Raw genomic sequence first — 144,179 nt, forward strand, 5'->3', positions numbered from 1 at the left:
TCAAAGGATAAAAATCTAGACAGAATCAATCATCTTCTATATAACTCAAATATTAATTGGAGTGAGACTAATTAGTTGCCTACCTTTGATGAGAAATGAGATCTCCTCCTCCTCTGTTTTTTAAAGTGAAAGATTTACTGCTCAGTTTTAATGCCATTTTAAACATTTCCTTCTCTTTTAATCTGTGGTACTAATTTAATATAGATACCTCTGCAGCAGAAAAGCTCCCTGCAAACTGATTCTGATACATAAGGTGAAGCAAGATCATTTTTCAATAAATTGTAGGAGTCAACAGTGAGCTGCTGCTGAGCTCAATTAATAAATTTGGACTATGGATTTAAAATGTCAACAGCTGATGTAAACTCAAATAAATTATATTATAATTAGTATCCCTGACTATAAAATCTCCATTCTGAACTCTCTTAAAAGCAAACAAACTCATATACTTCACAATTTGATGTGCTGACCCAAAAAAGCCATGCTGATTACAGCACAGTAATGAATATATATATCACAAGTAGTTTCTGTGGTTTAAAATAGCAGTAGTGTACATAAGTTACATATTAATGGCAACGAGCTTTTCTAGAAACAATTGATTAAGTTCTGCAGAGTGTAAGAAAAAAAAAATCTATGCTTTCTGTTGCCTGAAATTTGATGAATGACACTCACTGTTCTCAGTGTTCATGGTACTGTTGGGGTTAGTATAACCACCATGTCTTGAAAGTATAAAAAACTCTTTTTGGAAGTATTCTTCTTTACTACAAGATGTTTTCAATGAGAAAGCTGAACCTCCTGAAAACTTTTCTGTCAAATAAGTATATAGCAGTTCTCCCTCAGATTTTGATGGATTTGTGAGGTTCTAACATAGCTAGAAGTCTATTATTGCTACAACCATTTTATCAGTTAACGGCATGAAAAATTCAAGAGAAAAAGCTTCATGGACTACTTCAAGTCTCTTGAGGCTTATGCATTACAATTCTAATTTTTCATAGCATAATTCAATAATCTGATTTGTAGAGCACTAACTTAGAAATCAAAATGGAGCATCATTATTTTGGGCAACAATGTGATAGGCAGAATTTTATCAACAGTTTTACCAGGATCCATATACATCCTCAGGACCTTAGCTTGAATGCTGGTTTTCTATTGAGGAATTTACTTTCACTTAATAATAGATTCAAAGCTCATGAACCCTGTGGAGAAAAGGTTTCTTTACATACATTTATATATACAAGCATCAAAAAATATAGCCTTTATCAATCTGTGTCATTTCAGCATTATAATTTTAGATTTTGCATAAAAAATAAGATTTTCCTCACACATAATTTTACTTAATTAGAAACTTTTATAATGTTACATATAGGATGAAAATACTGCACATTAAAAATGGGTTCTGAAGTAAAAAATTCTTTCTAGTTTACAATGGGACCCTTGTGCATATAATATACTATTAAAGATTAACAATAATGATTCTTTGTATAACAGTTTTCTCCATAATTTCCACGCTGCAATTTCCACCTAGTATATATTGCTACTTAGGGAAATAGCACTATGCTGAACTTGCCTAGGAAGTGTGATTTCAGTGGAAGTGTATTGGTCTGGTTTAGCTCTGGATCTGTGTCTAGACTTTTATAAAATCATAGAATGATAGAATGGTTTGGATTGAAGGGGACCTCAAAGACCCTGCTGCCATGGGCAGGGGCACCCTCCACTAGCCCAGACTGCCCAAAGCCCCATTCAACATGGCCTTGAACACTGCCAGGGAGGGAGTAGCCACAGCTTCTCTGGGCAGCCTGTGCCAGGGCCTCACCACCCTCACAGGGAAGAATTCCTTCCTAATATCTAATATAAATCTCCCCTCTTTCAGTTTAAACTCATTGCTCCTTGTCCTGTGACTACACTCCGCAATAAACCGTCCGTCCCCATCTTCCCTGTAGGCCCCTTCAGGTACTGGAATTGTTTTGCAGCTAGAACGTACCACCATGCTGAGACTGCTAAAAACAATTCTCCTGCCAGCTGCCCTGACCATCCTGCATAGTCTCCATCCTTCCCCTTCCTCTGCATGACCAAATCCCTGCCTGCATTCCTCATTAAGTGCCTTTCCTAATAGGAAGAAGCTGGCATTGAGGGGAGAGAAACGAAGGCAGGGCCAGAAATTCCCCCAGCTGCAAATACCCATCATGCTAAGGGGAATTTAAGAAACAAGTATGTAGTATCATGATTCGCCCATCAGTCTTTTTTGCCTCTCCTTCATGGTCTTTCTTCCTGGCAGCTATTCAATAGAAGTCACATCCTACTTCAAATATCTGTCTCAAAGATAAATTTTTAAAAATTGAATAATTGAAAGAGGAAATGAGGGGATGAGAAGCCTTTTGTGTGGATGGAAAGCCAAATGGGAAAAAACAGTTCCTCAACTGCTAAGAAAAAAGCTCTGTATGATGAGCTATTTACTTGGAAAGTAAAAAACAAACTCATTTTGATATATCCTCACAATGCATGTCAAATACCGATTCATCACAAACCAAAGATATTTAAAATCAAGTTGCACTGAGGTCCAAAAAAACCCCAGGTCATGAGATAATTAATGATGAAATAATTTCACTTAACAGAGTTTTGTTTATGGTTTTGATAATCAAAGATGCAAGTAATACCCCCCAGTCATACATTACATGTTTTTCCTAAAATCTGAGGCAGCATTTGTTACATCTGTATATTTTTCCATGGGAGAATGTACTCCCACAGAAATTTCCACCTTCACCCTTCTATATTCCAATTCAAGTGCACACAAACTTCTACTTACCCCTTCATAACCCACTGCGTACTCTTGAAACTGACAACAGATCTTTCTTTCCCCAAGAAAAGATGCACGTGTAGCTCTGCATGGTAAATGCAGAACCAGGGCACATCCAGCAAAGTGACTTGCTTGGGAACTGCTGAAATATTACTCCTTTAAATGACTGCTGAATGCCAGACATCCAGATTGTCCTCCTCACACCACACTGAATCCTGTCCTACTCTGCTGGGCGTCCAGATAAGGTACAACCTGCTGAAAGGTGAGTCAGAGATTATGGTGGATTGACCCTGGCTGGCTGCCAGGTGCCCACAAAAACTGCTCTGTCACTGTCCATCCTCAAGTGCACAGAGCAGAGAAAACACAATGAAAGGCTTATGGGTCGAGATAAGAACAGGGAGAGATCAATCGCCAATTACCATCACGAGCAAAACAGACTCATCTTGGAGAAATTAACCTAATTTATTATCAATCAAATCAGACTACAGTAATAAGAAATAAAACTCAAATCTTAAAACACCTCCCCCTACCCCTCCCTTCTTCCTGGGCTCAACTTCAATCCCAATTTCTCTCCCTCCTCCTTAACAGCACAGGGGAATGGGAAATGGCGGTTGTGATCAGTTTATCACATGTTGTCTCTGCTCTGCTGTTCCTTCCTCCTCAGGGGAAGGACTCCTCACACTTTTCCCCTGCTCCAGCGCAGGGTCCTTCCCACAGCAGACAGTCTGCCATGAACTTCTTCAACTATGGACTGCAGTTCTTCATGAACTGCTCCAGATTGGGTCCCCCATGGGGTCATAAGTTCCCCAGTAAAACTGCTCCAGTATGGTCTCCTCTCTCCAGGGGGCCACAGGTCCTGCAAGGAGCTTATTTCAGCCTGGGCTTCCCACAGAGTCACAGCCTCCTGTGGGTGCATCCAGCTGCTGTGGCATGGGGTCCTCCACAGGCTCTAGGGGAATCTCTCCTCCACCATTAACCTCGAAGGACTGCTGGGGCACAGCCTGCCACACTGTGAGGGTCTTCTCCACAGGCTGCAGGGGAATCTCTGCTCTGGTACTTGGAACACCTGCTCCTCTTCCTTCTTCACTGACCTTGGTGTCTACAGCATTGTTTCACCTATCCTCAAGCCCTCTCTCTGGCTGCAGTTGCTGAGGGTAGGGTTTCTTTAAATCCCTTCTTATGTTATCTTATAACGTCTACCACCATTACTGAAGGGATCAGCCTTGGCCAGCAGCAGGTCTATCTTGGAGGCAGCTGGCATTGGCTCTGTCAGACGTGGAGGAAGCTTCTAGAAGCTTCTCACAGAAGCCACCCCTGTGGCTCCCCTGTTACCAAAATCTTGCCATGCAAACCTAATACATGCCTTAATTTACAGAATCACTGAATCATTCATGTTGGAAAAGACCTCCAAGATCATCTAGTCCAACCATCCCCCTACCACCTAAACCATGTCCCTAAGTACCTCATCCAACCTTTCCTTGAACACCCCAAGGGACAGTGACTCTACCATCTCCCTGGGCAACCTGTTCCAATGCCCAACCATTCTTTCTGAGAAGAAATTTCTCCTAATTTCTAACCTGAACCTCTCCTGGTGAAACTTTCAGCCATTCCCTCTTGTCCTATCACTACTTATCTGTGAGAAGAGATGTGATAATTTACATGCAATCATTTTTTTTAAAAGGACAAATGAATTATCATAATTAATAGGTGCTTTTTAAATATTAGCTGGGGGACTAACTAAAGCCAACTGGAGGGCTGTGGTCAAGCAGATACATTCAGAAAATAAGTTACAACTGAGTGGGCCTGCTAATGCAATGGAAGCTTGAAGTGTTAGAGATTAAAAGAAACACGGTTTGAAAAGCCTGTGATTGGTAACAGAAATCAAGCAACTTCAATTAGACTTGCCCCTAAGGAGATGTCTGAAGCGCAATATGGGTACAAATTACATTGCATTGAGAAAATACAGAAACTGCCTCTTTCAGAATCACAAAAACTACTTTGAACAGACAATAGGCCTACTAGCATATCAAGTGGAACAAATTAAAACTGTCAACATCACAGCAACTGTTTTAAATTGGTACCTTATCATGACCCTAAAGCAGAATAGAAATTAGATGTTCTGATAATGCTCAGAAAAGTGAAGGCAGAGATCGGCAGCCTGTCCCAGCAAATGGAAGAGTTGTAACACACAGAGTCCTTCTCCAAAGCATCGGCTCACCCACAAAAAGTGCGGCTCTGGAAACTTCTATAGGCTGTGCAGTAATCTTTGCCAGAATAACCATCCAAGGAAAAGAAATCGTTAGCAGCGAGTAATCATCAGATGAGGGATTTATCACTAGTCTTCTAAATAATTGGTCATGATGATTGTGAAAACTTTAGCTAATACTTTTAAAATGTTATGGAATCAATATATAACCTCTACTGTATTGTGATATGTAATCAATGAGTCTGTGAAGGGTCAAGTAGCATACACCACTGCTCTCTTCCTAGTGGCACATATTTCTTGGCACATATTTTCAAATTCAATTGACATTTGATAAATAGATTAGGAAATTATCACTCCCAAAATATTCCCCATATGCACAGCTGATAGTCATAATCAACAAAATACAAAATCCCACCAGCATTTAGGAATCAAAATGTTATGCACTGTCATACCTAACTTTCAGGCACCTGGATGCAGGACAGCTAGACCCCCCAAAACCCAGTATATGGAGCACAGAGTAGCCTAAAGACAAGCCCTGAAGAGAAGGTGTGCATTGAGTAAGTACCCCTGCACTACCAGGCAGCACAGTCTTCCATTTGGGATTTCCACCTTGGAAATTTGTTCTATCATGTTCCCTCTACCTGCAAAGCAAAGAAAAACCAAAGCCAAAACATTAAAAAGAGAGCAGTAATAACCACTTTCTTTCAAGGCACTGCTTTTTGTAGGGAGAAATGTCTCAAAGACTCATCTCTCTGTCAATACTAGCTCAGGACACAGGAGGAAGAGGCAAGGTTCAGATACAAGCTTGTCCCAGGAGCTCCCTGGCCCCATCACAACTGAGGTGCTGCCACATAACCCTAATGCTCTGTACTAGATATTTAGTAAATGTAAATGGTGAGGATTAGGCAGAAGCTGGGTGGGGGTTTGAAGATCAGGGAGTTTGGTGTTAGGTGTTTCCATTCAGTCTAAATCCCCCATCAGACACCGTGGCCTTTCTCTAATCTTTGAATGAACAGCTTTAGGATGCCCTACAAAAGGTGCCTCATCTGTGCACAGTGAAGGAAAACAAAGGACGGGACTGCAGCTCATTTATTGCTGGCCAGCTAAATGTAATAATGTGGTATTATGCTGAACTGATGTGCTTGACTGGTTGCTTGCTGACTGGCCCACAATGTGCTGGAACTGCAGCCTGTGACCTTTCGGGGGTGAAAGTTGCTACACAGCACTGACATTTACCTAGGCTTTGGGAGTTTCTGTCTCCTAATACAGTGACTGCTTCATGAGAGTTCCTGGTGTATTCCAGCGCGGGGGCGGGGAGGAAGAGAGGAGAGGGCACTGTACAAAGGACAGCCTAGGACACTGGCATGAGGAAAGGACAACGTAAGAAGTCTATACATGAAGGCTGACTGTTATCCCCATGGAGCGGGAGCTCACCAAAACCACATTAATTTTATAGCTGTGGCTTAAACTCCATGGATTGGGTTGCACAGGTGAGCGGTGGCTGCTCCCTGCTGGGTCTGCAAACCGCAAGCTTCTGCTTGTTGGTGTCTCTGCCTGCAGACATTTCCTCCTGTTCTTTTACCAGATTAATTTCTGTTAGTTTGTCCGTAACAATTATCTGCAAATGATAAAACCTGAAGATTTTCAAATATACTCATAAAACTGCAAAATATACAAGGGTCTGACCAAAAAGCTTCTGCAATATAATAGATAATACTTATCACTAAAAAGCAGGTAGCAGAGCAGGCAGGGAACTTGAACATGCACTAATATCACCCCACTGTGAAAACAGTAGAGTTTGTTGTGCTGACGGATAACTTTGTCAGTAACACTGCTTCTCAGTTACAATTTTTACCCAGGTGAATACTCTTCTGATACTGCTTAAAGTTAAAGGAGAGAAGGCTTAGATTAGATATTAGGGGGAAGTTTTTTACAGAGAGAGTAGTAAGGTGCTGGAACAGGCTGCCCAGAGAGGTGGTGGATGCCCCATTCCTGAAGGTGTTCAAGGCCAGGTTGTATAGGGCCCTGGGCAACCTTGTCTTGCTCCAGGCCTGGAGGTTGGTGGCACGGGGTTTGGAACTGTATGATCCTTGGGGGTCCCTTCCAACCCAGACCATTCTATGATTCTATGAAAAGCACTTTCTCAGATCTAAGCTTTACAATTAAAGCAAAATTAGTGTCCATGCCATTATGATAAAAAAGAATGTAAACCAGAAACAAATGCAAATCAAGGGAAAATATATTGCCTTAGCCTTTCCCTTAATTTCAAGATGACTTACAGCATTTTACTGAATTACAAAGGCCAGCAGCAATGGAAAGATTATTCAGGGTGTGGTAATTTTCTAGCGGGACAGAAAAAATTAAGCAGTTCCCATGTTACCTTCAACCGTACAGCCAGAGTAACAAAGGAAAGGGGAAAAAACCCTGGCAGGGAATCCGCACAATGCTGGCAATGCATGGCTGCCACAACAGCCATTCAGTGCCACTCGCAGCAGCAGTTAGAATATCGTAACTTATGCCATGGCTCTGGTCTGATACAGAGTTGGCCCAGGGTCATGGTAGTAATTTATAGCTTCTGTGCACCTCCCCCAAGTTACACTGTGTGCCTTGTGGCTGCAGTGAAGAATTTGGATCATTAACTTTAGAGTCATTTAACTTATGCTTGCATTATGACTGCTGCCTGGTGGCATCCTACTCCTCTATCTGTTCCTAGGTTGCCATGACAAACTAAAAATCTTGATGCGATGAGAAGTTACTAAATCAGATGCGTTACGTGAGAATTTAGGGGATAGTGGCTCTGCCTCCAATATCTTACCAGATAATCATTTTCATGGCCACTTGACAGTGGCAACAGTTATGACTTCTGCATACCGCCTCATTAACATTTCTAGGATTCAGCACTCTGCAAAGACGCTGCTGTTCTTTGATTTATGATCCCTGCAGCACTGCACAGAGGCTATATATGGCCAAATATTCATTAACCTGTACTTAGGCACCAGGCACCTATGTATGTGACCTGCTTGTCATCATTATTGGGAACCTTTAACACATCATGAGAAAGTTTCTACTCCCATTCTGATAAGAAATCAGCTCCTCTTCCTCCTCTTTGTCCTCACACTTAAGCTAAAAGAACATTTGTTTCATGACATTGTAAATTATCGTTTTAGATGTTGGTAAATTGGGTTTTTTACCTGTGAGTGAGAGTTCAACTGCTTGATTTATGCATCTTTGTAGTGATCACATCCAGCAATAGGTATCTCCTAGACCTCAGTTTTCCCCTCTAAACAGTAAATACTGAAGAACTGCCTTCGTGTGAGTTCAATTCAGACTAATCTTCATTTTTATAAAAGGACTTCTAAGATATTGCTTTTGTTTAAAAATACAAAAAATAAGGGTTTGTATTTCTCGTCAGTACCAGAGATGGTATGTGATGATTATGTTAATAAGTATATCAAAGTTTGCTTTAGCCCAAGCACAAGCTGCAACAAGGAAAAGGATAGTGCATTTGTTTGGATAAAGAAGCTTATTTATGACTTTATGGCTAAAGATAACAATTCTGTCATTGCATCACATTATTACATGCTGTGGTTAGTAGTCAATTACATGAATATGATAGGAAAGGCTCCCAGCATAGATGAGCACATTGTGCCTGGAAATCAGACAGCTGAAGGGAAACTTTGGGTTTGTTTCAAGCAGGTTCTTTTCTGATAAATCTTGATCATCGCATTATTTTAATTACAGGTGAAGGTAAGGGGGCGGGGAGTGTACAATTTTTATCACCACTCAGACATGATTTTTTGCAGAAATTTTAATGCTGTTATAATAAAAATAATGAACAGTAATATTTTCAGTATGGTTGTTTGGACAGCTTTTTTTTTTTATCTGTCCTGTATCACAAACACAACTTGAAAGATAGCCCATCCTAAACATGATTTAATGAGACACACTACTGTAAACTGCCTCTTCTTCTCATCAAGCCTTTTTCATTATCAAGGGAGTAAAATATCAAAGTGGTTTAACTTCTTCACTCACAAAAGAACACAAAGAGCTCACAAATTAAGATTCTTTTGCAAGAATGTTTTAATGCCAAGATTAAATGTGAACAGCCAGTTGATTGATAAGCAGAATTAGCAGAATGAAGTCCTTGAGGATCAAACCTCCCAGTGTCCAACAACATGTCACTTAGCATGACCCCATTTATTTCAACAATATGACAAGCCTGTGACTCAAAATTTCAGCCTGATGATATACAAGGAGTGGCTCCCAACTCAAGATCATTAATGATCCCCACCTCTGAGTGCAAAGGCATATCTTGTCATACATCTTTTACACTGGGAAAAGCTTTGTCTGTCTTCCTCAGTAAGGGAGTAGATGTCTCATGCAAATCTCTAGCTAAACTTCGCCTTTTGGTTGCTTCTCATTGTTACTGAGTTGTGCATTCTTCATGACGGCAGAGTCACTTAGTCTTTTGTTCAAGACCTTGTCCCTAAATCCATGAGCCAGAGAAAGAATTAAGATTTCACTCAATATCAAAAGATAATTTAGGACTACTGCAATTGATTGTTGTGGCTTAATCCCAGCCAGCAACTAAGCACCACCCAGCTGCTCACTCAATCTCCCACAGTGGGATGAGGGAGGGAATCAGAAGAGCAAAAATAAAAAAAGTTCAGTAGGTAAAGCCAAAGCTACTCACACAAGCAAAGCAAACCAAGGAATTTATTCACCATTTCCCATGGGCAGTCGGGTGTTCAGCCATCTCCAGGAAAACAGGGCTCCATCACATGAAATTTTTACTTGGGAAGACAAACATCATCACTCTGAACATCCCTCCCCCTTCCTTCTTCTTTCCCAAGCTTCATGTGCTGAGTATGACATCATATGGTATAGCATATCCCTTTGGTGAGTTGGGGTCAGCTGGTGTGACTGTATCCCTTCCCAGCTCCTTGTGCACCCCCAGCCTACTCGGTGGTGGGGTGGTGTGAGAAGCGGAAAAGGCCTTGAATCTGTGTCAGTACTGCTCAACGCAAATCCAAAACACAGCTCCATGCTAGCCAAAATCAGAGCATTACATTATAGGGTTTTTAAGCAGGAAGAAACTATTTGACAATCTTGAAAAAACAAACAAAACAAAACAACAACAACAACAAAAAAACCCCACACAACCTAACCAGCAATTATTAAATAAATTGTGAATTAACTAATGTGTAACTATTCAGAAAGACCCTCTGTCTCAGTTTATACTGAAAGCTACACCCCATATGTTAATTGATTTGCACTGTTGAAACTTTCTCGTTTACTTCCAATTTAAATTCTGCTGTCCTCATGCAGGATTATTTTGGTTGTTTCCTCCTCACTTCCATTTTTTGACTGTTTATCAGTTGCCCATATTTCAAACAACAAAACATGGGCTAGACTTTAGTACTATTGCTATTTCCACACATTGCTTTTTTGCATGGTTTCATGAACAATGCATCATATGAGACAGAATCATCTTTGTTGTTAAGGAATGTATGTGCCGTAGCCCCTATTAAGAATTTGCCATCAAGGGAAGGATATCCCCGGATAAACTGAAATTTTATGGTGTAGAAGTGGTCAACTTATTTACTTTTTTCCTTTAATTTCTTCTCCAAGTTTTAGGACACGGGATAAGGTTAAAAAAAAATAAAGCTTTATCAGATTGTCTTGTCAGAGCTTCCTACATTCCCACTTACTAATTTTACCCCATCTCACAACTTTTTTTCTTTTTTTCAAGGAAGACTTACTTGGGTTTGGTATTTCGTTCATAATATTTCTTAGGTCTGAAGTATGTTACCTTTTCTTTGCTATCTTGTCCTCATACATTTGTTTTCTTGGAAAGAGTTTAAACAGTGGTCTGTTTAAGGTTTTTACTGTAAAATGTACTTCCAGTAAATGACAGCTAAAATGATGTCAATTCTGGATTGAATGGGAATATTGCAGCAGTTGTTATCAAGCTTCTCAAATGTGATTCATACTGTACATGAGTTTATGCACTCGATCAAATCCTTGTGAAAAAAAAGGATGTGATGCTCATGTCCCATCTGGGATTAGCCACTGAAAATAAAATATAGAAAAAGAAAATAAGAGCTACATGAACAAGGTTTAATTTGTCTTCCAAATTAGGTGTAGGTTCATTATTGTTCATCGTTGAAGCCTTCATTATTATTCAGGAAAATAAAGAAATCTAACAGCGTGGAGCTTAAAAATCATGGCAGTTAAAAGATACAAATGTTTTCTGTAAATGCAGTGCTGAACCTCTTCACACAGTAGCTGATGGAAAATGGCAAGGCAATAAAAAGAAAAGAAAACCTTGAAAACAAAGTACTTCTACAGGTGAGAAAAATAACACTAGATTTTTAGGGGTTGTTTTTACCACGCCAGAAGAGCAAGAGAGTCATAAAAATTAAGGTTATGGCCACAATGGGTCGTTGCAGCTGGGTACAGAGAACCAGGGACACATCAGTGAAACTGGCAGGCCACAGTATCTCTTGTTATGTTTTCTATTAAAGATTTTGGCTTTGTAAAACCAAAGCAGAAAGCTGTATGCAGCTTGACAGATGAAATCACTGCAGAGAGAATATTGATAGCTGTGTGGTTCCTGCTCTGCCCTATTTGAGATCCATCCTACTGCCAGTCAACCAGAAAAGAACATTTCATAAGGTTGTGCAGCCAAATATAAACTTTCTTTTGCTGGTAGTTCTGTTATTTAGTATTTATACAGCTGGTAAGAAGGAACTCCCCAAACCAAAGAATTCAGTACCAGCATACCCTCAAGACAGAAGAGTGTCCCACTTCTCATCATGAATAAGACATTCAGATCACTCTATGAAGCTTCGCAGGACAGGTTTAGCTACCAGAAAGTTTCAGATTGAGATTCTGTAAGTTTTTCTTCGGCATCTGCTCACAGACTTTCATTTATTTATTTAGAATCATGTAGCTAAATCCCTTAGTGAGCTTGGTAGTCTCCCCATGTAGAAGATCAGGGTTTTGCAGGGCTGTATCTGTCTGCGGTGGTTTAGCCCTGGCTGGAGGCCAGACGCCCACCAAAGTCAGTCTATTACTCCCCTTCTTAGTTGGACAGGGGAGAAAATTTATATTAAGTGGCTCAGGAGTCAAAATAAGGACAGGAAGAAATCATTCTGTCATCAACAACATCAGCAAAACAGACTCAACACAAAGTGAAGTAGAAACTACTTAATTTATTACACTACACTACAAAGAACAGTAAAAACCAGAGTCAGAAGCATGACCAGATCTTAAAACAAACACAGCCAGATCTTAAAACACTTTCCCCCCACCACTCCTGTCTTAGCAGACTCTAGTCAGGATTTTGCTCCCTTCTTCCCCCCTGTTTGCAGTACAGGGGGGGGCAGGGACTGGGGAAAATGGGGTTCTTGGTTACTTCTTCATGAACTGTTTTCCAGATCTTAAAACACCTCTAACCTCTCCCACCACCATCCCTTCTTAGCAGACTTCACTCTAGTCATGATTTCACTCCCTTCTTCCCCCCAATTGCAGCACAGGGGGGCAGGGACTGGGAGATGGGGGCTTTGGTCAGTCCCTTGCAAGTTGGTTTCCTTCTGGGTCGGGGGTAAGCATTCATTCCACACCCTCCCCCTGCTGCACCGTGGGGTCTCACCCATGGGAGACAGTCCTCCACGAACCTCTCCAATGTGAATCCTTTCCCACAGGGCTTTATCTCAGGGGAAGGCACCGATCTCCTCTCACTGGTGACCTGTGATATAACCCAAGGGAATGGTATGAAGCTGAGACAGGGGAGGTTTAGGCTGGATGTTAGGAAGAGGTTCTTTCCTGAGAGGGTGGTCAGGCACTGAAACAGGCTTCCCAGGGAAGTGGTCACAGCACCGAGCGTGACTGAGTTCAATAAGCGCCTGGATGATGCACTCAGTCCCGTGCTCTGACTTGGCTGGCCCTCTGTGGAGCCAGGAGTTGGACTCAATAATCCTTATGGGTCCCTTCCATGTCAGGATATTCTGTGATTCTGGCTTGTGGTCTGACATGTTCTTCCCTAGTTACAGCAGCATTTTTCCCTCAGTTTCTCACCAGTGTGTCTAATCCAGACACCCTATCCTACTGCTTTGATACTCCCAAATTTCAGCCCTGTTACCCGCCATGCTCTGCTCCCTTGGAAGATGCCACTAATAATAATTTAGGCTAAGCAACAGCAGATTTCATAAAAGGTACTAATCTAAGATGCACAGAGATGCCTGCGATCTCAAGCTGTGGGGGGAAATAGATCTCCATCCAGTCCATGTTTTCCTTCTCACTGCTTTTGTGCCGTCCTATCCATCTATATTCTGTTCTACTATCTTCTTTTCCACAAGTGTATCAGGGTATTCATCTCAGCCTGAGTGCCTGTCCCCTTCATTTCAGTGTCCCTCCCCTCTAGCTCTTGCTTCCCCCTTGCAGTTTCAAAAATCTCCTCTCCCCCTGCTGTTGTCCGGTTCTGCAGCCAGGTCGGCATCCCTATGACCGGATGGTCTCTGAAGCGGCCCTGCTTACTTACTCTACCAGTTGTCCCCCTAAATAAGCAACATTGCCATTCTCTATTTGGAAATTGTTAACCCAGCAATCCCCTTTGGCTCCTGTCCTCCTCCTGCCCCACTTACTCGTATGTGTTCGAGTAGGTCAGCCCTTTCAGTCCTAGATGTGAGTTATTGTTAATGTATTGTCTGGAGTTGTTCTGAAAAATGCATCTTATGAGTCTTGACATGGATGTTGAAGGCAATACCAAAGCATCTTTCCATTGCCACACTCTTTTGCTGGGAAACTGAAGCAAGGAGAAAGCCCTTTCCTTTCTCTTTGAGTAGTTAAAGTCTCACTGTTGAGCAGTGTTCTTAAAAATATTTGTGGTTTAAAGTTTTGAGAGAGCATAGGCTGTGATTATCAGCCTACAAGATTTTGTGAACATGGACTGTTGACCTGAAGTTTGGGAAATGTCACTTAAACCACTGTCAGGTGCAAGTTAAGGGGCAAATGGGATAATTGTACTTCAGTCTTCCCATTGACTTAGATTAATTGCTTGCTGCACTTTTGATAATACTGATTATTTCAAGGTATTACCACTTTGAACCTAAATTGAAGTAATACCATAGTTAATCTTTAAACTCATACTGTTATTCTTGAACAACAACATTATTACCAATAATTCTTTTTAGCTTTCTTGCTTCTGGGTGTAATGTTTTGTCTGAAGTGACAAAAAGTAACTTACAAATTGATGAAGTTTGGGAATAGACATTGGTGAAATAAAGCTGAAATGTAGTGTTACAAATGCTGAGAGTCCATTGCCAGTTGCCCCCAGCAGCTCCACAATCCTCCTTCCCCACTCTTCCCTGGGCTCCATGTGGTCCCAGGCTTCCAATAACCATCTCTCCTCACCTGCTCTGCACCAGCATCAACCTGCTCCCGCTTCTTATCTTGCCTGAATCCTGCTGGGATGCAGGAGAGAGAAAAGAGATGCTCTTCTCTGCAGCATCTACTTAGAAGAGCAAGCGCTGCCTCTGGCATCCCAGAGGAGTCATCTGAGGGAAAGGGCAAGTTTCTGTCAGCTGGAGCTTGACCTGTGCACACAGAACCATCAGAGACTTTTACCTCTAGGAAATTTCTACTCATGTACAAACTACAATTTACCAACTTGGCCAAATTTAGACAGGTTTTCAAGAGGACAGCAAGAGGCAATTTTCTCCTGCAAATCCTCTTTCCTGCTCCTCTCCATTCAATCTCATGACAAATTTCAAGGCCGTGTTCCAAATGTCTGTGAGATTGAAAAGAAAGAGTTCATAAAAAGGTTAATAAACATGCATTGCAGGCATACTTTATATAATATGTAACACCTGTATGTGCATCTATGATATTACATTTGTGCATACATGGAATGTAAGTCACATAATTCCTCCTGACTTCAGTCTTAACTGAGATGTTTTCAAGGACATAGCAATTTTCCTCCTAAAAAAAAATACTAAGAGAAAAAGATTTGAGATAGGCATCTGCTGTAAAGAATTTCAGGGGGAAAAAATTATAGTAGCTAGTCAAACATTTAAGCAACTGCAAACAGGATTTTTAGAAAGGAATTGCTGGTGAGCTTTAATATGTACCATCTTTAGTCAGTAGGAATGTGGGTTTCAAAGAGAAATCAATATGCTGAAGTTCATTCATGGAAGCAGATCACAGAATATGAGTGTTTTCTATCTTATTCTCTTTAGTAAAATCAACTTATTTAGTGGGAAAAAAAAAGTTAAGATTTGCACAGAAATGATTTTTTTTGTTTTAAAAGGAAGTCTTTTTAAATTAAAGAATTAGTGGCAATAAAAATAACAGGGATTTGTGGATTATTTTTTCTTAATAAAGCATGCATTGCCTATATGTGTATATTATAACAGCACTATAGACTACTGTGCATGAAGAATTGAAAGAAGAAATTTAATTGTAATTTTTAATATTTTTTCCCTTCCTCTTCATTCAGGCAGTGAATATAGACTAGCCAATTGGTATTCCGTTTGTCTGCGTTTCTAGTCAATTCTAGTTTCTTTAGCACTAAGCCAGTTTTGCACTGAGTCACAAACACTGCAGAGATCTGTTTATCTGTTGATCCAAAACACCTGAATTTGTTTGGAGTGTTCAGAGTATGAGAATGCTGCCTGTGGTCTTAGATTTTGCAGACTTTGCAGAAACAATATTATGAACACACGGATTTCAGGTGTATTTAATATGAACAGAATCAGAGTTTCTTCAGTGTTATTTTGGACTTACATTTTCATTTCCAATACTTCTTTGATTAGGAATTTGAAATTCAAATACTCTGCATGTGAATTTTCTATTTGACCACTGTTTATTCACAAGAGCTTGTCTTGAATGTTAGTAGCATAGAGATGTTTAGGACATGAGTGTTCCCACTCCTTCCGGTACACCATCTTTTATCTCCTTAAAAGGGGGATGGAGAAGGGCAAGAATTATGTGCATTATATAGCACAGGTCACTGAGTACAGGCAAAGAATTATTCTTACAGGCATATTCTGTAAGAACAGAAAATTAAGTTAGTCATGAGTCCATAATAGTGCCGTAATTTTGTTTTTCTTCTGGTTTTTTTCATTCTTCTTGGGACAGTGAATGGCCTAATTAAAACCTCTGGAAATCCACAAATACCTCCCTTAGATTCAGTGACTCCACTTCCCGCCGCCTGAAAAGGGAGTTATATCCTGATTTCTTTCACCCTCTAGCACATCCCTGGGCTTCTGTGCACTTATCCTGTTTTTTCGAGCACCTATTCATGCATGGGAACAGGTCCATTGTGACAATTGGTGGCTATCATTTGGGATTCAGCAAAGAAGGACATAGGCAAGGGAAGACTGAATATGTATGAAAAAGCAAAGCATGCATGAAAGAATACATAAATTGAACGGGAAGACAACTGAGGCTTGGGAACATTTGAAAAAATTTGAAAGTTTAGATGGGAGTTCAATGTAGCTAACTTTAAGTCAAGCACTCAATAAGAATCAAAGCCCTCCAACAACTACATGGGGTTTTTTTATTGGTATTGTAACCATGCGGTCTTTCTATACTATCCCCTTTTTTCAATTATCTGGCCCCAGAGAACTCCTGCTTAAAAGGAATAAGCACAAGTTGACTCCTGTGTGAGAAGATTTTTCTGTCCCAAATAATTTTATAGACTATGTTAGAAAAAAAGGTACATGTTATAAAATTAGAGTAATTCCAAAGAAAGTGTTGAAAGCAAATGTTCCTTCTATAGTCAGCACTTACCAACTCCTCTCCATCTCTGAATAGATACTCAGGAACTGAGAGCCTTCAAGGAAATGTCTAAAGACACACAGGTGCAGAAGGCAGTTTTTCTACATTTTGCACTTGCATATCAAATGTCTGTGAGGCTGAGGAAGAGGTAAGAAACCATGATATAACAGCCAGAACATCAAGATGAAAGATCATCTGAAAGAACAAAGATTAATATAAGCCAGCTGCCAATCCTGAAACGCCTGTGGAGCATCTGTAATTACAGCCTGAGGCCTCAGGAGGAGACTTGGGAGCAGTTACTGCAAAGTCATTGGCCCATGGCATTTTCAATTAAAGCCTGTCAGGCCCAAAGGGACTTTGTTCAGATGGAAGAGGAATTGCTAGCTGTGCTCTTTGGAATGGAACAGTCTTATCACTTCATGTTTTGGCATGGGATGGACATAAGAGCTGACCAAAGCCCAGCAGAAAGTATCTTGCATAGCTCTCAAAGTGATAGAAATTATGTTTTTGAGGCTTTGGTATTATGAGGTAAGGATAAGGTTCTGAAAAGGAAAATCACAGTTAATTAAATGGGCTACAACATAGGTGACCTGATAATACAAGAGACAGAGAGGTCTTTGAGAGATACTCTGATTTGTGACAAGATGCTTCAGGCAGTAACAACAGCAGGGAACATAGACATACTTCAGATGAATAAGCCTGAAAAGAGTAAGATCCATAGGAATTTCGCTGCCTGAACCCAGTGGTAGGAGAGCTATGCATGTAAAACACAATTGTATTTAAAGGGAACACAAAAGCAGGTTTAAGTCCTGATGACCAAGTGAAACAGGTGTGCATGACACACTTGGAGAAAAAAGACCCATCCCAGGAAGCCTACTGACAGGGCATAAATGCTGAACACACTGGAGCAGCAGGGAGTATGCACCAAGATCAGGAGAAAGGTTTCACAAGAGCCCCAACCTGTTCCTAAAAGGTCAGAACACAACCTTTAACAGCAAAAGCTGCCACAGATGTTTGCTGTGTGTGAACTGGAGGTCTATCCAAAAGCCAAGAAGAAAATCAGGAAATTTAAGGTCTAAGCCTGAAAGAAAAAGTCTGTGTACATTACAGGAGAGTTCAACTCCTAATGTGCCAATTAATCATAACTCATTTTTCCCCCCGATGTAACCCAAAACATTTTGGGAAGACAATCAGTGGTGGATGCTGATAAAAAGGCATCATGAACTAGAAAGGGTCAACATACAGAAATGCTGGGTTCAGCTACCAACAGTACAGAGACGCACAGGCTGCTGAACCTAACATTTAATTTTCATTAGGAAAGGCTTGCTGGCTGGAAGTGGTTATGAGAACAGGCCATGTAGGTTCAATTATTCAGTTACTAACAGGACACTAAGTCTTGATGCTATCACACACACATTTCATATAGCTACTGGTGCTTGGACACTTTAGTTACAACCTCTGCTAGTAAATTAACCAGTGCTAAGGCATCAGCACTAAACTTAATTAGCTACTACTTTTATTTGCTCAGCCTGACCTTAGCAAAGTTTTGGTGCAAATCACCTCACACACACTCCTAAAACACCTCCTGACCTGAAGTTAGAGTGGGTAAATACTGTCTCCAGTGGGCAGTTCAGACGACATCAAATTTTGAGGAGGATTCTAGAAGAGGTTGATGTAATGTGTACAGGATATTGGCCTAAGGACTAGATAATCATGCTTGGCAGTGTTTTATTTACTGATACAGATTCTCATTAAAGCAGTATTAAAAGACAATAACAGACTTGAATGCAAAGATAACTTGGAAGTAGTTAGAGACAACCAGAAGACAAAAACAGACTGGTCAGTCCCAGGAATAGGAGGATTCAGAGGCTTGGGCACACTGGAAGAAGTTTGGTATATGACACCCAGCAATTCATGCTTCCCCAGCCAGAGGGTGTGCCTGGGCAGCACAACAGAGAAACAGCCTGGGGCATGTCCTATAAGCTTAGCAAAAGGGCACTGATTGACCACAAAAGGCTTACAGCAGTTACTGATTGGGAAGCTGTGATGATGCAATGGTGGCACAGAGAGGAGCTAAGACAGAAACAAGTCTCATATGAACAACAGCATGACAGCAGATCAACAACTGGGATGAAGACTTACATATTTAAAAGAATAGAAGGCCTAACACAATGTCTTGATAAAGGCCAGGTCAGGAGAGTCGACCACCAGTTCGACCAAGTGGCAGCTGGAAGTCAGCACGTGCTTGCACAGAGATTTCAAAATAACATAGATATCAAGAAAATACAGCAAAGACTACAAAATACATAAGTTTAGTAGAGAAAGCCAGCCTGTAAAAACTTAGCAGAATTTCCAGCTATTACAAAACGTCTCTGTAAATAGATTTTTCAACTAAAGAGCTAATTAAATTAGAGAAACATGGTATATGCAACTTCCAACATCAGCCATGTTGATATGTCCCATCCAACCTGGTTATACCAAGCTCCCTTTACAGTCAGTGGAAAGAATAGACATGATTCATCTCACTTATTTGCAACACCTGCTTTAGAATGACATGACTTGTGCCCTACTAGTACTTGTTTCTCTCCATTTTCTAAGAAGGGAGTTTCAGTGATTAGCTCAGATGGAGACATCTGCATGTGGCCTCATAACTCCCAGCCAGGGAGTCGTCTTGTGTTTTACCTCCCATTAAGCACCATGCAGGAGGTTGATTGCCATTTTCATATGTGGAAGGCATTTTTTCCCAGACAGCAAAAGTGGCACACGACTATGTGGGGTTCTTTTTCACACATTATCTTGCAATCAGGAGGACTGGCTTTGGGGTTGATTTACAATTGTTGGATTGGCTTTTAGTGCACTTCCTCATTCAGAGTGGTCCAGGGAGGTCACTAAGTCAGCAGACTAAAATTTTGATCATCATTTTTACCATGATTTAAAATGGTAAAGAGCTACACTGGCTCTGTCTTTAACAGAAGTTGTAGCTCTTTCAATCTGCCTCTCTTCGACATGCTGTGTGCACCAACGTCATCAGACGGATAATGGATTCCCACAGAGGCCCTTGGCAAGGGTGGAGGGCAAATTCCCTCTTGGGGGACACTGGTGCCCAGTGAAATCTGCATGGGACAACCCTGATGCATAGTTTTTAGGGTACCATGGGAAAGCCTGCAGCTGCAGCTGTTAACCGTATTACTTCTAACTGCAGTCGGGTGTCTAAATCTCTTTTTTCCATTAGACTCTTGGTTGTACAATGTCAGTGTAACAGAAAATGAAGTTACATTAACTTAAAAAATGAGACAAGCTTATTACAAGTTAACAGTCCTCCGATGCACCCACACAAAGTTCAAATGTTCATAGAGGAAATGATGTGAGGTCAAGTGTGCTATTTTTAAAATATAACAATCTGATAAACCTTGAGCCGATACCCAAGGACAAAGCTGGTACTGAGTTACTGCACATTCCAATGAGGAATGAAATATTAATATAGAAGGCTACTGGTAGTTTCTTACAGGTCTTGGCATCACTGAATCTTGCTGTGGCAGTGCTCAGAGCCAGACCCAGCACTCTTTGCTCCCAGACCTACTGTTAATTTCAAATGGAATCGCCACTGTGTAAAGAGTGAACAGAAATTGTAGGGCACAGGCCTTGCAGCATTAGAAGCAGTGTTCTGAAAGCCTACAGAAGCTGCCAAGTCTGAGAGGTTTGCCTTTGGAGCTCAAATTCAAACCTCCCTCCATAAATATAGTCAGTATGCTGTGGTTTTCATATCCTAAGGAGAAACTTGATGTAACATGAGTCTTGCAATATTTTACAAGGCATGCTTAACCTCTTAATGTGCGTCATGCAAAGATTAAGAGGCAGCGTTATTGCTTGCAAAATCACCTGCTATTTCCGGGAAACAGTCATTTGCTGGACCTGTCCTTGTCACTGGCATAAGTATAATGCTTTTAATAATCTCCCATTCCCTAAGTGATGTGTTTGCATCAAAATGATGGATATGCTATAGCTGGCAGAATTTTTTAAGATCTGCTCATTTCTATCTTGTTCTTCTGGTGCCATCTAGAGGTTTTATTCTTAGTTCTAGAAAGCAGAAAATAAAGTCCTTTATTATATTTCAAAAGTTTCCTTTAGAAACTGCCTGTGCATTAACATCACTTAGGGTGCTATTATCGCTGAACCTCTGTCTCCATACAAGAGCAGATTAATGAAGTGTGCACAAGTTTTTGAGCAGTGGGATGCAAGGGAACCTTATGGGCTGGGGAAGGATTTACACTAGAGGCAAATACTGTCGTAAAAAAACCTTTTCCTCATAAAAAGCACCTTTAAATTGGCCTTAGGAGGAATTTTTACAGAACTTGTTTTCAAGAAAATAAACAGTAAAATAGCAAAGCAGATTCAAAGGAAGCAGGTGCTCAGAGAAAGGCAGCCTTGCCAACATTGTAGCGGAATGCCAACATGACAGACACAAACACGACTTTGGCCCATCAGCACAACTGGCTGACGTCTTATCTGCCTCCCGTGACAAGTTGATGATGCTCCATTTCACAGTAACACTGGCTAGAAAAGTGCAATATGAAACTCAGACAACACAAAACTCAGCAGTGTGACAGAGAGTAATTTTAATAGAAGCATTTATCTGCAAAAATAACAGAAATAGCTAATTCACTGTAATGCCCACCCTAGATCTGTGAAAATAACAGACTAAATTCACATCCAGTATAAATTGATCAGTCTCCCTTGACCTTAGCTAGGGTAGGCTCATACGGCATCAGACCTTCTCCAATGAATCTTAGCTTCTTCTCTTCCCCCTTCAAAATGCTTATTAATTACACTCATGCTGCCACCAAGTCTGTGAAGGGTGTGTGCAAGTGCTAATATGCCTCATTGTGTATTCCATAGGACTTGATTACCGGAGCACCCTATTTGTCCCTCCAATATCCATTAAATTGCATTGCCCCTCCCAGCAACTCGATGCACATTCCTACTGAAAAAGATAGTCCCTTTTAAAAGGAGTTGACCCAGTTCATTTCCTAGGACTGATAACAGGATTTATAAATGTGTGGAAAAGAATCAAAGGTATGCTGAACACTGAAAAATGTGAAACGGTTTATAGGGAGTCCTTAGCCTTTTGAATACAATGTTCCTGTGAATGATAATTTCTGTACTTCAGCAGAGGATTAACTGTCATAATAAATTATTTCTGTTTGCCTAGAAGGAAATAAGTGAAGCTTGCTTAACTAAGAAGGCCAGCAAAAAGGTACAATCAAGATGAACTCACCTTGTCTCCTGTGCCCAAGGATACCTCTGAAAAGCTGCCACAACATGCAATAATTTGATAGTCCTAGCTAAAATTAACCTGTGTACTGTAGAAGGAGATAAGAATAATATTAAATTCTTGCTGATACTCACTTTGTATGCTATGGAGACTGGCTCTGATGTTTTGTGAGCCTGCCATAGTAAGGTTTTGAAAACATTAGAGACCTTTGATATGAAGTTAGAATAGAAAATAAGATATTTTTTTTGTTATTTTATTGAGAGATTTGCACAAGTCCTTGTGATGAAACATTCATTTAAAGGTATGTTTTCTTATTTTGATAGATATTTGGAGGATAAATCCTTGCTCTGCTTGATTTTTTGAAATTTCCTATTATATCATATTCTTGAGTCTTTAACCCTCTTGGACACTTTGATTCAATGATCAGACACAGAATGTTGGTTCTACAACCACAAGAATTTTTCACCCTAAAGAACCATTTTTCATCACTATCTGATGTAATTCCTGGCTGGTTATGCTATACTTAAATATACTCACTGTTCATTGCCTCCAAGTACACAAATCTTTCAAAAAGCTGTTTATTTAAAATCAAAGCATCTTTTAACAATGTGTGATTAAAGCCTACTTCCTTGCCAGAGCTGGCCTGTTGGGTTTTTTTATCACAACTACTCACAGATACCAACGAGTTGCAAAGAAGGCTTGTAAATCTTTCTTACTTGAGGGATTTGAAATTACAATGAATCTATCCTCACCAAACCACCTGGTTCTTAACTGTTCAAACCATCAGGTTCTTAAATAGTATACAGTACCACACACTCGATCCTTTCTTCAATACTGAAAACTACGTAGAAGATGGGAGAAAACCTAGCATTTAACATGCTTGTGTGAGAGGTAGGATGCTTAGTTCTGGTCTCTTTACCCAGTCAGACAAGGTAAAAAAGGATAAAAAGAAGTAGCACTTCCAAATACAGGAAAGGCTGTGGACTAGTGCACTACCTTTGGTCGTCAGAGATACAGGTTCAAATCCTGATAGATGGAGAGGAGGGGGAAGGGGAATGTCTGAATGCTCTCCTGTCTCCCAGATAAGAGCTCCAACATACTGTATCTGACAGCTTGTAAATTGGCTTCTCATTTCCTCTGCTTTTCATCTGTCTTGAAAATAAAACATTTTTTTGGATTAAGTGAAATTTTTTTGCAAAAACAAAACAATGGAAGGTCTATGCAACTTATATTTTATATTAAAAAAAAAGGCAAGTAGGCCTGAGATTAAATTTATTCTAAAACTGTTTGTTTTCATGTTTTTTCAGTTTGTCTGATGGGGTGTGGAGGGCGGGGAGGGGGGGGGGGGGATGGGAACAACAACAAGCAGAAAACAAATGAACAAACAGAAAAACAGCCAGAACAATCATTTCCCTATTTTCCACTCTCAAGATCAGAGGCTGGCAGAAACACAGCACTGGCTATGACTCCAAAAACAAGTTACTGTCCTGATGCTTGTGCCAAATACTTTCATCTAGTTTCTCCTCTGAAAATTTTGCAGAGTGCCATTACTCCAGGCCACCAAGCTCCCCTGCCTCCCCCAGTGTACTCTTTTCCTTGCATTTCACCTTCAGACTGGGAGAAGTCACAAGGGAGGAGAGATGCATCCAGGATGTTTGTATCTTTAACCAGCATTACTTACCTTTGGAAGAACTTTTATTGAATAGAGAGCCTGTTCTATAAAAGCTACTGCTGAAAACACCCCACCTACATCATATGACAGATATGTGAGTAATCTCACCGAAGCCCATTCTTAAAGTTTCAAGATTAGCACAGATTGAAATCTATCCCTAGCAGAGTATTATTTCACCCATGGAAGACTTCAGTCGCTCATTTTGGATAGAGGAGAATCAAAGACATAATTATCCTACGTGACTGAATTGTATACATGTCTTTGGGTACCAGTTTGACCTTACATCTTGACCTGTATTGTGAAGAGTAAAATTAATGTCGCAAGTGCCACCCAGTGACTGTGATTAACCATAATTTGCATTCTTTATTGAAAGTCAATAGTCTGCATGCTACCAGCTGTGAAATTGCACAATAAGCAATAATTAAACAATGAAAGAGAGTAAACAGAACTAGTTAGGTGTGATTTGAAGCATTGAGTAGCAAAGGTGACTTTTAAAGTTTTATTAACACAAAGCAAGAAAAACAAAATACAACCATGTGACCTATGCTTCAATGAGTAAACAGGGAACATTTGTAAAACTCTACTAAAGATAAACTCATGCTATAAAACATCAATATCACTACTAAATAGAGACTATCCACTAGACTTACATGATCAGACATTTCAAAGCCAAAGAGATGGCGTGTATAACAAATCAGGAACCATCTCTGGATCTGCACCTAGCTGCAGTTTATTACTTTTATTGATGGCACGTTTGTTCTCAGAGGGGTTTTGGGTTGTTTTGTTTGTGGTTTGGGGTTTTTTTTGTGGAGAGTTGCAGAGGATGGAAATGGTTTACATAGGTTTGTGCAACCTGCCATTGGGAACCTCTGGCAGGCATTTGGCTTTATGCTATTTGCAAGTCCCACTCTATTATATATATTCAAAATGAGATTGTTGCAGATGTGTACAGCACCATAGCATAGCTACCTCTCTAAAGCAAACTCCTAAAAGCTCACTTTCCCTTTAGATATTATCAATTAGTTAAGTAGTTCCTGTATTCTATTTTGTTTGTCAAATGCAGTGTCAAGCTTTACTTGTTACTGGATTCTGTCTTGCCCTCAGGTTTAAGGACTTATTCGGATGGTGGAATTGGCCTGGGTTTAGCAAGCTGGCCTGGCTTAATTTCAGGCATTTTTTCACCATGTCTGTATACACTTACAGTGACATCCACTGTTTCCCCACCATGCTTGTTCTTGACATGGATGCTATATTTGCCCGAGTCTTCTGAGGTCACTCCCTTGATTGTTAAACTGGCATATTTCCCTTGCTCCAGTGAAAATGCATAGTGCTCATTAAGTTCAAAGGCCTTGTCATTCTTGAACCAAACCACTTCAGGGTCAGGATTTCCAAATACAGTACAAGTCAGATTCAGCGTCTGAGGGGGGAAAAAAGAAGTCATTTTAAAGATCAGTCAGATTTGTTTAAATGGAATATTCTCAGTCTTGCTTTCAGGCACTTCTTATTCCTAATTAATTAAAATATGACAGGTATCATGTTCTCAAAGACTGAAAAGTAGAGTTCCTAATTATTTTTTGTTTTCTTTGATTCAGTCTTTCCACCATCTTACCGGTGACGGTGATGCAGTAATAGCCTCAGGGTAAGAGTGTCTGAAGATGGCGAGTTGGACTGTCATTGCAGTTCTGCCTGCAGGAGACTCCTGACAACCCATTAGCCTGACACAAGATTCAGGGAATGATAGGTTTAAAAACATCCTTGAAGGCTCCCTGTACACAGCAGGGGGGAAACTGAGCAAATCTTATCTGACCAAGGCCTCCTGAGGTTATTGCTTGAGATATAATGAGAAAAAAAATCACTTAAAATGCAGTATAGAACATGAATCATTGGGCATTTATTCCAGGTGCTGCTGACTAGTAAAATGGAAATATTTCATGAAGAATAAATAATGCATTAATGTTGTAAAAGTGTTGCACACATGTATAGTGTATCCAGAGAAGTTGAATAACCTTGTAGGCTATCCTGGCAGCTCAGCTATTCCCTAAGAACTGAACTGAGACTGAAGAAACCCATAAAATTTTCATATTTATTCTTCCAAATTTTATGTAGTTACTGCTGAACCCCATTTTTATCACCATATGTATATGTAATATATGTAAGTATATGAACTTTATGTATTTAGGTACAGGGTGCACTAAGCACAGTGTGGCCAGCAGGTCTAGAAAGGTTCTCCTCCCTGTTCTACTCTGCCCCATTGAGGCCACCTCTGGATTTCTGTGTCCAGTTCTGCGCTCTCCAGTTCAGGAAAGACAGGAAACTACTGGAGAAAGTCCAGTGGAGGGCTACAAAGATGATGAGGGGACTGGAGCATCTCTCGCGTGAAGGAAGGCTGAGAGTGCTGGGTCTAAGCAGTCTGGAGAAGACTGAGAGGAGATCTGATCAACACTTAAAAATATCTAAAGAGTAGATGTCTAGAGGATGGGGTCAGATTCTTCTCAATGGTGCCCAGTGACAGGGCAAGGGACAATGGATACAAACTGGGACACAAGAAGTTCCATCTCAATATGGGGAAGAAATTTTCCACTCCGAGGGTGACCAAGCACCGGAACAGGCTTCCCAGAGAGGTTGTGGAATCTTCTTCTCTGTTGATATTCAAAACCTGCCTGGATGTGAACCTGTGCAACCTGCTCTACGTCATTCTTCTTTAGGAGGTGTTGGTTCGATTAGAGGATCTCCAGAGGTCCCTTTCAAACCTTACCAGTCTGTGATTCTCTGATCATAGAATGAATGGAAGAATAATTTGAGAAGTTGCATTGATTAGTGCCTATTTTCTCCATTTTTGCTTGAATCTCATTCTGCATATTCTGCTCTAGTCTAATAAAAGTCACCTTAAAAATTTCACCATTGTGTTAGAGGGAAGAAATGTAACACAAAAAACCTCAATGGAAAACCCAAAATTCATAGTTTCTACCAGAATGCTTCCTTATATTCCTTCCTCTCCATATACCCCTTTAGTTTTTGCAGACTCCTGACCCAGGTGGAGCCAAGAAAGTCCATCTATGTGCACACATGAATATTTTTTTAATGTATGATGAACTAATAGCCATGATATAACCAAGAGGAAAGAAAAATGAAACACCTAGTGACCACCTAAGTGTGTGAGTACTCTTAAAGAAGTGATACCAGGTAGGATGTGAAGTTAACTAACTAGCCTTACTCTAAAATATTTAAAGGTCTAATGATGCAAACACAAAAATAATGTTTTTGGGAAATCAAACTAATAGCTAATAGCATAAGTTTAAATCTGCACATCCTTTCTGTGACTCAGGCAACATTTCATGACTACTGCCCTCAAAAGTGACCTCATTTAAGAGCAATTAATAATTAATTCATGATAATTAATCAAGTCTTAATAAGTTAATATTAAAGACTTCCCAGAGAACAGATATATTCCACGGTCATTTGAGATCATTTGGGCCTGCTCTAATTTATTAAATTATAAATCTGACTTAAAAGCTTTTATACTTTCATAAGAATCATTATTAAAGCTTTGTCTTGTGTTCATATAGTGATGCAGTTATACCATTCCAACACGAGAAGAACTCTGCCCTCTCTGGTTTTTATTTTTTTTTGTAATTACTTCTCACACTTAAGTGGTTCTTGCATGTTACCTGTTAATTTTAAAATTTTACATAAACCTCACACAGCTAGGCCTCCTTTGGGGAGTTTTACTTCTGGAAACTTGCTAGGTAGTGTTTCCTTAATACAAGGTTGTAGGTTTTAGAGCATAGCTGCATGAGGAAGCATGGACCTGCTGAAGCAAGTCCAGGGTGGGACCACAAAAGTGATTAGAGGGGGGGAGCACCTCTCCTATGAAGACAGGCTGAGAGAGGGGGTTGCTAAGCCTGGAGAAGAGAAGGCTCCAGGGAGACTTTGTTGCAGCCTTCACCTAAAGTGAGATTACAAGAAAGCTGTGGAGAAGGACTGTTTACAAAGGGATGTAGGGGTAGGGCAAGGGGTAATGATTTAAGCTGCAGAAGGGTAGATTTAGATTAGCTATAAGGAAATTTTTTATGATGAGGCAGAACTGGAACAGGTTACCCAGAGAAGTTGTGGCTGCCCTCTCCCTGGCAGTGTTCAACGCCAGGCTGGATGGGGCTTTGGACAACCTGGTCTGGTGAAGGATGTCCCTTCCCATAGCAGGGTGTTGGAACTAGATGATCTTTAAGGTCCTTTCCAGCCCATACCATTCTGTGATTCTTTGAAATTCCAAATAGCCTGTGCATGCAGTCAGGGGTGACTTCACCAAGCTGTTTCCTTCCAGTTAGACAGGTTTACAATGTTTGTCATAAAGTGACTTATACCTAACCTCTTGAGAGACTGGCTTTCTTGTTGTAAGGTTCTTGCTCTGCCACAATAGAAAGGCACTCCATGTGAACACCCATTAGAGACAAAGGAAGGAATGGGCCCAGAGCAAACTGATCTCTGGTTCAGAGTTGAGAATCTATCAGCATCCACTTGAAGGCTCACATAATACCATTTGTTTGTAAAGAGGCTGCTCCTGGGTATCAGGAAAATGGCCAAGTACGCAGAAAGTTGGAAGAGATGTGTGCAACCTCTTACTGCAGTCATAATAACAATACAGCTTCCACACAAAGCAACACAGCAGTAGTCTCTGAAGATACTCTTCATACAAGAGAAATAAACAGCCTGAACATGCTCTTGATAGCCAGCAGATGGTAAGAGTCACATAGGCTCATGAGTTGCTCTGCTATAGTCAGTTAGAATGAAAGTCCATCTAGCTTTTCTAGAGGTCCAAAGCAACTGCTTAACAAAGTGTACAAAAATAGAGATGAACAGAGTGTGATCCTATTCCCAGTATACTTCCCTGCTTTTCAAATTTTGGTGGCTTATAAACTGGTTATAAGCGCAAGTTTTATCCAGAACACTATTTAATGGCTGCTGGATTTCCTTTCATGATATTGCCTGTTTTCTTTTTTGGACCCAAATCTGGTTTTGCCTAAGGAACTAAGGCAAAAATTAATTATGAACCACTTAAAAATACTTCCTTTTGATTGTCTAAAGCCTGTAATGACCATGTAATTAGGTACTCCCTAGTTCTTGTGCTGTGAAAAGTGTTGGATAATAATTTCTGAGTACCTCCTCTGCACCACGCACAATGCCAAAAAAATTGGGGGTTTTTTTCCCCTCTTTCAGCCATTTTTCTTCCCAGACTGAAGAGACAGAATTTCTCCCCACAGAGAAGGACAGGGCACCCAATAGATTTGCTTCAGGAGAAAGTAAACAATAACTTGCTGTCTGTGTGGAAAGGATGAAAAGACTTTGTCTTTCCTGGACTGAAGGCTTGGGTATCTGGAGTGTGGAGCTCACCCCCAGGATGGAGAGACCAATTTCCAGTACTTTCTCACACCTTTAAGGACTAACAGCAGCACAGACTAATAGGCTGCTGCTTCTTTCTTAGTACCCAGAGATTTTGGGCTGAGGTTGCATGAGATCCTGCTCCACCACAACAAAAAGCCCAGTAAGAGACACCAATCCATCATCAGCATAATGAAATTTTATCTTGATCAGTCAAACTAACCTAGGGAATGACTTTGAAAAGATTTACCAATTTTGGCTTTGTATCTGGGTGTGTAGTTATAAAAAAAACCAAACATGTATTCCTTGGTTTTCAATCTCCCTTATTATATATTGTAATGGGGCTAGATGCCAATATAAAGGAAGAGGAGAGAGTTTAACCTCTTGACCCAGGTGGGTTCTTTACGGTCCTTTAATCTTACCAGCCATAACAGTCTGTGGCTGTCACACTGCAGAATGGGACCTAGTTTTTCATTTCTGTTACACTGCGTCTGTGAATGTAGTTGTTTCCTCTTGCCTCTTAATTTCTCCTACAGAGCAGGAATTGACTGTCCCCTTGAACTGCTCTGCTCAGTACAAAGAGCTTAAAGCCAGACCAGATTTGTGTATGTAGTGAACGCAGAGCCTCTATATAATCAGCACAAAAGACCAATTCTTCTTGAGGCTGTTCTTGCCTAAGATCTGAATCTCAAGGCTGTGCCTCCTCTGAATCTACAGTCAGCTTATGGTGTACCTTCACTCACTTGTGACTTTGCATGTGTTTCATTTAAGTTATTGCCATTAGGTGGTTTAAATTATCCTCCTTGTGCTCTCTGATTCAAAGAAATCATCTGCATTTGCTCACCCTTTGCCATTAAAGCAAATCTCTCACCAGTTAGCATGAGTCGGTGACAAAAACTGTCCTTACCTTCCCATCCATTATAGTAACAACGTCAGGCAAACCACCAATGACTTTACCACGATCTAGGAGAAATAGAAAAAATATGTTGTTCGTGTGAAGTTTAGAACAAAGTTACCAATTTTTCAATGACTTTATTAATTTGTGCCATATTAGTCACAACTTTTGTTTCGACTTATCTTTAAAAAATGTAGGTTTTGGTTAATTAGAAATAAAATAATGCAATATTTGTGATATTTTGTGTTATTTCTTTTTAACATATTCTATGGTCCACTTAGATTTTTTTAGCACAGATTGTGCTACAGCATTCTAAACTGATACACATAACAACCTTGAAGCCATTGCTAAACTTGACAGGTTGTGCTTTGGGCACAGAGCAAAGCAAGGAACATGCTTTCAGTATCTTCGTGGTATCTAAGATCTAAGGAAAATTTATTCTGCCACTCTGCGGTCAGAAGCATCTTGTCATTGCCAGGGGAATTGATATCAAAGTGCAATAATTCCTACAGCCTCAAACAGTAATAAGCTTCTCCACTATCCGTGTGTCAGCAGGTATCGCACCAACTAGATTACCAACCAATTTTTTACTTAATAGGTAGATCCCATTATTTAGTATCATCATCAGCTTTCAGAGTCTCCTTGTGTGGTACCAAGAAGCTCACACTTCACAAAACCTCTGCAGACACAGGAAGATCTAGTGGAGGCTTGCAAAATGTGTAAACTTTTAGTGTGTTTCCATTGGAATTAAAGACAAATAAACCCACAAATTACTATTATTATTGCAGTGTTATGTGCTAACTGGGGATTTCTGCAGCCACAGAACTCTGAAGGCTGTGACAGCATGGATGTCTTAAAGAGAACACTAGACTACATTGTGGAACACCTTTGATAAAACATAAAATAAACTTACTCTTCTCAGCAAAAGCAGCTGCCCTAAAATTGTCGAGGAAGAGAGGAAAAGAAATACATAATGTTATTAATGATTTTTTTTTCATAAATTAAGACACTATTGTTACAGCATTAAAATGCAATACACATAGAGCTTACTTGAGTCGCTGGAATTCTGTATATGCATCATCAAAAGCTGTAACACAAGAGTTGAGAGTTAATGTCCATGAACATAACTTGCACTTGGAGCTCAGTATAAACATTTCAACACATACCCATCTATGTGCTTGTTAAAGAGCTTGTCAAAGCTCTTTTAGAACCCATACAGGGTTGCACAGTAGCAAAATGGAAAACCAAAATGGGTGACGATAACAGATACAAGACTAGAAAGATCATAACAATTATGCAACTAAACTGCAACAGGTTTTGACCAAAGGCTTTCTCTTTTTTCCTGTTATTCCTCTGATTATTGCAAGTTAATTCTGGTTAATCCACAAAAATACACCATGTAAGTATGATCTTATCAATATACCTTGCCCAGACAGATCAAGTGTGCGTTTGTAGGATTCCTTGGCACCAAAGATTTCAAAGGTGTAGTTCCCCTTATCCTTTTCAGTGGGTTCAATTATCTGCAGCCAGGCAACATCCTCTCCACCTCCAATCTTCATCCTTTCACCGGAAGAAATCTTAGATTCCCTTAAAAAAAAAAAAAAATGGAAAACAACTTAGTTTGAACGTTATTTTCAAGTATATTCTCCACAGGAGATCATATATAAAAAGTTACAAAGGATAAAGGTGTCCCTGCTGGCTACAGGAGGGTTGGACTAGATGACCTTTAAAGGTCCCTTCCATCCCAACAGATTCTGCGATTCTATGATTTTATAACATACAGATAACTTGTTTAGATTTATCTAAACTACAGATAAATAGCAACTATTGCATCAATTTCACAAGAAGTTCCTTTCTTATTTGTGGGGATATGATACGCTTTGCAATTATTAACCTGAGCAATCATATTATTATCACATTTACTGAAAGAAGGAGCGGAACTTACTGAATAAAAAGCTTGAGTTATAAGTACAGCTGCACACCCTTGCAGAAGTGTTCTCGAGCTCCCTGAACCTGCTAATCACTGATAATCCTGTCTTCATAGAAATCAAGGGCTGGACAGCATTGTAAAACTAGGACAGCATGCTAATAAAGCAGCCTCTTCCTGTCTAAGTCAGACCAGCTCATTGTGAGTCACCTTTGTAGGCCATCAAGGAATGTGAAAGTTGAAACCACTTGAAGGGTATTAAAATCCTTCCAAACCTTACCTGCAGTTTCAAACAAACGAGGGCCTGACAGCAAAGTATTTGAACACACATTTAATTGTAAATACACAGATTAATAGAGGGCCTCCAAAATCAAAGATTAATGTAACATGAGGATGGAAAACTGCTGGGATCTTCCAAGGTCATTTCTGATCATATTTCAGCTCTAAGGGGTATTCTGTTCCTCACTGAACATCTTTTCAAAGAAGAGAAACAAAATTAAATATTCTGGGTTACTTAAGACTGTATCAGTTTTGGAAAAAAATCCTTTCTTAATAGAGGTTTTTATTAAACTGTGAAAGCAGATCCTTGGTGTTCACCTAGTACTGGAGGAGAATTTCATCCATTTAAAGAAAAGGGCACCCCTGCATAGAAAACAATGCTTGGATACATTTTTACATTTGTAACAACCAGATAATACAGTGAAGGACAAACAGTCTTGTGTTTAGTAAGTGCCTGAATTACTGTAGATGCTTTTTCACTGCCTGTTACAGCCCTCCTGATAGTTTTTGGACAAGTCCATTTAAATTTCTATGCACTACCTATGTGAAAAGAGAATATGAAGTGCTGTAAAGAGAAATTCATTAATGTCATCCAGTTACTAAATGAATGCCACATAATAGTAAATAGTAAATCACAAACATGGCATTATTTCTCAAATAAAGTTGAAAAAATATTCTCCTCTACCTGTGAAACCAGTTGACTTTCATTTCTTCATTGTAGTACTTGAGGAAACACTGGAGCCTTATTCCTTCCTCAGTGCAAAGGATCTTCAGTGGAGATGCTGACTTACCTATGTAAAATAGAATATATGCACATCAAACAGGATAGTGGAATGAACAGGAAACAGGCAAACCATTACTTGTACTTTCAGGACACAAAACACACACACACACAAAAATCAGTATCTGAGCCATGGTTCTCAACTACCACAAAGAGACAATGGCTCATGCTTCTCAAAGAAAATCCGCGGATTTATATCAGGTGAAATTTCAGTATAAGTTTATAGTTCTATCTTCATATGCAAGCATTATGATGAGCAAGATTCATTGTGAAATAATAAGCTAGTCATATAATTTCTGTGGAATGGTGTCATGATTCTAATTGCACAAAATATTTATTCTTGTGCAACCCCTTTTCTTTCAGTAGAATGAATCCCAGCTTCTTACCGGGAGCAGCATCAGAATCTCATCCCCTCTGTATCAAGGTTTACTTACTAATGGGAAGTAAGAAGACAATTATGACTACAACATTGTCCCAGTATCTAAACCAAACAAGCCAGGTGGAATAATACTTTGTTCCCTTTTAATAGTGTCAATTAGCAAGGTCAACTGCCTATTCAGAAACTTAATTATATGTCCATAATAATATAAGCATCATGACTCCAAGAGATTTCCCTCTTACAATCAAAATTGTCTGCCTCAGGCTCAGATGACTTTAACATAAAAACTTAAATGAAAATCCAAAGCAGCATTTACTTACCACTGACTCCACTCAATGCCAGCATTATATCATCATACACTGGGAAGAAAAAAAAAAAAGTACCATCAAAATTCAATCATAATATAGCTTTGTTATGTTCAGTTTAATTAAAGCAATATGGGAAATCTGCACATCCTTAGGCAAAGAAAACCATTAAAATTGCAACAGGTGTATGGGACAAATTTAAGACTGTGTACAGCATATAAATTCTGTGCTGTGTCACTGAGTATCTCTGCTGTGTGTGGAGTCAGCTTTCTGTGTCAAATCTTTGCATTTGTATCCCTCAGGCCATAAACAATGAAAGGTCATTAAAACTGGATAGTACACATTCAAAGGAGAGTGCAGGGAAAAGAGAAATTGTCACATTCTAGGTGAAAACAATTTTCACCTGGTCCCTGTAGGATGGCATTTGACAAATGTAAACTACTTCAACAGCAAGTGAAAGGAACCAGGTATTATATCAAGCTTTTGAAATATCACAGAGCTGGTGGGTTTGCAGAAGGGGAGAACCCTGGAGACAAGGGCAGAAGAGTGGGGAACACTTTCATAGCAGAAAAATCCTATTTAGTGTCTCTGTGTTGGATGGAAAAAGAAAGAAAGAAGCACCATAATCTAAGGAATGTATATTCAAGACTGAAGAATGCATATTCAAGGCTGAAGAATTTTTATGAATGGGATTCAGAAAATACTACTTGTATATTTGGTCTGTATTGTTCTGTATCTGCACATTCTTTGTCTCTGCTAAAGTAAATTGTGATTCAGTTCCGTAACTCTCTGCAAACTCCAGTGTGCTTCTATTGGCATGTTGACACGGGGACATGAATTGTATACATATACATTACGTCACAGATGTCTGGGAAAGTGGGGTTGTATTAACTATACTATCTAACTGATATTTTTTTTCTGAAAGCATAACGGGCAGAAGAAGGGAATTGAAATGCAAAGGAGCCCAAGAACAGTACCTAACTCGCCATTTGCACGGATAGATTTTTGACAACTCTTGAGAACATGTGGAGATCATTATTTCAACATAGTAAACTGAATGTTACCTTTTCCTGATAATTCAAGAGTAGATACATCATGACCTCTATCATCTGATAGTGTCGCCTTATAAACTCCTTCATCTTTGCGAGACAGCTACAGGGAAAACACAAGATGTTTACTGACAGGCTTGATAATAACACAACATTCACTCAACACCTGCAGGATTTTCTAAATCAAAAAATATATATTGTACCTCATTCTAGTTAAACATTCTTACCAGAGATGAGACTGAAACTATAAGTGGCTTGTGCATGCTTTTTTAATGGAGCTGCAGTTAGTTAAGTCTAAAAATTATTCTGATTTCAGTTCAATTGCCTTGAGAAACTGTGTTTTATCTCTTGCTCCAGAAGGACAAACAGGATTGATCCTGTTCAGTAGAAATAACAATTAGTGTAGTAAGATGCCACAGAGGGTAACTTCAACCCACACAAACTTTAGATACATAATTTTTCTTCAACCCAAAATGATCATTTATTTGAATCAATCTATGCAAAGCATAACAACAAATCAATATCCTTTAACTGTCAAAATAGCAACTCAGTAGCTTTCATTCAAGCAGCAATTGTAGCCAAATTTTGTCTATGCTAAGCAAATAATGAATTCATTACCCTTGTAGAGATTAGATTCTAAAATCTAACATGGTGATACTGCATTAAAAGCAGTTGGGGGTTTTGCCTGGGGTGTTTTCCTTTAATTTATTTTAAAACTTGAGGAAAATATATAAACAACTACCTTTAGTTTGGAGATTATTTAATTGAATCTTAAACGTATGCAAGACCACAATTCAGTAAAAAAAGTAGAAGCATCATATGACTGAATGACAAGAAAAATTCAAGACAAGCAGAACCCACCCTCCCCCCAAAAAAAGTCTGCTCAAGACAAATGAAGCCTGATGAAAGTCTTCAGAAGAAGAAAGCACTCTTGAAAGTGAAATGAAGGAAGGAAATTAGAAGAATATGAAACTAGTAGATAAAAAAATAAATCAATCAATCAAGTAGAATGTGCTTTATTTGAAAGCAGAAAAACTTGAACCAGGGAGGTTTTGGCACTTGACAGAGGCAGCAACTATACAAGCTAAGGCTTCAGACACAGGCTAGGTTATCCTGTTTGCATAGAGATCGATCTTAAGAAGCCATATACCTCAAACCTATTCATTTTAGGAAATAAAACTGAAACACTGTCAGAAATTAGGTGCTTGAACAAATTGAAAAATTAAGGACCAATAAGGAAGAACAAGATGGAGTTCACCTAAGGACATTGAAGCAATTTAAGCATGAACTGTCTGAGCTGATAACAAAAATAGATATTCTTTTGCCAGCACTAGTTACTCACCAGCTAATTGAAGGGTAGCAAATACGCTTTTTCTTAAAACGGTCCACAGAAATCATGATAGCAGGTTTAGTGCTCTGCCTGGCAAACCTATAGCATGTCAAGCAGAAGCTGTCATTTCTAATCAGAATGTGATACTGTACCCTGGGAATACTGAGGTGACATTCTCCCTTCTGCAGATCAGGCATCTCATCAACGTCAATCCCAGAACCATCCTTATACCACTTGAAAATAGACTCCTTCTTTGTGTTTGCGACCTGTACAACACAAAAGGTACATCAGCCTGGCTATGTCCCAAAGAAAGGTATTGCAGGTAGGTAGTCACGGAAGTACTTTCAATGTAAGAAGCACATTTTTTATAAAACATGACAAATAAAGCTAAGCAAAAAAACCCAAATCCATCTCAAGTCTTCACAAAGTCAAGACTAAGCAAATCTTAGCCCTACAGTATTTATTTGCAGCACAAAAATGGTCAGAAGTATACAGCTGACAGCTTCAGAGCCCTTGTCAAATCTGTAAAGGCAATTCTGTCACTCTCTTCCTTTAAAGGTTTTTGCACCCTTGCTATGCAGTTGTAGACTGTCTAGAGATAACTGTGAGAAGTACCTTGAAATTAGAGCTGCTGAACTCTCCTTTATCTTTCTGCATTTGCCGTGTGTCTCAAGAGAGCTGTAACACAGAACCTAGGCCCTAACTTAGAGCGTCTTCAGCCAATTTGCAGATTTATCTCAGTTACCTAAGCAATGTCTTTCAGGGCTAAACTGCAGAGAGCAACTGAAATTACTATTCTGAAAGCATTTGAGACTTCAAAATTGTGAGCTGCACCAGAAACCTTTTTTTTCTACTACTATTGTGTCCTATGGAAAGTACAAAGACCTGAGGAATCCTACAAATTGTAGTCTCTCCCAACACAAAAGGGTTTAACAATGTAGTGTAAATGCAGAGAAGTTGCTTGAAAGCCAGATTTTTTTCTGTAGTAGCAGCAACTCACCTAAGCAGTGTATAAATAGATTACAGCTATACCTCGAGTACTGCTCTAATTTTGAAATCTAAATTGTGTATTACTGATGCTTTAAATAAGGTTGGATGAATGACCTCAAACCGTGAATCCAAACAAGCTAGCAGCCCAGCTCTCTCCTTTTTCTCCCTTTCAGAAACCCTATGGCTTATTTGACATCACTATCCCCATAGCCTTCTAAAAAATCACAGAAATGCAATGGTATTTCCATGTGTAGCCTGAATTACCGGTCAGCATGGCTTAGGTAGAAGGATAGATCTAGCGGGACATTTCTCAGTCCCCCGGCAGTTGCTTTAAAAAGCCTCTTTAAAAAGAACTGAACAAAAGGATAGAGGGCAGCCCAGAAGTTAATACAGATCTACAGTAGTTTTCAAGTGACTTGCTCGGAGGTAAAAAACATGCACCAATTTCCAATCTTTTCACTTTAGAGAAGTCTTCCTCCATAGATGAACAGTTCTGTGAAAGTTCTCTACAGAGGTGACTAGACAAATAGGAAGACCCCTGTACAGATTCCTGGTCCTCTCTATAAAACCTGCTCAAATTAATCACATACATTGCTGCGTAACAGCCAGCATGGTTGCTATGGATATCTGACAGAGTATTTGAGATCACAACCTGGCCCAAAGCAATGTCTTGAGCAGCATTTTACATTTACCAGTAACTACAAAGTGGCTATTCCTGTAGTTATATGACGTGAGTGGGAATTTTATTTGAACAAAGCCTGAAGGAACAAGCCTATAGTGCTTTTCAACAATTTTTCATCAAAGACTGCTACCAGTCAATCTGACAATAAATAGACTGAGTTTCAGACACATGCAATTTGCAGCAGCAAAGTTATTTCATGTTGACATTTACTATGAAAAGTTACCTTTTTTTGCTGCTTAGCCATACACAAAAATCTTGCTTTTACAGACACAGTACAAATAAGGATCAAAGTTATGCAAGACCAGGTAGCTTCTGAACATTCTGAAATTTAGAAGTACTTGAAAAGAATTATAGCAGATCACAGAATCACAGAATCACAAGGTTGGAAGAGACCTTTGACTATCATCAAGTCCAACCATTCCCATCCTAAGCTAAACCATATCCCTAAGTACCTCATCTACCCTTTTTTTAAATACATCCAGGGATGGTGACTCAACCACCTCCCTAGACAGCCTGTTCCAGGCTGACAACTCTTTCAGTTTCTAATATCCAATCTAAACCTGCCCTGGCACAGCTTCATGCCACTTCCCCTTGTCCTATCTCCTTCACCTGGCTGAAGAGACCATCGCCCACCTCTCTACAACCTCCCTTCAGGTAGTTGTAGGTGGTGATAAGGTCTCCCCAAGCTAAACAGCCCCAGCTCTCGCAGCCGTTCCTCATAGGATTTGCCCTCCAGCCCCTTCACCAGCCTGGTTGCCCTTCTCTGCACTTGCTCAAGGACCTCAATGTCCTTCTTATGATGAGGAGCCCAGAACTGAACACAGTACTCAAGGTGTGGCCTCACCATTACTGAGTAGAGGAGCACAATTACCTCCCTAGACCTACTGGCCACACTGGTTTTGATACAACCCAAGATGCCATTGGCCTTCTTGGCTGCCCGGGCACACTGCTGGCTCATATTCAGCCTGCAGTCAACCAACACCCCCAGGTCCTTCTCTGCCTGACAGCTCTCCAGCCAGTCTCCCCCAAGCCTGTAGTGCTGCAGGGGGTTGTTATGTCCCATGTGCAGCACTCTACACTTGGCCTTGTAAAACTTCATCCCGTTGGTCTCAGCCCATTGGTCCAGTCTGTTCAGATCCCTCTGAAGAGCCTCCCTACCCTCAGGCAGATCAACACTTCCTCCCAGTTTAGTGTCATCTGCAAACTTACTGAGTGAGCATTCAATCCCTTCATGGAGGTCATTGATAAAGATGTTGAACAAGACTGGACCCAGGACTGAGCCCTGGGGGGTGCCACTTGTGACCAGCCTCCAGCTGGATTTGGTTCCATTCACCAGCACCCTTTAGGCCCAGCCATCCAGCCAGTTTTCAACCCAGCTGAGGGTTGACCTGTCTAGGTCAGTGGCAGCCAGTTTCTCAGTCAGAATGCTGTGAGAAACCGTGTCAAAGGCTTTACTGAAGTCCAGGTAGACCACATCCACAGCCTTCCCCTTGTCCATTAAGCGTGTCACCTTGTCATAGAAGGTGATCAGGTTAGTTTGGCAGGATCTACCTGTTGTAAACTCATGTTGACTAGGCCTGATCCCCTGGCCATCATGCATGTGCTGCATGATAGCTCCCAAGATGACCCTCTCCATGATCTTCCCCGGGACTGAGGTCAGACTGACAGGCCTGTAGTTCCCCGGATCCTCCTTCCGGCCCTTCTTATATATGGGTGTCACATCTGCCAGCCTCCAGTCGAGTGGAACTTCCCCAGTCTGCCAGGATTGCTGATAGATGATGGAAAGGGGTTTGGCAAGCACATCTGACAGTTCTCTCAGCACCCTCGGGTGAATCCCATCTGGTCCCATTGACATGTTAGTATCTAAGTGGCCAAGTAGGTCGGTGATCATTTTCTCCTTAACCATGGGAATTTTGCTATTCCTCCCCTCTCTGTCAGCCAGTTCCTGAGGATGAGTACTCAGGGAATAATCATCTTTACTATTATAGACTAAGGTAAAGAAGAAATTAAGGACCTCAGCCTTGTCCTTACCCCTTGTCACTAATATCCAATAAGATGCTGCTATATGAAGAAAAATAAATGCATAAAAAGCAACCATCAAATTATCATTCAGATAAACAAACCTATCTCACTGGCATGTAGAGGCTGCAATAACAAGAACAAGGTCATCAATGCCAGCTATTTCAGAATTAAATAAGAAATCAATACAAAGTCAATCAGGTCCAATCACATAGAAAATAAGTGGTATGTGAAGTAATGTGTGTTATTTTTTATTTACTATTTTAAAACACAATCCATATTGGTTCATTATAACTGTTACAGACCTGAATCATACAGTCAGTCCTCTGCTCTACACAAGCTTCCAGCTGGCTAGTTTCCTAAATCCCCTATTTCATGCCATGGCCTTTGAGAAAGTGCAGGCAAAAAGCCATCTATTACAGGTACTTCCTTCGCATTATCCCAGACTTTTTCAAGAGATAAAAATCACCTGTGACAATTATTTTTGCACAGGACCTCTAAACAGAGCCTAGAAGAGACCAGGGCCAAGTGCTATGATATGCCATGGGGAGGCATTCTTTGGATGTTTTTATTACAGCAGAAATAGCCCAGGGCAGCCACACTTCTAACTTGAATGTCAAGCGTCTGAAGCTCATAGGACAAGTCCAGGTTTTATTGTTCAAACTGTACCTACGTACAACTATCAGTTAAACAGGCATAAACAACAGCACCATGTGCATCTAATGGGCAGTCACATACTAACAGTAACAAACATTATAAGGTCAATGGCCTAGTTAAAATGATGAGTGTGTAAACGGCCCACATCCTAGATTTCATTTACATAAAATGTTCTGACCTTACGAACAAAACGTACACTGGTGAAACGCATATAATCAGGCACTCTGCCTTTCACAGTTTCACTGGTATAAACAGGCTTGACAGTCAATGAAAAGAAGGATAATTTCAGATTAATTTGTAGAGAATTAACACTAGCATAACTGGTTCAGCAACATTTAATTCCCCATGTGAATGAAAGGATAAGCAGGGTTCATGCCTGAGGCAAATGCATGTTGAGATTATAAAGTACTCCAGCTATGCAGCTCAGCACCAGCAAATGTACCATGTTAGCTAATGAGTGTTGAGCCCTAAAATGGGGGCACATTGAATGGCAGCTTCACCACCCAGGTCAGTTCTTCTGGGAATAACTTGAGGTTAAAGGTCTCCTAATTAGTGAGCAGTAAAAAAGAAGGGAAAAAGTCAGACAAATGTGCATGTAAATTGCTCATAATGAATGATTCAAGTTAGTCTAATTAAAAGCCAAAAACTTAATCAAAAGAAGTGTCCAGATTACAGGAAAAGGCAATGAAGAAAAGTCTGATGACTGTTGAATTCAATCAACTTAGTTATTCAGACCTCTAATTAGTCACTCTAGAAGAACAACAAAAATTAAAATATACCAGTTTAGAATGGCATATAAAGATGTTAATAGCAGAAAATAAACTAAATTCCATGCACTTTAGCATTAGTTAGGATTCAAATGTTATTAGCCAAAACCAATAAAAATCATGTTTATAACATTAATTCCAGAAGCCTTTGTTACATGTTTGGTTACAGATGACTAAATACTAGATGCTTTCGTAGAAGAACCTTTAAATCAGAATACAGTGAGGAAGGAGTTTGAATTTTGGCTTTTTGTGACTATTTTTGAGGAAGGAAGACAGACTGTTAAGGAATTTTTTTTTATGACTCACATTACTATAAAGAATGAGATCACCTAACACATTTAGAAATGTCCTGTAATTTTTGTTTTGTTTTGTTTAATGATGACTATTGCATAAGAATAGTAAGTTAGAAATTTTGATTATAAATATTTCTAAGTAATAAAAAGGTTTTCATATGAAACTTTTAATTTGAAAAATATCAAAATCTTTCCTCACATTTTCCTACCTCAATTTTCAATCAACACATTCTGAAAAATTATTTCAAGTAGATTTCCTCACCTTACAAGAAAGTAAAACTTCACATTCCTCTGTAACTTTCCAATACAAAAACTCTGAGAAGTGAGGACCTAAGAAACAAAATCATCTTAAAGTATATGTTGTAGAGTGACAACTATCAGAGAGGTGGAGTGAAAAAAAGAAAAAATATTACAATTATCCTTACACCAGAAAGATGAGAGGGAACTCTTAAACTAGAAGGAAAATTCTACACTAAGTTTTTATCATATTGACCCAGGTGTCTACAGCTCAGCTGAGAAACCTGAAGCTCATCTCAGTTTATATGATAAGTCATGTAATGTTTCAAAATGTAAAATGGTAAATGAGATAAAGTAGTATATTAAATGTGTTTAATATACTAATTAAATATGTTGGCACGGCTGCCAAATAAACATAGGAAAGAGAGTAGCTACAAGTAAGTGTACAAACTATGTATTTAATGCAAAGGGAACTGGAGAATAAATAAATGTATACAAACACCCAATTAAATGTTCAAAGCAAAATTCTTGCAGTGGATATTATTTGTCCACAATATATAAAGTTAAAGATGGTATGAAACTTTAAAAGCAGAACAAGAAATATTCCTTTTCCCCCACAGGTTCCAATCCTGCAAATGTAAATATTCTTAAGTAAATTCACTGACATACATAGCCTTTTTAAAGTTATTGCGGTTACTCATATCAGTAAATTTATATGTTTTGCTGTCTGCAGGATCAGGACCCATAATTATAATATCCAGACCTGGGAGGTAGCAAAGTCACAGACTTTCATTTAAAGAATCACTGAGAACTGAAAGATCTTGTGAGCTTATGCTGTAAGTGGTATAAAGTCTTTCCTAAATCTATTTTTAAAAATAATCCCTCCCCAAAATACCTAAAAATAATAGTATTACATGGTTTACATAGAGAATATTACCCAAGCTATTTAGAATAAATATTATTGTTGTTACTTTCATTCTAAAAACCATGTGCTTGCAAAGTGAATATTGTAAACTAGAGCTCAAACTCAATTTTTTAAAGATTTCACAGAGATAGACTTCCAAAATAGATATCTAAGAGTAATTCTTACTCAGACCTGCAAACATAAAAAACAAGTATATAACAAACTGCAACTATATTGCAACTATGCAACAAATACATATTTGTTTCCTGGAATTTTGCCTGGGCAGAAACCACAGGATCAGACTTTTAATCTTCCTTTTCTGACACTATGCTGTCTATGCTTTGTCAATTATATTGAAGGAACAATTTAAAACTAAATGTCTTGTTGGATATTCTCATTAATATTGAGCAAAGATAACCTCTTGTAAGGACTTGCCATTTATTTCTCTATTTAGTTAAAGTGTTCTGTCACAATTTGCATATATTGTATGACAATGTTTCAAAATAAGATCCCCCAAGGATTCAGTGCCTACTCAAACTGTGCAATCATCTTCTGAAGAAATCAATGGAAGTTGGAAGCACTTAGTATTCACCAGGGGTGCATCATCAGCTGCAAACTGGACCTAAAGTCACCAATCTACTCTGTCTTACCTTGCTTCCTGAGAAATTCCTTTCGCTGGAGTTCAGACTCAGCCAATACTGCCTTGAATGCTAAATTTTGGAAGAGGTGAATGAAAAATGAGTTAGTCACAAAATTACTCAAAGATTAACTGAAGTTCATTTCTTCATCAAAGTTTCGATGTTTCAGTGAACATACCATCTCCGATCAGAACTAATGAAGACTGGTTCTTGGCCTTTCCATCTTGAATCTGTACTGTGTAGGTACCTTCATTGTCAATTGTAAATCGGTCCATAACCATTTCTATAATGCCATTTGAACGGTCACAATTTATTTTATGCCTCTGAAATAAACAAGCAATAACTTTACTGTGGTATGGTATAAATTGCTTATGATTCCTTATTGAATTAATCACGGTTTATATCCCTGCCTCTACACTAAATCTTTTTCATGTCCTTTTAATTTTAAACTATGGAAACAGGGCTGGCTTGTATTTACTATTGTACCACAAGATCCCAGCGGTGACAGAAACCTCTGTGTGCAGCTGCATTTGGAATCCTTGAGTCATCATTATACAGCTGGTTTGGATTTAAAAATAATAGTTTATGGCAATTTGCATGTTTGAAAAAGAGCCTACATGGCCAGCCTCTAGCTGCATTACAGCTTTCAGTTCAACAAGGGGTTTTGTGAGGCTGAAGCATTATTCCTAGCAGAGTCCAGAAATAGCTGGAAGTATTATGTTTGTGGACACAAATGTAGATCTCCAAATAAATCCGTCAAAACAAATCCAAGAAGTCATCACTAGTAAAAACCTCTGAGACATATGTGGCAGCTCAATACTGGATCTTATTTTTGCACTAAAAACATTTATTTAGGAAAGGTATTATGATTTCCTCATTTAATGCTAGATATTTTTTCAAGGAAAACTAAAGTGCAAGACCATGAGAACAGTAACTTGTGCAAAGCCAACAAAGCTTCTGAGAAATAAAAAGATCAACCAAGTTCAGCAAAAGAGAATTAGAATTCTGTTGAAACATCCAGTTACCTACTAAAGTGCTTGCAGAATACCCAAAACACCAAACATTGTCTTGAATTCAAAGTTAAATATGCTTTTCACTGTTTGTGTCCTTTTTGTATTTGCTTTCTATTAAATATTCCAGAAAGGCAAATTGTGGTCAGGCATAGTGAAGGAAACAGAAAATTGCAAGTAAATATTAGACAACACTTGCAAAATATGTGTTTTGAATTTGCAGGTACTGTTTTAGATACAATACTCTTTCATTCAGTGAGTAACAACCATGAGGATTGTGTCCCCCACTAACAGTGACGTTGTTTGAATCCCAACTAACACATTTTTCAGACAAGGCAAAAAAAGTCCACAAAAGTTACTTGTTGAATACTTTTAGGTGACCAGTGTGGTCAAGGATATTGCACACAGACTGTTCCATTCATGACAGGACAGAAAAATAAATGTCACCATCTGGAAGGAGTTCTATGCAGTAAATTATTAGAGACTCTATTATTGTTAAAAGGAGACATGAACCCTTATATAAAGAGTATTTTGATTAACCTTTTCACTGGACTCCAAAAGATACTTAAAAGTATAGATAAAGTTTATGAAAGGGGAAGAAAGAAGGAAGGAGGGAAGAAAGTTAGTAAAAATGCCATTTATTAAACTCTTCCTTAAGTGGAAGAACCTTTAAGTAGTGATCCAAAATTAGAAGCATTGATCCCACAAATATATCTGCTTCAGCTTTGAGGGACACCTCCTGGCCAGCCTCAAGAGCACATTTACTCTTGTATGGACAAGAAGTCTGGAAGGATAGTGTAGACATAGTAAAGTTTAGCATTCATTACTAGTGCTATCAAATTTGTAAATAGTACTAGTTTAAAACTTAATGGGGGAAGTAAAGAATGATTAGAAAATATAATGGAATTAATGAAGCAGTAGGCAACAGATTTATTACGATAAAAAATTATTAAGTAAATTACTTAGAGGGAAGTGACTGAGGTATTGTATTTATATAAAATAACAGTGGAAAATGCACATATAATTTGGAAAACCACTTTTACCTATATAGTTCAAGGAAACACATAGTGTCAAAAAAATAAGACATGATTTAATTAATCAGAAAATTAAGTAGAAAATTGCTTCTGTAAGAGTTCATCTCTAAGAGTTGAGGAGATAGGCCAGGTAGGTTAAAAAGTGAAATTATAAACTTCACCAAACTATCAAAACTTGCAGATTCAAGTTCTCACTTACAGTTTCTTGCCCACAGAGGTCAAGGACAACACTTGCACTCATTTCATGAGTTCTTGGGTAGAATGTAAAGTGAGATTTGCCAGAAGCAGAAAAATAAGAGCAAGACGTATGTTTTAATCTTATCCTTTAATCATGCTTCCAGATTATTTTTTTTTAATTTCTTGCTTTTGGATAAAGGCAAAAAATATTAAAGTACTAAAATTACAGCTTATTGAATGGGGCCCAGTTCATTCCATTATCAGATTATTTTGAAATCTTACTGAAACCATTCCCTGTTAGAAACTAGAAGGAAAAATTTATCACTTCAGCCAATGTCAAGAATCAGACTACAATTCACCAGCATAATGGTCTATTGAACATGTTCAGTGACTGTAGCCCAGTCTCCAGGCAGGTTTTAGAGTGTAATTAGGCTTCTAACTATTGCCATTATGCAGCAAGATGAAGTTCAATGATTTTATGGGCACCATAAATACTAGGCTTTTATGTGACTTTCCACAAAAATCTAATCAGTCTCCAAACGTAAATGTCACCTGTGGGTTACTAATTAAAGAGGTGAAATAATGCAGCTCCACTTCAAGACTCTTTCTGATGTCAACACTTTCAAAACATATGTGAACTAAAAATAGCTCATTCTGTTCCACTCACGTTGCCAAGACAGAATATTGTTGTTTCAATACATCCTAGGTACTAATATTCGGGTTTTCAGTGCTACAGTTTATTACTTCTTAAAGTAAAAAGAAAAAAAACCCAAACCAAAACCAACCAAGAACCTAGAGAAGTATTTTACTCAGAAACACTTTTTTTTCCATTTGTCAATATTTAATTAAGGTAAATGCTCTTTGCTTTTCTATGTTATAAAAATGCTGATAAGCTTCTCTTCCAAAACAAAGGCTTTAGATCCTCAGCAATAAACTGAACCTTTCAAACAGCTGGTCTGAAGGTGGATTCCTCACAGGAAAATGTATCTCCAGTACTGTACTTTATGCCCAGTAGACAAACCATACTCCAGCCCTGCAAAGGCGTGACCTTACTTTCTTCTCAGCCCAATGTGATCACTTATTTGTGTCCCCTTCTATGAAAGCTCTTATTAGAGGTATAGAAATGCAGGAAGCTGGTGGCCTGTCCTTCCATCTCCATGTAGTCATTCAATGCTTATTTAGTGGCTAGGACAAAATAACTAACTAATTTAGAAAGTAACACCATCTAAAAGTTTTACATCTATGGCCATTGTTGCATTCTCAAGTGCCTCCCACATTATATGTAAAACTAGTAGCAGTAGACTCAGAGGGTTTCTGGGAACGTCATGTCTTGCAGGCTTGGAGTCCAAAAGTGCTTGAAACAGCTTTTCTGTCTTGAGATATTTTCCTAATATATTTGTGGACTACTTTTAATCAGATATGTTTAATACTAGTCTGTGTCCAATTTCTCCTTTTCTTTGGCTGTTGGCTGTCTAGCTACCCAAAATTAATACAGACTTCTGAGAGTTAAACATCATTTCCTTTTATCAGTATGAAGAGACTCACTATTCAGTAGGAATTCTATATTACAAAAAACATTCAAGTTAAAGATTGACATTTCTTTCATATATTATAAGACCTTAATAACATGGTTTTAAGTAAATGTAAAAATAGATTATCTCTTAATGCATAAAGGTTTATTAAACAAAACCACATATACGTAGTACTCAATATGCACTTACATCACTGTTTTCAACTTCTTTATCATTAATGACAAATCTGAAGGTAGAATCTGGTGATAAGCTTTCAGCCTGTATCCAGAAACGAACTTCTCCTTTGTCAAGAACCTCATAAGCTAATTCTGATTTTAGAGGTATTGCTGCATAAAGAAAAGCAATCAAAAGTCAGTAATCCATGAATCCTTGTGAGAAAAAGAACTATTGCAGAAAAACATTACTATCTCCTTATTATTTACAGAATGTTGGATATAAAATAAATTTTATATAGGGAAAATGCATTTAATGCAGTTTTTGATTGTTTTTTAAATTAATTTCTCAAAGGGAGAAAATTCACAGCTTATAGTTTGCACATTGTTTAAGAAACTGACTAATAGCAAGTAGTAGTCTATTTTTAAAGTTAAACTTCAAAAGACAACGATGATTTTATTCAACAAAAACTAATATCTTTCTAATTGAACATAAAGATAAGAAAGCAAGATGTTCCATGAAAAATTAACATGCTGTTGCCTCCGGAAGAAACTTTTTGGAATTCCAGTCATTAGTATGCAATTATATTTCTTCTAGTAGTATCAAATTGATTTAGATCTTCAACTTACTTGGGTTCTTTATTTCATTGCTTAATGTCATCAAACGTTCAAGCTCTGAAATTAAGAAAAATAATGTTTTATTTTATTCTGAAAAATACAGTGAGAAAAGAAATGTCAGAGAAGGTATATATAAGCATCAGCAGATCATTTCCTTAAGTCTTATATGTTAAATATCCAACTCTCTTCAGAAAATTATGGCATGGATTTAGCAAGTGTTTCTATTTCATGCATTTTCATGCACACTCTTATGCAAAAGAATCTAAACATGGGATGAAAACCATTTAAAACTCTATGGAATTTAAACAAAAGACGGGAGACAATTACTTATAAGCGGTGTATGACCTTCCTTTATGTGCTAACATCTTTTCTCACATGGTACCTGAAATTCTAGGTTTTCTGTGGCAAGAAAGAAGATAATGGACAGGTTAATCTGAAAAAGGTACTAACTTCTTTTTAATACACTAAATCCTCATGAAGACTCCGTGAGAGTCTAGAAACCACTTTGTGAGATTTTCATACTAACCCTATTTATCATGTTCATTACTAATAAACATTTGCAAGATGAATATTACCACCAATTGCAAATGTACAGAAAATGTAAAGACCAGAGGAAATTAGAAAAGATTTCTGATATGGTCTAGGGTTTAGCAAAATTACAGGAGAATTTATATCATTTGAGGAACTAAGTGGGCAGCGAAATAATGATTTTCAGTGCTAAGATACAAAATCTGACATTTGTGCAGAGATCTGATACAATAAAAGTATAATGTTGAGTGACAGATATGACCAAGGAAGATATGGGCTAAGTGTGGCACGGGAATCACTTTCAGTGTTTCAGTGTTCTACAAAAAAACCTTTTAAAGTAAGTCTGGCAGTGAGTGTTGAGTTTGAGAGTGTTGCTTCAAAACTAAGCTAAAGGGAAGTTCTCATGATTGAATGCATATCTGTCTTTTCCTATAGTACTCCTTGAAAAAATTTAAAATATTACAAGTAGAAGAAGCAGATACTGGTAATGGCAAAGAATCCTCATAAATGGTTCATGTCCTGCAGAAGACACCAGAGAACAGTGAAAAAAGGCAACATTTTCAGACATTCAACTGAAAGTGTAACATATATTTGCAAATAGCATTATATTCCCAGCATAAAAAAACAATTGCAGTTGGGCATATTCTTTATTTTTTCTCTGTTTAAAATAAGAAAATATTGCATTAAGTTATCCCAACTTTCATTATTGTGGTAATCAGAAAAATAGCTAATCAAACAAAGCCTGTTGTTTGGTCCTTTTCTATTTTTTCTTAAAGTGTAGGAAAGAATATTAGAGTTGTGGGGTGTTGATTTGTTTTTTTTTTCTTGGAACATTTTTTGTGTAGTTGAGGTGATAAAATTAAGAAGGACTTGGGATGGTAAGGTTACCTTCATCATCCATAATGAAGCTGGATGAAACCCCATCTGTGTCGCTAACTGCGATAGAGTAAGTTCCCAAGTCTGATTTATCGGGATTTTTGAAGTACAGCTTAGAACTGAAATCATCAATAAAAAATGTAATTAGCAGGGTTTCTCATGTTACTGAAAGTTTTAACAAGACAAACTTCTAATGATATGACAGAATGGCATGACTTACTGATTTCCTTCTGTTTCAATCTTAAACTTATCAGAATCACCAATCTCCTCATACGATTTACCCCATGCAAAATGAGATGCATCTGTAGCTTCTTTGCACTCAAAAGCCAGGTAAATATTACCCTCATCATCCACACCAGAAAAGATTTCTTTTGTTCCTGCAAAATAGGAATCAATTCATATGTCAAGGCTTTAGGGTTGCAATTCAGAAATTACTAAAGCCCATGCAAATTCTGTCCATCTTTACTAACAGATACCAATCTTACTTATAGATCTCAAAGCATCTTTATGCCATATACTGACTCAATATCACATACAAGAAAGATTCTTACTCTACACAAAAAAGGAACACTTAAAATAATAAATGCTTATTGAGAAAGAAAACTATAAAATGAAACTGAATATGAGCAGGCATGAACAGTTTAAGTAAATTACTTTATTACTGTCAAAGCTTTAATAAATGTGTTGTCATACTTCACTCACAGCAAGTAAACACATTTGTTCTTGAGAAGAAAAATTGAAATAACTGATTATGAAATATCTTATGCAATAAGTAAAGCAAAAATTCTCCACAGTACCTCTGCATCCACATATTTTTTCTTTAAGTTTGAAGGTTAAGAGCTTCTTAACTCTTTAAATACATATCTATGTTGCAGTATTTATCAGAGGAGATAAAACAGTACATTACCTGGCCTTGCCTCAACAAGCACTGGTTCAGATATCTCAGATGACTTGCCTACCCCAGCATCATTTACTGCACGAACTTTGAAAACATACGTATGACCCTCATGTAAATCAGTGACCTGGAACAAGATAAAGAGCAAAGCTGATTTAAAAAAAAACAATCTAAACTCTTTTGTTTGCTTATACAAAGATGTTAGCAGAAGACCAAGTTCAAATGCACATCTTTCTTGTACTCAGTCAGATGGTTTTAGAAATCAGTCATGAATTAGCACCAAGTAATGAAGATGTTACCTTAAAATAACGCTTCGAAGTAGGTTTTTCATTGGCAGTGATCCAGTCTTCTGCATCTACTTCCTTATAGTCCACTAAATACCCAGTAATAGGGCTTTTGCCTTCATACACAGGAGCTTTCCACAGAAGAACCAGGGATGTATTTCTAACTTCACAAATTGTCAGATCATAGGCAGGACCTAAAATATTTCAAGTATCAAAGTTGACTTCAGTATAATAAAATTTTCAAACTTGGCCTGTAGGCCAAAATGCAACATTTCAATTTTGGTTTCACTGTGTTTGCTTTCAAAAACCTCACCCTTTACATTAAACCTGGTATATATGGTATTTAGGTAATTTTCCCCCATAGCTGTAGATAGTCATAAATGCTTTATGCAGCGAGTGACATTAGTATTCTGAAGCATACATTTGTAGTTTGATCTCAGTAACTCCATTTTAAGGGAAAGTTATTCATGTGGAAAATCCACACAGTTTAAAATTTTCCAATAAGTAACAGACTTCCCTGTGTATTATCAAATTCACTAGCCCTACTCACTGTATCTAAGTCAGATTCATGATTTAGCATCAGGATTTAAATTCATTGCTGGTATACATGAACCATGACCCTCTAGCCTGATCTACAGCCCATTGGCATCAGTGGACTTTGAATCAGGTTTCATGTGCCCTTAAAGAAGAATTTTTCATGGTGAGGCAGATAATGATAGTCGAGAAGAACTTCTTGAGAGGATATCTGTCAGGAGAATTATTTATGTCAAAAACATCCTGATGGTCTATGAATAAGTGAGAGTTCATACCTTTGTAACAGGTTATGTTCTCACTACTATACTTTCCTTCTGCTTCACTTAACCGTTCTGGTGCCATTTGGTTTAACTTGTCTCACCATCTAAAATAAGGAAGACTAGAAAAAAACTTCAAAAATAAATCTGATTGCCATTCTAGCCTACCTGATGTTAGCCAGTGATGAGTTAACATGACATTTGTATGGGATGATATTCAGCAAGTATACAGCAAAAAAGAATTTAAAAAGTGTTTCTCCATAGTAGATAACCACATTTCAGAAAAGAAACAGATGTTGTAGATCTTATGATGATAAATGTGACCAGCACATTGAGGAAGATGATTCTTCCCCAACCTGGAGTTGCAACCTGGAGTTGCAACTGCATCTAGCTATGGAGGCCCCAGCATAGCAAGGACATGGACCTGTTGGAGTGACTTCAGAGGAATGCCATGAAGATGAACCAAGGGCTACAGCACCACTCTTATGAAGATAGGCTGAGAGCTGGGGTCGTTCAGCCTGGAGAAAAGAAGTCTCTGGGGATACTTTATAGCAGCCTTCTAGTTCCTGAAAGGGGCCTACAAGGAAGCTGGAGAGTGATTTTTTACAAGGGCATGGAGTGATAAAGCAAACTTCTCTCTCTCAGAGCTCATTAGGAGGGATTCTGTGGGAAGCTTCCATGAAGTATAAGGAGCTAGCGAGGACTGGGAGTTTTTCAAGAATGATTTCCTGCAAGCACAAAGCAAATTAATCTCCTTTAAATGTAAGGGAAGTAGGAGGAGCAAGAGACACCCTTGGCTTAACTGCCTGCTTAAAACCAAAAGAGAATTATAACAGATATGGAAAAGCAGACAAATATCCATTGAGACCTGAAACGACATTGCCAGCAGCAGCACTGAGGTACTGACAGGCAGACTCCGTTCCTTACCTCTGCCATCAGAGTGTTTCCAAAGAATGTTTATCCATACAGTGATAGGTACCTTATATATATAAATATAAATATAAATATAAATATAAATATATATATATATAAAACAGAGATGCAGTTGAAAAAGCAAAAGCTCCGTTCAAAATTAAATCAGCCAGAGATGTCAAAAACTACCAGAAAGTATTCTTCAGGTATGTAAACAACTAACAGAAGCAGAAGGATAATATTGGTCTAGTGGTGTACAGAAGAGATGAATTAGTCATCAACAGAATGAAAAGGCAGAGGTTGTCAACACTTTCTTCACCTCTGTCTTTACCAGCACTGCTGGGCCCCAGGTCTTGGGAACAAAAATCCACATTGATGCAAGCATGGACCCACCATCAGTGAAGGAAGAGTTGATATGTGAACTATTAAAGGAGCTTGGCTCTTACAAATCAATGGTCTCTGACAATATCCACCTAAGGGTGTTGACAGAGCTGGCTGATGTTCTTGCAAGGTCATTCTCTGTAATCTTCTAGAAGTCATTGAGATTGGATGGTGTCCCAGAAGACTGGAAGAAGACTAATGTCATCCCCATATACAAGAAAGGCTTAAATGAGGATCCAGAAAATTATTGGCCCGTCAGTCTTACTTCAACCCCTGAAAAAGTTAATGATAAGCCCGCCATATGAGGGAATGCTGAGAGAATTGGATTTATTCAGCCTTGAGAAAAGAAGGCTTATCAGTGTCCTCATCACCATGTTCTATTACTTATAGGGTTGCTACAAAGAAGATGGAGGATAACTTTTAAAAGGAGTCACATGTAAGACAAGGGATAATGGGTGCTAGTTACTCCTGGGGAGATTTTGATTAGACTCTAAAGGAAAATTTTCCATAAGAACAATCAGCCTTTGGAATAATCTCTTCAGGCAAGTGGTAGATTCCCCAATATTGGATACTTTTAAGATTTGGGTGGACAGGGTGGTGGGCCATCTTTTCTAGGCAATGCTTTTGTCTAGACAGAGCTTTTGCCAAGAAACATTGGACCAGATGATCCTTGAGGTCCCTTCCAACCTGGTACTCTATGGTTCCATGAATCTATGATGGGACAAGTGGTAATGGGTTTAAGCTGAAGGAGGGTAGATTTAGATTAGATATTGGGGGAAAATATATCTCTAAAGGTGGTGAGGCAGTGGAACAGGTTTCTCAGAGAAGTTGTCACTGCCCGCAACTTGGAAGTGTTCAAGGCTAGTTTGGGTGAAGATTTGAGCATCCTGGTCTAGTGGAGGGGCAGGGGAGTTGGAACAGGATGATCTCTGAGGTCTCTTTCAACACTAACCATTCAGTAGTTCTATGAAATACTAGATTTCTCATCGGAAGACTAGAATTTTCAAGGAGCCCAAAGCCTTTCCTCGGGACTCTCTAAAAATCTTAACCTATATGTCTATATATCCCCAGATACTTAAAATTCCACTGGCAAATGCACCTACTAGAAATCTACACAGCAGAAGAAAATTTGTATTGAAGTATGTTCTGAAGACTCTGAGACCACAGACGTTTCATTTTTTTTAGTTATGTAAAATAATTCATTAGCTCTCATTACTAACTCACAGAGGCTCATAGAGGTGCCTAAAATTAGAATTCTGCAGAAGGATTAAATAATTATGAACTCTAGGCAAGGAATCCATCGCTCATGCTGGATATCCTGCAAGGGGTTTTGGCCATTCTAAGGAAACCTCCCTTCCATATCAAAACGTGAAAGAATATTTCATTCACACTGGGAGTATATTGAGGTCACATTACATTAGTCTTCAGTGTCTGCAGTAAGTCAGGGAAGACAGTCAGTCTCTCTTGCAGTCTTATTTCTATTATTTCTTTTCATTATTGCTAAGCCACTGTTTAAAAACTTACTCTAAAAAAGGCTTGTGAAATATTTTAACAGGTTTGCCAATTTGGAGAGGATGAGGATATTGTTTGCCTGTGGTGGTTTTTTTTTAAGCAGAAAGAATGCAATAATCTCTGTTCAACTAGTTTCAGAATGAGAACAATGTAATCAACCAAGGAGTAGAAAGGTCCAATTGTTCATTATGAAAATTTCACTCTCTTCATTTCCTGAAAGTGCCTTTTATTCTACTTCTTTATATCTCATTTAAAATTAAGGATAATCATCGATTGTTTATACACTAGGCAATTGTTTGCACACCAGGCAATTTTGAAAACACTGTGGAGAGTATAAATCACAAATCCATCTTTAAGGAAAATAATTGGTCCACGGATGATGCATTTATACTAAACATTGCAAAAAAGGTAATAAAATACAATTAACATAAAGGGAGTTAAGGTCAGGAGATTAAACACTTTGTTATTGACGGCTTTACCACGTCATTAAATCCAGAAGGTAAGATTTATGAATTCAGAAGACTTAAGCTAGAAAGCATGGAGAACAATTCTCTGACAAGTAATGCAACTTTTCAGAAAAGAATCGGGGCATTGAAATTAGGTAAATTTGGAATTTAGCGTAACTGTAATTTTTCTTTATTTAAAGACAAATAGAAGGTGACTTGTAAGCAGGTAAATAATTATAGAAGGCGTGGAGTTACCATTTCTCTGCTTAGAACTGAGAAAACTTTATTTGAAATCCTGTCTCCAATTTGTGCATTGCCAAAGAACCAACAAGAAAAACTTTAAAGAATAGAAAAAAAAATGTTTATTTAGAGATAAGCAATACATGGTCTATGAGGAAAGGTTGAGTGAACTGGGTTTTGACAACTTAAGGGAAGAGCTAGGTGTTTGGTAGTCTTTAAATGCGCAGAAAAGCTGTTGTAAAAAGGAAAAGAATAATCCCTTAATGTATTTGGTGGACAGGGCAAAAACCAAACAGGCTTAAATTGCAGGGAGAAAGATTCAGGAATATTAGAAAAACTTTTAAACCTTAAACATAGTAAGATTAGGAGTAGATCCTGCCCAAAGAACCTGGACATTTTCAAGAGTAGAAGTCTTTCAGGATGGATTATACAAGCCTCTGTCAATAAAATAGTTATAGCTGATGCTACGTGTGGGCAAGCAGTTGAATTAGATTACATTTGAGAGTCTTTCCTACTAAATGATTCCATGATATTACTGAATTGTTTTTTGTTCCAGGCAAGAATTCCTTTTTATATGTAACATAGAAAAGAAATGCTTATGCTAATTATGCCTTTTAAAATTCCAACAGTTTTATTAAATCAGATTTAAGGGTTGGAATTTTTTTTTTATTAAAAAAAACCTGCATGAATGTTTAAACACAGATGTGTGTAGGTGTCAGACAGCTCCTGATGACATAAGCAGTATTAGAATGGATCCTTAATTGCATTCCAAAGCTCAGCGTTGTAAAAAGAATTTGATTTAACAACATGGCAGTATGTAACAGCATTTTTGGAAAAATAAGGTAGAAGTACATTAAAGAGGTAGGTCCCCATGTTTCCATTATGGTCTGCAGTGTGACACCCTTTGTTTAGGCAAAGCAGTATCAGATACCAGAAACAGCTTCAGCGAAAGCGTTGTTCAGTATGAGCGAGGGTGTTATAAAAAAAGCCAATGTCCCTTCAATAACCATTTCATATATTATTTACAGAACTTGAGCATTAGTGAGGGGAACCAATTCCCTAGATATCTAACATTTAAGCACAAATTTATGTGCTTACATGAGATGATAGAATAAAATTTAACTTTCTTTTGCAGGAGGTCCTGAATTGGGAATACTTCTTATTTATTTTTTACAGAGTTAGCATTGCAATTAACATCTCCAGCTACATCTACATTGCTAAACTACAGATAACCTATACACAGGTTTGAGTATTAGCACACACTCCTTCCTACTGTGGGTTTGTTAGCACATTTGTTCTAACATCTGGCTAATAATAATCTCTCAGCTAACACCTAAGTACAGTCTAGGGGATACACATGAATAAGGGCACACAAATTGAAATTAGGAGATTTAGCTGTAAAGTGTGAGCTATACTGTGCTACTTGCCTCTATGTCAAGAAACAGACCCTGTTGTGTCTTATTTATGACCAAAACCAATAGTTTGGGAGTTTGAAACTCCAGGAATATTCTTAATAGACTGCAATTATGGTGCAGAAGTGCCTATATATTGTACAGGATGTGAGAGTGAAGTAGAGCTTGTAAGGATGCGGATGAGGAGCTAATAGAGATAAAAACATAGACTAACAACTGAAGACTTTCTGCTCTGAGCTGATGTAGGCTGTGAAAGAAGGAGACATTCAGGAACTAGTGTCACCCACTTCCAGGACATTCAATGTCACCAGTGGGGATGTAGAGGTAGATTTTAACTGGAGATGACAGAAGCAATGGCAATCTCAACAAGTAATATGGCAGAAATTAACCAGAACTTGAATATTACATTGGCTGTGTTTTAAGGAGTTTATACTGAATTGCAGTTAATGACCAACTAATAGACTTACCAGGTTCTGGCATAGTCCAGGCTTTACACTTAAAATGCTCACTGGGATCCGAAGGTTGACCTATTCCAACCAGATTTGCAGCAGCAACTTTGAATTCATAGAAAGCATCCTCTGTCAAATCCTCTACCTTTTATGAGAAAATTTGATATATAAAGAGCCATTATTTATACTTTTTTAATAAATTAAATACTTGAAAATAAACATTCTGGCATTGGTTAATTAATTATCAGGCCTTACTTCTGTACTGTAGTACTGTAAGGATCTAATTTGAAGATTTTACTCTTAAACATTGCAGAGACCTGAATTGTACTTCCATGTGTCAGCCATGGAATAACAGCACTCAACATATTAGCATGAGAGGCTGTAAAAGGTAAGAGCAAAGGTCCAGGGAGCACATGCAATGAATGTCCACTAGCAGATACTTACAGGTGAGTGTTCTAACATGAAATACCTTTTTGCGCTACTTATAAATGGCTATTCATAAACCATTCAATTATGCAAGAGTTCAAATGGCATTTTAGTCTAAAAGAGGTCATAGTGTACTCACCAGGGAAGAAAGGAAAACAACACAAAACTAAAGGAAAAGCCAATCCAATTAGCTTCACAGTGTGCTGGTATAACTCTGGGAAAGATTCTCTCAGTAATTTTCTGGCTTGTGTGCATCTTTCTCTTAATATTGCCTACCACTACAAAGTGAGGAAGTAAGCACTGGAAACAGGATGACCAGAATCCGTGCTATACCTCTGCAAATGTCCCTGGTAAATGAGCTCTGACTTAATGAGTCCATCACCACATCACCATCTCAGATTTTGAGGTCAAGGTAGACAAGTTATTAAGCATGAGCTTCCTGACACTCCAAGTGCCTCATGGTAGTAGCTCTCTTCCATCTTTCCTCTTCCAGATTGCCTACGTACAATAAACAAGTCTTCTACATCTCAGTCCTCCGCATAACTTTCCCAAAGTTATATTTCATCACGTCTCAAGAGAAAGAGGCAGCTGAGGTTAGTACTTCTAAGGGAGATACTGAACCATTTTAAATTTTCATGAACAAATTTCATGAACTGTATTTTCTGAGAAAATGTGAGATAAAGGATGTTGCTGTGATTTTGATGGTGTAGCGTCAAATAAAAAAAAAACAAAGCAATCAAAGGAACTCAGGCACTAATACAGTTTAGACAGAATTTCCTGAAGTTAGAGAACTACATAGTGTTATTCACAAGAGAGACTAACAGCTCAGCCTGCAAAAATGGTTTTGAAATCCCAGGTTATTAAGGGAAAGAATATTTGTGGGCTTCTCATAAAATTACTTAATCAGAGAGGGTTAAACCTTTAGTGATTTCCCAGTGCTGTACTGTATATCTTGGGGCCTTCACTGCTTGCAGTATGTCATAAAATACTAAAAGCTGTCTTGCTTTTATTTCCCATCAGTATTTCAGATTCCAGTCATTCAGGCTAATGTATGAAGATGCACCTTCAGTTATAAATACAGTTACTGGCAGGACTCTGATTTAAACACCCAATTAATTAAACTCTGAATGGTTTCCCTTAATTTACATTACTCATTTGTTTACAAATGCATGAAAAATGGAAATATCTAAAAAGCATTGCTCTAGTACTGCCCTTTCATGCCTATCCTATCCGCCCTTTTTTATTTTGCAACATCCACGCTCCATCTGCTATGTCAGGGATGCCAGTTATAAAGTCACTCACGAGCATACATTAACTTGAGTATTGCTGGCTGCCTTCTGTGCATAAAACATTCTTCCTGAGTTCATGTGCAGCATTATTTTCTACTTTAGTGTCAAATACCTGCTAAAGACTTACTTCTGTCCTTTATAGGAAAGTTGCTGAATTGCAGAAATAATTTTAAGAACTATGTGGGAATAAAATCTAGTTGCTTAATTTACCAAGCATCAGATTGAGCAATTACTTGCTATAGCCTATCTTCCCAACCTTTCCTCATGGAAGTTCATATCAAAACTTTCCTCTTTTAAGAAACATTTAATACATTGCAACTGCAACCAGATGTAATTTATTTAAAAACCAAAATAATCGCTCTGGTAGTCTGGAAGGGAGGTGATGAGGCATAATGCTAGGTTTATTAATATACTTCCCTTCCCAGCTGAAGGCAGATTTTAGAGTAAGAACAGGGACAGTTACATTTGTTCTCAGCCCATCTCCATTTCATTTACAAGTCTCCAGTTTTACAGACAGCATGGTCATCTGTCCTGCTAAATACTTCCATCCTTTCTCTGCATGTTATTACAATAGTGATACATATAGTGCTCATTAATGAATATAGTTTATGAAGCATTTTATAGCTCATCTTGTTCTTTGGGAAAAATGTGCTTCACAACTTTTTCTTCAAAAGTTTCCTCATTTGAATGGCCATAATGGTCTTAGAATTTCATAGCAGTGGATGGCACTGATTCTCCAGATTTTAGGATTGTTGCACTCCAAATTACACAAGGGAAGGGCCTGTTTTTGTTGTAGTATTTAAAGAATTTCTCTGCAAGACACTAGAAATCAAAGAAAGAGTACCAATCAACTCCAGAAGGATAATAATTAAAAAGTACCAACCGTATAAATTGTCCGGGTAATAAGGGAAGAATTGACTTCATGCCAGTTTTCATGGTTTGCTTCCCGTTTATCCATATAATAACCAAGGATAGGTGAGCCTCCACTGTATCTTGGTGCTTTCCAGCCAAGGGTCATTGAATGACCATCACAGTTCAAAAGTGTGATACCATGAGGATACGATGGACAAGCTGTACAGAAATAAGCATCCTGAGAGTTAGGACAGAGTGTAGAACACTGCAGTGCAAAAGTTACTTAGTGGGTTTTGTATTGCTTTTGTTTTCTGCAGAGTACTGCTATCAGGTGCATACAGGTAACAAAGTAGTTGTAAAGCTGCTAATCAACATTAATTTTATCTGCAAACATAAACATGGAAGCCTATGAAACATCTGCCTATCATGCTGCCCTCTCAGGAGATAGCAAGAAGGAATAGATAATCTTTGGTATAGAAATAGTAATGCCAGAAAAAGGGTCTTGAGACCAAATATGCTAGAACACTGAAATGGATCAGATTTTTTTCCTGCTAAGAGCTCAAGCACGTTTGGAATGCAGTAAGAATCTCCATAAAAGAAAAAAAAAAAACCCAAAACAAACAAACAAACAAAAAAACCCAAAAAAACCCCAAAACAAACCACAAAGGCTATGAACTTTAATTAAATGAAGTCATATGACTTTCTGATCTATGACCTTAATGGATTTCCCCTCCTATTGCCATAGCATGTACCTACTTCAGACTGAGAGTGCTCTCTGCCCTATAAGGAATAGAAATTATTGAGACTTTCATTAGCTTAACTTATATTGAGGCAGAAAAAGACATTTCCTTCACAAGTTTACTCCCATCTGTAGCAGATGGATTGTAGCAGAAATGTCACCCTGGCCTCTTCCTAGAGATTACGAAAACTGTTTTCCTGACCTTTTTACACCCCTACTATGAGCAAACACCCTTTCCAGCAAGTGTTTTGTATTTGCTATCTGTCCATGAAGGTTTGGCCAGATATCCCTTTCCTGACCCTGTTGCCCTGCAGTCAGTACAGGCTACACTCCTGCCCCTAAAGCTCATCTGCTATTTTCAGTTTAATTACCAGTAAAACTTGAGAGAATGTGACTTACATCATTCAGAAGAGAATGTTAGCAGAGGCCCGTAATAGTCCCTAATCTTGTAGCTGTTCTAGTGATCAGCATGAAAACAGATAGTGATCAGCAGAAATGGCCTTTTGTTGGTTGTTTGAGATGGGTTTTTTCCCAAAGCTGAAACCAGTCAGAGACCACTAAACATGGACTTTGCAATTATTACGATTTCTTGGTAAATAAGAATGACTATTGCAAGCTCACATAAATACCCTTAAAATAATACTGCAGAAAGATTCTGTCCATGCTAATATAAGTCACTTATAAATAGTCCTGCTGAATTCCTAAGGCCACTGAAATGAATAAAAGCCATCTGCATCCCATGTGTATAAGATCCATGTGCTCTGTGCTTGGTGATAGACCCATGCAACCCTCATCTTTAAAACACACAGTGACAAAATAAAAGGTGCAAGCCAGTGCATTAATGACATGGATATGAAAGTGTTGGTACACCACCTACCCATATGAGATACACTTTGTCCTAAAAAAAAAACCAAATACATTAATTTTGTCAGTTATATCTCACCTGAATTTATCTTCTAATATCCATTCTGAATTATGAATCTTTTAGACGAATATTTCTGCCTGTTGATTGTCATTGTCTTAGAGGTGGGGGCCATTCAGTTGGGGAAAAGTTGTTCTATTTTAAATTCAAATTTAAAATGCATAATTCCTAATTAAAGTGTCACAATACATTGCTTTTACACTGAAATTTTTCTCAAAGAGTACCAGAGGAGGTAGATTGTGCTCCAACCTGGAGTAGCCAAAAGGGATTTTCTTCTTGGTCCAGGCACGCAATAATAAAGTTTTCCGAAACTCTTCTAAATGAAGCAGATTCTGTGCTAAACTGATTGTACAATCATCCAGAAGCTACTTGTTTAACTTCATCAAGATTTACAGTTTCTTTGTTAATTAAATCTGAGGAGCAGAAGGCAGTCTGGTCATCATAGTGGATCTGACACAGTATTTCTAACAGGCATTATGAATAACTTTTCTTTTTTAAAAACATTGTCTTTTCTCTAGAACAGCCACACACCAGACCACAAACAAGGAGTCATACTTACTAAGGGCTGCCTGTACTGTCACAGCCTCTGACTCTTGTGAGTTTTCACTGAATCCTACAGCATTCACAGCTTTCACACGGAAGACATACTGCTCTCCAGTTTCCAAACCATGAACAACAAACCTGGGTTAACAATAAAAAAGCATCACATATTGGTGGTATGTATTTTATAGGAAACATTCTGTGCTGTAACATGAAATTTTGCACCAATAAGAAAGCTCCACTTAATGAGTGTTTTACAAAGGAAAATATTTCCAAGAGGGAAACCATAATACAGCAATGTGATGCAGTACAATATAATTGGATGGGACACTGGAACAAAAGTCACAGTACTCATTAAGTTGCTAGTGCTGATCTACCAAGTAGAGTCAGATAAACTCTAATGTATTCCCCCTGAATTCTGTTTTGTGAAGGGACTATATTTTTGACTGTATTTTCATAATCACTATCAAATTTATCTTTTGGGTTTGATCTGAGGTTCTAGACAATTATTGCAGCAGATAGTATAGTCAAAACCATTCTATTGTAGGGTGTGTTCAAATATGATCAAAGGGCTTTTTTATTTTTCTGCTGTCCCAATCCATTTAACGAAGAATTAGTGTCTACTTTTTCTTTGATCAAATTCCTTGACTACTTCATCAAAGGATACAGCAGAATACAAAGTCACTCAAAATTAATTAATAACTGACAAAATACACTAGACAACATGATGTGCTTGTCATATATGCATAAGAAAAAACATATTTCACATCTAAACGGCATTTGGTGAGTGATTACAATAAAACTAAGCATGATTGTCACAAAGGAAATCACTTGAAGAATCACATAATAAAGTGTGATATTTTCAGGAGGGAGTAAGAAAGTATCAGAGTTAGACAGGGGGTAGCATAATGACAGGGGAACTAGAAACAGCAGCTACTGTCCTTTAGCAGCTCAGGGAGCCACGATGTTTCTGGCATGGGGCACTTGGATTTCCTACAAAGCAGTGTCAGCAGTGGAAGCAGACAGGACCTGCCCCTTTTCACTGATGTCCATGGATATGGGCTTCAGAAGGAAATACCCTGGAAAGCTTTTGAGTTCCCTCTCCTCATACTCTGTTTATATACTCTGTTTAGCCCATGAAATAATTCAGATTTTAAGAAAGGTATTTATTTTATGTTTATTCATGTCCAAGACATACAGAATTATGTCTCTAGAACCTGCTTTTATAACATAAAACTGTAGAATAGAAAAAAGATACTTCTCTTGGGGTGGGGGGGTGGGGAAGGAGTGGGGAGAAAGTCTGCCCTGCAATACAACAAGCTTAGCTCTGAGAGTCTGCAGACTGTTCATCATACTCATTCAACAGTCACCGTCCATGACAACATATCGTTGCTCATCATGTAAATGGGCTTAAAATTATCCTTCAAAGCTCCCCAAAATACAGAAGTATTGTCAATACCTGTTATATTTAATAGGTTTATGGTTACTAGGTTCCCAGTGATTTGATCCCACCACAGAATAATCAATGTAGTAGCCGTACAGGTCCTCTTCGTGTTTTGGTTTATCCCATTGAACTACAACTGATGTTTTTGTATTCCTTGTGGCCACTACCTGACCTGGTGTAGATGGGACAACTAAGGAAAAGAGAAAACATGTACTATTATAAAACACATTAACATGAAAGCCTGTTGAGGTAGTTGCAACACTGTGTGTTTTTATTGTATTTAATCATTACAGCTATGACTTCTTTTACCACGTTAATATATATGATATATATAATAATATGATATGTATTTTGTTTGCCTGCATAGTTCTATATATATGTATATAAATATACTTATTTTTCTATTTGTTTACTTAGAGTAAACTTACTCTAAGCTATGAGGCTCCCTACGTGTCTGATTTTACATAGGTTTTCTATGTGCATTATTGGAGAACATATTTTCAAATATTAGTGTGGCTCAATACATACAAGTATGAAAATGTTCTCAAACACATAAGAAAAGGCTTATGTATAGCTCCTATAGCACTACTGCATGAGTAAGAAATGTACAGAAATTGCAACCGTATAATATCATGAGAGTTAAGAAATGTTACTTTTTGGTTATCTAATGACAACCCTAATTCAGAAAAGGCCTAATTCTGAAAAGTGTTCAGCTAAACTTAGCTAGATGAATTTCACAGAAGCATATAAATGATGACTAGAAAGGATCTCTGGGGATCATTTAGTACAACCTGTCACTGAGAGTGGGTTTATCACCAAGACTAATATGGATTGTCAGTCACAAGTTTTCCCAAGTCTTGAAAATTTCTGACAACGGAGATTTTACAGCTTCCCTGCACAACCTACTCCAGCATTGCACTGTTGCACCTTTTTCACTGAGAGTAATGTCCAACCTGACTCTTCTCAACTACATTTTGTGGCTGTTCCCTGTTTTTTTGTCATCTAGCAGTGATGAGAACAATTTGGCACCATCAGCTTTGTAAGTCACCAGACTAAACATGCCCAGCTACTTCCACTTCTCTTCATAGGTCACAGCCTCTAGGCCCCTGGCCATCTTGGTTGCCATCCAGTGGACCTCTCCAGTTTCTCTGCATCCATCTCTCTAAAGTAAGGGAGATAGAACTGAAGCCAGTATTCAGCCAGGATCAACCTTGTCATCACCAAGCAGAAGTGGATAAAGCTGCCTTCAATCTATTGACTACAGCTCTCCCAGTGTAGCACAGTACAAAGTTCAGTTCAAATGCAATGAAATTTCACTTAGTTTATATTGATCTCAACACCCTGAATGTACATAAATAGAACCAGGAACATCAAGGTCTAGATAAGAAATAAATCACAGTAGGTAAGGACCAATACATATCTACACTATATCTATCTGAGCTTTCATAATGTAAGGAACTAAGGCAGAGTCTCAGCCTTTCATGATAGTTTATGAGAGGCATCCAGCATATGCCTCCTGAAGATATTTTCATTTTCCTCAGATTGATATATTTCAGAGAACTACATGCAGCATAAAATAAAAAAATGCAGCATTTTTCCTTTAGTCTCATGAAGTCTTTAAGATCAAATCCATTCAGTCTGAGGTAAAGGTACCTCCATTTAGGCATTTGTAAGTGTCTATAAGCACCCATTCTTAAGATGCCACTATAGTGAATCATCTAGGGCTTAATTCAGTTACTCGAACAAATTAATTTAGTGTCATTTTAGAGCACCTGAGTCTTCTTCATAGGGTTGGAAAATAAGACTCAGGAGATACTGAATACCTACAACTCTCTGAAATGGCAAACAGAAAGCATTTCAAAAGGTACTATTTGTCTGTTTGGCCAATTAAACCAAGCCTCAGGTCTGAAAATCTAAATCTGAATCATCTGAAAATGATTCATCTCACCCCAATATAGACACCCTGTAACTGGATGCCAGTGGGGCAACTTATGGCAACATCAGTCAAGCTATCCTCCAGGCTCCAATTGCCACATAATTGCATAATATATGCCACTGTATTTATATAGCCCATCTATCCTCTAGTTTCTGCTTAACAGAGAAAACTACCCATAATTCCTATGCAATGTTTATCAGCCCCATGAAGTTTTCTTGGCTACCCTCAGGAATGTCAAATGGCACTATGTGCTAGCAACTAAAAGGAGCCATGTGTGCCTGGTATATTTTAGCTCAGGTGGTAAACCCCACTTCTGAAAATACTCCTGCATTTTTTCTTTAAAATAGCATCTTTTGCTTTCTGCTTTCAGCTATAGCTATGATTTATTTAGAATGTCTTGCATTAACCCCTAAGGGATAGCCTATTTTCTGTACTAAGTGAAATAAATATGGTATTTTTCTTCACTACCTTTGGGAATGTTGAATGCTTTAAATAATTTATATACGGTAATGAGACATCAAGTCAAGAATACATAAAGCAAAAGATGGTTTTATTTCATCATATATAGTTACAGATCAAGCTAAAGATGATGGATTATATAGGTTTTTTAATTATGGTGAACATTAAAGCTATATCTATCAACATTTAGTGAACTATGTTATATCAGACACTGTAAATTTTTATCTTTCTACCAAGTGTACTAGTAAGATATGAGCTCTTAAGGTAACAGTCAATACATGGGGCTGTTATATGTGACATCTGAAAAACTGCAAGAGAAAAACAAATATTTGACCAACAAGATGAATAATCACTCTCTGAATTTTCAGCCACATTTTTGAATGTGGCCCCAAGATAAACACTTCATTTTAATTTGGGAAGTTACCACTGAATACGTAGATGTCTCTTTCCTTATCCCTGAAATCTGCTAATCTGCATGCTGCAGGCATTCTGCACCAGTAGTAATTTGCAACTAAGAATACTAAGAAAGAAACAAAAGGTTGCTTTATCTAGCTGAAACTGTAGGGAATTAGGCAGTATATAATTACCTGAGCCAGACAATATAATTATATAAGTTAGCGATTAACCTATTTTTTTTTACAAGTCACATTAAGAGAGCACTCTAACAATGAATAACTAAAATTACTTTAACTTTTTAATAATTATTGGTCTTAGCAAGGAGACGTGATGATTGGGAAAATGTTGGAATGTTTCTAAAGTAGTGTCTTGTTTTTTTTAAATCCTTCACAGTATTGAACACAAATCGTTTTGATTACTGTTATTGTAATTATACTAATCTAATTCTACTGAGAGTTGCCTATTTCCACTTTGTAAAACATCAATTATATTTCATGTTAATGCTTTACAATTAATGCCTTACCAGTGGTATCTTGTGGTTGAATAGGTTCTGTGATTTCGGATGGATCGCTGATGCCGTGCTTGTTTGCTGACAAGACTCGGAAAACATATGATTTTCCTTCTGCAAGGTCAAACACTGCATAGCGAGGAGATTTTACTGCAACCTGTGCATTGACTCTTTGCCAACTTCCACTGCCAACCATAGACTAAAAGAAAAAAGAAAAAAAAATCTGTGAATCATTTCTGTGAACTGTCAAAAAATGAACATATTGCTGTATTGCATCCTGTCATGAATTTATTTCAGAGCTAATGGAGAAGGATCATTCTCAAATGCCTCGCTTTAACATATGCAAATTCTCATAGCTCATGCATTCCATTACTCTACAAAAAGGTCTGAATATCTCGCTGTCTCCCTGCCTGTCTAGACGTCAATATATGCACACTTGTACATACAGCTAACCTTCAGATAGGGCCATGACTATCAGCTGTGATTGGTCCCAAAAGAATTAGTCCCATGTCCTGCAAAACTCACTTGAACACCCAAAGGTTTGGTATAAAGCAAGTCCTAATCCGAATTCCGTAGAAAGGCAGGGAGGGGGATGTTATTTTACTCATTGCTATATCTTTATGCTTTATATTCTATCAAGTAAGGTCATGTCCCTATAAGGAATCATCAAATGAAATAATTACTTTTGAATATTCTTAAGGCAGCAACTGAGCTAATCATCATCACAACTGTACATGAGGCGAGCCAGCAAATTAACACTCTGAGAGAAATCTGCCGTCCATTAGGTTCCCCAGATAAACTGTTGACCCAAACCAAAAATTGGTCATGGAGTCTTTCAGCAATTTTATTAACACTCAAGTGCCCAGTAAATAGATTGAATTAAATTTTCTTCAAGCACAGAAAGTTGCATACAAATTAAATGTTTATGAAATTTTGGAACACAGAGCCTGTGAGCAAAACCTGATAGACTGTGAACTTCTTAGGGGAGGAATAGTGTTTCATGGGTGCTTGGAAACCACCATATATATAATGAGGCCAACTACAGATAAATAATAAAAAGGTAAACATCTGAAACCTAGATATCAAAGTATTTGTATTAGATACTGAACACACATATTCTTCTCAGAAAATAAAAAAAATATGACATACATTTTGTTCATAATAAAAGTATGGAAAAGACTAAACAGTATTTTCACATATATTTTACCTTCCAGCATGAAAAACGTTAATTGTTGCTTTTCATTTCACAAAGAATCCACATCCCACTTTATTTTGTTGCTTGAATTGAATTATCTGTTTTTAAGGGAACATTGCTATGCAGCCTTGAGAACTCACTTTGTATTTCTTGACGCCTTTAAAAATTCATTTTTATTCTTCAGGACTGAGACTTCTTTATTTGAAATAAATTAATTAGAAATTGTGCCTTTCTAAACTAAAAAAATGATAGTGGAAAGCAAAAAACATTCACCAATGAAATGACTGGGCTATTCATATATATGTTATCTATATGCAAAAAAAATTAGATTCAGGTATTAATTAGTATAATGAACTACTAATAACCTTTTAGTCCTCATTCTCACTTTCCCTCAGTAAATTTGGCATTTAATTAAGACTTGTTTGTTCATCATTGCCAATGGTCTACACTGTTTCTGGCGCTATATAAATCTATTTCTGTAAAACATGCAGATACATGTATTTTCCAATTCATACTTAGAATGAAATTCAACTAACCAACTGTAGATGTCCACTCAATGGAAATCTACATCTGAGCTTTTTATCTGGTCTATTTTTGCATATTCTGGAAATAACTGGGTATTTTAATGCTGAGAGCTGGTTCAAAATCCTTAAGTCAGTATGCCTGAAATGTATTGATAAGAGCAGACGTATACAACTGGGAATAATTATAAGATATGATATGGTATTGCACAGAAAAGAAACTAGACACTTATTTCATTGGAAACTTTCATTACTTTTCTTGAATGTGAAAGGTAGAATGGGAAAAATTATGGATGCCTTGGCTGGAAAATTTAACTAGTGACTGGACTTCACTTTACACATACTGTTTCAATATCCAGCAGCTAATGGATGACAAAGGATGTAGAGATGGGCTGTAAAGGGCTTTTGAAGTGGAGATTTTGATGTGACTGAGAAAGAAAAGACAAATTGGGGCTACAAAAAGAGAAGGGATGTGAACAGAATAATTGGCTGGGAAATTAACTTCAGAGGAATGTGCTGAACAGATGTGAAAAGGGAAAAAAATACATGATATGGGCCTGAGAAAAGACTGTTAAATACTCAAGATGCAATGTGTGGCAGCTTTATGGATAGTTTTAGCATTTGTGGATCATTAAGAGGGGGGCATATGCTAGAGGCATAATTCATAAAAACTAAGTATAGCTTGGCATGTAAGAGTATTAGAGGTCAGGTATGAGGCCGAATTTACCTACTGAAGTAATGGAGAAACTTTGTAGCAAGAACGAAAGATGATGACCTCTGGCTATAATCCAACATACTTAATTTAGAGACCTGGCTCCACGACAGATGACTCAAAATTTTAGTGGCCTAAATGGGAGAAGAACAAACCTCTTCTACTGTGATCACCAAAGTCCCCTGTTAAGCTAAAAGGAAGAGAAAGATAGTCATGAAGACTACCAGGGAGCAGTGAACCTGAGTCTGCTCCTCTGTTGACCTTACAAGGAATAAATCAGAAATGTCAGGGTATAGGGAAGGAAGCCATAAACCTGCAAAAAGGAAAGTGAGGATGAAATTATGAGTCACTGTTTATTCCTTGTTCTATCACAGGACTACCAGATGCTTCCCTTTAGTACAGTCAGACTGCAGACAGTCTTGTCCGTAGCACTATGGAATCATAAGATGATTCCTTCCTATTAAACTGTTACCTTACAGATGTTGTTTGTTCTTATTTTAGGCAGCAGAAAGCAAATAGCACAGGGGCATCCTTTTCCCCAGACCTTGAATTTCAGTGCTCATTGAATCATGTAATAGATGTTTGATTGTCCATATTTCTCTAACATCCCATTACCAAATCCAGTGAGATCTCAGAAAGTGCCAGTTTTACTGTCCATTCTGCAGTTCTAAAAATGAGTTGAATGTAATCACACACAGCAATGAAATGCCTTACAGCCAAATGCCACTGTATAGTACAGTACCTTCTCAATGAAATACGTCAGTGGCTCCCTGCCACGAGGAACAGGTGGATCCCAGCTGATTACAACATATGTTTTGCTGATTTCTGAAGCATGTACATTGGTGGGAGGGCCTGGAATCTGAATATCGCCTGAAAGAGTAATAAATGTAGTGAGTGTTATACAGCAGATTAACCCCTAGGTCAGCACTCATGCTACAGCTCATCTTTTTGAACTGCCACCCTGCAGTGTTATGCTCAGCTATTATATCTATGATATCATCTGTGAAGCTCACTTGCTCACTTCAGTTAAATTCTGAGAAATAAATCATGGGTATTAAAAGCTAGTTATTTACTTTATCAGTAGAAGCTAAATTTGCCCCCTGAAAACTTGTGCATTTGTCACACTTTTTTTCTTTGATCACATTTGAATTACTTCTATCTGCTAGGCAGAATGCCTAGCAAAAAAACCTACTCACTATGTGCAAACGAGGAATTTTTTCATCAAAAACAGAAGTCTAAAGAGTTATTATGGGAAATTGAACTGGAAGAAGGTATCTGGAAGTACAGTAAGGAGAAAAGCAGCTTAAAACAAAGCAGAGCCTAACAGTAATATATCCTGTAACGTAACGTAGTCTAAAGCAGTTCTAAAAACTGTGTATCAGAGGCATAAAAATACATCACCACCCCTCTGGTGACTGTATCAGTTGGAGTGACCTGATAAAAACCCCTCTCTCCGCTCACCCTGCAGGGTGACCAGGTACATGAGGCAGGAACTGCATCACCTGGGCCACGATGGAGGAATTCAGCATGGCTCTTTGTGATCACACTTGTCCACTTCAGTGTGATAAGAAGCTGATTTCGCTACAGGAGGAATTACAACGGTGGAAAACAGCACTAGGTAGGAGAGGCTCAGGTCTATGACAGACTGCTTAAGGCAATGTTACACAGACCTGAAGAAATTTCCTCTTGGCAATAGGTCAGAAAGAGCAACTCAGCAGACACCTACAAATATTTTATTTTTATGGCTTGCAAGAGAGAAAGAAAAAACTTTGTTCTTTTAAGGTATATTTTGCCACTTCTCAGGCTAGCAAGGAGCATATATCCTCTAAATGCTCAGGATTTGTCATTAAAAGAGAGAAAAATGGTTCAATAATAAACTCTAAATCATGGAAGTGCTGTTTTAACAGTTTATAAACATCTGCAGAAACAACCAGGCTCAAAATGTACACTGAAGTTATTTTGTCATACACATTTCCCAATCAAAATCAGACTTTTTTAAAACGGTCATATCCAAAGATTTATTTTCTCTCAATGCTTTCTATATTTGATTTCCTAGAAATACTCTTTTTCTTTCAGAAAAGCACATGAATCAGCTGAGTTTAAGACAAAATTGCTGACAGTCAAGAAAATAACAATAATCCTTCACAGCATAATACATAAAGTCAAAAGGTTTCCAAATGGTTTCACATAACTAATTCTCAATATGTTTTGTTCCATCCTTGAAACCGCCAAAGCTGACAAAGCTTATAATGACATAACATGACGGTACAGCCTTCTCTGTCAGAATGCAGCGTGATCTTTCCTGATCCATTTGTGATCTATGAGACCACTTTTTCAGAAATTATCTCAATCTTGCTGATCAAAGTAATGATCTATATAAACAACAGTATTTAGATATTTATACTCTTTCAAATACGCACATTCATGTAACAGAAATCCAACTATCATTTTACATGTTTGTGCCATTTAACACTTCTGATCCTTCTCAGACAATCCTGAAAGCAGGAGGCCATTCTGTGAAGCCAAACAGAACAATATATTCTAATCCTACAGTGTGATTCTGATCCTGTAATACCCATATCAATTCATTTAGGGTACCTTTGTAAAAATAGAGAAACTTCATCTGTCCTGCTCATGCACTGGGAAAACCATTTAATTTCTGATTCTCCTCCAGGACACCTTTGAACTACACCTGGTCTCAAGAGGTTTCTCTTTTAGTATGCTATTATTGGACAGACTCATAACCTTTGTGGAAGAGAGTAGACAGCCAGACTTTTTTTACTACTTGAGCCATTATAGTTAATATTTTTGACAGTTTAAGTGAAAAGAAGATCATTATCCAACCCTAAAAAAAAACCCTAAACAAGTAAAAAAACACCACCTATAGAAACAACCAAAGACAGAAGAAATTCAGGCTTCATTCAAAAGTTGGCAGTGATCTCTTCCATTCTCCTGGGAAAAAACAGCATTTAGTGTATAAACATAAGAATAACTTCCCTGTTCTATCTCTGATAGATACATCAATTTAAAAAAAAATCAGGATGGATTGCATAAGTTTTTATGTAAACAGAAATAATTTGCTCTGATCATCAAATTCAGCCCAAAAATGCCATATTTAGCACCAAAAAGGATTGGAGGAAGGTATATAGAGGCAATCAAATGCAGTGTTCAGCTATTTAAACTCAGCTTAGCACTGTCCAAAGCAAAAAGGTTAGGAGATGCTGTCACCACATAATGAAAGTAGTGTTGTTGAGAGTGTGATATTCTCTGTCCTTTTGGACCTCACTTTTCATTTGTGTTCTCTCAGCCTTGCAAGCCAGAATAGTTGTCTTTATTTATTATAGTTTGCTCACTAGGTGAATTTCTTTTCAAGCTATATTTCTAATTATAATGCTAAATTCCTGGAATATAAAGAGATGGACTGAAATCATAGAAATGCTACTACATACCTTCAAGGTCATCCTTACTGATCACAATCTTTCGCCCTTCATCCACATGAATAGCTGTTAATCAAAATATTCAATTAGATTCCTGATGCAGTTCAATATATTTACAAATTTTGCAAATTATTGCTCGTCACCTGTTCAAAAGCCCGTATACCTCTGTTTCTATAACCCTGTTATTAAATCTTTCCCCAGGTGGAATCAGCTCAAAGTCATACACTGGCTCATTCACTTTCATAGGAAAACAGAGCATGACAGGACAGTGCTATTTAAAGATAGGTTAAAAAGCAAGAATCGTAGTCATCGTAGATGGATTCAATTCTCTGGCAGATTAATAAACAATTGTATTATGAATTGGATTTTTTTATAGGAATTAAACATAAAGCTAATGGAAACAGCATATGCAATGCAGATTTTTACAAGCAATGCTGGGGCAGTGCTCTGCAGTCCTCATAATCAGTTTAATTCCCTTCTGAGTAAAAGGAGCACACAAACCAGAAGGTGTGCAAGTACATGATATACGGAATCTGCAGAGGGGTTTAGGACAAGGCTAAATCATTAAAAGTATTCCCCAGAGCAATCCAGATTTCTCTATTCATGAAGGAGTTCTCATAAGGCTCCTTTGCAGTCTGCAATGGCCTTGAGCACAAGACCACTTTTCAGAAAGAGCTTGTTCATTAGCTTGACTTTTTCTATCTGTCAGAAAAGTCTCAATATCACAGACCCCCCAATAAGTGGCATGAGGACTTTGCACCAGTACTGGTGCTTCACTGGGAAAATAAGATGTGGATGAATACAACAGTCTGTGGGCCAATGGATTCATATGACAATTTATTTTTTTCTTTAACTACAACAGACATATTCAATAGCTTTTTTAAAAAGTTGCTATCAGCGAAGAATTTTATGGGATCTGAGGGCCCAGCCCCCAGTGTAAATGATACAAGTTTCCAGGACATATAATCTCTTTTGAAAACATTACTCCTTGTGATAATGAGTATCTATATTTAAAGTTAATCAAAAGCATCCATAATTGAGACAGAGTCCCCAGGTCCTGCCAAGTTGCTTTTATGGACCTTGCCATTCCAACTACATCCCCCACATTGAAATTAGTTAAATATTCAATCAAAGGAAGAAATAAACACTGTTCCCTAAGTGAACCAAGCGAACAGATTTTGGGGAAAAAAAAGATAAAATATTCAACATCTGTTTCAGCAGTGCATAACTTACTTTGCGTTCTCTCCAGGTCAACAGGGTCAAGAGCTGCAACTGGTTCAGAGACTCGAGAAGGTCTGCTAATGCCTGCACTGTTCACAGCTCTCACACGGAATATGTAAGACCGTCCCTCGTAAAGACCAGTCACGGGATACTTGCAGATTTTTACAGGAGCATCATTGCACTGGACCCAGTTGTCCAAACCTACTTCACATCTTGGAGAAACAGAAGACAACATTTATGAGTATCATCCCACAACAAATAACATCCTACACACACCAAGTCAGAATCACAAAAGTCCTCGTCACTAAGTTGAGGAACTAAACCATACACCTCATTAATGAGAGTCACACAATTTATACACTCTTTCCTTTGATCAGACATCCACCTTGCTCATATTTATTCATAGCGCAACTGCAAAGGTCATTTTTCTTGCGTGGTTTTTGGCCTTTTCAACTCTCTGCTTTTCTTCCATTTGGTTATCTTCCTTGTCATCTAAGGAACAAGTTACTCACTTCTATTTTTAACATGCACGTCCACAGCACATTCTGAAATTGCAACATTCACCTAATATTTCCCTGTCTTTCTTGTCATGGTTTTAAGCAAGCATCTTTGTGCTTTTCCCTCCAACAATGTTCGGGCCACAGTAAGTGCAGGAGTCATCAAGAAGCAGCGTGATGTCGTCACACTGGTTCTTCTCCATGTACACATCTGTTTCGTGTCCTATTACTATAAACTTTTATGGAGAAAAGTGTCTTCTGCCATGACAGTACCAGGAAAAATAGGCTCCTTGATGCTGCAGTAATCCAAGCAAAATGTCAAAAGGCACAGCTGACTAGATTATATACAAAATGGGTGAAATACTCTCATGATCTATGCACTGCACAAATTGGATATAAATGGTAGAGTCCCCAGGACTTAATTTCCTCATACTCACCATCATTCATAAGTCAACATTTTCCTGCAATTCCCAGACAGTTGTATCTGAGCTAGACCAAATTACAGGGTAGTAAACAACAATGAGCTACAAACATTGCTTTTACGTGTAGAGCAGTATACATTAAAAAATCATTTCAGTAATGTTTTTGCTGATTGACAGTTTCAGACACTAAGGATCAGACATTTTGCTCTTGCTACAAGGGGCAAGCATGCACTTCAGTGGAAGAGACATACAAAACCGTGTTTCAATCCCCTGACACTGGGCTGCCTGCACTAAGCTGAAAGTCCAGTGAAGTACAAAGAGACCAGAGGAGAGCAGACTGCCGTTCTGATTTAAACTACCAACTCCCAAGAGCCCATGCCTTGAGCTCCTGGTTTACCACAGTTAAGGCAGAAATAAAAATATAGTGTAAAAATTCCTAGATTTCAGCTTTTCCAGTGTACGTATTACAGACACTAAACCTAATTAAAAGTACCCATGGTCTCTGGCTTCTATAAATTAAACAATGCCAGGGCTGACTTGGCCACATCCATACCACCGAACATTATTAGTGTCTGATAAAGTGTGCTGTCTGCAAATGATTATTGGGAATGGCCCCTAGCCCTTGTTAACTCCCAGACTGTGCCCAGAATTGCCTGGGAAGATCATCTGGGCTAAAGGTTTGCCAGTGAACAATTGAGTCATTTAAATACAGTAGGCAACTGAATTCCAGTGCCTATGGTTTGCAAAAATACATGTATATTGAAGAATATAATGGTTTGGGTTTTTTTTCTTCAGTATATACATTTTTTGGCAATGAACAAAATTAAATAAATCCCAGTGCTTACGTACTTGTCAACAAAGTATCCAATGACTGGGCTTTCACTGGTTGTGTTTGGTGGTTTCCAGGTGACAATAACGTAGTCTCTGTTAGCATCGTGGCATTTAACGTCCATTGGCGCCCCTGGTGCTCCTGCGATTAATGCATCAGCATCTGGACCACAAGTAAAAATAAATCAGTTCTGACCTTGTCTCCTCTAAAATCTACCACAAAGACAAAAGGGAAGATTTCCAACTCACTGTGCTCTTTGTTTATATGAAGAGGAACTCGCAGATTTCATTCCACACTAATTCTCTGCACTAATTAATCATAATGACTATATCTCCACATCAATAAAAAAGTTCAGGGATATTTTGGAGGACAGCAAGCAGTTTAGGTATCAAACTGCCATTTCTTTTCATGAGAATTAAAAGCCCAACTACCCCATGTGTTTTTGATTCTCTTTCATGCTGACAGCTGGAGCTAAACGGGTTACTGATCAGACTAAGGTACTCAATAAAGGACATGTAGCAGAGGAAAATATCTCTCTAATGGAATAAAAAATTTGCAAACTCATGGTACATTACTAAGGCTGCTTTTTATTTTAAATCCTACAATACCAACAGGCATAATTAATCAATGTTCTACCATTCAGATACTCTTCTGCAGCTTCATTTTAAGATCTCTTGACTGACATGGACCTACAACTCTTAATGAAGTCTGGTAACACTAGCAGGTAAAGTTCTCTCCATTTGAAGAAAAGTTTCTAAATCACAAAAACATCCTGTATCGAATCTAAATTTATAGAGTTTAATTGCAATCAGTTGTGAGGTGACTGATGCTCAGTATCAGATCACAGTCTACATGAAAAAAGGCAAGAGGAAGTCCAGCAGAGGACACTCAACACTCCAGAGGTCATAGCTCATACAAAAGGATCAGACATAGTATAAGATGGACAACAGATGTAGCTAAAATTGACCCACTACTACAGTAATAACCTCTAGGAAAGTTATTATACATTAGTGGGCCTTTTTCACCTGGATTCTTTCTTTCTTAAAAGGTAATCGGGAAATAGAAAACTTTAGCAAATTGTTTCCAATTACAGCAGTGTGGCAGAGTGGCTTATTCAGAACATATTGCAAAGCTGATGAAGCCTCTGCATTAGTTCTGTGAGGAAGATGGATGTCAACACGCTGAAAAAACATTTGTGTCCCTCCACCCCAGACAAAATACCTGGATGACACTTCTGCAAGACACACATAACCCCACAGTTTTCCAAGAAGAGCAAGCTTTAGTACTAATACAGCTCCAATGGCTTCTGTGGGGCTGCTCCAGCTTGCCACCAGCAATGATGTCTTTAAGAGAGCAAAAGAACTGCTCAGCCAGAGATACTTTCATATTTCAATGACAAATAATAAAAAGTGAGAACTAAGTTCTTCTCTCAGGTGCATGTGAAAGCTCATTCTCACTTAATTGAGAGTTGTGCATGCAAATATGAGGAGAAATCATGACCTTTATTCTATTGTAATACATTTATCTCCTTTTATCTATGTCTGTTGTGACAAGCATTTTTCTTCAGTAAGCCTTTATTTTTTTTAATTGCTTCTTTTCTCTGATTATTGAGATGACTTTGACTGGTATAGTAGTGAGAATATCTCTTTTGCTTACTCCTGTGTCTCCTCCTAAGGCCAGGCACAGGATTTGAGAATGACCAACAAAGCTCATTCCCAGTTGGTAATTTCTAGAGCTAAAGCCTTCACAGTGAGGACTGGTAGTATACAAAAATATTTCTTACCAGGAAAGGATATGGCTGTGCTGATTTTGACTGGGGTAAAGTTAATTTTCTTCATAGCAGCTAGTATTAGCTTGTGTTTTGGCTTTGTGCTGAAAACAGTTACTAACACAGAGATGGTTTTGTTACTGCTGAGCAGAGCTTATATAAAGCTAAGGAGTATCCTGCATATAAAGCTAAGGACTATTTGCTTCTCACCCCACCAGTGAGTGGCTGGGGGTGCACAAGGAGTTAGGAGAGAACACAGTTGGGACAACTGACCCCAACTGACCAAAGAGATATTCCATACCATGTAATGTCATGTTCTGTATATAACTGGGGAAGCTAGCTGGTAGGCAGGATTGCGGCTTGGGAACTAGCTGAACATCAGCTTTTGGGTGCTGAGAAATCGTGCTATGCACCACTTGTTTGGTCTATGTTTTAAATTACTACCATTGTTACTATCATCATCTTCTTCCTTTCCTGTCCTATTAAAATCACTGAATCATAGAATGTGTAAGGTTGGAAGGGACCTTTGGTCTAGTCCCAGCCCCCTGCAATAAGCAGGGACTTCTTCACTATAGCAGATTACCCAGAGCCCAGTCAAGCCTGACCTTGCATACCTCCAGGGGTGAGGCCTCCACTACTTCTCTGGAAAACCTGTTCCAGTGATCTACCACACTCATATTGAAGAACTTTTTCCTAATATCCAACCTAAATCTCCCCTTTTCTAGTTTGAAACCGTGACCCCTCATTCTACTGCTACATGTTGTTGTGTATAGCTCTGCCCCAGCTTTCTTATAGGCAACTTTCAGGTACTGGAAGGCCACTATGAGGTCCCACCAGAGTCTTCTCTTCTCCATGCTGAACAAGCCCAACTCTCTCAGCCTGTCCTCATAGGAGAGGTGCTCCAGCCCTTGTCTGTATCTCAACCCAAGAGTGTCCCCAAGAAACAGATAAAAAGTTTACCTCTGACGAACAGGTATGCACTGTATTCGCTCACTCCACCTTTTGTAACCATGCGCAGGGTGTATAAACCTTCATCATCTTTGTTCAGATGGGTAAAGGACAGAGCTGCCTGGCCTTCTCCAAAATACAGCTTTGTCCACTTGGAGTCCTTTATCAGCACGTCTGGAAGAAAAGGCGCATCAGACACATTACTACGCTGGCCAGAGCGACCTACATCCTAATGCAGGTCTGTACTAGTCAGGGGCACACATGAACCTTTATGCTGGCTTTATTCAGAGTGATGGTGCTTTGATGCTATGAAAACTCCACAGAGAGTAAATTGCATCTCTCTGAACTTATTTCACCAGTGGATTTTGGAGAATATGAGGTCTCAGACTACCCTATGCAGTGACAACAACAGAATTCCATCACTAAAATTTTTAATACACTGACAGAGAAAAATATTATTCACATTTCAAAACAATGACATGAAAACCTGCCATACCTTGTAACGAATGCAAGGTGGAACTGTGTTTCATTTTTAATAAGTTCTGCTACCTGATCAGGTCAAATGTCAAATTACTCAGTTTCTTCCTCCAAGTTTAAAGACCAGATTTCAGTTTAATCTGAAGACTTCTATAAATATACACTAAATTTAAATCTTCAAGGCATGCCTGTTGAGCACTGAATAAAATTAAATTTGAATCTCTCACAGGTGAGAGGTGGTGACCCATGATTAATGCAAATTTATCTGATTGCCTAGTGAAACCAGAGCAAAAGAATAAGCAGGGTATTTTATGCTAGCCAAGGGACTTTCTCATATCACCCTTTTTAAAAATTGATTGGATTATTTTTGATTTTTAAGTCCCTAAGACCTACTGCATACTAATTTATTGTAATCAATGCAGCAGAACTGTATATAAACGATCTGAATGTCTATAAAGGCTTATTCTATTGCTTAAATACACTTTGGAGCAGACAACTTCAAAGGAATCAGCTTTCCCAATTGTCAGATGAATTGCATAAGAAGGTGTAAAAAAATTACACACATTCAGGTAACATAGCATCTGGAAGTCACCTGCTACTAAAACTTACAGCATTAATCTACATAATCACCTAAGCATGCAGCTGTTTTCTGAGAAACATACAAAGTAAATTCAGTCACATTTATTCCCTGAGATCCTTATCATGAGATCCTTACCTAAAAAATCTGCATGTACCCTTTCTGTCCTGCACCTAACAATGGAACTGAGACTTTGTGTAGAGAAACGTGAAGTACTTTAAGTGAAATCATAAAATGTTTTACCTAGACACATTAACTAATGCATGAATTCTGGGGGAAATCCTGGACAAAAAATGAACTTAAGTGACTAGCACCTCTGAAAAGAAGGTTACTTATTTAGACTCCAAGCTTGAGTAGAATAGTAGACACTCTACTTTGATTATATAGAAACTGTAGACAAGCCTATATCACATAGGAAAGCCAGTATCATCCATGGTGAATGGACCTTTTCTGTGTACCTGATACCAGAAAGTGTGGAGGCAGTCATGTTTGGTAAGAGCAGAAAAACTTCATGTAAGACTCATCAGATCCCCTGAGAGAGCAGGAGCTCTCTTTTTAAAGGGGTGGATGACTTTCTAGACACGTCAAGAAAAAGAGTAAATTTTGAAGGCCACAAGTATATTCAGAAGTTCTAATGAAGCAGGTATTTGTGCACCTGCCAGCACAATAACATACAATTACAGGATCTCACTACTGCACTCCAATTCCCAGTCTATTGTGCCCTGCCACTTCTCCCAGAACAAATCTGCAGAAGTCTAACCCTCAGAGACAGTGTGACTCAAGTTTTATAGGCAGTTTTCAGTACATGACATATTTTTCCTAAAACATTACTCTGCTGGAAATTCATATAAAGCGTGGGGAATTACTATATACTGAAGTTCCTTTTCATCAAGTATTTTAGTTGTGAAATTTCAGCTAAATTCTGTACTCCAGGCCTTTTCCTTCTGTATTCAATTATTTTATTCTCAATTACAGAATAAATGGCTGCAGAATGTTGGTACATACAGCTTTACAATATTTATATTTATACTATATTAGAGCTCAATAAAAGAAAGCCCCTGTAACCAACTGAACTCGTATCCAGACTATCTATACATTCCTAAAGTATTATTTTGATATAGTTCTTTCAGTATCCTGAATTGTCCTAAGTGGGCTATGAATTAAAGACATCATATTTATGTTTGGCAAATCCCAAACCACTTTAGAAGATTTGATTCAGTTGACTTATATGCCCCTAGGAGTCCAGTAGACATCCTCAATAAGGTTCACTCACCTGAAGCTTATTAATGCTTGATAAACCCATATTTCTCAGGTGTATAATTATTAAATGATACGTATCCATCTCAGGGCTTTAGTTATTTTTTGATTTAAAAAAACTGAAAAACCTTAGGAAAAATAGTTTGTCTTAATGCAAGAGTAGAACTATTACTTCTTGGAAAAAAATAGAAAATCTAAAGCACATGGTGTTAAAATATTAACCTACTCATTGTTTACATTTATGCATTGCCTCCAGCTCTTTAGAGACTTGGCACAGGAAACTAGCACATAGCAAGGGTTTATAGTGCATGAATTCCTGCTGTGGTTGGGAAGACATTCTGTCAGTCAATGCACCTGTACACCTCTTGGGAATATTGTGATCCATATATGTGCAATGAAGGACAAATCTAACTTGGTTTTATCACCTTTTTTCTCATAAACAGATTAATGGGATAAGGGCTTATCTGACTCATTAGCCAAAACTTACTGGCTTCAAAAAGTTTTCAAATAAGGCTTTTACAGGGAAGGTAGACAAAGAGCATAATATTGTTACATATCGATAGGGAATTATTGTGGCATCATGAAGGGTTAAACTGAAAGGGCTGTAAGCTTTTGTTCACCTATACACAGCACAAGAACAATTCACTTTGGATGAAAAATATGGGGTAGTCCTTGAAAATTAATAGTTGCAAACTCAAAATATCAGAGGTTGGGCACCTTAAGAAACTGGGCCCGTGAGGAGACAAAGTAAAGGTTGTGTGATTGTTTACAGCGATTGCAAACCCCTTGAGTGGGAACAGAATTTGTGTTCAAGAATGAGCCTTATATTTTAGGTTATTCACCAAACAGAAAAGCTATTTTTCTTTTAGTAACATCTAATAGACCCATCACAATGAAGTATCCACACTGATAGACAAATAGGAATGAAATAGTAGACCTTTCACTGAAGGATCAGAAGTTAATCTCTCTAAACCTGTGTCGTACGTAAAATAAGTCATAACATACAGCAATAAAAAAGTCCTTTTTCTGATTTTCCTAATCTTGAATTTTCTTGACTGAATTAATAATATTACTGTCACTTCTTACTTTATGCACCACAATTTTTCAGTTATGGAAATTACTACCAGCTCGTCTGGGACCAGTCCAAACATCAGTCTTGGGAATCCACCATTTTCAAATGTGGTCCTTTTGGGGAAAGGTCTCATGATTCAAAAGTAACCAACTTTCTTTAAATCCTCAGGCAGAATATTTACATTAGAATCCTACAGAGAGCTTGTAGTTGGTGAAAAGTGGTGAGCCAAAAGAGAGATAGTGCAGGTCTATAAATTCTAACTAGAGATATTTATTTGCTCTATTCCAAATTTAACTATGAAAATCTTACGTTCTAAACCTGATCTGTGTCCTCAATGTTTCCTATAGAATTTTCCAGGTACCTTCTATTCAATATGCTAACTTACCATCTCTATACCACTCAGCACGAGGTCGTAGTCTTTTCAATTCAGGGGTGATCAACATAGAACACTTCAGAGTCAGTGTTTCACCTTCGGTTGCAAACGTGACTCCAAACTTCTCCAGAAACTGGACATCAATGTGAGTGAAGCAAACATCATATGACAGCGGCACTATGCAAGACAAAACAAAAACATTCTTGAGTGTAAGTGAATTGTACTTGGCACAAACAGATTACTGTCCAAACTGAACAGAAGATGGAGCTCTTTATTATAATGTATGCTAATCTATGAAAACAAAAGCATCTGGACAACTCATATTGTAACTGAATGCTTAGAAATCAAATCCAGAAGAAACTAGCTGAATCCAATTTTCTCATCTTTAAAACATTATTCTGATAAAAGCACAGAAACAGTCCAAGTAAAAAAGGGGCAAAAATTGCTTACAGTGGAATGGCATTATCCCAGTTGGGTGAGGCTCTTCATCCTCTCTGAACCCTATAAATAGACAATAAACATTCAATGACACAAGCATGATCTTTTTTTCTTGTTTTAATGATGAAGTAAGACTTACTTCGCACAATCACAGCACAATTAGTTGATGCCTGCCCATGGACATTTGTTGCAACTGCTGAATAGGTAGCAGAATCATCAAAATCCGCTCTGAAAAGGGGAAGGAGGTAAGCAGGTGAGACTTTATACAAATACAAATTCTCTTAATGATTGATATTACAAGCCAAGATGTATTAACCCCAGAGATGGTATATGAAGCTCTTTGCTATTGTCACACAGTGCAAGATGTTGATGAAAGACAATCAGAAAGCTGGTACTGTGTTTTACTGCAGTTTTATCACAGCTTAGTGTGCAGGCTGTATTAAATCGAGCACACTGGAAGTGACCTTTAGAGAATGATCAAAAAGAGGTAGCTGGAGGATGCCAGTCTGGCTATTCCCTTTCTGTATGTAACCTTCTTCCTTAATCCGTCTTGCCCTTCTGCCACATATTTTAAGAAAGAGATGTGGAACAAAAATACATGTGATGCTTGCAGAAATTTCTCCTTCTATGGCTATTCCCTGCAGGTAGATACTGATATTTTTTGCACGTCTCCTATCTCCTAGGGAGTCCAGAGGAAATTATACAAAACCAAGGGAAACTGACCAAAGTTGTTTATGGGCATAAATGTTTTGGCTTGATATATTTTTTAGTGAGAAAAGATATTTATTCTGCAAGGACAATACAATAAAGCAAAAAATAGTTACTTCATGTAAAACAAGACCCAGTGATGGATTGTATCACTTACTACATCCTTCCTTACAGAGGAAGCTACAGTAGCAGATATACAGGCAGATGTTAAAATATAGTCACAATGTCACAGTTCTTTCCTTATTTAAAATGGGGTGAGTCGGGAGAAGAACTATAGGAATAAAACTGAAGGAAAGTAAACTTGGTTGAAATAGATATATTCTTAGTGCAGTTACACAAACTTGCAATTGAAATGAACTTCTTTGATATGTTTCTGGTAAATATAAGTGATGGCTTACTAGAAAAAGTTAAAAGTATTTTGGACTAGTGTTTGGTAAAATGCAAATTTGGGTAGAATGAGATTTCCTCAATTTTGCTGAAAGAACTTAGTCTGGATGAAAAAACTATTTTGAAAAAGGCAGAATATTTAATTTTTGTATTTCCAAATGAAAATTTTCATTTTAAAATATTTCAGAATTTACTTCTTTCTTCTCAGAAGCATACTATTTTACTATTAAATAAAACATTTTGGTTTTGAATTAACAAGACTTTTGATTTGGTCCAATTAATTTTTTTTTTTAATTTTACCATTTGTCAAGTATTCTACAATATGCCTGTCAAACTACATTTATTACTTTTTTTTATTTATTTATTGGAATGTCTATTAGCCATTGGCTAAACAGAATGCCGTCTGAAACACAATTAGCACCTGCTTCTGTGGTTCATTTAATAGTACAGTTAATGGAGACCACTCTGAAATTTCCAGCAATGAGATACAATGTTCTGCATGCATGCACTTAGTTTCCTCTCAGAACAAATTTGTATCTTCTTGGCAACTGCCAGATGAAAAGGATGAAATTCTGGTTGCACTTGTCTTCTAAGAGGGTCACGTATCCCAGGTGTGAGAGAAGAAAGAATATGTAAAAGTGTTTGATGTAAATTGCATACTGGGATGCCAATTTTAGGGTATGTAGCACCTGTGACAGGCACATCTGACACCTATTTTTCAGCGCTTGCGTATATTCTGGACAGTGTCATATCACAGAAATGATACTATCTGTACCATGGTGTCTAAAACACAACTTGATGAAAGCTCTATTAAATTGAGATTTATCTCTCTAAACATACAGGACTAACAGCTCCTCCTGGAGGCTAATGTTCAGCCACACATTTCACAAAACAAAAGTACAAAGTTTATCATACAAGTAATTATTGCAGACAGGGAGGCGAGTCCTAAGATTAGACTATTTAACAAAAAAACCTGCAGTTTGGTATGAAGTCCTTGAGCACACTACTACGGTCTGGACAAGCAAAGTCTGAAAAACAATTTGAAATACCATGCTCAATCTTATTCAACTTTTTTCTGGAAGGATTTTAGAAAAAAATGCCTGTTCACAGATGTATATGAAGCTTATATATTCTAGACTTGCAGGACCTGGAGACATTTCTTCACACTAACTTCTTAAAAACAAGAATGATTTTTTTTTCTTTTTACTAACCTAGTTTCACACTATTTAACATTTGAGTCATAAAATGCCAAAAGCAAGGCAAAACCAGTAAAATGCAGACTTCCTAAGCCATGTTACAAAACCTCTATACTAAAATGTATATAATTCATACATGTCTCACAGCTCAGTAAAGTGTCTTGCTATAACAAAATAAGCTAGCAACAAATGATGAATCTCAAAAAGTCTTACAAGAAGGGGCATTACAGAACTGACTGTACTGGAACTGTAAGGTGTTCTGTCATTCTGTACTACTTTAAAGAGCTTTAAAGAGATGCATAGAGTATACAGTAAATAGTACACAGAATGTATTATGTTCAATAACCTATATTAGGTAATTAGTGGATCAAGCACTGTTAGGTAAAGTCCCCAGAAGCTGAATCTCAATCACCCCAGTGCTGATGCATTAGAATAGCCTTTGGCATGCCTCGGTGTGTGCCAGCTTTCCAAGAGCATTCCCGAGCACAGATCAGGAGATAGCAGGGGTATATTGCCAGAAAATAACCTCGATGTAGCTGCCCTGTCCCGAAGGACAACAGAATCAGTCCATTCCATGCCACTGTGCAGAGTGTGATTAATTTACTAGTGCAAGCAAATTTTAGAAGTGTGATTCCTAGGCACTAGTGACACATATATGCCAGACCCACCAGGAGGATGGCATGCACTTATATCTGACATGGCAACTGCTGAGAGAGTCATGCTGCAATTGCTGATGACACGCTGATCCATTCCATCCCAGTGCTGGACACAATTTAGGCATCTTACATCACCCTTATCATAACCGAGCAATGAACACTACCCCACCATTCCTGTATTAGGCCATTCCCTCACATTTAAAAAAAAAAAAAAAAGGAAAAAAGCATTACTTCAGGCTGTTTTGTTTATGTCACATCCAATTTAACTACTTTCTAACATTTTGTTGTTCTTACAGTGTTGACACTCTGTAATAAAATAACTATATCTTAACTGAGGTTAACTCCAATTAACTATCACTTCAAAATAGCTATCATCTGCTCTCAGTTTTGGCTTCATTTGGCATCAAATCAACAAATAAAAGAGTCAGTAGGAATTCATTTCTGCAATTATTACAGAGGATTCAGGATCTAAAGAGTGATTTAGCATTAACTACAAGGTAGGGTAAAAATAATCCAGAAGTGATAAAAACATATTCTGAAAGAAAAGCAAGGCCCCAGTTTGTGCTTGACCACTCAAAGCCTCAGAAATTTAGAGCAAGAACTCTCTCCCTAGATTGAAGAAGCAGAATGCTTCCCTCAAATGAAGAAGCTGAATAGCAGATACTGGTTTAACTTTCCAAATGGATATATCTCTGTGGTGATCTCAACCACAGCCTTGTTCTCTCTTAAGGAACAGAAAAACATATCGCTTGCCTCTTTGTGAGGGTCTCCAAGATTGGCAAAACAGAATATGGTCCTAAAAGTCTCTAGGCAAGGGTTTCACAAAAGGATTGTTTGATTTGCCCCAAAAGCTCAATGTCTGAAAGCAATTATTTGACAGGAGTTGATGGACTGAGAATTTATTTTCTCAGGGAGAACAAAAGAAAGAAGCTACTGACCAAATGACTGACTGTGATCTTCCACAACCCTTTGGTTTTATGAAGAGAAACAAGGTATTTACAGTTCTTACGAATATACAGATCAGAATATGGGGTTTGGACATTTTCTGCTGTATAAGAAGTCCTAAGAATTCTATCCATTTTCTGAAAGTCACTGCTTGGAAAGCATTTTATAGTTCCTTGTTATGATCTCTAACCTGACACTTCATGAGGTAAATCAAAGGAGCTTAGATAGCCTACTACTCAGAGGACTGCCTTCAAATTTGGTATTGGAAGTGTACAAGGGTTAGTGGGTAAGAGTTACAGAGCACATATTTTGAATACACGAGTTGATGAACACTGGGCAGAAGGGCAAGTCACATAAAATCCTGACTCTCCTTCTGTGCGAGGAAATACTCAGACTGAGGATTATCCTGGAAAATATCTATTTCCCTGTATGCTAAAATCCCTAGATTTCCTAAATTGCACTGTGAAGAGCATTGAGTCAAGGCCAGTTAGAAACGATATTTGAAGTACCCGGGAGGCAAGGTGTGGTCTCTCCAACAGTTAGTCTTGCATCGTGATGGAGAGTGTGTTTTCCAACCTTTACAAAGGTCAGATAAAATATGCATAGAGTACATTTAGATAGCATGAAGTGTGAGTGCAGAGCTGTATCTGTCCCAAGGTACTAATACTTTTTGTGAAAATTAAATTGCCCTGAATCCACATGAGGTTCTGAAGTGCTAATGTTTGTGCAGGGAATATTCCCCAGGCAGATATATCTGTTTAAAATGCATATATTCATCCATCTGCCTAGTGTGAATTTAAACACAGGAGTTAAGAGTGAAATAACATTTTTGCCTGAATTGGAACACAATTCAGTGCATGTCAAGAACAGGAAGCAGAATGTAGTAAATTACACAGACTTAAAATTGCCTCCTTTGAATTCAAATGACAAAACTTTCAGTGTTACGGCTATATGACATCAAAAAGTGGAAATACTCTCCAGGATTACCATCTCAGGCACTGATTCTCCAGTCAGACTGAGTCTCACCGATTCTTTTTGTTTGGCTGGGGTTTGTTTTTACTGAAGAGGGGACCTTTGTTACGAGGTGGCCGCTTCCCCAATCTCCCAACTATTGCAACTTGTAGGGGACAGTGACTGACAGACGGGTCAGATCACAGGCCATTTCTTTTGGGGGCTGTTTTTGCCTGCATTTCAGCAGGGAAAGCAGAGAAGTACACCGTGCCTGCAGCCTGCCCCCTCACCAGAACTGAATACCCTCGAAGCCCTGGGAGCTGCAGCTCATCACCTGATCAACCCTAGGCAGCCCAAAGGCTCTGCGTCAGAGAGCTGCCTTTGCCGCAGTGCCTTCGCTCTGCCTCGCTTCCCCCTGCAGCAGAAGGGCAGGCCTCACTCACGCTCTCTCCATATTAAACCTTCTGGAGCCTTTTGTGCCTAATCAAACTAAAATAGCACTGTGCTGACTGCACAGTGTCACTTCTGTTAAATGAGAATAGTTAAAGAGAAGGTTCATTCAATTTTTAAGGGGTTTTGGGTGTCGTATTTTTTAAAGCGATGCTGTTGGTGCTGAGGAGCAGAGCGCCTGATCAGAGGGCCAGCTCTCCTTCCTGGCAGCAGGTATTACACTGCACTCTACTGGCTCTGACACACATTTTTGCTGATGCAGCCACAGACCTTTCCTGCTGCAATTCCAAGCACTTCTTAAGCGATGACTTACGGAAACAGGAAAGGGAGAGGGCCCTAATGAAAGACAGAATGCTGCCAAATTTTGAGGCTTGCATGTGTGAGACTGTGCAGTCATACTGACAGAGCTCTGGAAAATCTAATGTCCTTCCCTGCTCCTTCTACTGTCCAGTCCCCGTGAGCATTCCTGTCTGCTCACTGAGGAGTGGGGTCGGGAACACAGTGAGGAGCACACTGCTGTTCCCTCTGTGCCCCAGTCAATATACTCAGAAAACTAATATAGCCATTCATGGTTACATAAAGCCAAGTGATTCATTTAAGGATCCACTTCCCTTTAGTATCAGTGAGGGAGCTAGGCTAGGCATCGTATTAATCAAACAAAACCCCACAACCCTATTGCTAAGCAAGTAGCAGCAGCTAAGAAATTCAAAATATTGTGATTTCCAACCATTAAGATATAAACTAAGGCAGAAAATGTTTTGGAGCCATGCTATAAAGCAACCGGGCATCCTCATCTTGCCTTTTATGCAGAAATCTTTTCTTCTATTATTCTCCTATCCATAGTTACATTAGGTGGGATAAAGAAATACATGTTAAACAAACCCTCACAATTTCAGACATGTATCAGTCACTTCAACTACAGGTAGCTTTCCCTCAGTGGATTCCTCACTCTCCTCTGAATCACATATCAAAAGCGAGATGAAAGACAAGATGAATCACTACCAATACCTCTTCCCCTATAGTTACCAGATGTGCAAAAAATATAACAAAATAATTAACCCCGTTTCTTTATTGCTCAAGAAAGATCTTCATCTCAAGCTCACAGTTGAAAAGCCTAAAAGGAGGAAGAAAGTGTCACTGTATGATAATGATAGTGCTGAACACATACAGAAAATGTGGTAAATTGATCATGGAGCATCATAAAAATGTGAGAGAGAGAAATAAAAATGATCTGGTTACTGTATAGGCTTCTGGGCCCTGGAAGACAGCAAACGGTGGGGGGATGAAATTATGCCCAGTTACTACTTTAAGATGACAAGGTGACGTTCTGATTTTGGTGCCTCAAGAATTTTTCCACTGGGGTCAAGAAATACTCACAGGAATAAATATCACATTTGCATCAGAAGGAAAAGTTCGCTCCCTGAGCTTCACTGAAGCGCTGGAAAGGTAGCCAAGAAATTCCAAGGCCGTTCAGAGTGGCTATGGATCAGATGACATGTAGCTCAGCACTTTGGTATGAACAGCTGAGAAGAGCACAGGAGTGGGTAGGTAGAAAATCCCAACAGTTCTACTTCCCGGAAAAAAAATAATACTCCAAATATATGTGTATAGAGATATGCATGGAAGGTCCAGACTTAATTGAAACACATTTGTATAAAAACATTAATAATATATATATATTTTAATCACTACCTATACATCCTTTTTTTTCAATACAAGAAATTCATTAGTAATGCATCATCAAAATGTTCTTCCATTTCCTACATTTTCTTATTCTGTCTTTTGACGGTCAAGCTTTGAAATAAAACAGATTAGTAATAAATAAATAAATGTAAGGTTTAAAAAAATACTTTTATAAACTACAGTTTATTAAATAAATGGGGTCATTAGTAAATTCATGGCAAATAAATCATAGCTCTGGGTCTCTAATCCCCCAGTGGCACAAAGACCACACTGCCAGATAGAATGAAAGAGAAAAGGAGCAACAGTCTCAGAAGATGGCAGCTTGGTTGAACATCAGGGAGTGAGCATGAATATATACAGGTCAAGGACTAGTACACAGTGGGTGATGATGTGTGGGTGTGGAACATGAGTGGATGCCAATAAGTGACCGTGGTATGTCTCAATAAGTATGTTTGGGGCTGAACACTCCCAGACTGAATGTGAATGGTGTCTACATGGCCGATAATCAGCACAGGAAAGACAAAAAAAAGCACCAAGGGTATGTAAGCCATTTGTACCCTTCAGCCTGATGGTTACAGATGCTCAGAAAGCAGTATCAACACTGGTTCTCATTTCTCACCCAGTAGCTGCTCATGGACACCAACCAAGGGAAATAAACACAGTCACAGTCACTCACCAGCAAGGAAGTCACCATTTTCAACTGACTGTCACGCCCACACATCCAAAGGAGAGCATTTTCCATTTTCCCTGCTGCAAGGGAAAGGACTGCAGAAAGACAACCTATTTTTATCTTTTAACCTCCTGCTCTCATCTCCAAAAGTAACATTGGTGGGAAGAATCAGTTGTGTTGAGACATCTCACAGATACAGAGAGCAGTCAGCAAGTTATCCACTGCCTGAGGGTAGAAGATTAGAAGTACTCATAATTACTGTTACTCCCTGAGAATCATCCCTTAAGAAACAACATATTGACTCTTTCTGCCAGCATCTGCACGGGCATATGTTTCTCTCACCCCAGGCTGTGAAAAGGTAGATAGTTGGGGCTGGCTTTGCCACAGGATGGCAAAGGCAAGTAGTCCTTCCCAAAAGCAGTAGGAACAATGCACTTATTTTCTGTACTAATGGCACAAGGCTGTGATCCAGGCTGCTTCCACTCCTGATGGATGGAAACAGGGTAGAAGATAAAATGTTTGGCTAGCCAAGTGTTAGCCACGAATATTCCAGCTGTTTGAGCACAGCTGATGCTTATATTCTGGAGAAATTAAAAGGGTTTTTTTGTGTCTGCTCTAGAATTTTGAATACCACTGCCATGACCTTATTTTTCTTTGGGGGTATTTTTGCTGGTCTTTTTTTAAAAAAAAAAGCTTCCATCAAGTCACATGCAACATTTAAAATGTTTAGAATAGCATGGGGTTAGTTTTGGTAAGCTGTTTTACCCAGGCATTTTCTATACCACAAGGTTAACATGATTTTGCAAAGCAACATTAATTAAATTAAAAACTTTAAAAAACAGTTTATTCATCCTTGCTTCTTGAAAACAACAAAAAAAATGAAATCAAAAAGTAAATAAAATGTAACATTTAATAAAAAAATTAGTGATGATGTGGTATTCTTGCCCTGACAGATGAATTTTCACTTACCTTAAAGAGCTTCATTCTAGCAAGAATGTGAAATACACAATTTCCACTTTGAATGCTGAGAAGATATATATTCTAATAAAAAAGGAACTACCATTCTTTCAGCTACTTACCTCTTCTTTTCTATCTTCCTGTAGACAGCTGGAGTTAAATAATAGAAATATCCAATTTTTCATTTCATTTTTGTGATCTAATATTCAGATACTTAGTGAACCCTCTCTGGCCTAAATGTGAGTACCAACAGAGAAGTGTGCTGAATACAACAACCTTCTTGCATCCTTTCTGTGACTTTTTAATTATATTTTATATAAAATACTTTGTGTAGAGTGTAAAAAGAAGTTGAATTCTCCAGAACAATATACCTGTTTATATGCAACACATGTACTCCGTATTTGCTTTCAATTCTGTACTTTAGTGGATCACTTGCAGGAGTAATCAATTCCTCATTTTTGTACCTATCAAGAACAAAAAAATGAACTTATTAATAGCAGCTACTATTCACTGCATTCATTTAGTAGATTTTTACATCCAGACATCATTTACTATGACTGGAGCTCTCTTTATAAATCTTCTCTACTTGCAGAAAGAAAGCAGAAAGAAAAGATGGGCACCCAAACTGGAAGAGCAGGCAGTGAAGTATAGAGAAGACCGCATGTGACTTGAACTTTCCAGGCCAGTAGCTCTGACACAAGATGGTAAGCTAACTTTGTCTTGGATCACAGTAAAGTCCTGCAGCTCAAGCAAGGGAAGCAGCAACAGAATTGTGCCCTAGGTTAGATCTTCACAGTCCAGGCTGTGGCTCCCACACATGCAGGAAAGCACTCGTCTGGAGAGGAGGACAGCTTCAGGGATGTTACATTATGTCCACCTCAACGGAGGATAACACAAACTGAGCGTGGATACAGCCCATGACAACAGTGGTATTTTACAAATTTACCCAGGCTTAGCAAGTAGCCTGGGAGCTCTCAGTATTTTGCTGTCTGCTACTGCATCATCAGGGAACAAAATGGCCAGAAAGGCTGGAATGCCTTGCACAGTCTGCCTTCTGAAATACTCATGTTCTCTCCTCACACTACACAGGGCCACTTAGCAAGCTGTGCTCCCACTCCTTCCACTGCAGTATCAACTGCTACAATCCAGCACATCTATGAGGATTATAAAGGGGGTTTAACATAGCCATTATGTATGTGACACCAGTTATGCCATAACTTCCAAATGAAAAAAAGCTTAACAACATTTTTAGCAGGGTAGAAAAGGCCAGTCTCTTACCATTGTACAACAGGGGTGGGAAATCCTTGTACAGTGAAGCAAAGGCTCACAGACATCTTTTCCCAGACAGTGTGAGATCTCAGGCGCACTAGAATTTCAGGAGCTCGACTTATTCTTTCCTCAATAGCATGTCTTTCCAAAGCCATATTTTCTTCTACCTATTAAACACAGGAAAAGGAGAATCTAACACCAGACTCAACCAGGATAGAAGATCTAACTTTAAATCCTCAAAATTAAAAGAATTTAAATCACTATTGGCATTTGAAACACAGGCCAAAATTTCAGTATATCTTATAATTCTGCTTGGATAGGAACAAAAAGGTTCAACACTGTACCATCCTTTGTATAGCAAGTCTATCCAGATGTTCTCTAGCACGGTGCCTGGCTGTGTGAATCTCTTTTTCCAAAGCAGACAACTCACTGGCAAACCGGATCCTTTTCTCTTCACTTGCATGAGACTTTTGTTCATGAGTCCTGTAGGACAATAAAAAATATCAGGAAAGAACAACTAGTATGAAGCTTTAAGATTGTCAGTCATACACATTAGGCAACTGAGCGATCTGAAACCACATCAGCAAGTTGTAAACTCTAGTCTGCCTGCCTGTCCCAATAAGCATGTCACACGTATATGAATTTTCCTTCATTTTATTTTCCCCGGTGCCATTGCTTCAGGTCCTGAAAGCTGGCATGCTCATGTTGACGTGGTACCCCACAGTCTTAGGCTCCTGATAATCAAGATCAAGAACCTGCCTGGCTTCGGCCTGGCCCCTAATTTTCCTTCCCAGGGACACAAGAAGACAGAGGACTGAATACATGCTCTGTGCCTGTTCACACCCTGCTAAGACTTGGGCCTTACTTATGGTGTGCCCTGGGGAGCTCTACTAACCTCTGGGCTCTATCAACTGACCTCATCTGAGAGATAAAGACCAAGGAGTTCATAAGAATTTGTTGAACTGCTACATGCAAAAAGCCTGTCCTTGGATGGGAGTGAGTGGGAAATATAATAGAAACTACCAAGAAAATACAAACTTTTGACAAATTTGTGGGTTGTTCCCTGAAAATCTGACTTCATAGACTTTTCAGGATTCCCAGAAAAGAAACCCAACTTGTAACTGTTTTTAAGATGAGCTAGCTCAAGCTTCTGCATGCATGCTGATTCAGTAAGCAGCCTACACTACTCTTTGCCTTGCCAACAGGACAGAGGAAGGGAGTTGAATATCAGAAATTTCTAATGTGGTTGTCATTAGAGAATAAGACAAGACTCTTAAAGCATAACCCAACATGTCACAAAGCAAACAAAAAGACTTGAATGAAATTCAGTCTGGTATTTTTAAAATACCTCATTGTACCATTTCAATATACTTTAGGTACCTGCCTTTTTTTGCAATATTATATTGGTAACATATAAGACCATTTTTAAAAATTAAATTAGAGTGCACAAATTAGTTTTGTTTCTAATTCTGTTTCCAGGATATATATTTCAAAGCAATCAAACTATTAGAACCATAAGGACATACATTATTTTTGCAACAGATGTTCTATAAACACGGCCCAATTTGTTCTTTCAATATAAATTCTCTTTGGTGCTCTCACTGTAGAGCATGGTAGGGCAGAAACAGTCAAATTCACTAACAGGAATATTGCTGTAAGCACATTTACTACAGGGCTTCACAGGCTGTTACTGAGATGTGACAATAAGCCCGTTTGATATTAAGGAAAGAATTCAAATATTTAAGTTGATCAAAACAGAAATTTGGGAATAACCTATCAGGTCTGGTCAAAAATAAGTTTTGGATCCCAGGCAGATTCTAATTTATTTTGGTTTTAAAGCTGTTTTCAAGAGTCAGAGTGGGGATTAAGGGAACAACTCTGGTTTGTAATATAAGATTGAAAGTGACACTCAGTCATTTAGTATTCCAGCCAAAATAGATTAGTGAAGAACAGTGACAGTGAAACCTCCAGTCTTGACATCTTTGAAAAGAGACCTGGCAAAAAAGTGATACTGAATAGAACCAGAGCCAGTACAAAGGTCAGATAGGACCAGCAGATCTTTACCTTTTTCTGGATTCTTGTATTGCTTCATGAGCCAAGGTGCGTGCCCTCCTGGCACAGAGTCTACATGTCGTTTTTCCCAAGCCAGGTGATTCATAATAAGCAGCCTGTCTAGAAGCAGCCCTTCAAATATAGAAGATATAGTTATAACCTAGTAATTCTAGTAAAACATGAACTCACAAAAGTCAAAGAAATTACTTCAGATGAGCTGAATACCATGACTGAGCACTGCTCAGTGAGAAACCTACTTTGCATTCCTCACTAACTGCACTAGGTGCTGATCCTCACTTCTCCTTCAAGGGCTTAATACCCATCATCTGTCATTGGGGATCATTATACATTTTATTTCATTCAGTTCTATTAAATTTATACTTATCTCTGTCTCCAATCATTCAAGTGCTACAATAGCACTTCAGTGAACCACAAGGGTAGTGGCCTGTCGAACACCCAAATCACACAGAATCCTTATAACATTGCCTATTCCTACACATTGCTGCCTTTCTATACTTAACATAACCTTCTGCCTGAACTCTTCTCTCTCATAAGGGAAGCTGGGCAAGCTAGACAGCTAGCTAGGCTAGATAGGCATCTTAATTACTGAGGACAGAGGACAATGATTCTTAAGCAACCAAGATTCACAGCTTCAGGCTTTGGCACACAAAGAATGCGTATCTTGCGGCTAAAGCTCTGATATTTCACATGAAAGGGGTTAAAACTTTATTTATTATTTTAAAAGGAGAATGAATGACAGAAAGTATAATTTGGAATGGCCAACTTCAGGAGAATGAATATCCTCATGTCATATTGAAGAATGGGTTAAAACTGTTCCAGTGATTTACAATAAAATTCATGGCAATTTCTCCTAACTCAAAGGTTCAATGGGAACCTAAAAGGAATCATTTCCAACTTGGAGGAAGCAAGTAGGACAGATCCTGAGCCAAATGGTCTGTGTGGGTGAGTTGTAACATAGCTAGAAAGTCTAGTTATGCTGATGGGAGACTACAGAAAAGGAGCATCCCAATGGAATGAGTGGAAAACTACCATTCTGAATGAATCACAGTTTTAAGGGGAGGAGGGGGAAGCTAAATATCCTGATTCTATGACCTGATTAACCCAAATGGAAGCCTAGTAATAGGTTTAGAAAATAGAAATAGAAATACATGACATTTACTTTCTTGCTGCATATTCCTCAAGTACATATCTTGTCTGAATATTGCGATAGGACTGATCAAAGTGCTTGTGTCTCCTCTGATAAAATGGCACCGCTACTGACGACATCCTTCAGTTTGTGGCAGTCGGTAATTCCTGCAGAGTGAAATCACACTTAGCCATATATTTCAGACACTTGGGTTTGATACTTTTGCATAATACAGATATGTGTGCACATGTGCAAATGTTTGAAATTCCATCACTTTATGACAAATAGAGCCATCAGCGACAGACATGAGCACCTCAGGATGTATTTTATCAGTCACACAGTGAGCCATGGAATCACAGACAATAAAGCTAGAAGAGAATTTATCGGATCATTTTCTCCCTCTTTGCAGATGTCATTTAACACCTCCACAGAAATTTCCAGCAATTGAAATTTGACAGCTTTTGGGGGCATTTAGTGTTTCAGCTCTCTGCTTTTCAGACCTTTTACTTTGCCCCTTGTTGCAATTTATGCTCACTGTTTCTTGTCCAATTCACCATGACAATAAAGAAATAGACCATATTCATCCACTTTTGCTGCAGCTCATTGAGGATTAGTTCACATCTCCTTTCACCTTTTGTTTAAACTAAACAAAGCTGGTTCATCCAATCTTTTCTCATGGGCTATTTTTTCTAGATTTCAAATCATTCTGTTTGCCTTCTATGGAGTTTCTCCACAACATGGCATAGTTTGATCAATATTTAGATAGAAGGCTCTCAGGAATGTTCAGGGAGCTGAACAGAAGGGGTATGGATGGAAAGAACGTATCTACCACTGATTACTTAAGCAAATTCCCAACCATGCCAATAAAAGAACCCAAAGGTGCTCACATCCCTTTAAGTTCATTAGAAATATGATGAAAACTTCTTGCAAAAGTGGAGAATGTTACCAGCAACGTCCTGAGTAGGTGCCAGCTTCAGTAACTACAGTCTGTCGAAGAAATCCCATTTACAGTCTTGGCTAGATGTGGCACTCTTTACTCCTGGGCCACTTGGCCAAATGGCAGTGAGAAATTCCAGGGATAAGTGAACAGCCAAGACAATCCCCAAGAGATGGCCACGCTTCAGTGACAAAGGAAGCAATTTCCCAATACGAAGTCAATAAAACAGTTTGGGACAAATCCTGTCAAGTTTTTAGTCAGGCAAATTCCTGCAGCAAAATATAATTTCTTCCAGGAAGGTAAGGGGAGTGCCCCATTGTATATTATCATGTGGGGTACAGCCTGTCAAATGCACTTCAGAAGCTGGGGCACTGACAGACACATGGCCTGGGACCCATCTTGGGGCTACCCATGGGAAGTGAAAAGCACTATGTCATCCAAGGGCCATGTTAAGAGGAAGTCAGTGTCCTGGGAGAATCAATGGATCTGACTGGGCTTACCCAGCCTCCTCCAGAGCTCCCCCTAACCTGACTATGGCCCAGGACCCCAATTCAGCCCCCAGGGCTACCAGCCCTGCCCCAGCAATGCTGCAGCAGCACCCCTCTCCAAGTCCCTACGGTCCTGCCCTGCCCAGCCACAGCCCCCACCAAGAACCTGTCTGTGATGGAATAAATCCTCAGACCCATACCAAAAGTCTGCATTTGTCATGAGAAGTCCCATAAGTAGGCAGTATCATGACACCTATAAAGTGAAAGCTCAAAGGGATTTGAACAAAAATATTATAAAATAATTTAGATACAACAAGAGTTCCTCTTACTTAATTCTAAAGGCACCAGTATTGGCCAGCTTTAGGCCATGTTCTGTTTCCTACCAAATACTTGGAGATCTGTGCTTTGGGGACAAAAATGAGCAATACTCATACGGTTAATAACTTTCAGGAAAAGTGGGTTCTGGTAAAATGAGATCTAGTTCAAAAGTCACTACTTTATTGTCAACTTTCAAATTCTTTTTTTTTTCTTTGTTTCATTAATCTTTTTACCATCTGACAAGTACATGCAATCAAAGTACTTTAATAAAATATTGCTGAATATTATTCTGAAAGCAATGATGTTTTCTGTCACATGATGGATTTTTTTATTAATATCTCGTGTTTTGAAAAATTATTTTGCAAAACCCCACTTGATAGTGGGGTTTAATGATATTAAAAATGATATTATCAACACTTCTGCATGAATTTTTAAAGCGTGACTTCCTAAAGTTTTTTTCTAATTGTATTTCTAGCCAAATTGTATATGCAGAAGAAATAATTTTCTACATTTCATTGCAGCTATTTGTTCTTGCAAAATGAGAGTTAAATTTTTTATACATCACATTACATTTTTAGAAAGAAGAATGTAAGATGATTTAATGACAGACTGCAATTCCTAGTTTAGAAAGTCACTTCATTTTATATGGTTCTTTGGAAATTTTGCCTGAACCGTGTAAAATTAAACCCAGACTACTTTAAAAAAAAAAATCTTGTCTTATAAGCTAAGAAATTGAACTTTTAAACATTACAAAATACTTGTACATACCACATTTCTAGCATACAATATTTACCAACAAAAGGAAATGCTAGTTACTAAGTAGCATAATAAATTCAGACTGTGGCTGACTGTTAGTTTCAGGTATTCAAAACCTGAGTCAGATTCCCCCAAGTCATGATATTCTCACATCAGATAGTTTTACTTTTCCAAGAAAAAGGTCTGAGAAGACAGCAAGTATCTTCAATAGCAGATACATCTAATTTTTAAAAAGTCACAAGATCTAAATAGATGAGTTTTTATAATTTATCACCTGATAGCTGCACTTTATGCATAACCTATAGTTACCTTTGCAATCCTTTTCCAAGAGATATGAGAATGACAAGTCACACGTTCAGGAATGAGAGCTTTAGGCAAAATACCAGACACTACAAGACAAAAATAAAATGGGTTTATAACATCACTATGGGATATCAAAGAAATATATTACCACATTTCTAGAGATAAGAAAGTCAGCATTACTCAAGTTCATACAGCTTGGTGCAGCACCTTGCAGAGCTGCTAGCTTAGTTATGTACCTTCGTGCAATGCTGAACTGACATGGACCTATTAACTCATCATGTGATATACTGCCTTAGTTACATGAACACAGTCGCAGAGACCCCATTGGCTTCTCCTAGTTTTGGCATCTGTACATGTCATTATGCGATACCTGCAGACACCAAATAACTGGTTTTCTTCCTGGCATCTAACCGTGTGCTATTGTGTATACGACATTTGACTTCCCCTTAGTCCACAAACTAACTGGACAGTTAACGGTATAATGTTCCCTCTTTTCTATTTTTAATCAGCCCTTTCACTTAAATAAAGGTGCAAAGGGCAAACCCATAGATTAAGCTGACTCAGCTGTTAAGCGCTACTCATGTTTACATGTGGCCCAGTGAAATAATTCTGTGAATTTATCAACATGCAATTTATGCGTTGCTATGTATGTAACCCCCGCTGAGCTCTGACATATAAGGGTTGCAGAGCAATGTCCGTGTATCTGGGTGGATCACAGTATGGGTTATTTTCATTTTGTGATAGGACAAAATGTCTTTGTCATTTATAGTTCAGCTTTTTCAACTAAATATAAAACTTGCATTTAATTAGCATTTCTTCTTCTATTAATCAGTACCCAGGGTTTCTTAAAATTTTGGTTTGGATATTTTTCACATTTACCCAAACACTCTTAGAATAGAAACAAGTGTAGCAAACCACTCACAGCTTCCATGCAAGCAATTAACTGAGCTTGTTAGCAGCCAGATTCATTTTGCCTTCTGTTAACACAGAGGGGAGCTACCTGGCAACAATTCCAAAAGTAATAATCATCATCAGTTAATTACAATGGTGCTTGCAGAGTTTGTATTTAATACTTAATAGTGCTGCAAAGACAAGTATCTGAATAGCAAAATCACAGCACCACTGTAAAACCATCTTTGACAGAGTCTACAGAGCATGTAAGGTATCTTGTCTTCATTGTAAGAGATGTTTCTACTTTCTACCCAGGAATAGTGTGTTAACCAGTTTCCCAGTTTTCTACTGATACACATTTATGAGAGATGTTTGAAATATATACTAATATTCAGTCATCCTACCACTAACAGTTAGATAACATGGTATGCAGATGACACCTTAGCCCCACTGAAGTTATGGATTTATAACTGCCAGTGGCTGAAGAACTAATTATATTGGCACATCAATTGGCAGTAGTCACCCAACAGCAAGATGTTGGCAGTGGTTTGGCAAAGACATTGCAGGGGAAACAAATCAGTCTCAAGTTTTATTCACCAAGTTCTACCAGTACATGGCTGTAAGACTTACAGAGAACTTCCTGAAATACATGGTCCATGTGTCAAAAACAACCCTTGAACTTGTCCCATTCAGATCCTATTAATTTCCCTGGATTTTAAGAAAAAGACCTAGAGCTATGTGACAAAATGGTCCTAAAACATTTAAGGTTTCTTTGATGAAACACATCACAACTGTACTTACTACTCCTACTCTTACTATTTTAATATTACTTTTACTATTTTTCTATTACTTATTTTTAATAACAATAGTAATAGTGCTGTTAATTTCTATGACTGTAAATTATGCAGACATCAACAGGACCTAAACTGCATCATTCTATGTTGTGTATGAATGACTTAGAAGAGTATTAAACCCAAAAAAAAATATTAAGTCAGCCAAAAAGTCCTTAAAGGTTAATGATATAAAACACAAATGAATTAGACTGTTCAAATCTGTTTACACAAATATACATTTTCATATGCTTAGTAGCATGTATACAACAATTTCTATTCAGTCATGAGTAAGAGGCAAAGTTCCTAGGCAGGCCAGAATACGCATAGTTTCATGCCATAGTAATACTGACCTGAATAGAAAGCAATAATCCTGTGACAAGGGGCCACATTCTTGTCAGAGAAGCCAGGGTCTGATATAGACATTGTTAGTTTGATAAGTGAGTTAATTTAAGATTTAAAGGACAGGCAGTAAATTCTAGCATGATCATTGACATCGCCTCAGAGAGCAGGCACATAACCAAATAAATTGATGGACGGGATTGACAAATGCCATGGAAAGGAGAGCATGGTTGTGCTCACCATAGATGGACAACTTGCATTCCTAGACTCAGAAGGGTCCGGTCATAAGCAATGCACTATACAGCATGTACTAGCTCTGCCTGACCTGTCAATGCTGTACCATACAACATGCACTTTCCTTGCTCGTCTCTGTCCTTGTCCACCTGCAGAAGAGCCAAAACCAATTTGTGGGTTCTTGCCTGTCCTCACGTAGCCTGTTCTCATTCTGACTAAAAGATCAGTACATCCTGCTCCTACGTGCACATCCTCACTCTTGATCTTCCTCCATATTTCATCTTTCTTAAATATCTTTGACCATTTGTACTGACTTGAGGCTTTGTCCTGTTTCTCCTATGACGTAGGCATTGTTTCCTTTATCTGCTTGTAGTTCTGCATGTTGTTCTCCATGTTGTTCAGAGTTGAGTGTTTTTAGGAAGCCCTGTTTTGCCAGTTTATGCTTCCATGGTACATAAAAGTCTATGATATTTAGATGATTAAAAGTTTAATTCTGTACCATCTACATACCGCAATTAAAGATTAAAGGAAAAAAAAAAAAACAACTCAAAACACTTTCTAGTCATTACTTGCTTCTAATAACCAGTTTAAATAATTACCATATTTCCTCAGAAAACATGTGGGCCTTTCCAGATAGTTATATCAATCCTGTAAAAGTTCTAGTTGATAATAACATAAGAACATTTCCTGGGGGAAAACTTACTTTGGTGGAAATCTTGTAAAACCAGCATGAATCATGAAGTCACTACAGTCTAAACCAGAATGGGATGTAGCTAGTCTGGTAAGAATTTCCCCATTTTGGTAATAATTTTTTTAAGTGTTAATATGTCTGTCCAGTCTGTGTATTTTGATCTTACACTGAAAATAATGTTCTGTGCATTCTGTTCTGTCATTTTAAGATGCTTCTGGTTTTCCAGCTTTTTCCTTCTGCATAATAAGAATTCAAATTTAACTATTTTATCAACAGAATACAAATGCTTCCAAAATTAAAAAAGCATATAAAATTCCCATTTGCTTAACCCCTATGGAATTCTAGACACTACTCATCAAGCTTTGACATTCCTTTTCTTTTCTCATTACTTTAGCTACATCATAGCTGCTCTTGTGTTTTATTGATCATACCTCCTTTGTACAAGAATAGTATCATTCTAGTTTCACAAATCAGTTTTCAATAGAAATCATGTGGACATCAAGTTCAATCTCATTCAAGTAATCCCAAAAAAAAGTGCATGCATCACTTTTCTCATTAAACCTAAAAATGGAGTTCTCTCATTAATTTCTATTCAATTGAATATCCAGCAATGCAACATTTTCAAGAAGCTGATGACACAGGACATCACAGATGTGTCTGCTCTCTATTAATAACTTCAAGTTTTGAATGAGGAGACTTTACACACTTCGCTACATCAAGTGATTCTGCTTGCAAAGATGTACAGGTAGATTAAGCAGTTTAATGCAATCATTTAGCTATAGCATATGTATGATCAGTTAGAATACTCACCTTGACCTTGTTATAGCCCCTGAACAGTTTGCTTCACTCTCTAGCCATAACAGTGTGGAGACAATTTGAAATATACCGTGGGTGGTCATGGTCATAGCCACAACCCTTGATGGAGTTCACCACTGGCATTGGTCTGAACAAGTGTGTAGGAGGCAGAGCCATGGGTACCCTTCCCTCCAGCAAGGTCATTGTTGTGGGAGTACTAGTTCCTTCATTGTTGCAAGTCTAAACAAATATCATTTGGCTTTTCTATGACTCTCATGATGGAATAGAGTACAAGCCTGCAATCTGACTTATCGTATCCCTGTTATAAGTTGAGCGGTATACAGCCCAGAGAGGGTATTATGCAGATGCTTTCTTATGAATCCATGATCTAAGCATTTAAAAAACAATGACTAAGAATTAAATGAGGGTGAATTTGTCCACATTGACTTGAAATTTTGCCATCCTAACATGCCAAATGCACAGAGTCACCACAAGTTCCAGTAAAGCTTTAAGATTAGCCTTCACTTGGCAAGAGTACTACCTCTGGACAGCAAAGAATATGAGACAGTGAGATGATGGAACTAATCTTCCATCATCCCAGTTTTCATTATCCTTCATTAAAATACTTTAATTTACTCACAGATACCATCAAAACAGAGGCACAGTCTCAAAAGCAGGAACATGATTTCCCAATACTCTATCAGTGGTATTTAGCTGGAATTTTCATGTGGCACAGAAACATATACAACACAGACACCGGAAATGTGGCATCTGAAGACATGCACTTGAAAGAAGAGTAGACAAAAAATAAAAGTAGAATTTTTCATCCTAACTACATCCTATTCTTCAGTATGCCAAATAGGATACTGGAGGATTTTATGCTTAACTATTTACATGCATGCTTCAGCTAAATCATGTTTTTTCTCTATATAAACACACAGGAAAGGGGTACTACCAATATATGTCCAATTGGAGAAGCATATATACTACTAGAACTAAGGACTGGTATGATGTAGTTCTTCATATGCAGAAAGAAATTAAGGAAATGTAATACAATATAAAACCAAACTGATTTCACAGAATTAAAAAAAATCTACTTTTATTCTTTGTTTTTTCATAAATCAATCTGTGTTCTACTTACTGCTTATTTTGCCCAGAAAAGGTAATTTAATTTTTAAAGGAAAGCACCCAACACCTCCCAAAATCACTCTCATTTATTTTAAACAAGAAAAACTTAGACAAAAAAGGAACTTACCAAGGGACACAGAAAACTTTCAAATCAGAGAAGAAGACCAGCCTTTCCCAGCTTAGTAAACTGACTGAGGAAAACAAAAATAATTCTCTCTAAAGGCTACTGCCCCTTCACTCCCATTTAAGGGCAGATGCAATGCTATATTTAGAACTAACCAAGTGATTCTCCCAAAACTGAGGTCAGCCTAATAGGCAATAAGGGTGTGATATAAAGGTAGAAGAAAAGCCCTACCACACACACAGTTTTGTACTATATTTTAATAAAAGATAGACCTCGTTCCTAAAAAAGGTAGTTGTTTGTGTTAAAAGTGAGGTTTCTTTTCCCAGCAACAAGAAACTCATGGGAAACAGTTCAATGTCAGAAATCAGTTTAAACTTTTTATATACAGATTATTGAAGTTTTAAAATAATCAGTAACTTAGAAGACCAGTGAGGAGACATAAAGTCTAGAATCATACTAGTAGAAACATGAGATCCCCTTGGTGCCTCAGGCTGTAAAATGAGCCTCCCCATTGCCTCCTTAAGAACTCCCTGGATTTGAGAACATGGCTGCAGTATGTGAAGGCATAGCAACTACATAAAAGCCTATTAACATGGATTTAAAGAAAGTCAAGTTCCTACTCACTATTGCCATCTCCATTATGTCACCAATCAACTGAGATATTTCTTTGTCTTGCAGGAGGAATTAATATGCATAGAGGTGTATACAGGCAGAGAAAAAAACACAGCCAAAGCACTCAAGTCTGAGACCCCAATGGCCCCTGATTACTACCAACTAAAATGGAAGTTTGGTGCCTATAGATCTAGATTTCTATTCAGAAGCTCCAAGATACTTCTTGGGGTAGAAGCACTTGCTCTGCAGAGATGATGGGCAATCAATCTGTCTCATGTGAGCTCATAGGAGGGAAGGGAAGGGAATGAAAGGGAATAGACTCTGACAAGGCTTTGTAACATGTGTGAAGAAATTACCACATTCCTTTTACTCTGCCCGGATATAAGGACCAACATGTCTGGAAAAACTTGGCTATATAGAAGACCTAATCAAACCTCATGACTTGGCCCATAATGACTCAAATATTCAGTGAATCAGGAACATAGACTAAGTAGGGAATTTATTGATGTTCAAACTATTCAAAAATGACAAGATCTATTTTCAATTTACTTATATAAGAATGAGGTCAAGACCAAAGTCATTAAGTGACAATTAAAATCTTTCAGTGTTTGGTATGAGAAAGAATGTTCTTTTATGTCATGCTTTCATCTTATGCAAACATGTACAGGAAGCAGAAGAAGATGTGGAAAAGCTTCTGAATAATTGATACTTATTGCAGCTGCAGTATTCATCCCATTTTCCTCAATAGCTCTGGTAAGGATCTTTCCCAGTTTCTTACCAGCTAGGACTACTATTTGCTTGACACAGACTTCTCCCTTCCTCCCATCGATCCTAAATTATAACTCAGTCTGACAGAATTAGATCCACAGAGACAGACACAGTGGAATGAGTGCATATGCACTGAGCATAGATGTTGCTTCAGAAGCAGCTGTCAAAGTAATTAGCATGTAATAATCCAGAGCAAACCCACTTTACTTACATAGCTCCTTCTCTTCTGTCCTATTGCACTTTCCTGTGGGAGGCAAGAGGTCAGTTTTCAGGAAAACTTCAAAGTTCTCATTACACTCTCTGCTTTTAATTTCTTGTTCTATATTTATTATCTTTAAATAAATGTAGGAATGTACAGCCTGCTCTGTCTGCCTTTACATTTGAGCTGTCTTCTATTTTAAGTTCTTTCTTCAGGGTGTGTGGTTGGATGTCAAAAATGTGAAAGTGCATCCTGAGGGCTGTGGGGAACATGCCATAGGCAAGAACAAGCCATGCAGTGGGGACAGTCCCAAGTTGTCTCCAGGTAGGTCAGTAAATAAATTATCCTTCTCTTCATAGATATTCACAAAATAACATAGAAGGGAAAACTGCAATATTGTGTTATTCATGGGATTGAAATTTAGGCAGCAAAGCACCAAAAATTACCCAGCATTCTATTTATAAAATAATTTACATTATATTCTCAAACAAACTTCCTCCCTGATACTGAAGGCATCTTCCCCTGATCTCTCCACTTCCTACATGGAGGTTCTTTCCTAAGAGGTGGGTTTTTTAAAGCAGAGATTTAGCAGGGTATCAAAAGGATTATTCAAGCACTTAAAACTGAGCATGTGTTAAAATCCTTTCATGAATGTGGTATTTTAGATTTACCGCTTTATCTTATACCAGTCCTTTGATGCGGATTGTTTAATTGATGCAGGCTTAAGTAATGGCTCAACTACTGCCATAAAGGGGAAGAGGAAGACCTGAAGTGAAGCTCAGAAAAAAGATCCATTAGCTTTTTACTTACTAGAGGAAACATCAAAACTGTAATGAAATGAAATGTAATGATGTTAGAAGAGTTATGTTTTTATCCTGGAAGGGTACCTTAACAGTGGCCATGTAGTCTTAGCTTTCTCTAGTTCCAAGAAAAGCTAATGCATCTTTGTATGGCAGCTTCTGAGGTCCAGCTCTGTTAATTCTAGCTCTTGATTTCTTCACATTCTTGTAGCACACTTACAGTTTCATATAAATGAAAGGATTGTAATGCAATGAAGTTCCTCATCTCTGCAGCAATCCTAATTAACCACAAAGCCCCGTGGTAAGCTTTCTGAAGCCATGCAAGAAAAATGGGTACTGTCCACTGATGATCACAGAGCAGTCTCTTGGACTGCCTTCACAGCTATCCAGGCTCTAGCATCTCCCTGAAAGACAAAATAACGCATGCAAATTCAACCATATGAAAAATAAATTGTGCTCTTTCCTCAGTTACTGCCTCAGGTCAGAAGCTCAGGATTATCCAGTACGGGGTCCGTATCTATACCAAACATAATGTGTCTTTTTCAAAAGAAAATACCACTGCCCAAAAGCCTTAATTACAAAACCTTTTGGAGGCAGTGCACCTGCTTATGAAGATTAGCTAACAAGAGAGCTGTAACAGATGCACTTGACTGCTGACAGCACTGTAAATGTGTTCATGCAGCTCAGCACAAATCCCAAAGAGAAAACACACCTGACTGCCTCTTTCAGGTGGGGAGAGAAGGCCCGTCCCAGCTCCTAAAATACTTGGATACCTCCCTCTCTCTCTCCCTCCTGCTTTCTGCTTATTTTAATTTTTCTTGAAACAATTTCTCTTCCTCTAGTAGAATTGGTTTTATTTTTCTTTTTCAGTGCCCAACTTGCAAGTATTTTGAGGCTGGCTACATGCAGCTGCACACTGCCAAAAGCTAGAACTACCTCTCCCAGAAAAGAGGACAGGCTGTGTGGAGAAGAGACCAGGAGAGAACGAGACATTTGGAGGAAAAGAAGACACGTTACCAAGGAAAGACTGTGCAACTCCCTGGAGAGGGGACAACAGCAGCTGCAAAAAAAACCCACATGCTAAAAACTGTTTTAAACAGCCAGACAGGGATTTCAATTGGCAGTTCAATAGAGCTAGACTGAACTGCATCCAGAAAATCAGGCACCTCTTGTATGAGCCATTGAACAAATTCTAAAACACCTGAATTTACAAAATGTGGGGGATTTTTTCCCTGCAGCACAAGATAAAGTGACTCTCTTACTAAATATCCTTATTTATATCTAAGAAGACAAACACACCAAGGAGTTACACTGAGTCAATCATGTATAAGATATTTAAGCAGCAGTGTGTCACACTGCTGTCCAAGAACCCGCTCTGGAGTACATCGGTGTCAGTGGTAAGGTTTTACTGACTCAGGAAAGCTCTGATTCATATCCTTCTTGATTTAATGCCTCTTTAAAAAGTTGACAGAGGGTTAGCTCAGCCACAAACAGAAAATACAAGGTTGCCTGGTGCAGCAGAATGTTTCAACTACTTATTTTGTGAGTTACTGCAAGTGGCAACTAGAGTATATTTTCCACTGCTTTGGACAGCATAAAATACTCTAGGGATGGTAGCAGGCTGACAGTGATACTTTTAAGTAAATTTGGGGTTTCAGCCAGTGGGTTTGCTCAGCTAAATAGGTTTTGCTAAATTTTAGGGTGAGCCAAGCAAATTACAGTTTCTCACCAGTGATGTGAAGTTACAGCTCAAGTTTCAAATGTTATTGCGTTTGGGTTTGTTTTGGTTTCTTTTTAATTTAATCAAATATTTTGGAAGTGTTTCTGCTAAAGCTTAATGAAAACAACAGCTCTTACTACAGTTTACTAACTGCAGTTAGACAAGCCATACCACAGGAGACCAGTATATCAATTCAATGGCAGCTATTCGTTTACCACTACAATGAGATCTGCTTTTCCAACCAAGTGCAAAGATAAGGACTGTGATGATTTTTGTCTTACCCTGGTATGTTTATTCAAGTGTCATGCAAAACAGTCTGCAGAGATCTACTGTTGAGACAGCTATCTCTATTAACTAGTCTCAGTGTCAGTAACAATGTCTAGATGAAATCTAGGCAAAACTACAGGTTGTAAGAGGGCAGAGATGAGAACAAGTTACATTCAAGTCATGTGGCCCAGAGGCTTCATCACCCAGGGAAACTCAGGTGAGGTAGCTACTGTTCCAAATCTACCACAGGGTAGCAGCATGCAAAGTTTATTTTAATGCCGTCAGGCTTTGGTAGCTGCCAGCTACCAAACATACAGGACCTACATACAGGACTCACACCAGAGATAAGCACAGACAGCCCAGCCAGATAGTCATGGAATGATTGAGGTTGGACATCTGATTGTCATCTTGTTCAGGCCACCTGCTCAAGCAAGGCCATCTAGAGCCAGTTGCCCAGGACCATGCCTCGATGTACTGACTGGCTCTGTTTTACACCTTTCTGTCTAATCGCCCCTGCTCCTCACCCATTCCCTTCCCCTAAGCATTTTTTCTTTGCACAGATCTACCAATTCCCACTCCTCTGGTCTCCATCCACCCACCCACTCGGTTTACAGTTTTATCAGTCGCAAAGTCCAAAATAAGTTTTCCTGGAACAGCTCATCAATTAGTGTGAGTGATGAGGGTTTTTTCTTCTTATCGTTGTTCTCCAGGTCCGTGTCTCTATATTTCTGTTGCCTTCGCCTTTTTTTACGAACCTCATTTTAGGTGCTCCTTAACTTTGCTGGAATAAATATTCTCACAGTCCACTATCTTTATCAATCAGTGCCACTACCAGGTATGTTTCTGGTTATTGATGTGGTTATCACTAGTCAGTCAGGGGTTTTATGGGTTTTGCGTATGCATGTTTGGCTCTCCCCTTTTCCTTACCTTCTCATTTGACAACATCCTCAGTCAGATAATCTTATAGGGAAAAACATTCTCACACTCCACATATATTCACACAGATAAAATAGAAATTCTGTGTTCCTGTTTCACAGGGTAAAAGAAATAAAGGAATACATAATAGATCACATGGCCAATCACCTGCATGATGAGTCCACGTGAGACCTGACATAAAAATGTCAAACAGTATCAAGTTCAGACATACCCTACTCTTCCAGGTTCTTGAACTTCATGTGGCATATCCATCAGTTCATGTCACTGAAAGCAGGTAGCTGTCGTGTATGGCCCATGCCACACATGATACACTATGAACACAAGCGTGCTCTAGAGTAATGAGCCTTTTTCTACACACCTGGAAGCAGGTAACTCTCATTAGAAAAATTATATCATTTGCTTTCAGGGTTAAATGACTCATATCCACAACAGCTTGAAGGAATGACACACTCTTCACATTCAAATAATCATATTTTGTTGGTGGTTGTTTTCACGTGATCTAGCCTGTGTCTTGTTTCACATGCAATAGCTTGCAGACTATTCCTCTGCACCTACATTTTTATTACAAGATAATATTTACATAGCTGACTGGAAAACTTTTACAGATATAAGTATATAGATTTTGATTCCTACCTTACTATTACCTGAATCAAACCCTTTCTCCATTATTCTTAATTTTAATCTGAGGAAGTTATGGTTTCCAGATATACAGACAGTTTGACTGGCAGACTGTTTTATCCTGAATTTCTACTGCAATCAGGAAGCATTAGGTACCACTCTGTATTCTACTGTAACGTATCCTAAATAACAAATAGGCAGATTCAGAGAGCTACAAGACCAAAAAAGGCTTTCTTTCAGCTTAATAAACATCTTGAAGCCCAGGTCACCTCAGAGGAGCACAGAGTATAAAGCTTTGAATGCTTAGGACAGCTGTCCTCCCTCCCTGCCTCAGTGTCCTGTCTGGTTACAGTTGTACCCAATCCTATGCCCTGGCAGTGTTCCCCAAGTGACACAAATACTACAGCAGTGCAGGAGAGGAAAAAATCTTGAGCTGAGCAGTCGTCAAGATGTCTGGGCATTTACAACAGGACAACAGCAGCAACACCATAACATCACAGCAACCATTGGGATTGCTTAGGACACCTCAGGGAGTGACAGATTGTTGCTTCCTCCCTGCCAAAGCGACTGAAATCAACTGCTCAGAGTTCCCAATGCATGGGAACTCTTGAATGGAAAGATAAAGTTAGAGGCCAGAGGAATCACCATGATCATCTTACAGTTCACAGTTGGGTTTGTTACTTTAGTGCAGCGACAACATATGCTTGGTAAAATGTGTGGTCAAAGCACCTCCTGGCTGAAATACTTGTTCTATAAAAGGAAATCCATCTTTATTTGGGCATACCCAGGGATTACTTCTTCTGTTTACAGAATTAATTCTGTTTCTTACACTTTCCTCCAACTCACAAATATATTTAATGTAATCCCAAATATACTTAATGTTTTTTCTTGAGTTAAAATTTGCCTAACATTACCTTCCATCCAGTACTTCTTGCAGGCTTCTCAGACTCAAAAAAGAAACAAGCACCCCATATTCTTGCTCCAAAGGTGCTCATACACTAACCTCCACACTTCACCTTCCCTCTGCAACTGCAGATCTGCAGATCTGTTTCTGACCATATGATGCTGATGCAGCCTGCCAGTAATCAAGACTTCTGTGAACAGTGAGGTGGAAAGGACTAAGATTTAAAACAGGTTTGATTTGGGGATGTTTATAACTGTCATTTTCCTGATGTGGGAGAAAAGAGAATGATTGCTTACAAAATATTAGAAGTAGGCAATGAAGTATCAAGGAAGTTGGCATTATGCATTGACCTTTGGAAAATCACTCAGAGTCAAGGGACAGACATAGGCATAAGCATAATGATAAACATTAAGCAAAGGAATAAATAGTTTCCAGCAGTACATAACAAAAAAAATGAATCTTCTAGAAAGAAGAACCTTATAGAACCTTGTCAAAAGGACACCTTAGGATTACAATCTTTTCAGAAGCTTTCTAGGAAATACCTGTAGTGCATTCCTATGCTCAGTATAAAAATTCAACTTGGACTTCAGCTACACATACAGAAAGACAGTACACTATACTTTGCAGGTGGTTTTTTCCTGCTTAATTGTAGGTAGAAAAGGTCTAAAGAACATAATGCTGATTGTGACAGCTGCTGCCTGAGATGCTGCTCGAGAGCTTGGAAGGTCATGCACAATTCATGAAGGAGCCAGGAAATAGAGGCATAAGGAAGGGAAAGTCTCTTCTGGTCTTGGTGAGTTTAAATAGGCAACAAAAAGTGGTGACTGTTTTTCAGTGGATCTCTGATCAATCATACATTTTAAACTCATGCATGATACACCTGGAACAGTAATACTGTCTCAATTTCCAGGTTAAAAAAAAATAAATAAAGGTGCTGAAAAGGTAACAGACCACTAAACATGTATCTCCCCACTAGCAGAAAGGACAGATGCAGTGTCACTCCCCTTCTGATGAAAGCATGCCAGCAATTTCCTAGTGTGTCATGTGCCCTGAGAAGCAATAGTGCCTTATGAGAACCACATGGAAATAATCTGTTAAAGTTCCAATCTCAAGTAATATAGAGCAGCTGTCTCAATAGTTGGACTTCTAACTTGCTGTGTGCCTTGTTCACTATTACCTTTTCCCACTCCCCACACCCATCTGCCCTTATTAATAATTCTCAAGAAGAAATAAAAGGGAGGTGTCTGGATGTCCCATTACTAATGCCAGTCCAGGGATTGAGAGGATGACCAGGAAGACAACACCACCACTCACAGAGACACAGAACAAGCATGGTTATATATAACTTACCAGTGTAAGTAATCATGCCATCCATCAGTCTTCTGATGGGGCTTTCTACAGGCAGACACACTTCCTGCTGGTGGACTCCATAGGCATCTGGAACATGTTGGGGTGATGCTGGTCCTGAAAGCAGCCCTGCACATCCAGCCCTTGTGAATTCCCACTGCAAAAGTACTATATTCCTCTCATAGAGCCCTTGACCTGAAACTGGGTAAGACGATGGAAACTGCTCTGGGGAGCAGCACAACACATACATTTGCTTTATTCTTCCTAGGGACCTGGTATTTGCCATAGACAGGGAGAAGACACTAAATGTACCTTAGGCTTGGTCTAATAAAGTCATTCTTACAGTAAGACAACACATATAAAACATGCACCAGGGATCTTAAAGAGGAAAAGGTCAAAGAATCGATTTGCATTCCAGAAGCTAATGAACATTTGCTTGGTGAATGTAATCTGTTGAAAGAAAAGACTAGGGAACAGCAACCCAATGAGCAAAGATAAATCAGAGTGTGAATAAAAGAGATCAGAAGAGGAGCCGAGTACAATGACGTCTTTCTAAGTAGATACATTACAGTTAAAGATCAACAACTCCCTCCAGGAAATAATTTAAATAGTAGCTGTCCAAAGATTGGACTGTCTACACAGGGTGTTTAATAATACTCAGAAACACCTCAGATATCTTTAGATATTCAATGAAGTTTTGTGACTTGACAATTTTGGCCACCATTTGCAAGACTACCAGCTAGCATTTCACTTACCATCCTTGGCTGAATTGTTATGAACATTACAAAAATTTGCATATGTAAGCATTTACACTGAAATGCCACGGTGATGATTAAGGGATTAGAGCAACTGGCATACCAGGAGAGGATGAGAGAGCTCGACTGTTCAGCCTGGAGAAGTGAAATCTCTGGGGATCATATGAATGTGTATAAATACCTGGAGGGAAGGCATAAAGAAGACAGAGCAAGGCTCTTTTCAGTGGCAGCCAGGGCTGCGGGGAGCTGGAGACTGGCACTGCTGCAGCCTCACTGAGGCAGGACTGCCTGCCTGGAGGGCTGAAACAGGGCCATTGACAGGATAGGGGTAGGTTGTTCTTAACTTCAAAATTACCTGTGGGTAGAAAAGTTGGTGAAAGCCAGCTCCATGCCTCTGGCTTCTCTTCAAACACACTGCCTAGCGCTGGCCATCAGTGAAACTGCATCCATCAGGAAATGCCTATTGATAAAACACAGGATATAGCTTTTTGGGAGTAAGGAATATAAAATAACAGAGCAGGGTTTCTATGGTAGCATATTTGCACTTAGACAATTGGCTCATTAAGCTGGTCAATCTTCTTTTAATGCCTCATTTAACTTCTGCAATATATTATGACTCACAAGCTCCAGTTTCAAACAGTTAAGTTTCAGTGAGGTATTATTTCAGTATTGCCAATTATTTAAACTTCATGCTGCAATGTACTTGATAAATATCAAAGTTCATATTAAACACCATATTTACAGTAATATGGAGCATTAGCTTGCATTCAACAGAAAGGACCCTAACATTTTACCTGCGTAAGAAACGTAAGTCAATGCCAGCAGACCATCAGGACACATCCATACCAGGTGATGATAAATGATTCAGAAAAGTCTGGATGGCACCAGTCAAACCTCTTTAGGACCCAAACACAGTTCAGCCACACCAGCATGAAGTTAAGCCCCAGTTTATATGCCAGGCAACATGTGTTAATTTACTCACAAACACAGGATAACATGGGCACATTTACGCAAACGATGCTGTCCCATGTGGATACCACAGCTCAGCTCCGGGCAGGATCCATCAGCCATGATCAGTGAGAAAATATCTGGATGTAAGTTGATGCTTTGGGAAACTGAATAGATCTCTTTAGGATATTTTTTTTTGATAAAATTTTGTTTCCTGTGGAAAAAAACCTGTACCAAAGTGACTTAGCTTTGCCTCAAGATAAGTACATCTGTGGATATGGTATCTCTAGGAAAGGATTCTCAGGGCCCAGGAGCAATTTCAGGTGACACTGAAGATATATTTACATTGTTTATAAATTCTTAGGCTGCACTGCTGCCTTCCTTTCCACACCAGGAAAGCAGCAGACAGCAGAGCAGTCCTGGCTGTAGGACCCTACCCATACCATGTAGTGTGAGGAAGAGATGAGAAGCCAGGTACATACCATGTGAACAGCCGGATGTGTGGCTGTTCCCACCAGACTTGTAGCTGTTACCACTACTAGCTCACCAAGCCTGAGCCCGAGGTCAGAAGACCTTTGTCAGCATGAAGGAGGCATGAGAATGTCCTTCCTCAGAGATGGCCTGCCCTCTGAGCAGTGAGAGAAGAGAAGCATGACTCTCCACCACGCAGCTTGAGGCTTAGCACACTGTCTTGTGTCTACCCATCCCTGCCTCACAGCCCTGTGCTCTTAGGGAGCACCTCTGCTCCTCCACTGCAGCTCCTTCTCTTTAGTATTAACTTCTGTAGGGATTAAATCTCCCCTCTCCAAATAACTTGGTTTTGACACTGTTACCAGTGTCTCTAAAATTTGAATAGTCAAATATCAAATGGAAATAGATTAACTAGAAGAACACACAGGAGCCCATGACTGGGAGTTGACCCTGCCAAGTCAAGGACTCCTGTGGAAGGAGGACTCCCAGGCAAGGGAAGGACTTCCATTTATCACGAGTATCAGTACCACTTCAGTTCAAGAACTGTCTTTGAAACTCAGAAATAATAGTGAAAAAGACAGTTTCCATCTAGTCCAGAGTGCAATATAGCCCTGATGCAAAGGTTCTCATGCAAACAAGATAATTTCCCAAAAGCACTGGTAGCATTCACCTCTGTCAGCTCATCATGCCTTTCCTGGGAGCTGAACTAGGGCAATTGTTGGTCAGTTTAAGGGGTCTTATGGGACCTTGCCAGCTGCTGTAACTCCAGCACTGTGCTTCAGATCATTTATTCTGAAAGTTATTTTTCTCCAGGATCATTTATTTTGGAAACTATTTTAGCCTCTACAGGCTGAGAAACACAGTGGAAAAAATAATTTAGAGCATCTTAATGCCAGGAGAGAATTCAGAGCTTCCCCAGGATTTGCAGAGCTAAAGAGCTTGCCCATTCTCTACGTGATTCTTGCGACAGTGTAAAACCAACCTAGGATATCAAAAGAGAGAGATGAGGGTGTGCAGCAAAAAGTGTGTTTATTATAGAAGCCAAAGAACAAAATAAGAGAAGTTGAAAACTGACAGCAAATAACAGAAATTAGTATGATGTAAATAAGGTAAAAAGGGAAAATCATTTGTCAACTACTCATTCACAAAAAACCACATTCACATATTTCTCCTTTAAAAATCTTCCTCCTTCAGCAAACTAAAGTCATATTTTCAAGATATGGAAAGACCCCCAGATACCACATCACTTCCCCCACTTCCCCATTATATTAAAAAAAAAAAACCCCAAAAAAATACCCAAAACACACCACCACCAGCAGCACCAAAAAATTAAGGCAAAGAGAAGTGTAAGATCATGTTTCAACAGCCAAAGTTTAAAAAAGCTTTTCTCCCAACAATGCTCTTTTTATTTTAGCCAGACTCTCATTTGTGTTCCAGCATCTCTACCTTGGGAGTTTTATACAGCATTCTTAAAAAGCTTTGTAATGCAACCTGATGAAAATAATCAGCCTGTCTCTTATGAAATAACTTTTTGAGAAATAACCCTTTTACACAGTTCCTGAGTACTCAGTCTCCGCCTCTTATGATCATCTCTGAAAATACAGATAGCGCAGAAACTCATCACAAAGTGCTCTCATTTGGGCTTATGGTGAACTGAAAGACCACAAGCTATGTACAGTTAGAGACACTCTCCCAAAAATAGGTAGTTCTGTAAAAAGCATTTGCCAGAGAAAAAAAAAAAAAAAGCTTTACCCTTACCAGATAGTTTAGCTATTACCTTCTTTCTTTTCATTTTTATTTTTAAAAAGCAAATTTTTAGGCAGCAAGGGCCATATGTTCTGTCTAGCTATCCATCTCACTCCCTCGGGTTACACTGCACAACTTAAGTGCAATTGAAATCCAAATTTGGCTCACTAAATTCATTTGACAGATGGACTAGAAAAACGTCATTTGTGAAAGTAACTTGGATATAGCCATAAACCCTTTTTCCATTTCTCAAGCCCCTTTCTTTTCTTTTCCTAATACATATGCACAACAAACAGTTCATGCCTGTACACAGTCCCCATTTCAGCAATCTGGTATATAGGTAGATCTGTCAGGACAAAATACAGATTTTAAATGTTTGGCTGTGACAGCCCTTTCTGTGTTGCTGGAATGCTCCTTATTTTCAAGATTACATAATATGTTTCTTAAATTATGAATAATTTCACGGAACAATACCGATATCCTTGAATCATTTATCAATAGCTGCAGTGTACTCAGTGATATGCAACCATTCCTTTAAAACAATACAAACAATACAAAGCTACAGAATAAGCGGATTAATCTTTTCTTTTCTCCCTTCTGCTTTCCTTTCTCCTTTTCTTTCACCTTGCCTTTCCATTTGCCTTTCTCTTTCTCTCTCCTCTCCTCTCCTCTCCTCTCCTCTCCTCTCCTCTCCTCTCCTCTCCTCTCCTCTCCTCTCCTCTCCTCTCCTCTCCTCTCCTCTCCTCTCCTCTCCTCTCCTCTCCTCTCCTCTCCTCTCCTCTCCTCTCCTCTCCTCTCCTCTCCTCTCCTCTCCTCTCCTCTCCTCTCCTCTCCTCTCCTCTCCTCTCCTCTCCTCTCCTCTCCTCTCCTCTCATCCTACATTACAAAAATGCTTCAGAACATGATGCAAAGTAACGTTGTCTGTACAGCGAGACACAGGAAAAAATGTCAGCAGGAGAAGAATGAAGACACGGTGATTTGGCTCTGGTTATTAAACTCCGCGGGGAATCTTCCTATCAGCTGTTTTTACTGCTTTTCACCCCGAAAGCAAAGCGAGTCCAGTCGCGCCCGGTGCTGCTCAGTACGAGGCGGTACCCACTAGATGGGGCCCCAAGGCAAGAAGTTCTCAGCTCACAACGCCGGGTCCACCCTGAGAAGCTGCATTTCGGGGGGGGGGGGAGGATGGATATAAAAACGGCAAAAGTGACCTGAAATACTAAAATGATGAAGGAGTTTAAGAGCTCGAGCTGAACTTGGAACTTAGCTCCACATTAAGGGGACTTCAATTATAATATCACCTACTCCAGAAGGAAATCACTGACCCTCTAACCCCTCAAATTCTTGGCTATCTAACCCTTAAAACCCAACATCCTTTAAAAAAAATAAATCCTTTTATTCTACCAACAAAATTCAGAAGATTTCCACAGATCTGTTTCTGACTACATAGAACTATGGCTTCACCTATCCACAGGGGAGGACATGGAAAAAATGTTGTAATACAAACAGCACCATGTGTTTCCTCCCTGTTGGTCCAGAAAATAGCAATGCCAGCATCCTTCAGGAAAGTATGGAGACCTTTCCGTTATGGCTTGGTCTGCTGGGCCCTCAGCCTCTCCCAGAAATGCATCAGCTTCCCTGTATTTCTACTTCATAGATCCACACCAATGGAAAATGTTAATTTTCACCTAGAAAATAAGAGAAGGGGGTCAAGAAACAAAAATCTCTGTACTTCACAGCCAGAGCCATAACCAGAATCACAAGGTTGGAAAAGACCTTTGAAGATCATCAAGTCCAACCATTCCCATCCTAAGCTAAACCCTAAATACCTCATCAACCCTTTTTTTGAACACATCCAGGGAAGGTAACTCAATCACCTCCCTGGGCAGCCTGTCCCAGGCCCTGACAACTCCTTCAGTAAAAAAAATTTTTCTAATATCCAATCTAAACCTGCCCTGGCACAGCTTCATGCCATTTCCCCTTGTCCTATCTCCTGTCACCTGGCTGAAGAGACCATCACCCACCTCTCTACAACCTCCCTTCAGGTAGTTGTAGGTGGTGATAAGGTCTCCCCTCAGCCTCCTCTTCTCCAAGCTAAACATCCCCAGCTCCCTCAGCCGCTCCTCATAGGATTTGCCATCCAGCCCCTTCACCAGCCTGGTTGCCCTTCTCTGCACTCGCTTTCCTGGCCACCCAGGCACACTGCTGGCTCATATTCAGCCTGCAGTCAACCAACACCCCCAGGTCCTTCTCTGCCTGACAGCTCTCCAGCCAGTCTCCCCCAAGCCTGTAGCACTGCGTGGGGTTGTTATGTCCCATGTGCAGCACTCTACATTTGGCCTTGTTAAACTTCATCCCATTGGCCTCAGCCCATCAGTCCAGACTGGTCAGATCACACTGAAGAGCCTCCCTACCCTCAGGCAGGTCAACACTTCTTCCCAGTTTACTGCCATCTGCAAACTTACTGAGGGAGCATTCAATCCCTTCATCGAGGTCGTTGATAAAGATGTTGAGCAAGACTGGACCCAGGACTGAGCCCTGGGGCACGCCCCTCATGACCGGCCTCCAGCTGGATTTGGTTCCATTCACCACCACCCTTTGGGCCCGTCCGTCCAGCCAGTTTTTAACCCAGCTGAGGGTCCACCTCTCAAGGCCAGTGGCAGCCAGTTTCTCAGTCAGAATGCTGTGAGAAACCGTGTCAAAGGCTTTACTGAAGTCCAGGCAGACCACATCCACAGCCTTCCCCTTGTCCATTAAGCAGGTCACCTTGTCATAGAAGGTGATCAGGTTAGTTTGGCAGGATCTACCTTTTGTAAACCCATGTTCACTAGGCCTGATCCCCTGGCCATCATGCATGTGCTGCATGATAGCTCCCAAGATAGGCCTCCACTGGCACAGGACATCATTCTGATTTGTATTCACTTTGACACGCAACTGTTCCTCATTTAGTCCATCCAAAGATGATCCTTATCTGATGATTTACCATCTTCTAGGTGACTGTCCTCCAATGAATTGTAGACTGCTATTATTACATAGCTTGTCCCCACATTTGTACCTGAGCTCATTGGGCTACCTTCACTGCCAGCAGAGAAAACCACTTCCAAATACACTCCATCCTGTTCTGAAGTAAATGGCTAAAGTTTGCCCCACTAGGGTAAGTAGTTAAGATACAGATGTGAAAGCTGCAGAGGTCATAGACATGAGCAAAATGGCCCCTGCATATGCCTCTCAGAGATACTTTTTTCTTAGCTTAGTGTTTAACAACACATGCAGTAGCCTTCTGAGTAAAATCACGAGCTTTTTTTTTCTCTCAGGTGCATCAGGTCTATAAGGCAATGTTACAACCATCTATCTGAACCCATCTGATTCTTCTCTGTGAGCCTCCCACTGCTGAAGTAACAAAATTTCAACTTTTAACTTAAGTTTATAAGTCTGGGGTTACAAAGATAAGCCAGAAAGTGTTAATTGCAAAAGCATAAAAAAATTGTTTGAAAATTTGGAAAACTCAAGGTGAGATGTTATTGGAATGGTAATTCTCACGCAGGAGTAAGAAACATAAACTTCAAGCCTTGAAGTTAATTATTCCAGGAAAAGTTAGTTGCATTATGGTTAGACAATGCCATAAACCTCCCCACAGAAACTTCTGACAGCTTCTATCAGGCTCCTGTTGTTCACCAGCTTGCAGGAAAACTAACTTTTCATATCAGCCTGGCACAGCGGCAGTGGCGAAGGGACCAGCCGTGCTGGATAAAGACAACCTGGACAGGCCAGACATCTTGGAGTTGCTCATGCTAGAATCAACAACATCCAAGGTGAAGTCGGCTGAACTATTACCCTGTTTATGTCCTGCTGGGCCAGACCCTGGAGGGTCAGTCTTTTCCAAGAGCAACCTCTGAAGTTTATTCATGAACTTAACAGGAGACTCCTAGGCACGACAATTCAGTCTGTTTAATACTGTTACGGTGTTGGAGCACTCCTTGGCACTCTTTTGGACTAGGACACATGGCACTTTCCCAAACAATTCCTGAGTACAGGCAGGATTCAGCCTGAGCAAGGCATCATTGCTCATGGAGGTTTGGATGTGGTCCTTCTGTTCTGCGAGCTAGCAGAACTTGATAGTGCAGACACAGCCATGCCAGCAGTTCCAGGGAACATACCTGACAGCCAGAACCCTGTTTATTTTATTTGTACATATATATATAGCTGAAAAGCCCAGAACCTGGTAGATTTAACAAAGCAGCACTTGCTGAGAGTGACAAACTGCAAAGCAGTTGGAGTGAGGCCAAGGTGAAATGTGTACACCACAGAAGACATACAGAGGGGAAGCAGCTTGTGCATGGTAAGGCAAGGGCTCTACCAGTCTCAGAAACCTGTAACCAGAGCAGGGGAGAGCAACATACTATGAGAGAACTGATAAATAAAAACAAAGGAATAGAATCATTAACATGCAAATTCTGGATTCAATTGGAGTGAAGAATCAAAACAGTCAGGACTTTTCTGTGTCCACACAGGCTGGCCCAGGAGAAGGAACATGAGCACCAGATACCGCTGAGGATTTCCAGCGACCAAAACAGGAAAGTGCTTCTGAACAGGCAGGCGTGGGGAGAGCCCATGGTTTCTGATGACACTAAGGAATGACCTCAGGACCTGTGCAGGGCAGGTCCAGACCAAAGAATGCCCTTCTCTCTCCTCTACGGCTCTTTCAAACCAGAACTAACTCCCACCCAGTAATTTAAGGAAGGAGGAAGGAGATCTATTACTTCATCCTCATGTATGTTGCAGCTTTTCTTTGCTACCTCCTACGCTTCATCTGCCACTGCTTTAATCTGCCCACTCTTCCACTTTGACACGGCTCTTCTACAGCTCTATGTCAAGAAGGTATTCCTTCGTCACCTGCAGGCCTAGCTTTGCTGAGGTCACTTTCTCACACACTAATAACTGTCCCTTCTCCCCACAGCATCCTCAGACATTATTTTCGTTAATCATTTAATCAATTAATCCTTTCCCGTGTTTTTGATTTTCCAAGTTACTTTTCTCCTGTGCTTTATTAGGCATGCTTAGCTCTCCCCAAAGCTGAACATGGAAATTAAATGTGAACGGGTGAGCCCATAGCTCCCAGGCAGTGCTCTCAAGAGAGTCAGAAGCATATATTGTTAGAAACATGGCATCTTTCTTTGATTTATCCAGAAATTCCTCAGTAATCCTTTGCGGCCTGAGAACACTTCAAGAACTTACAAAATGCAACGTGCACCTAAAGCACATTTCAGGCACTGAGGTTTTTAGTAATAAACTAATCAGGAAATGAGTATGTCAGGCATCCTCAGACAGACTTACAGGGATATCACTACCTTTTCATAGTTTCCAGCCTGAGTCTTTCTAGCTGCTGAGTAAGAAAGAAAAAAAATCTGATTTCTCCTTGCACTTCCTAAACTAAGAGAACAACTGATCGTTATCTTCTTTAATAGTGCCCTTTTACATAATGAAAGGCTTCTCATGTTCCCCACTCAGACTTTCATTTTGTAGATTAAACATACACAGTACTCTGAAACTTTCTTCATTTCCTAAACCTCATGTTCCCTTGGCTGCTCCCTGGATTCTCTCCAGTGAGTTCACACTTCCAGTCAAGGACAATGCCTGAAAGCAGGTAAGTATTTCATCTGGTCTCACCCCTGCCAAAAAGAGAAGGGTAATTAATCCCCATTTCACAAGTAATGCTGCTGTTCAGACTTTTATTTTTAAATGACAAATTTCTCTGTGGTACATAACAGTATCTTTTACTTTCTAGTATCACCCTGAGGGACTTAGTGGGACTCTGCCACCTGGCCAGCTGCTGCCTACTTCCATTTTGCATGCAATTTCTCATGCATAATAGCGGCATCCTGTGCCATTCATTACTTTTGAGTGGTGTGAGGGAAATGCCTGGCTTTTCACTCCACTTAGGAGCAGCCTGCAGTTTTCGTGCCTTAATTCAGGCCCCTTGCTTCTTGCAATATCTATTCACCACATGACTCCATCCCCAGCAGAAGATGCATGCTGTTATGCTTTCTGTGATGAAACAGCGCTGAAGAGCGGTCATAAAGATCGTTTTTATTGCCAGCCATGGCATATGGGAAAAAAGATGCACTCAGCCTCCACATGGGTGATGCAGGAGGTAAAATCAGACAAGGAACGAGGAGGAAACTGGAACACTTGTTACTGCAAGACATGAGACAAACCAAATGGTTGAAGCAGGAATATATAAGGTGTCCAGGATCTTGTCCAGGAAGTTGACATGAAACAGATTAGAAGGCATTAAAAATTAAAATTAAAAAAAATTATATAAATAGAACTTACTTCAAGTATCCTACAGTGTGGAGATGGGATGGAAAAGAACTGGCTTTTCACTATGTCTGAGGGATGAACTCAGGAAAGAAAACTAAAAATCCACAGGCCTTCAGAGTGATAGCGCACTCAGGTTAACAGCCTGAGCTCATACTGGCAACCTGCAAAACCAAACAGGTTGTGAAGCATACTAGTTACTTGCTGCCCACCCTGAACATCCCCTGTGAGGCAAGGCAGTCTCAGGCCCACCTTTCTGAAAGCTGTACAACTGTATGAGGTGGCAGCTGTACCCTCAGCTGCACAAGGTAGCAGAAGCAACATCCACATCCATCAACATATACACATCATTAGGTACAGCTTTGAATACATTAGGCTCTCTGGTTGAGAGGCTTTATGTCCTCTTGTTGGTGCACCTTATAGTTATTCTATATTTACCATCTTTGTGCTACTGCCTCGTGACAGCACTGCAGCCAGCTTGTCCAAATCTGTCCTGCAATTTCCTACACATTTTCAAACCTGTTCTGAAAGAGAAGAAAGGTAAAGCCGAGACATTTTTACTCAGTCCTAACCTGTTTCAGCAAAGTCCTCCAGAAAAGACACGTTTTTATTCTCTCTACCGGCCATTAAATGTTATTTTCTCCCTGAGGTATTTCTGTGCCTGTTTGCAAATACAGCAGCCACATGACATTGGCATATGCTTAGTTTCCACACAAAATAATCCTACTGAACCCCACAGGTAAAATTTGATTCCATCACAGTAAAAACCAGCATGTTCTCCATCAACTCACCTGGGTACAGCATTTCACTGTAAGACTGTATTAGCACAAACAGGTAAAGCTAAGCACAGGAGTTTGCAAATACAGAGGTTGTTCTAGTTAAGGTCTGATGATATTTTATGTATATTTAGCCAGAAAAGCAATGCATGCTTACAGTGCTATACTGTACTCTCTGAACATTGTTAGAGGTATTCAAGCACAGGGAAAAAAATAACAATGTGACACAGAATAATAAGGACTTTGGTTAACCAGTTCTGGTTTCAAAGAGTCGGTGTATTTTATGTAAGCTGCAATGACCCCTTTGAACAGCAGCAGAGGACATTTAGTTGCTCCAGTTTGTCCCTTGAATGGTATCCAGAGGGAAGAACAGTGGGAACAGTGAGGAAACTCAGCCTGGGGACCGGCAGAGAGAAAGGCCCTTTTGTGCGGTGGCAGAGGCAGAATCCCACACGCTCACTTTCACACACGGACAAAGGAGGAAGGGGAACACTTATCTCTTCTGGTTTTTTTCTATTTTTTTTTCCAAGGTCTGCAGAACAAAATCCCTCCCAGGCAAGTTGTCAGCAAGGAGGAAGCATCCTGCATGCAAAGGCTCAGCCTGGGAGATGAGCGATACTGCTTACCACAAACCCAACACAGCAAGAGAAGCTGCTCTGAAAGGATGCAGCAGAGGAGAGTTCTGATAACCATGGAAGAAAATAATGAATACAGCTGCTGCTTTAACCATCACACTGGGTTTCCAATGATGAGCTCGATTCACCACACTGCTGAACCAATATGGGATGCCAGCGGAATCTGCAGTAGTCCATGGGGAAACCAGGGGTGAATGAAAGCTCAAGTAAAACTAGCATGGCACAGCTAATATAAGCTGAATCCCTCGCACCCCACTGTGCTGCCACTGCATTTTGACTTCACTTGTTAAGCAAGACTGACACACAGCAGCGAGTGGGCTCCTCTGCCAAGAGAAATGAGGAGATTGGAGAGATAGCCAGAGATATCAATGCAGTGGTGGCCCACAGCTGAGCAAGACCCTACCATATTGGGTTTTATCCCTAATCCAGGGGGCCCTTGGGTGTTCTGCATTAAACCTCTACTGCATAAAAAAAAAGACACTGAGAGCCGGGACCAGAGCTTGAACCTGTCTGCAGCAAACTGCAGCATCTTGTGTCCTGTCTCTCATGGCCTGTATCTCTCAGCATCTCATCACACCATCATGACGTGAGAGGATGAGCCTGCCTTCAACCTGGAGGGGCTAAGACAATGCGGTTTTAAGCTTCTTAAAGTATGAAAGGCAGTAGGAAAGGTCTTAGTGGCAACACTATTAGGAAAGGGTAAGGCAGCACAAGAGCCACAGTTTTTAAAGGACAGAGACAGTCTTGCATTGAAAAAGTCATTTTAGGCAGCTAATACAAGGTATGAACGTGCACCATAAATCACAGGGAGCTGGAGCACTTCTGTTTCAGAGACATAATCTGGGACAAACCCCAATTCTGTGCTCACTGTCACCACTGGAACAATACCAATCCCCTTGGTGGTCTTAAGGGTCTTTTCCAGCCTAAACAACTCTATGAAACTAATTCATTGGCATCAGGCACACTCAAACTACTTCTATCCACTGCACTGCAGACTGAGTCTGAGTGCTCTGAGAAGCTAAAAGCCCCTTGGGCACGACTGAAAAAGTACAACCCTCTTGTACAGCTCTGTATTTACGTTATCTCCATGGGCCATCCAGGTCCATCAAGTAGGCCTGTCACACTTACAAGCTCCCATTCGGCCAGGTCTCTCCAAACACTCTTTTTGAGTCAGGATCTGCTCACAAAAGGCAGGGAGAGAGATTTGTCCTGTGTATCAGAGACAACTTGTCAAAGCTTTAATGTAAATGAGGAAAAAACCAGTTTCACCTCTTTTCTCTGCTCAGGCAAATGTGAACTCTTCTTATCCCATGCCCTTGATAGAACCATCAGTGTAGACAGTCTTCTAGATGCCTTTTTCAGTCTGCAAACTGCTACATATGGCATCAAATAATGAAGCACCTAATGGACTGTAACAGAGAAATAATTCTATAGCCTAGTTTGGAAAGTAGTCATCAGGAGAGAAGGGACATGTCACAGCTGGCATCTGTTAGTGACTTCTTCAAGATCTTTTAAATATAATTTGGTGTTGGCATATCAAGGCATTTTGATGACTTAAACCATCAGGTTCTGCTCATAATAGCTTTTCTTGCTAGTTCTACATTGCCTCCCTAAGTGAAAATCAGTCTAAACCAGGAGAAAACATTGTCTTCTTAACTACAGGATTGCACCTTGGCCAGACTTGATCACACAAGAAAAACGACCTTCTGCCAGTTCAACTCGCGCCACCTGCACCAGACAATTCTGGCCATTAGCTGTCTCACATATGAAGACCACAGCGCTTCAGAGACCACCGCACCATGCCCATGCTGCCTCTGTATAAAGCATGGGTCCAGCCAAGCTAAAACCCAACCATACAGACAGGAAGCATCAGAGCTCTCCTAGGAAGAACACCACCATCTAGCGTGTGCCATAAAAAAAGGTGGGAGGGATGGAGGTGGTTGGGAGGTGTTCGGGGTGTCAGGGGTTTCCTATGCAGTGGAGAACTACAGCCTTCTGTAGAATGGGTGCTCTTGGCATGACTATAAAAGCCGGTCTGCTTCAACTATAGCCCAGAGAGTGGAATCCATGTGGAGACCCAGACTTGGTGTCAGAGATTTCCTCCAGCCTGTAAATAGAATATAGAGCTGTGACATGGGGCCTCAGTCTCTCTTTTTACCATGCAACTGAAGAAGCCCCACAGCCAATGTCTCTGCTACTACAACCTGCTCCCTCCCCTGCCCTGATGTGAGAGCTGAGGGAAGCCACACTCTGGGCAGGACATGCTTCCCACACAGCTTCTAATGGATTGCATTTTATGCCATCAGTGTTTTTAAACTGAGATTAAGCCTGTAGTGGATAACACTCAGTGCTGTTTTTCCCAGGCATCCAAAACAACAAACTCTTTCAAATCTTCAAAATAGGGAAAAACAAACCATTTACTTTTAAACAAAAAAACCCTATTTCAGTTTTTCCTCCAATTCCTGATCAGAAACCACAAGATACAAACAGCATGTTGTCTTCTGACGCAACAACCAACTTCAAGGAGCACGGGAGGTAACAGCAAACCAAATGCATGGCCCAGGGGAGGCATCTGAGCAGGAGCTGGGCACAGCTTTCAGACACTCGGACCCTAAACCTTTCCTCTGTCACTCTCAAGCCTCTGCTTTGTTTATGCTAGAAACTGGTAGAGAAGCAGTTAGCAGTGCTGGCGAAGGAACCCAAAGGCTGGGTGTGGGAACAGACCTTCTGCCTGAGCACAGCTCTTATCTTCCCTCCACGCTTATGCTCCAGTCATGTACCCCAAGTGATCATTATCCCCCTGCCTGTCCCAGCGCCTCTGCACTGGCAGTGTCACTTCTTTATCTGTTATCCAGCCCATGGGATCACAGGTTTACGGACACTATCTTCTGCCTTACTATTGCCTGCTTCACTTAGATGTACATGCCACCCTCTAGCAGTAAGGCAATAGCTTGCTTTCCTTCCATAACAACTAATTTACTTCTGGAAGAACCCAATTTCTTTAACAGTTACCAGAACATTCCTCAAAAGACCCAAAATACTGTTTCTTTTTTGACTGATTTCCTCCCCCCCCCCCCCCCCCCCCCTTCTTTCCTATCTCAAATCCAGCTCCAGTGGAGCTGTCAATGGTCAGATAGACAACTTAACTCAAAACACTGACACTAGCACTTTAAATTCTGTTTCTGATCACTTTAAGCTGGGTTAAGCACAGCATGTACAAGACAGCAGTCTCTTGGAGCTCTCTAGGCTAGATATCAAACCCCACTACCATCATCATCATCATCCAGCTAGTGATTGTAACCATGGATGTTTTATTTTAACATATCTTGGAGTATGGGCAGTCACTATCACCTAGGAGATGCTGACTGAGTAGGAGTTTAGCTGCAGATAATTTTGACAAGTCATCTTTTGCAGGGTGAACCAACCGACCCTTTCTTTAGCTGGGAAGCCATCTGTGTGACTATTGTAAAATAAAACATCAGAAGTAATTTCTCCTGAAAATGTGGCTGCTTACAGCCGTGCACACATCTGGCACTTTAAAAAGAGCAGTAAAAGGAGTTGGGTAGAAGCAGGAAAGAGCAGATCTGTGTGAGATGGAGAAACAACACGGAGGCTAAGGAAATTAGTGAAATCCCAGTTACTTAACAACAGACAGAGAAGTTGAATTTATGGTTCTTATACGTAATTATGTAATCTATTACCACTGGCACAGTGCCCACAAAAACACCAGTGAACACAACAGAAAGCATCTTGCGTGTGTAGTCTGCCTAGACACAAGCTCTTGGTGGCATTGGGGGAGAAGGTATCCTTTAAAACAAGGGATATTATAACCTTAAAAGAAAAGGGTCATATGAAGCATCTTACTTTTCCAAACAGAATCAACAGGTGGAGAAAAACAGAGCCTGCAAGCTTAGCTTTATGTGCCGACACAAACATTGCCCTGACGGCAAATCTTTGTCTACTGCCCCTTAATTAAAGGAGCTGTCCCAGAATTTTCTTAGATCAAAGAGAGAAACAAAGGAAAAGAAAACTATATGGGGAGAGAGAAAACAATAAGGTCTCTGTTTCCTTCATGAAATTTACTTGGGGAACCCGTTTTACTGCAGAGCCACAGGCCTTTTCTATTTACAAATTCAAAGCCCAGCGCTAAACTTTCGAAGATGCTAGTGCCAGGTCCTGTTTCCAATTACCTGCACGCTGTGTGGTTTCCTAAGTGGGGTTTCTGCTGAAACTGTAATCAATCTAAAGCAATGTCCACAAACGCAGGCTTGGATCAACAGGCGATGTTCCACGTCTCTGGCAGCCCCATCCTGCCCGCAGGAAAATGCCTTCTTTACTATCAAAAGAACCCAGCTAGGCTTAGATGTGTTTGGCTTTAATTTAGATGTAGGCCAGCTGCCCAGGAGGAAACTGGCAAGCGGACATAAGGGGAAACTGATGATAAGTATTCTTTCTGTGACACCTCTTCGTGGGTTTTCGGCTTGCAATGGTGAATACAAGAGGCTACGCAGGATGCCTGGACACCCAGAAGTAACAGTTGGCCCCATTCGCTAAGAGAAAAACCCAACCACTATCTGTAGAGGATTTCCAGCTTAGAGACCTCCAAGTTCCCGGTTTTGAATGGGAGGGGAAGTGATATGCAGAAGCAGCTCTTTCAGTAAGCAGGCTGTGCCCTTGAAATGGAGCAAAGCACCCTTGCTAGCTGGTTTGGATGAAGCCAGAGTTGCTGCATTGCCGAGGGGAACTGGCTAGGGTTGCCCCATGCTTTGTTTTGAAATTTTAAACCAGAGATGCTGTGGCAACCGCCAGCTGGCGGGCAGGCACCAGAACTGACTGTTCAGTGAACCACACCACTGAAAACATTTAAAAGGTCTTGACACAGAGGTGTCAAGTGAAGTTTAGGTATTCCTAAAACTTCAGATCTTTACATCTGCACAGGGAAAGGCACTGGCAACAGGAGTCCAGCAAGCAGATTTTCAAGGAGCACAAATCAGCATTGTTCTGGCGACTTCACGTATCCAGATTTGCAGCCTGTGACCAAACTTATAAAATCTAATAAATACATAACCACTACCAGGGAACACATTTGGCTGTTTCTTTCCCTCAAATATTAGACAATTTAATGTTATTACACTTACTTAATTATTTCTTTGTTTGACTGCTTATTTATTGGCAGTGCATAACAAGAGTTTACCCTTATAGGACTTCAGCTGAAAGAGCAAAAATATTGAGGTCTTGCCTGTTTGACTTCACACAAAGGACTCTTAGTGAACTATTCAGTGGTTTTGACCAGTAAGGCAAAGACACAATCAGCCCCAAAATCTTAGAAGGCTAAAGTTGGAAAAGTTAAAGTTTGAACACTTGTAACCTTACTTATATATGCAGACTGTGAGGTGCTCGACTTTGTTTCAGAAAAAGGGAGCAGAGGAGAGACTGAGAGGACAATCTCCACTTTTTCATTGCGCATCCATGCCTTCCTGTGAGTATAAAATACAGGGGTGAGAGCTGAGGGCGCAGGGGTGGCGATGGCAGCGGCATTGCCTCTCCAGAGCTGTGTCTGCCCATGTACCAACTCACCTTGCTCCTCCATCACTCACATCTGTGCATTAAGGGCAGGCGTTCTGCCGCCCTTTTCCTGGCGCCGGGGCAAAGGGAGCTGCAAAGTGCCTCCAGGAGGGACTGAAGAAGGAAAAGTTTCACACCACCTTTTTTTATTCTGTTTGGAAAACACTCTGCTCACAGGGAGCAAGCGCAGCGAAACATGAAACAGTAATGCAATGCACTCTGCAGCAGGAGCCAATATTCCCACCGTGCTTTACCAATGCTAGAAACGAATTTATTTCCAATACCCAAGGGGACAAATCGCCTTTCCCTCCCTCCCCACCCCCACTTTTCTCTTTGGAGAAAACTGGTGCCCAAACAGCTTTTCCCCAGAAATAAATAGAAGTTTATGGCAGAACCAGAAACAAACCCAGGTCTTCCCAGCAAGCGTGTTTCCCATTGTGAGAGCAGCAGGAACGAACCTTAATGCCGTGGTTCAGTCATTGCTTGTGCAGTCGCTGGTGTCCTAGTTCAGAGCGAGCATGTGCTAGCATATGTAGGGGTGAGAAAAACCTCCACTGAGAACTGTTCCCCAGGTAATCTGAACCCACAATGTCTTTTGCTGATGATGCTTCACTTGAGCCTCCCCACACTCTCTTCCCCCATGGCACAGGACCCCAGGAGTCCCCACATAGATCTGCAGAAGATAAGCTGCTGCAGTCACTCAACTGGCTGGGCTCATTTGCTTTATTCTGTGCTCTCTGAGAGCAAGGTAAGTTCAAAAACGTGAACCTATTGCCTGGATCCTTTCACATTTGAACTGCACACAAGGAAGCCCCAGGACTGATGAGGAAACCTGCAATAAATTCCAGCTGCTTCAAATACAGTAGCAACATCAAGAGTAGCCAACATAAATACCAATGTTTTTCATCGCCCCTTCCAAAATAACTTCTTTTACAAGTTCTCTTTTACCACACGTAAGCTGAGCTATTTTCTTGTCTCTCAGGAATGAAGGGCAACCCTGTAATTTCAGTAAGAGGAAGCGTGGAACTGCGCCCTCCCCAGAGACCTACAAACAGTAACAACCGAGTCGCTGATCCTTTCTTGTTCTTGGGAGAGGGAACATGCAGGCAGCCCTGCTCCTCTCCGCGGGCGCTGAGCCAGGCAGCCTGGTCAGGAAAGCTGCAGGAGCCAGAATGACTTCTGTTCCCTCTGCCCCTCCAGTTTTCGCTTACAAGAGTGAGTATCAGGTGAGCAGCCTCTGCTCCTTCCTCTTCTTGGCTGGAGGCACAATGCCCCTTTCTAGACTGGGGTAAAAGCGTGTTACAGGCATATATAGTGATACGGATGTGCCTACACACCCACAGCCTGCCCGAACAGCAGGTACATTGAGTTGTACAGCTCCCTGCCATTAGTGTGTCAGGCAGCTGAAGAGGACACAGCACGGGCTGGTGTGGGCCTGGCTTCTCAGCCAAGCGCTGCATATGCCAATACACTCAGTCATCACACCTCCACACTCCAACCCCATCAAAGGCAAGCCGGAGCTTGGACACAGGCAGAACCTACATTAATTGAAGTAGTGCTCAAGAAGGACATACGAGGGAAGCTGCTGATGAATTAAGGGGTTTCTTTCAACTGTTTTCCCATTAGTATTTTCACACATCATTTGGGTCTAGGATGGGGTGATAGAGTACCTCACCTCCAAGGTCCATTATCAAATCACAGCCTGAATCAGTATTTGCCTTCAAAAGACAGGCAGTAGCATAGAACCAGAGTAAGAACCCAAAGCAAAGAGGTTCAACTTCTCATCATTAGCCCGTGGGAGTTTCCCACAGAGCATTGCTCCCTATCCAGGAGATGCCTCGTGGATCTATGTGATTTTGATTTTTCCTAATGGTTTCAATTATATTTTTAGGAAGACTCTCTGCCTAGAACTTTATTATGTGCTAAATAGAGGCTGGCAACAATGGTAAAAATGGATTGTCTTATCTGCATTCCTTAAAGTTAAGATATTATTAACCTCAGCTTTTATTTCTCTGATTCTAACCAAGGTTCAGCATCCCCTTTAATTAGAAAAATACGGGAGAGACACGTAACCCATCAGTACAAATGAGAGATTCACTGACTCATGCAGAATGGGTAAAAATCTCCTGCAAACTCTGCTCACAAACTCTGCAACATTTTCCCACACATGGAAAGAACCACAGAGCAGCTGAGAGAAAGAAAAAAACCCCTACAAACCCAACACAAACTCAACCCCTTCATCTGTAATGATGCACAATCAAGCTGTCAACAAATGAGGCCTTGACCGCTGAGATAATGGTTTGTGGGAATTAATTTAATTCTGCAGCAGTTTGTGCTCTTGCTTCCTTCCTCAGAGACCTCCTACCTGGTCAGTGCTTAAACCCACAGTCCCTTTTTCTTGCTGCTATGGTCTGGAGTGACTAAAGCACAGGTAATCTCAACACAAGGTCCAGAACTCCTGCCCTAAGTCTGCTTTATGACTAATTTAACTGCTCAGAACTTCATTACCTTAGGAAGCAAACAGCTCATTCTTTGTTGAGCTATTCTGCCAAGAAACTTTACCTAGAAACTTAGGGCTTTATTAAGGGGAAAAAAATAAGAGGCTCAGGAAGTAAAGTCTGCTTGCTGAGGGAATGGAGAGGAGTTTCACTGGTTTCTAATAGGTCATTTTACCAAATTCCCGGACCCCCTGTATGACCTACCAGAATGTTCAAGCAGGGAGAGAAATACACACAACCTGGAAAAAAAAAACCAAAACCCACCCACAAACAAACATCAACAGCTAAAAAAAAATAACAAAAGAAGAAAAAGAGTGGAAAAAAAGAGAGGAAAACATAAGAAAAAATAGGAAGGAGAAAAACAGAAAAGAGAGGAAAAAAAGAAAAAATGAAAAGGGAGTGAAAAAAAGATATCACCTTTCAAACTCTCCATGCTCACTTTGGAATTCATCAGGGACCAGCACTGCCAGCACACAGGGAGAGCACAGCAATGAAGGACATGGCATAAAAGCTCCAGGCACATACTGTTTCCTCTCTCTTCCCCAGAGATTCCAGGTCAAGACAGCTGTCCTTCTGCACATTCTCCTCCAGCTCCTTGCGGTCATTGCTCACTGCCAGAGCAAGCTGCCAAACGGGCATCACTGCTGCATCAAGTCACCTGAGCTTACTTGGTAACAGTTGCTGTAGGTGGCATTTATGAGGTGCAGATGTTCTCATTTTGAGGAGCAGCACACAGGTGCTGCCACCCTTGAGTAATAAATAAATGCCTCCTGCTCCCCTGACTGACCTTTATCCACACAGGATTCTGTACTCTATGGCTGCTTTTTCTGCTCTTTACAGGTGCCCATGTAACACAATCCTGAAACAGGAATGGGGTTGGCTTCTAGGCATGGTCTCAGTATTAAGTTACTAATTGGAGTTGCCTTTATCCCCACCCACAATGGGTATGTCTGTCCCAAGGCTGTGAACTCACGTTCCACAGCACTGTTGTTTTGTGCACCTGCTAATTGCCCAGTGTGACGTGGGAGTTCCCAGGTACACGTGACTTCCCTGCTTGCACCGTCTAGGAACTGAAGCAGGTTTGTCTTCCCAGCAAGACATCCCTGCCTTCGGGGAACTCAGGTCAAGGCCATCTGCCTCCGGATGTTTTCGAACGAAATCTTCTGTGAAATCCAGCACACAGACACACGTGATGCCAAAAACACACATTGTACCTGGAAATGTGATAACAGGGGGTCCTCCGTACCCAAACCAGGAGGACTTTGATACCCAGACCCTTTGAGCTACAACAGGTGGTTTCAGTGTTTCAGATGTGGCACAAGTTATTGGACACAGGCACATCACTGACCAGACTGTGGATACACCTGAAGCTCCAGCCTGGGGTGTAAGGACCCTGAGAGATGTAGGGCTGAAATGCTCAAAGAACCAAGCAGGAGCATTTACTTGAGATGATAAAATTTCATTGGTTTTCATTGGCTCTTGTGATGTCTATTTCACAGCACAGAGAAAATGACAGACTTAAGGAATTTGTGTTCTAGTGAAGTTAAAAAAAAACCAAATGCATTCAGGTTAGTGATTGCCTGAGTCTTATTCTGTCAGAGCTTTTCTTTCTCTTTTCCAGTTAAGGTCCCTAGTAAATTGCAACAAGCTGAAAACTCTGGGGCCAAATGGAACAAGTTTTCTGTCAGTCCGAGGGGTTTGGTGGAGTTATTCCAGGTTTAAACCAGCAGCACAATTTGGCCGTTGTGAAGAAAACATAAGCAAGCAGAAATTGGTAGAGTTGGCTTGTTGGGCATAACAGAAATGCCACCAAGTCCAACCCCATCGAGTGTTCCCATGAATCTGAAGGGTTTTCAAACAGGTTATAGGACTTAACACCAAGCAAAAGATCTGGTAAGAAAGTTCGTGGGGGACAAAGTAAAGAATTTAAATTTTAAATTTAAATTGCTCCCACTGCTGTAAATATACCCTGGCCAAAAATCCGACACATGTGACATAAGGCAGGACAGAATCCTGGGAAATCCTGTACGTGATGTTTGTAAATAAATAATGTACTTCAAGATACTAGCAAGAAAAAAAAAATGTAAATACAAATTAACTGAACTGGAGCTTATCTTAGTCTGCACTTAGAAAGTGCTTTCACTGCAGAATACTTTGTGTTCCCAACACCCAGGGCGCTGTGAAATGAAAGCATTCCCTTTTGTTTAGCCTTAGAAACATTTCCTCGCCATTCTACCTTTGTGATAGCCCACATAATTTTGTCTTTGCTTTATAAGAACAAATATAATTCTGACTGGAGGGATGACAAAGAAAAAACACCAATTACCCAGAAATCCCTAAGGGGGAGCAGAAGCTTTTTGCACGTGTTTATTTCATTACAGCATAAGTTGGAGTACATAAAAAGCTTTGCCTATATATACTTCAAAAACGAAACTGTTAATACATCAGTTACACATAAAATTCACCTGAACTGTGAACAGTGTCTAAAGCATTTGCATTAATCTGTTGTAAGTGGCAGCATCGACATTGTTATTTCATGACTTCACAGATTTGCCCAAGGTTTGTCCACTAAGACTTGAAAGCAAAGCACGAGACTCCTGCAAAAAGTCATTTATTGAGCACTGTTGTTTGAGCTGTACTGCAGGTGCAAAACAGTAAGACTAACAACAGGAGTGGTAAAGACTTGGGCTCTTTAAGAAATACTTGGCGGAAAAAAAGATAAATATTGGCCCTGGAGCCATGACTGTCTCAAGTACCAACTCTGGTTTCCCTTCCATGCTACGTCGTTGTTTCAACTGCACATAGAGTAGGTATTTTTGACTCCTAATTACTCTCTTCCCTCCTAATCCTCTGCCCCACACTCCTGTTTCTTCCCATGGAATAACTCACAGAAGTTAGGAGAGCCTCCGAAATAGCCTGCTGATTCCTAAAATGCTGAGTTCATTCCAGCTGGTGGGCATTCAGGAGACCAAACCAAACGAAAAGTGTGAGATTTTATATTCTCAGTACACAGTTTTACTGAGCTTGTGGGTCAGTCTCTGTTTTAGCAGCAGTAATGTAAAGTCAGGATAAATACCTACTAAATGTGTGGCACTACTGAAAATTTGCATTAAATTATCTGAGAGTAGGAGCTGAGGCAACAAATATACTCAAATAAAAACATACTTTGCTACCACAGTACTCAGGCTCAGACTGGTAATAGCTACACAAGATATTCTGTTAGATCCAGTGTGAGTCTGGTGCACAAAGTAACGGCAAACAAAAAAAAGAAATTCATTAAACTGCTCAACAGTACCAGTGCTTCCCCATCCTAAATCTCCCAGGAGCAGTGCCACTCAAAAATAAGCCCAGAGATACAACACTGTGTAAATCTTGTGGGTTCACTCGAGTAGAAAGCACTGCGCCTCAGCCCAGACACAAAGCACGTCACCCCAGTACCACTGCTAAACTCTGCAGCAGCAAAGAGTAACATGCCTGTGGAGCAGTCAATGGAATAGGTACAACAGAGCAGGAAAAGCAAGAGGCCACTCATGAATAGCGACAATCAGGGTGCAACACTCTGAGAGCCAATCAAACAGCACAGGAGAGTTACAGCTTTCATGTGAATAATTTATTCTTTTACCACTTTAAATTTCACCAGGTACTTATTTACAAAGAATTTTATTTTTTTTGTGGACAGAATTTTCATCAGCTACTGCACAATTTTACTCATTAATAGGGTACGATTAGCATCCTTCCCATGTTGCTTAACAGTGTCGGTCTGGATCTAACGGGGTTTTTCCTTTGCCGATTACTCTTTTGACTTAGTTTCCAAGTGTAAACAGAATTTGTACAAATGCCTTTGCTGCAATTAAGATTTCTTTTTGTGGAACCAGCTAATAGATGGAAATAGGAAAGTTCCATCTGTTACTAGCATTTGCTATGAAGGCTTGTTTCTTTTATGGAACCAGGGGGTTTGTCTTAGAAGCAACAAAGGCTTTCCGCATTTCCATGTCAGGCACTGCAACGCCCCTTTACCAAGGAGTCGCCCCTGAGAAGAATTGAAATGACCTGCTTGGCTGCCTGCTACAGTGCATGGAGTCCCTCACCTCAGGCCGGCAACCCAAAATACAGACAGAGCCTGACTGGAGAAGCTTTCCACAGGAGAACTCTTTGCCCAGGCTGGAGCCTGGAACCTACCGAGAACTCATGGCGCAGGAGCCCATGTGTGGTTTTGGAGGATTTGCAAAGAGCCATGGGAGGTGGTCCCGAAACGCCTCTTCTAAATACTCATCTAGATTAGAGAACACACACACATGAAGTAGGAGGCCTGATTTCAGTCCTTGCTCAGCTGAAGGGAATTCAAGCCTATAGCCTCTAGCAGATTACCTTGAATACAGGTCTAGGGAGACAGAAGCAGAAAAATTCTCCTGCACATCCTATTAAAAGTGGAAGAAGGGGACTGTGAGATTCATGGAGAAGAAAGACAGCAGAGAGGACTATGTCTCTCCACCTAGTCTCATATCACTTTGTGAGGATGAGGGTTTGAATTCACCTAACTGGATAATTTCTGAGATTTTTAGCCAATTAACATATAATACAAAACACATATCCATTTAGAGATCAGGGATTAGCTCCAAGAGGTCCTTCAGTCCATCACCAATCAGGCAGCAGGAAATGCAGACTGAATCTGTGCAAGCTAAGAACATGCACGTGTATCTCTGTGTCCCCATGCGAGTACAGCAGCCTGCAGGCTAACAGAGGAAACAGCCCTGGTTTAAAAGCAAAACATAGGCAAACACAACTTGAGGGTGGCCTGGCCCTTTGGTTTGTACCATAAAACCGTATCACACCGGCGGCCTCTGGGTATCAATCACATCATTCAATTTCAAAGGAGTTTAGGCAGTGGGTAGGTAGGTCTGTAACTGTGGTGGGGTAGAGGGGAACTGCTCAGCTCTTCTGTGCATCGGCATGACAGTGGTTGCTCAGTTTAACATAAGGGGACAGTTCTGGGGTGACAATTTTTGTCTTCACTGCCTGAAATCCACTTGAATTCTGGTTTTAGTATCCAAGTTTGGTGGGGTGTTTTTTGATACACTGAGGATAGAACTGAGGGGGGAAAAAACAACTTTCAGCAAACCTGCCTCAGGCTTACCAGGGAGGAAACAGAGGCCACAGAGTAGGAAATCTGGCTAGAAACATGCCTCTGCTGTCAATCCTCAGGCTGTGATTATGCAAAGAGCGTACAAAGGAAACAGATTTGATGGACAGCTACTAATGAAGACCAGACTCTGCCCTCACTTATGCTGTGTAAACAGTGAAAGCGGGTGAGCGCTTGATTCAACCTTTTCTAACAATAAGAGCTGGCAAAAATACAAACCACCACAGGTTTGTAGAGTGATTATGTCCAGATAAATTTCTTCATGGTGTACAGGAACAAATCCTGAAGAGGGAATCTGTATCGTTCTTTTCCAAATGTCTGTGACGTATTTTCACAATTTAAATCATGGAGAATTCCCAAAACTCATTTTGAAGAATTTTTATGCATTAACAGGAATGAAAATACTTAATTAATGCTTAATTAATAAGAATGCAAAAGCTGGCTTGATACCTCACTATGCAGTAGTATAAAAGCTATACTACGTAGTATTTTGAACTATGAAATTGTGCTGCACTGTAAGATTAAAACAGACATTTCCTTGTGTGCTTCTGGTGACTCCAGAATCTGGCCTAGCACGTCTTTAGCTTAAGAACACACATTAGTGTTTCACTACACAGTATGATGTATTTTCTACAGTTAACATAAAAATGATGCTGAAGGCAAACACATCATCTTTCTTTCCTGCTCAAGCTACAACGCTGCATTTTAATTTAGAGTCAACCTTTCCAAGGATTCTTGTCTGAGAATTAAGTCCACCGTTCAGTGAAAGAAAATCAATGTCTTTGTGAATCACTAACGAATATGCCACCTGTGGTGCTGAATTCCACTGCACCAACCTGTACTGAGGCTAAGATAAGCATCAGGCTCTGCAGGCCTACCGCTCCTACCTGGGTGATGCTTTAATTAGCTCACTAGGGAATAGGCCGATTGGCTAAAGAGGACTGGCCCACTCTTACCTACAGGATGGCTAACCAGATCAGCTCTATTAAAAACCTGTGCAAGACAGATGGAGTACAGGTTAAAAAAAAAAAAAGCCAAAACATGAAAGCGAAGGAAAAAATATCTATAAACTTCACTACTCTGTTGTGAAGATGGTGTCTCTTAGGACAGAGCCTGCTGCCTTCCTTTGGAACTAGCATATAAGAATGCTAATGTCCTGTTTAACAGAAACATCTTAATAAAACATAAAAAGATCCGCTTTCTTTGATGTAAGGTCCCTATATCTTTCTAAAATATGAAACTATGCTAGAGCTTTGAGTATAAACAATTCCCTTCCACAGTTCATGCCCGTTTCAGGCAGAATTGCCAATAGCAAAAACACTGCTTCTGTTTTTCAGAAAAGGTTTCTCAGTGATTTACTGTAAAGCTAAAACATTTGCCTTGCCTATTGATTTTTTTAAAATATAAAATCTATAAAATAAATGCATGTGCCCTTTTCAATATACTCTGACTGCGTAGATGGTTTACACTTCTCCAGTTCTGAGTAACATGACAAAAAGTATGCTCCAACTTTCCACAGGCAGGAAGAAGCTTTGCATGATTTCATCTTGTTAGGATGCTGCTCCACAAACAGTGCTCTCAGGCGGTTCAGAATTCCAGTGACAACATACACCATCAGAACGTACTGCAATTAACAAGGACTTATTGATTACATCAATCATTAGATCGAAATAAATAGTGCAGTCCCTCAATCAAAAGATAGGGAAATAACACCATGCTTGTGCACAACACAACAGACATGTGTCACTCGTTCCTATTTTCTATGTCCTCCTCTGATGGCTTTGCACTAAGCTGGAAAAGCTTCTTGCCACAGGATACTGAACATACAGCGAGACATTTAAGTTGTCTGCAGTCAGTTTCAAGGAATTTACTTCTGGTTTAGGTTAATTTTCCTTGACCTGCAGTTAATCAAAGAGCAGCTGAAGTACAAAACATTTCCCCCAACTCTAGTGGCATACATGATCACGTCAATCAGCTGCAGTCTGAACAGCTTCATTTATGTTACAATTCAAAATATCTGATATAAAAGGTAATAAAACAATGTCCTTTTTATACAGAAACCACTGACTTTTTCAAATGAAGAACATAGCAACATTTCATATCTGTTATCATATGCCACATTTTGAAAAGGTTAACTTGTCTTTTAGGGTTTTTTTGGGTTTTTTGTATTCCAAATACAAACATGTGGCAACACATTTGTGTTACCGAAAACTTTAGTTCTGGTATCTGTTAAACCATCTGTGGTTGAAATTCCTGGGACCACACAGTGCCATGTCTCCCCTAAACCATCTATTGCACTGAGAATGAAAGGCTGTGATGGAAATGACCTTCCTATACTTCTCTAACACAGGAAATAGTTGGTTTAACATAAAAACAAACGCAGCTAAGCTACTTTGCCAGCAGTGTTTATCCCTCTGTATCATCCTGGAGAGAAAGAAACAAATGGCACAAAAGGCTCCAGCCCAAATTGCAACTATGTGTGGACACAGGACGAACACTAACATTAACCATCCCATTATAACACTGTCATCAGGAATTTTTTTTAGAAATCCAGGTCTAAAGAAGGTTTTTCTCAGATTGGGAATTGGCACAAACAGAATCCAGAGATTATCCTTTATAGCAGCTTCTCCTTTCACGTGCTCAGCTTTTCATACAAAGCATAGCAAATATGAGAAGAGTTACAACCAAGTCACAATCAAATGGCTCCAGCTCAACATCTTGGGAGAAGAGAGGAGGAAAGTGGGAGTCTCCCCTCTCTGCAGACACACCAGAGAAGGTCCTCTCTGACTTTGTGGGTCCCCCACAGCTGCAACCCAGCTCCCCGCTCAGGAAGCCAGAGCCAAGCTGGCCACCTCACAGTGGGAGGGAGCCCTCCTGGTCCCCCGCTTTGTCCAGCCTCTCAGGCAGGGTGAGCACGAAGGGTAAGAGGACACCCTTTGCATCCAAGGGAGCTTTAAGAAGCTCCCCGTCAAAGGTGCCCTTGAGCCCGCCATCCGCTTCCACCTCACCATCTTGGGCTAGGCTGAAGCGGAGGGTGCCGGTCCGGTTGACGCAGTAGATGGTGTTGCCCAATGGAGCACAGCGGAATGGCTGGATGGGGCCACCGCTGGGCCGCAGGCTGGCACACTGGCTCCAGCGCTTGGCCACCGTGTTGTACCGGAAAACTTCAACACCGCCACCTGTCCCACCACCGGGGCCCTGCTCCCCACCACGGCCACTGCTCACGTCAAAACGGTAGATGAAGCTCTTGAAGGCCACCATGTCAGCAGAGCGCCGGCGGCTGCTGTTGTAAGGACACTCCTGCCACTCATCGCGCTTGGGGTCATACTTGAGCAGGCGGTAGAATAGTGAGCCCCCCGATACATAGATCTCCCCGTTGCAGGTGGTGGCCTCATGAGCCACAGCAAAGGCACCCTTGGGCAAGGGTGCCACAGGGCTCCAGCGGTCGGCCCGGGGGTCATACCTCTCCACGGTGAAGAGGCACTCACCCCCCACAGCATAGAGATAACCGTCCAGGGCCAGCAGCTTGAGCTGTGAGCGAGGCTGAGCCAGTGGCCGCACCTGGCTCCAGGTGTCAGTGAGAGGGTTGTAGCAGAAGACCTTGTCAGAGAGCCGGGCCCGGGGCTCACCACCCGCTGGCCCGGCCGCAATGCCCCCTGCCAGGAAGAGGTAGTTGTGGAGGACACACATGGCACAGCCCTTGGCATTGGCCTCCTCAGGCAGGCGTGTCAGCACCCTCCACTCACCACTAGCCTCCTGGTAGCAGTGGATGAGGGAGCCACTCTCCTCCAGAGACACCACAGAGGAGGGGCTCTGTGGCCGGCTGCTCTCACGGCTCTGTGGCCGGCTGCCACCACCTGGCCGCTCAAAGGCATCACTGACCTCGGCCACCAGCAAGCAGGGCCGGCCAGCCTCCATGCGCCGCTGCAGGATGAGGTCCCGCTCAGTGCCACTGAGGCGGCCGTAGACACCAGGTTCCCGCAGCACCTCCAGGTAGTGGTCACTCATGAAACGGTAGGCAGCTTCTCGCAGCTCTGCCAGCCGCTGCTTCTTGGCCAGGCAGAGGAGCTGGTAGCAGTTGTCCAGGCGAAGCTGGGCACGCATGGCCTCAGCAGCACAGTGCAGGGCACAAGGCATCTGGAGGACGCGGGCACCGCTCACCACCTCGGCCAGGTTGTCATGCCGCACCTCGCCCATGCGAGCCGTGTACACGTAGTCAATGAGGAGCCGCAGTGCCCCGTAGCTCACCCCCTTCACCCGCAGAACGTCCCGTGAGGCGCGGGCACGAAAGTAGTCACTCTTGGCTGCCAGTACCGACTTGTGCGCCCGGATGCGATGCCCCGACACCTCAATCACCAGATCGGGCTCCTCCGCCGGCCGGTCCCGCGTCCCCACCGCCTCCTCTTCCTCCTCCTCCGGCTGGCAGACGGCGTTGTTGATCTCCCACTGGCTCTCCACCACCCGGCCGTCGCCGGCGGGCGTCTGCGGCTCTACAGCGGCGGCGCTGAAGCAGAGGGAGGAGCTGAAGCCGCAGGGGGCGGCCGGGGTGGGCGGGGGCGGCGGCGGTGGGGCGCCGAGCCCGGCCCCGCTCTCCTCCTCCCCCACGGCGCCGTTGCCCTCCATGGAGCTGTGCTAGCTGCGCCGCCGCCGCGCCGCGTCGGTGCGGAGGGCTCTGGGCCGCAGCGGAACGGCCATCACCTGCGGAGGAGACCGGAGAGAGCTCAGCTTCCCGCGGTCTGGCTCCGCGCCCCCTTGCCGGCTCCCCGCTCCCGTCCCTTCTGCTGCTTAATATTCAGAGCCGCCGTTCTCAGGCGGGGCTGGCTCTGGTTTCCGGGGCTAAACCCGCGCGTCTCTCCCGCAGCTCCGCCGCCTCTCGCTGCCCCGGGGCTAACTGCATTAACGTACCCACCCCGCCAGACGGGGTCCCCTAAAACCCACACCCCTTTCTGGCATGGGAATCGTCTCATGAGCACCTCAACTGCTGGAAAAAAACAATTCTGGCTTTCCTGTTACCACGCAAACGTTGTAAGCGGGTTGCAGGAACAGCATCCGTTCATCACAACGGTCATGAATTGCTGTGCTGGGCAATGAGGAAAAGCGTCCTTTAAAGGCAAATACGTGGGAGTACTTTAATAATTTATTCACCTTGTGCAACTATTGCGGTGTAAGGTCATGGTTGCAATCTGTTCGGGAAGAAGATTCCCCACTAGCCCAGATCTCCTTTCCGTGACCTTTGCGAGGGTTTTGTCGTATCACTGCTCCTCATACGTCCTCCTGTTTAAAAGAAAGCACAGATAGATCGGGTTTTAAATCAGTACCTTCTCGGTTCGCTCAGAAGTTTGGGATTGTTGTATTTTCCTTAACGGGGTACCTATAGTATGCTAATTAATTCTAACTGTTTGCAAAACACATCAAAGGATTGGGTTTTGCCCTCGCCACCAAAGCAATCTGACATGTAGGTAACAGCATACGTAGCTGCAGTGCATTAGCGAGATGGAAATCAGACTTCATAGGGACTGGTTCATGCCTGCAAGATTTATGGCTTCTGTTCACAGTAAGTAGAAGCAAGCAAAAAATCACAATAGATAATTAGAACATGAAGTTTCTTCTGGGAAACGGCAGGCTACAGGGCACGGCTGTAAGTAGGTTAGTCCCTGTCAGCACAACCACCACCCAGCTGTAGCTTCATTTCACAAATGTAGTTTTTAGACTTTAACAAAGTGCTGTTCTTTTGCCTCATGTTTGTTTATGAATTTCCCAGGCTTGGTTTAAGTTTTGATGAATGATGCATGAAAATTTTCTAAATGTACTTAATTTCATTTAATAAGTATCTGCAGCTCTCATTCTATTTTTAAAGAGGTTATTAATTTCCATTAAAATCCCCATTGGCAGTTTTTTCACAGTCCTCAAGGGATACTCATTTCTATGTAAAATATGCCTTGTGACTTCCTCTCAGTAGAGATGATTTATTTACCCTATTAAATTAATATTAGGAAAATCTAAGGGTTTTATGCTTTTTTAATGCAAGCATAATTGGTAGGTGACATTGTCTGGAAACTTCTGACACAGACATGAAACCTAGAAGCCCAAACTTGCACAAGCAAACTTCACTTAAATGGTAGTATCAGTCTTCTCTTATGGGGTTTTTTTTATTGTGCACTTGCCCTGTGAAGGACTTTCTCCTACATCTGATCACATTCAGTTAGACAATAAATCAATAGTGAGGTTTAATTTCTGGATATTTGAGCCTTTGAGACCATAACAAGGTTTCAACAGCACTTGAAAACCCCTAACTCGAATGAGTAGATTTCACAAACCTTGTGTGTCTCATCTGAGTGTTTAAAAATCTGACACTTAGGAACTTGCGATGACATTTTATGAGCTTTTAACTAGCCTTGGTGACAAATCTGTTGAGGTCCAGACCCACACTTGGTAAGTTAGGCTTTAGTGACTTCTTTATCTGCAGCTTTCACTAGAAGAGGAGAAATGCAGTGGTCTCTGTGTACACGTGATGTGTCTGTGGAATATGTATTGATTCATGAATAACTTAAACTGGGAAGCATCCCTGTCACTGTAGTTTTGGTTTTCAGTGAGTTTTCACAGTACTGAATTCAATATGTAACCATTTTTTATACTGATTTATTATGCTGTAGACATTGAGATTAATCTACTTTCTGCTCCAGACCTGCCAGATCCCTGATGATCAGCTTTGTTCAAGAGCTGCTACTGTAGCTGACACTGGCGAAATGACAAAGGTCGAATAGAGATGGTTAGGAAGCACCTAGAATGTCAAGCTGTGGGGTGCTTTTATACTAAGAAAATTACTACCGGTATAATTTGTAATGTAAGTGAAACTTTTTGCATCTCCTCTACTTTTTCTTGGGCTGAGTGCCCCGATATTCAACCCTTGTCTTGCTACATAGTTCTGGATAGTCTGACCTCCTCAGTCTTGAGCATTCAAAGGGTGCTAATATAATTTCCCCCATTGCTCTCAATATGACTGTCTTTCCTAGATCCAGACACACCTCACTTCTGAGACCACTTGTGCTCCCCCTCTAAAGAATGAATATCTTCTGATAGTTCCAAGCTCTCAGACCACTGTTTGATTTTGCAAGTGAAACTATATGGGAAGAATGAGAGAGAATGCTACCAGAAATGAAAAGTGTGGGTGACTAGATGTGAGAAGTCAAAAACAGTAACTTGTAATTCAGAGAAATATAGTTCCTGCATCATGTCTCAAAGGAAAATCACCATTTGGAATATTCAAAGTTGTTAATAACAGCATCCAGAAAAAGTGCTCTTTTCACCCGTCTCAGGTAATGGAAATAAGAAGGGCGAGATCCTCCTCAAGCACAGTAATCATACCTTTTCCCATATTCACATATCTGCTTGGCTTAGAAGTTTGACTTGAAACTGAATTGTTAATGAGGAAGGTGCTGCCACCCACCATAGCCCTAGAAAACACCTGAGTTCACATCCTCTAGAGGTATCACAAGGAGGAGGAAGGACCAATGGTAGATTCAGCAGAATTCTGAGGAAAACTGTCCTCTTGTGTATTTATAGTGCACTACCAAGGATATGTTGAAATTCATGCTAGTCATGAGGAGGACTTGAATCAAAGGCTCACATGCAATTTAGGCAACAAGGAACTCTATAGGGAAGCTGAAGATTTAGAACAGCTAAAAGAGGGTTTGGAGGACTTTGTCACTGACAGAGCAATGACTGCTTCAGTGATCTCAGTACCTTTGTCTAGCTGAAAACAAAGTATAGGAATTACACAGAGATGAAGCTGAAAAAATAGTTGTGGGATCTTCCCATTATTGAGCAACACAACTGATCCGAGTTAAAAGGTCATGAAAACAGTATAAAACAGGAAGAAGCTAAAAGCAGCTGGTGGAAATACAATACTGAACTCCCTCATTCTTTTCTACAGTGATCAAAGAGTTGCATTGCTGTTCTGGTGACACAGAACATTTAAAAATTACAGAATTGCAGAAGAAGATACTTGGTAACTGTTCAGATTCAAAAGGATCTGAGCTCCTAGTGGTCTTGTTTGCCTTGAAACAAACTTGGTTTTAGTACTTCTAAATCTCACAAACAGGATAGGTACTGGAAAAGGAAGTAAGCTATTTAGAGTACTTGGCATCTGTGGACTGATGTCACCTTTTATACTGGGGACTTTTAAGTCAGAAGCTGAATTACTTGGACTGAAACTGTATTCATTATCATGGGTTTGGTCTAAGGATGATGTAATGTTAATGGACAGAGGAACTGCCAACAAACATGAACTGTATTTACAGACTTGGCAATGACACACTTACAATATCCTGGATGCGTGCCCCCAACCTCAGATGCTGTGAGACATTGCTCAAGTAACAGCACAGATAAGAAGGTGTAGCTTTTTCTGACAGAAGAACTGCAATGAAGAGCTGCAGGTAAAGTTTCCTGGCACGGTATTCATTTGGCAGTTCTTCTGATAAAATCCAATTAAATGCTTGTTTTTCATTGTTGTCT

At 39.8% G+C, this 144,179-nt stretch overlaps 2 protein-coding genes across 2 annotated transcripts; both read right to left on the reverse strand.

Moving 5' to 3' along the window:
* Nucleotides 1-24,063: 24,063 nt before the first annotated feature.
* Nucleotides 24,064-102,704, reverse strand: MYOM2 (myomesin 2). The gene is made up of 38 exons (XM_084262146.1): nt 102,649-102,704; nt 97,617-97,696; nt 94,842-94,975; nt 93,674-93,793; nt 91,954-92,092; nt 91,619-91,776; nt 90,712-90,804; nt 81,877-81,965; nt 81,750-81,800; nt 81,312-81,476; nt 77,556-77,717; nt 74,848-74,989; nt 73,092-73,291; nt 71,871-71,924; nt 69,164-69,291; nt 66,009-66,192; nt 62,710-62,884; nt 61,270-61,391; nt 59,081-59,268; nt 56,501-56,627; nt 50,355-50,533; nt 50,068-50,182; nt 49,381-49,537; nt 49,173-49,279; nt 47,769-47,813; nt 47,176-47,312; nt 43,412-43,556; nt 43,246-43,305; nt 41,717-41,784; nt 36,199-36,312; nt 34,732-34,819; nt 33,683-33,721; nt 32,888-32,993; nt 31,420-31,583; nt 31,047-31,083; nt 30,910-30,932; nt 30,009-30,064; nt 24,064-25,142 (listed from the first exon to the last, which is right to left on the reverse strand). The coding sequence occupies exons 3-38, from the start codon at nt 94,946-94,948 to the stop codon at nt 24,840-24,842; spliced, it is 4,347 nt and encodes a 1,448-aa protein (XP_084118272.1). The 5' UTR covers nt 94,949-94,975; nt 97,617-97,696; nt 102,649-102,704; the 3' UTR covers nt 24,064-24,839.
* Nucleotides 102,705-138,518: 35,814 nt separating this feature from the next.
* On the reverse strand, nt 138,519-140,288 carry KBTBD11 (kelch repeat and BTB domain containing 11; the record flags this gene model as incomplete). The annotated part of the gene is made up of 1 exon (XM_084262596.1): nt 138,519-140,288. The coding sequence occupies one exon, from the start codon at nt 140,286-140,288 to the stop codon at nt 138,519-138,521; it is 1,770 nt and encodes a 589-aa protein (XP_084118722.1).
* Nucleotides 140,289-144,179: the final 3,891 nt, after the last annotated feature.

This window comes from Gallinula chloropus (assembly GCF_964237585.1).
Source record: "Gallinula chloropus genome assembly, chromosome: 3".
Taxonomy (NCBI): Eukaryota; Metazoa; Chordata; class Aves; order Gruiformes; family Rallidae; genus Gallinula; species Gallinula chloropus.

Excerpts from the sequence above, each read along its gene's own strand:
- MYOM2 (XM_084262146.1), bottom strand. The coding sequence starts at position 94,948 with ATGTCGTCAGTAGCGGTGCCATTTTATCAGAGGAGACACAAGCACTTT. Across the intron at positions 69,292-71,870 it reads CAGTAAGGATGACCTTGAAG|GCGATATTCAGATTCCAGGC; the intron begins GTATGTAGTAGC and ends TTACTCTTTCAG. Across the intron at positions 59,269-61,269 it reads GACAGTACAGGCAGCCCTTA|CTTGTCCATCGTATCCTCAT; the intron begins GTAAGTATGACT and ends ATTTCTGTACAG.